This window comes from Haliotis rubra, unplaced genomic scaffold (genome assembly GCF_003918875.1).
Source record: "Haliotis rubra isolate DU_JTF1 unplaced genomic scaffold, ASM391887v1 Scf235, whole genome shotgun sequence".
NCBI lineage: Eukaryota > Metazoa > Mollusca > Gastropoda > Lepetellida > Haliotidae > Haliotis > Haliotis rubra.
Window position 1 is genome coordinate 269,295 of NW_025766392.1, and position 144,179 is coordinate 413,473.

Here is a 144,179-nt window from a genome sequence, read left to right on the forward strand (position 1 = left end):
GGGATTGGGTGGTCAGGCTCGCTGACTTGGTTGACACATGTCCAAGTGCGTAGATCGATGCGCATGTTGTTGATCACTGGTAAAGTTACTAGCGTTACGTATTTGAATACGCAATCCTGTGATTAAAACGATTTTTGAAACTCAAACATATGTCTTACATCTTATAGATAGACGAAAAATTATCCGAAATACGTATTTTAACATGCATGTCATCTTAATACTGTCCTAATTGCGTAGATCGATGCGCATGCTATTGATCACTGGATTGTCTGGTTCTGACTCGATTATTTACAGACCGTCGCGTTATAGGTGAAATACTGCTGAGTGCGGAGTTAAATAACAAACAAACAGACGTACAAGCATCTCGAAACAAAACAAATCATGGAAGTTTTCAATTAGAATTATAGTAAAGAAGGATTATATACTGTCCCAAAAGAGAAACGCATATGCGTTTTGTATTTTTAAAAATCTATTAATTACCTATTGTGTTCAAACAATCGCAAAATATGTAACAAAAGTCGACTTTACCTGAAAATGTTGATTTTGATGAGATTTCTTACAAGGATTAAAAACGCATCGCCACAGCGCAACAAAAATCACCTTCCAGTTGAAATTTTGCAGCAAAGAGCATACACTGTCTGGCTATAAATATCCAGATTACTTTCGGAAATCGGCATTCGTTTTGAAGGCGTTTCAAGGTCAAATCCCTACGCCACGTCTTGACACTGGGACAAGGAACATCGCCATTGAAAGAATGCACGATGTAAATTACCAATCATCTGTTGCCAGGCGTTTGAATGTTAGTCTGAGCACGATATCACGGCTTGCAGCTCGCTACAGCCAAACAGGTATCACAAATGACCGTTCCCGTACAGGCAGACCTCGAGTCACCACTGCAGCCCAAGATCGGTACATCCGGGTACTACATTTGCGTGATCGTACTGTCACGGGTGAGAGCTCAGCAGCCAGGGTGTCTGGCCTTTAGAGGATATCCGGTCAAACTGTACGGAACAGGTTGAGGGAGATTGGACTGAGAGCCAGGATTCCCGACGTCGGGACCGTGCTATGTCGTCACCTTCACGCTCAACGGCTCTCTTTATCTAAAATTAACCACTTGGTTGTATAGGCATTTTCTTCTTCTAAACTGATGTCAAAATTCATGCACTTAAGTCTATTTGTGGACGAGTTATACATGTTTGAAAATACAACATTTTCGAAACAGATTTTTGGCCTATGCGTTTCTTTTTTGGATAGTATATTACTTCATGGGATATTTAATGGATCCTTTCCTCTCTGAACGCCATTGCACTTCCACATAATAAAGTGTACTATAGAAAGTATAGTTAAAAGTTGGAGCCGAATCGTTTCAGAAAAATTATATACGATTGCAAACATCAAAACGTCCGAAAGGAAGTGGTAAAGAAATGAGCCGGGTCGTTTTAGCAAACAATTTCTGAATTAGTCAAGAACGAACGCGTTGTTCATTTAAAGTGGACTGTCCATTTGCTCTCGTGAATAGCTTGACGTGACTTTCTAGTGTGAAATATTTATACTCCACTGTGACGATAGACAAAGGGAAAACACATTTCTGAACAAGAAAATGTCCAGATAAAACTCAACACTAAGTACATAAACAGCTATTGCCCACTACCTCACCCAGATGGTTTGTTTGTTTGTTTGACACTGCACTCTGCAATATTTCAGCTATAGAATGGCGGTGTGTATATGATCAACACCAGGCAATTGACATCTAAAGCATCTACGCAACCTAATACGATACCATGCCTCAGCCATGTCTGATCAACCCGATCCCTTCAGTTGCCCCTCACGACAAGCAAGAGTGGAATGAGTGAGCATGGGTTTAGTAATATTCCAGCAACATCACGGCCGGGGAAACCAGAAATGGGTTTCACAGTGTACCCATGTGGAGAATCGAACAGGGATCTTCGGCGTGAAAACCAAACGCATTAGCCACTTGGCTAACCCATTGTTTCTCGGCAAGCAAGAGTTCCTGAAGGTCAGGATCAGAGGGGTCACATGGCCCGGATGGTATGTCTGAACAATGGTGTCAGAAAAGTGAAGGAAATGTTCTCCGACCTTGTATGTTTGGATGTCCCGCGCTATCTCAGCCCGGAATGCAGTTCCGACGGCAAAGGGGAAGGTTTGGACCTTCTGGCCGGACAGGTAGATGTTGTGCTGCTTGGAGGAGTTGTTGAAGCGCACGTCCATGTTCAGTATCACCGAGTTGTCGGATAACAGCACCATTTCAAATCTAGAGCAATAAGAGGACAAGTTAGAATTTAACGTCGCGTCTGCGTTTGCAGTAGTAGGAGTAGCAGTAGAAGTGGTTGTTGTAGTGGTAGCAGTAGCAGCAGCAGTAATAGCAGGCAGCAGTAGTAGTAGTAGTAGTAGCAGCAGCAGTAGTAGTAGTAGTAATAGTAGCAGTTGTAGTACATTAACAGCAATGTTTATGAACAAACTTGAAAAAGGCAACCCCCCAAATGTTACTGCTCATTGTATGCTCTTTTGTTATTCTTCTAGTAATAACGAATGATCCATGGGTACAAAGTAATTATCTAATGCCTGGAATATTGCTCAATCCCGTTACAAGTGGCACTAGTAAAGCAATCTCGGAGTAAGGAAATGCCTAATGTTCTGAAAAAGCAAACTTTAGAATGCGTTCTGAAAATGCAAACTTTAGAACGTTTTGATGAAATATAGGCACGCCACGCCACGCCACGCCACGCCACGTTAAAATGGTGGACCATCTGAATCCAGTACTGCTATGCGTCAACTCAACGTCCCTTTGACCGCCATTTGGCGACGTCATCGTCATCTCCATCTGTGGCCACCCACCCCAGATATATTGTCTACGTTGGTGTGAATGTTCTGTTACTCCGCACAAACAATATTCAAATGATATTTAAGTGAGTGAATATTTGAAGTTAAATGATATTTCAACGATGATAGACATCCGACTTCATCAAAGAACAGGGGACCCACTCTCACCCGGAATCTGAACAGCGGTGGCGTAGTAGCCGCTGTAGTGGTTGCTATGGCGATCGGAGTGATAGGCACATGCTTCAGTCATGCCATGCTTGAGGAATGTACAGGAACGTTTGAGTTAGTGAGTGAGTGAGTTAATAACGCCGTTCTAACAGTATTTCATTTATATGAAAGCATGCCACGTTTAATAAGTTTTTGAAACTCTTGAGCATATGTTCCTTTTCATAAACCTAAGGTACGTAAGCCCAAAACTTTCAAAGTAAAATATAAATTTACCCCATTTTCACCGTAGTATTTTAGTTATTTAAACTGTTGGCTAAATTTTCCTACAATCGCCAGCGGCTGAAGGGATGGTGTAAATCCAGCTAGGGTCCATGCAGTTAGCAAAAGTAATGTAAGTCCCTATGATTCCTAGCATGGTGATCTACCTTCAGTTGTTGGCGATCTATAGCCCGTGTTTCATACTGTATTGTCTTCTTTAATTGGAATGTTTTAGCTTTGCTCGCTAGTTTTATATTCATATCTGTGATTCTCTAGTATTTTTACTGTCCATCGTCGACAGGTTTTAATCTTCCAAATGTTTTCACTTTTTATTGTATAAATTGTTTTCGTCACGATATGGCTTGGATATTGCCGATGCGACGTTAAATATTAACTCACTCACTCATAAACCTAAATACACAATATGACCCGTAAGTAGGTCTGGTACTCCGCAAACTTCGCGAGACCTTAATACTTCCGGTGACAAACAACTTTTCATACCTTTTCGAACTGTCTCATGGTTGTCAGTTGACAGTGAGGATCCGATAATCCTTGCAAGAACAACAAATTTTCGATGTAACCATCCCCAAATTAACCAACTATTACGACTGTCAACAGCTGTAACAGCCAAGCGTGGTTGTATTCTTGGTCCGGTCTAGTAAAGTCGTATTTGGCGGCCGTGCAATTTGGAACGAGAACTGGTTCTTGAATGTATGTTTGTCACCGGAAATCTGGTCCCCGTCTCGCATATCGTAAGTTGGAGCGCGTAATAGGAGTCGGGGACCAGAAGTGGCGCCTTGCGAGACTACAAAGACAACAGGTTCTGGGCATGGCAAGTTACGGCGGGTTCGACGGCTCAGCCACACGTACAGTCATGACTTTAGTGTCAACAATAATACTTTTAAGTTATGCCATATTTGAAGAGAGTATTGCAAAATTTAATAAATGAATTTAATAAGATAATAAAATGATCTCATGTGACTGACCGTGTGCTGGCAGTGGGCGTGGCGATGATCTCAACCCGGGACCCCACGGTCATACCACAGGGGATAGCCGCCTCGAAGTTGACCGACTGCAAGTTAAAGGACTATAGACGTTAGTGACGTATCAGAAACATCTATAGAAACAACCACTGTATCTCAACGTCACGTGTATCAAAACGCCACTGAACCACTGATAGTCTACATCGGTATATTAAGTTATTTTTCCCAAAGGGAGATAATACTGCATATCAAATTATGAGCCGTGTATCACTACGTCACTGAACCACTGATAGTCTACATCTGAATATAAAATTGTGTTTCCCTAAGGGAGATAAATATGCGTATCAAACTGATGGGCGGTGCATTACTACGCCACGTCAACATCTGCATCGCATAACATCAAGCATAACTTACAGGGTTTATCCACAGAGCCCTGTTACACTGGCCGTTCAGTCCATTCCACTCGCCCGTGCTGGAACAACGGTGTTTGGAACTCCTCCCACAGAACAGGAAGCCAGGCCTACAGGTGTAGGTGGCTCTTGCTCCGACAAACTGTCCTTCAGAGGTCAAATCAGCGTTAGGCAAGGATGGAGGATTGTTGCATACCTGTAGCTCTGTAATAAAGGGAAATATGGGTGAAATCCGGCTTTTGCACGTATACACATCCTGATGAAAGAATTTGTGGTTTCTGTGTTTGTGTTTTTGTTTTCTGTCCTGTATTAATAGAGTTACTGCGGTAATTGACAGTGATTGACATTATGAACCGTGAATCATGCCAAATACCATTGTCGTAAAAAACGACAAACGGAATCAGGTGGTCAGGCTCGCTGACCTGGCTGACACATATCACCGTATCATCATTTCGTAAATGGATGCTCAGGATGTTGATCACTGGATTTCCTGGGCCCAAAAGCGATCGTAACCCTGAGATGATCGTAACTACCATACTTTAACATACAGTGGTAACATACGACAGTGGTAGCGCTACGATCGCTTTGAGGAAAGAGGCCCTGGGGCTCCTTTCACGAAGCACTAAGGTGATCGTAAGTCACCAAGGTAACCTTAGTGCAAAGTTAAAGAATGGGAGTTAAGGTTAACGTTAGTAAAGGTTGCTTCGTGAAAGGAGCCCCAGGTCCAGACTCGATTATTTACAAACCGTCGTCATATAGCTGAGTGAGTGAGTGAGTGAGTTTAGTTTTACGCCGATTTTAGCAATATTCCAGCAATATCACGGCGGGGGACACCAGAAATGAGCTTCACACAATGTACCCATGTGGGGATTCGAACCCGGGTCTTCGACGTGACGAGCGAACGCTTTAACCACTAGGCTAGCCCACCGCCCCGTCATATAGCTGAAGTATTGCTGAGTGCGGCGTTAAACAACAACCAAACATAAGCTAAATATCGCACATCGTCCAAATCCCCGAGCGTGATTCATTTTGTTACCTCTCACGTCAAGCACATTAGACAGATGACTGTACTATATTCAGTTCACAAACAAAATATCTTCGTTAATCCGGAGATTTCATTGTATTTATATTGTCAGTGCAACTCATGTAAAATTCCACAGACCATGGGCATGAAAGTGAGTGAAACTGATGAATAATCGAGTGGAATTTTATTAAATATTCGTGATCGAATCTGGATAAGGCAAACGGAAGATTGAGAACACGAGCAACGATCAAATTAAACCTCAGTGCTATCACACCATACAACTCACTGCAGCGGTACTAACATCCTGCCATAAGGCAAAGATTGAATGTTTAGGGACAACAACTAAAATATACAGCATCAACGCTGGACAATAAACAGTCTCGATTATCCTACAAAACAGTGAGTGAGCGAGTGAGTTTAGTTTTACGCCGCACACAGCAATATTCCAGCTCTATGGCGGAGGTCTGTAAATAATCGAGTCTTGACCATACAATCCAATTGGGAACCGATGACATGTGTCAACCAAGTCAGCGAGCCTGACCACCCTATCCTTTCAGCCGCCTCTTACGACAAGCATGGGTTACTGAAGATCAATATTCTAACCCGGACCTTCACGGGTACTTTCAAAACCGACATCATTGCATGAGCGTTAAATCAAATAGCGGTGACAAAAATATGAATGGATGACTGAAATCAGTGATGACACCAGGTGTTCGAGAAAGGAGTCAGTATGGCCTACTGTACAGGTGGAAAGGAGGACCTCTACAAAGCCTTAATCTTGGAATATATATATATATATGTCTAATGGAAGCAAATAATTCCTTTCAAACTTTCAAAGGAACCCCTGTGAGAAGGGAGATTCAAAACCTGGGGAAATCTTGAGCTTTAGTGCACGAAGGGAAGGACGGTTGGGGAAATAAGAGACGGAACATGGTATCCTTTGAGACTGATGATCACCTTGGAATAGCCAAACACATCAACACAGATCCTTCACAATGAATCGTGTTGATGATTACTTCTAAATATCAAATATTGCAACAGCTCTAAAACCAACAGTCACATATATGATAAAATCAATGTAAAATTAATTAACAAATGTCATTACGTTATTGGTCAAATGTATATTTTAGATGTTTTCTATATAAAATTTGTCATATCGCAAGGTGACTGCTAAAGTTGGCGTGTGCTCACTAATGTAGGTGACACTAACATATACTATCATGTCAGTTGACCTACATTACACCAGGTTGTAATGATGTCTGGAATACCGACCACCTGGACAGGTTGGTATCTGTGACCTGGCCTTCAGGAGACTTGATCCGAGTTGCCCTCTACGTAGAATGTCTAGCAAAATATCTCCACCTCACATGGCGGTACGGGGCTGGAAGTCATCCCCATTAAGATATACCTGGCATGGGTGGTTGATTAAATATATGAGATGGGCGGGCCGTCAGGTGACCGTATCCCCTTGCTCATAATATATATCACTGGATTGTCAGGTGTAGACGCAATTAATGAGATATCATCACATATAAACAACTTTTTGTATTGCTTTGAAATAACTGGAATAGTCCTGAATGTGTCATTCAACAACAAGCAAACATTTACATTGTCGAAATAACTAAACTTGAACAAACATATTGACAGTCGATGAAATTCGTATATCAGGCGTGAAAACTATATACTAGTGAAGGTGTCCTCCCATTTGTGAGAACTCCCAGTTGTGAGACACATTAATTAATGGATCAGTGCACACGGGTGGTGCTTCCCCATCCCTATGATGAAAGTGGGAACAGCCCTGTTGCTGAAGAGTACCCGCAGGAGGCATAGTTCATTAATGAGTTAATTAACACAGAAGACATTGTTCGTTGCAGAGCATTTATTGTTTTCAATAGATACTGAAATACTGAAAAAAGATTATCGTGAACTGGTGATATATTCTACTTGTTGAAGACCTGCCATAATGGTGATCGGAAAGAGCAGTCAAAGGTTACTAAATACATTTTGATTAGTTACAACAGTTATTGCTAGATTTTTCAAACATGTGAATCTGAGTAGGTAAATTAATTTCTCTTTCAAATGATCACGAAGTTACCTACACAAAGTGTTTATTTTTTAAAGCCATTTATCTGAGTAGGTTAATTACTTTATCTTTTAGAGTTTCATTAAGTTACCTCCACAAAATTCAGTTAAATAGCTAATCCATAATTAGCTGGGGTTAATCCATTCTATCAGATAGGGGAGTAAGGTGTGTTTTCTTTGCTAATTACCTACTCCACTGTCTCGCAACTCCCCGCCGTGATATTGCTGGAATATTGCTAAAAGCGGCGTAAAACTAAACTCAGTCAGTCAGTCTCGCAACTGGGAGTCTCACAACTGGGAGTTCTCACAAATGGGAGTAGGCCCTAGTGAATGTCCATATAGAAGTATATATAGGCACATCTAATTACTGCATGTTCTGACGTAATGTGTCAGAACAACCAACACAATGACTTCAGCTGACGTGATGTGTACACTGCCATTAAATTGCATACTCAGTAAGACGAGAATCGTTCTACGGGTACCAATTATAATGCGTTAGGCTGTATTCAGTCCGTTTTGTTCAACTGATACAGAACATAATCATAAACCATTTCGTTGTAACATATGTTATATTTTGGATTACACCACCTTCTTAGTAAAGTACAGATTCTAGTAATTTAAAAAAATATATATATAATTTTTTGGGGGGGCGGGGGTGGGCTGGGTGGGTTGAGTCATATTCGGGATTCGAATTCTCACCCTCAGAGTCAGGCACCTAATCGACAGCACGCAAAGCAAGCCGCCTAACCCGCTCAGGCACCGCGACTTACATTTGACACTTTCTAAAATGGCATTGTGTAATCATAGCTAAACAGACCATTTGGCAACTTCGGATTCTAGTAGTTCTTTATGATTTATTCGCCGGGTAATAAACAGTTCCTCAGTATTCTCAATTTAGTTTTTAAAATCGTTAATGGAATGTCTAATGGCCTTAAGGTCAACTGACTTATCCAAATTTCGGTAAGTGGTAAGTTCGAAAGTTATTCACGTAGCTACTGATTCTTGATAGAAATTTAAAAAGCCGGTCATAAACCTGAGCGATTCTAAGACTAAGCCCACCATAAAGATAGATAATATCTAACGAACACGTCACAATTCTATTCTGGAAACCCATTTGTCCAGAACATCTCCGCACTATTGCCAGTTTCTGACAAAGGATTTGACAAAATTCAACATGCTGTTGTCATGAATGTGTCAAGGGTGAGAAAATGACGCCTAAAAATAGGGAGATATTGGTTTAAACATATTTATTTCCAAAAGAGGAACCGGATTGGTAAACAAGCAGTATGGTGCTTATCTGAATACCGCTCCGGAATACAGATAAATTATAGATATAATAATCGTGCGGAGAAAAGCATGATATTAACAAACGATAAACAATAGCTTTCTGGAAATGTAACAATCATAAACTGTAATATAGCCGCTTTTAACGTTAGAACCATTAGTGTCGGAAAATACTTAATAGTAAGTGCAATTTCGTTTTTACTATTACAACACAAATCTGCCTGACAGTACAATGAAAGAATGGATAGATTCTAATAATTCAAGATTACCTTTAGTAGATCCATTAGAGTGGCCGTATAGTATTGATTTGATGTCATATCCTTTAGTATAGAAGTGCATTTTATGTCTTATGTCAGTGTAATTAACGCACGAAAAGAAATAGTGAATTGGATCTTCGTAACAATAGCCACAAGAACAAGAGGGATTTGAAGATATAAATTGTTGATATTAAATGTGCGTTTTGTGAATCTTGTTCCAATCTTGTTAATTTTGACTATTATTATTTGACCCATTAATCTGTTTCTTAAAACTACCCAAAGTAGCCGTTTCTCTATAATTGGTAGACAAACAATTCCACAATCTTACTGTATCTGGGAGAAATGAGCATAATTTGCACTTATACTATCGATAATTTGGAGCTTTAAATGGTCTCGGAAAATGTAGCTTGTAGTATCAGATACCTTAGGAGGGACGAGATCGCTCAGATATTTTGGAGTTAAATTATGAACCATCTTATAGAAAAACGTTAGTTTTTGTATGTATCTTTGAGTACATAGTGGTTGGAAATTTGTCTCATCATCAATTTTGTTGTGACGCGTGCCGCGAACAGCACCGCAAATAGTTCTACGTGCATCAAGATTAACAATTGTCCCAGATGTGACAACAATAGTCGAAAATAGGTAAGATAAATTGTTTGTACATTGTTTGTAAAGTTCTACGTGAGAGACGATATTTAAAACCTCTAAGACAGTTTACCATGGGTGCAACCTTTTTAGCGATACAGTTAACATGGTCAGTCCAGGAACAATCGTGCTGTAAAGTATGCCCAAATGTTTATGGCTATTAACGTCATTAATATAACTATCCTTCATTGTTAAGTTTCGTTTTGGGATGGGCTGTACTTTACGAGAGAATTGTATAGAATCTGTTTTATTAGGATTCTGTAAGAGACAGAGCAAAGGTTTCATCAGGACCATTTATTATAGCATAAAGTGATGTGTCATCTGCGAAGAGACGGATATTGCTGTTTATTCCTTCAACGATGTCGTTGATATAAACTATAAACAATAATGGTCCTAAGACAGAGCCTTGGGGAACCCCGGCTAAGATTGATCAGACGCGTAACCATTAATAACAACTCGCTGAACTCTATTGTCTAGATAACTCTCAAACCATTTCAACAAGTTACCCCCGATACCATAACGTCTTAGCTTATGTATAATACCTTTATGCCAGACCTTGTCAAAAGCCTTACTTACGTCACAAAATACAGCCCTAATTTCCTTACCGCTATCTAATGCACCCGCTATTAGTCATACAGGTACGTTAGTTGACTAACTGTTGAATCGCCTGGCATGAAACCGGATTGTAAGTTTGTAAGCATTTCATTATCCCTAAAATGACTAAATACATGTTTAAAAATGCATTTTTCGAAACTCTTTGCTTCACAGCTTAGTATTACTTTTGAATATCCCGTATAAAACTCTAATTTTACGTGAATAAATACTGTGAATGCGTGAGTGAATGAGCATCTGCTTTACGCTTTACGGTAATTTGACATATGTCAGGTCATTTCAGATGATAACCGGGACGGTGGTGTAGTCAAGTGGTTAGAGTGTGGCATTAAAAAACAAAGACAAAGTTGTTGAATGTGGTGTTCAACAACAGGGACAAATAACAAGTTTGAAGAGTGTGGCATTAAACAACAAAGCCAAAGTTTGTTGAGTGTGACTATGACGTTAAACAACAAAGCCAAAGTTTGTTGAGTGTGACTATGACGTTAAACAACAAAGCCAAAGTTTGTTGAGTGTGACTATGACGTTAAACAACAAAGCCAAAGTTTGTTGAGTGTGACTATGACGTTAAACATCAAAGACAAAGTTGTTGAGCGTGGTGTTCAGCAACAGGGACAAACAACAAGTTTGAAGAGTGTAGCTTTAAAAAGCAAAGACAGAAGTTTGTTGAGTGTGACTATGACGTTAAACAACAAAGACAGAAGTTTGTTGAGTGTGACTATGACGTTAAACAACAAAGACAGAAGTTTGTTGAGTGTGGCGTTATATGATAATGACAAAGTTTGTTGATTGTGGCGTTATTACATCAAAGAAACAAGTTACCTGGAAAGCACCTTCCCAACAGAGCGGCTGACGCATCGTCCTGTGTAGCCGTGCACTGGCTATTGTCATCTGGACTTGCTCCATCGAAACTAAATGTCAGAGAGTCTAACTCCACTCCATACAGGTCAGCGTGCTCTGCCGTCACTGTCAACGAATAATTTCCTGCAGCAAGCCTCTTTTCAACTCCAATGTTCACAACTTCCAAAATATCATTCCACAATTCACCATTTCCATCAAGCTCTCGTGTTTCGACCCTTCCAACCTCTCTGTCATTAACAGAGAAGGTTATGAGATCCTTCAAGCCGTCATTGGAGTATCTCAGTTTGTCAAGCCTAAATGTTTTCTCTTTAGTCAAGCACATGTCATATGTCAACGATTCGGTATTGTATAGAACAACGGTTTTCTTATTTGAAGCATCAGCTCGATTGCGTAGACGGCAGTTTGTGAGTGTAAGTTTGTCAAACTCTACAGTGACTTCGTGGGTCAAGCACGTCCCCATGAACGACAGAGAGAGCAACACTGCAAACAACGTGTACATCATGGCGGCTCTCTGGTCTAGGCAGTGAGCTGAAAACTCTCCCTTTGTGTCTGTGGTATTGGTGTCAAATGATCGCTATGCAGGCGCATGTCTAAGCTTAAAAACAGGAAACGGCAATATAACTCCCCATTACGATAAGACATAGATGGAATATTTACTCGAGTAGGTTAAGTAAAGATCCTGATTAGCAGGATATGATGTGAAATTCCTTACATGCCGTGAATGTTTCTATTGAAATTTAACATCATTGTACATCTCTTAAGCCACATGTGGGTTCCATGATGCTCGTGTATATCAATAACATGGGCCTCTGGCCCTGACTCAATAATGTGCCCATTGACGTCATACAACTGAAATATTGCCCGGATATACAAACCTATCAGCTTTCTTCCAACACTTCTATATACATCTAAGGCGATGCAATGGCAGGAACCCTTAGATATGGCAGGAACTTATGGTTTTGAGCTCGAATAGCAGTTCGACCCGATTATGTGTCAAGGTTTCTCAGCAATGTATCCATACTCCTTAGTGACATCGGCATGGCAAAACCTTCATAAGTATTAATCTCTCAAACGAAACGTTACTTTCGTAGTTGACTCGACAGAGGCAGATATTTCCTACTGAGCTTATAATGAAACTCGTGTAGTCCAGTCCACCAGCAGACACAGATCAAGAAAACATAAAATGCTAGACAAAGAATACTCGGCCATTACTATCCTCAGAGACAGATTTCTGTTGTTTCGTGTTGCCTGGGTCCTCTTAGTCTGTCATATAGACCCGAAATAAATATATGCAAGAGAGCCCATGCAAGTCTAGATAACCACGGTTTCGGGCTCAAAATGAAGAAAGTCTCTGGGATCCTTTTTATTAATAGTTTATGATTTTATTAACTGTTGGGTTTTTTCACATTCAGAGAATAGATTTTAGTCTATGGTGCTCTGTGTTTCTTCTGTTAGTCTGAAAGTATCGGGGAGTAAAAGACTACTTCATTAGGATTCGTCACCAGAAAATGTGTGTTTTATTTGTTAGCTTAAAGGGGCCATTGAGTAAAATACTTCTCTGTGTGAGATTGTGTGTTGCAATGGATCTCTGTGTATCTTCTGTTAGTCTGAAAGTATTAGGGAGTCAAACACTTCTCCATGCAGGTTTGTGTTAGCACAAACGTCTTTTCTCAAAAACACGAGAAGAATATAGGATAGAACACACAGACAGTACACAAACACAAAACTGTGGCCACAATGTACACACAGACAGTATACAGATATCAGACCGCGGAGACATTGTACACACAGACAGTATACAAACACCAGACTTTGGAGACAATGTACACACAGACAGTATACAAACACCAGACCGTGGAGACAATGTACACACAGACAGTATACAAACACCAGACCGTGGAGACATTGTACACACAGACAGTATACAAACACCAGACCGTGGAGACAATGTACACACAGACAGTATACAAACACCAGACCGTGGAGACAATGTACACACAGACAGTATACAAACACCAGACCGTGGAGACATTGTACACACAGACAGTATACAAACACCAGACCGTGGAGACATTGTACACACAGACAGTATACAAACACCAGACCGTGGAGACAATGTACACACAGACAGTATACAAACACCAGACCGTGGAGACAATGTACACACAGACAGTATACAAACACCAGACCGTGGAGACAATGTACACACAGACAGTATACAAACACCAGACCTTGGAGACAATGTACACACAGACAGTATACAAACACCAGACCTTGGAGACATTGTACACACAGACAGTATACAAACACCAGACCGTGGAGACATTGTACACACAGACAGTATACAAACACCAGACCGTGGAGACAATGTACACACAGACAGTATACAAACACCAGACCGTAGAGACAATGTACACAGACAATACAAACACCAGATACAAACACCAGACCGTGGAGACAATGTACACACAGACAGTATACAAACACCAGACCGTGGAGACAATGTACACACAGACAGTATACAAACACCAGACAGTGGAGACAGTGTACACACAGACAGTATACAAACACCAGACCGTGGAGACATTGTACACACAGACAGTATACAAACACCAGACCGTGGAGACAATGTACACACAGACAGTATACAAACACCAGACCGTGGAGACAATGTACACACAGACAGTATACAAACACCAGACCGTGGAGACATTGTACACACAGACAGTATACAAACACCAGACCTTGGAGACAATGTACACACAGACAGTATACAAACACCAGACCGTGGAGACATTGTATACACAGACAGTATACAAACACCAGACCGTGGAGACATTGTATACACAGACAGTATACAAACACCAGACCGTGGAGACATTGTACACACAGACAGTATACAAACACCAGACCGTGGAGACATTGTACACACAGACAGTATACAAACACCAGACCGTGGAGACAATGTACACAAAGACAGTATAGAAATACCAGACCTTGGATACAATGTACACACAAACAGTTTACAAACACCAGACCTTGGAGACATTGTACACACAGACAGTATACAAACACCAGATTGTGAAGACCATGTACACACAGACAGTATACAAACACCAGACAGTGGAGACAGTGTACACACAGACAGTATACAAACACCAGACCGTGGAGACATTGTATACACAGACAGTATACAAACACCAGACCTTGGAGGCAATGTACACTCAGACAGTATCCAAACTCAAAACTGTGGCCACAATGTATACACAGACAGTATACAAACACCAGACCTTGGAGACATTGTACACACAGACAGTATACAAACACCAGACCGTGGAGACAATGTACACACAGACAGTATACAAACACCAGACCGTGGAGACATTGTACACACAGACAGTATACAAACACCAGACCGTGGAGACAATATACGGATGTTGACATATCCCAACACCGTGGACCGTTGAACACAGACAGGGACAAACACCAGACCGTGGAGACAATGTACACACAGACCATTATACAAACACCAGACCGTGGAGACATTGTATACACAGACAGTATACAAAACCACAGATTGGAGACATGTATACACAGACAGTATACAAACACCAGACCGTGGAGACATTGTATACACAGACAGTATACAAACACCAGACAGATTGAACTGGAGACAATGTACACACAGACAGTATACAAACACCAGATTCTGGATGTCCTTGTGCATTTGCCACGATAGCACGATTGTGACTGATAGAATTCCATTACCCTTATATGTAACCACTTAACCAATTGAGCATTAATGTGAGACATTGTGAATATTGTTCTGAAGTACAAGTTATGACTGACAAACACCAGACCATGTGGAGACAATTGTATGACACACAGACAGTATACAAACACCAGACCTTGTTGTGGAGACAATGTACACACAGACACAGACAGCATACAAACACCAGACCGTGGAGACAATGTACACACAGACAGTATACAAACACCCAGATGTACACACAGACAGTATACAAACACCAGACCGTGGAGACAATGTACACACAGACAGTATACAAACACCAGACCTTGGAGACAATGTACACACAGACAGTATACAAACACCAGACCTTGGAGACAATGTACACACAGACAGTATACAAACACCAGACCGTGGAGACAATGTACACACAGACAGTATACAAACACACCAGACCGTGGAGACATTGTACACACAGACAGCATACAAACACCAGACCGTGGAGACATTGTACACACAGACAGTATACAAACACCAGACCGTGGAGACATTGTACACACAGACAGTATACAAACACCAGACCGTGGAGACATTGTACACACAGACATTATACAAACACCAGACCGTGGAGACAATGTACACACAGACAGTATACAAACACCAGACCGTGGAGACAATGTACACACAGACAGTATACAAACACTAGACCGTGGAGACATTGTACACACAGACAGTATACAAACACCAGACCGTGGAGACATTGTTGTACACCAACATTGTACAGACAGCATACAAACACTAGACCGTGGAGACATTGTACACACAGACAGTATACAAACACCAGACCGTGGAGACAATGTACACACACACAGTATACAAACACCAGACCGTGGAGACAATGTACACACAGACAGTATACAAACACCAGACCTTGGAGACAATGTACACACAGACAGTATACAAACACCAGACCTTGGAGTCAATGTACACACACAGACAGTATACAAACACCAGACCGTGGAGACAATGTACACACACACAAACAATGTACACACACCAGACCGTGGAGTCAATGTACACACACACACAGTATACATACAACAGACCGTGGAGACAATGTACACAAATACGGGATAACGATATGTGTTCGTAATATTTATAGTAATAAATCATCCATTGTTGCTGTTGTCATATATATGTACAGTAGCCGCCTGTACCTTTCAAGAACCAAGACTAACCTGAACAGAACGTTAAGTGGTCGGTGTGCGAAAGAAGTCGCGTTGACCGTCTGGTGGGCGTGCGTGGGTGGAGAGATAGACCGCATGAATATCTCTGAAACCAAGTCAGATATAATCATATCTTTAAAACTATAATTTATCTATAAACAATGCAAACCAGCTGTTTCTGAATATTATGTCACGTATATATTTTTTCTGTTGTTAGTCTGGAAACGTCACTGAGTGTACTTCCTTAAGCACAAATTATAATGATGTTATAATGTACACATACGCATTTGCTATTGAAATACTGCTCACGGATGAAATAATGTACACATACGCATTTGCTATTGAAATACTGCACACTTTGCTATTGAAATACTGCACACGGATGAAATAATGCACGCATACGCATTTGCTATTGAAATACTGCACACGGATGAAATAATGCACGCATACGCATTTGCTATTGAAATACTGCACACGGATGAAATAATGTACACATACGTATTTGTTATTGAAATACTGCTCACGGGTGAAATAATGTACACATACGTATTTGCTATTGAAATACTGCACACGGATGAAATAATGCACGCATACGTATTTGCTATTGAAATACTGCACACGGATGAAATAATGCACGCATACGCATTTGCTATTGAAATTATGCACACATACGCATTTGCTATTGAAATACTACACACGGATGAAATAATGTACACATACGCATTTGCTATTGAAATTATGCACACATACGCATTTGCTATTGAACGTATGCACACATATGAATTATTGTGCACATACGCATTTGCTATTGAAATTATGCACACATACGCATTTGCTGTTGGAATTATGCTCACAGATGAAGTAATGTACACCTTACGCATTTGCTATTGAAATTATGCACATATACGCATTTGCCACTGAAATTATGCACAAAGATGAAGTAATGCACACATACGCATTTACTATTGAAATCATGCACACATACGCATTTGCTATTAAAATTATGCACAAAGATGAAGTAATGTACACATACGCCTTTGCTATGCGTAGTTACTATAGAAATGAATTGAACATATGATTAATGAACATATACGGATTTGCTAATGAAAAAATGCACGCAGATCAATAGTGTAGACATAGATGGTTACAATTTAAATCAAGGAAACATACGAATACTGTCACATACTCATATGCTTTTGAATTCATCAACACATGTCAATAATGATAGTAACTATCTTCACATACGCATTACCACGCAATCAAACAATAATGTGCACAGACGTATTTACTATTGAAATGATGCACACGATGATTAATGCACACATACTTTTTTACAAAGATAAAGAACATTAGCACAAAAGACATTATGTAAACAGCGTTGACAAGAGAAGTAAAGACCTAAATGATAATAAATGAAATGAATGTTCCACTGGTATAAGAAGAATCTTGATGGAATGACGTAAGTACAAAACGGCACGGTTGTCATAGATACGAACATGTATCCTGTAAAGTAAATCATGCATTTACACAAAGTATTGCACATATTTCCTTTGCCTTTAGTCGTTGTCATGACAAGTACGTGTCTGTCTGTCTGTGTGTATGAGTGCATGCATTTCTGATAATATTCGTGCGTGTGAGATTCATTCGTATTTAAAACAGAAATAATATGATGTGGTTATTGCACTAGACTTCTTACGCGTTCTTAGTGACAGGGAATACTATTTTATCATTGAAAGATAATGGTGTATATATTTCAGGAGTTTATGATTACACACAGGTTTTATATTTCTACTGTACCTTTATCCACTCAATGCGACGAATCGTTACAATTCAATTCTTTACTCCGTTAGCCCCAAAATACATACGTGTACGTACAAGTAATAGACAAGTTTTGTTTGTTGGTATGATTTTTATCAACGCACTCAGAAATATTCCAAATATTCGGTTTTTACTGTTGAGTCACTAAGATGTGTACTGCATTGTACATGCTTACGGGCGGTGGGGTAGCCTAGTGGTTAAAGCGTTGGCTCGTCACGCCGAAAACCCGGGTTCGAATCCCCACATGGGTACAATGTGTGAAGCCCATTTCTGGTGTCCCCCGCCGTGATGTTGCTGGAATATTGCTAAAAGCGGCGTAAAACCAAACTCAGTCAGTCAGTCAGTCAGTCAGTACATGCTTACATATTTTTAATCACGTGTGCGTGGATTCTTTAATCAAACTCTATGTGGGATTTGTTTTTAATTCTGCATGTCATGTTATGGACGAGATCTTGTGTCGGCGACGACACCTGCCGCGTGGGCGAGCGATAATGGATCTCCTACTTCAAACCATTACAACCCGGTCTTTATCTACTGCGACATTACATAGAAATTAACCATTAGTATGTTCAAATAAAGAGTGCATCCAAAAACAAGCGTATCATATGTAATGTAACAAATATCCAATATATGACAATGTTTTATGGCTATGCTCTCACCATCGACCTAGCGATGACCTAATTCTTTCAGTTTTCCGCAATAGAAGTGGAAATCGGAAATGTGTGTTGCCAGGAGGTCATGTATTATCTATACGACTATATATTGGTCACAGAATACCAGTGATTACTCCAGGTCTTGGAGAAAACAATAACGCAATACAGAAACAGTGATAATAAAACAGTAATAACATGGAGTGTGGGACAGTCATAGAGGTGCAAGTTTTGCCCTATAGGCATCACGTTCTCAAACGTTGACCACATAAGCGACAAAATCCAGTTCATGTCCATAAGAAATCTCTGCTAACAGCAGAGTTAATTGTTCAATTCCGAAATATATTTGTTATATCTAAGAGTGTTTTGTTACATGCAGTTTGGCGACCAGTGATGTTTGTCTACAACTGATAACCTAGATCCTTTGGAAGATCCAATACTAATTTAGTATCCATGAATTTTATACAGCTATTACTCGTTATATAAGTAATTAGTTGCTTGGAGGTCTTGGTAATGCTCATGTGTAAACGTAATAGGAGGCATTTTTTCTATACAATTTCTAAATCTTACTGACACGACTCAGGGAACATTAATTTGAGCATGTATGACGTAAATGATAGGGTTTTGGTACATAAAACAGAAAAAGAATAGTTTTAAACCTTTTCACTCGTCATTTTATTATCTTATTATTTTGTACTAATACTATCAAATTCAAATAACTGAACATATTTCATAATCTCGCTTTCTCTTTCGGTTTCCAAAGACGAATACATTTTAAGGACTTAACGTTTTACTACGTAATGTAATCTTGGAACCAAATGAGATTTCTAGACATTAAAAACTCAATGTCATCCATAAATCTGAGAACATGTAATGTTTATCGCCTTATTCGATATGCCTAGCTGACAAATCAGATCGCAGGATTACAAAATACCATGTCATAATGATGCCAGGTACAAGTACCCTTGGTTAGATAGTGTAATTATATCATTTGCACATCACGATAAAAAATGTATTGGTAACAGACGTTGAGACACAGGTCCCGAGTGTCTGTTATCGAGGACGGCAGTATTGCGTGGGCGGCGTCTGTCAACCAAAGTAATATTGAGTGGGCGAGCGGTGTCGAAATAGACAATAATGTATAACAGACATATATAATAATTGTTGATGGCAGGATTGCGTCGACAAACTTTACAGAGAAAGGAAAATTGCGTGATTATTATTATATTATAATATTCAATATTCAATATATCTACAGTGAAAGGCAACAGTGCGATTTCGCAAATGGCAATTACGCATTGATGACAAGTCATTACTGCGTGGGTGACAAGTATCTTGAATGGCAATAACGCATTGATGACAAAACAGAGAAAATTATTACTGCGTGGGTGACAAGTATCTTGAATGGCAATAACACATTGATGACAAAACAGAGAAAGTCATTACTACGTGGGTGACAAGTATCTTCAATGGAAGTAACGCATTCATGACAAGTATAGAGAAAGTCATTACTGCGTGGGTGACAAGTATCTTGAATGGCAATAACGCATTGATGACAAAAACAGAGAAAGTCATTACTGCGTGGGTGACAAGTATCTTGAACGGCAATAACGCATTGATGACAAAAACAGAGAAAATCATTACTGCGTGGGTGACGAGTAACTTGAATGGTAATAACGCACTGATGACAAAAACAGAGAAAATCATTACTGCGTGGGTGACAAGTAACTTGAATGGTAATAACGCATTGATGACAAAAACAGAGAACGTTATTTCTGCGTGGGTGACAAGTATCTTGAATGGTAATAACGCATTGATGACAAAAACAGAGAAAATCATTACTGCGTGGGTGACAAGTATCTTGAATGGCAATAACGCATTGATGACAAAAACAGAGAAAATCATTACTGCGTAGGTGACAAGTATCTTGAATGGCAATAACGCATTGATGACAAAAACAGAGAACGTTATTTCTGCGTGGGTGACAAGTATCTCGAATGGTAATAACGCATTGATGACAAAAACAGAGAAAATCATTACTGCGTGGGTGACAAGTATTTTGAATGGCAATAACGCATTGATGCCAAAACAGAGAAAGTCATTACTGCGTGGGTGACAAGTATCTTGAATGGCAATATAGCATTGATGACAAGTATAGAGGAAGTCAGTATTGCGTGGGTGACAAGTATCTAAACAGACAATTACGCATGCAAGACAAATACAGAGAAAGTCAGTGTAACTAGGGAGACAAGTATCTTGAACGGAAATTATGCGTGAAAATAGAAGCGACAAAACCCTTTCCCCATTCATAAGAACACTCTGCTAAAAGCAGAGTCGACTGTACAGTTGTGACTTTATCATGAGCATATATTTGTTTCAGCAGGATTACAGCTGTACCATGTTGTTTTTAAACAAATTGTGTCTTGACCAGACAAGCTAGTGATTGTCACCTTGCGATACGATGACAGAGCATGCGTTTATGAATCACCCTGAAACTGTGATGATACCAGGTGTTCGCGGAAAGGTGAGCGTATCCTGCACCTTCGGCGACACCCGTCATAAACACATACAAAGTCTAGTCAATTGTTTCTTCTGAAATAATTCGGGAACTTTTGGTACGAGTCAAAATAGGGAATTGCATCGGACATCCTTTTCGTCACTGATGCATCAAATTTCGAAGTGTCCCTGACATGTCCACCGTAAAACCTTTTTAAAGCTTTACTGAGGGCTTTAATGTTGTAACCTTGATCAAACAACTTCTGAGCAAGAGTGGTATGACGCTCTTTGAAATATTGGTAATAAGTGCAAGCTCGATTGTATCTCAAAAGGCTGGAGATGTTAGAATATGGTTCGACATGCAAGGAAAGTTGACTATTGGGAAGTTGAAATCATAGCATACAGCCTTGTGAAGATTTTTTGCACTCTGAATCTTTATACATAGATACAAAGACAAATACAGAGAAAGTCCGTATTGCGTTGGTGACAAGTATCTTGAAGTGCAATCATACGTGAAAAACAAATAGAGAGACAGGTTAAAATGCGTAAGTGTCTAGTATCTGGAATGGCAAGAACGCAAAGAGATAAAGCATAAAGAAACTCAATAAATGAAAACAGTAAGTCTTTGCCAGGGTCGATTGTTTAATATTGACAATATTGACACACGTTATTAATAAAAATGTTTGCCAATATTATCATTCCAAATATTTCTACCACAAACATTTTGGAAAACTTTATAACTCTTAGGGATAACTACACATATGGACATTAATTTAGCAACACCCGTATTTTCTCATTACAAAATATGTTTATTCCTCTTCTTGTGGTGTTGACAAACTCTTCTCCTGTTGGTCATCTCTACATGCTGTTTTCAAGCACTATAAGGAGAGGGATGAATAATTTTGTCTGTGTCACCCTTATTCCATATAGATACAATGCATGTCCCCTTCCACACACGTACATACATGCATGCATGCATACACACACACACACACACACACACACATACATACATACACACACATAAACGTACATATGTACACACACTATGAAGTTAGGATGCTCTCTGATGGCATTTACAGAGTTTTTTCTATAGAAATACCACTGATTGTTTTGTATACTTGTACCTATCTACGTCACACATTGACTACATGTACTGTACCTATAAATAAGTGAAAAAATGGTAAAGAAAAAAAAGAAAAAATACCCCGTACTTTCTCTGACTCAACAACTTAATGAAATAGTACATGAAATGTGACTGTCAAAAGCTTTCTAAACCATATGAATGTAGTAGTGAAGAAAAAGGGTTAAGGAGAAATGTAACAAAGACTACCATGACCTAATCTGGTTTGTTTGAAGATAGTACAGGTTTGGAAAATGACGTCATTTCATGCAGAATTACGAATTTCACTCACACAAACTTAACTCTCAGTAACATGCATACATCTTGTTCACGAAATTCAAGAATAATGACTTGCAAGTTCAAATACTGACTTTCAATCAATATTTTGTGTAACCTACCTGCACACGAAAAACGTACTCAGGACGTCTCCTCTTTCTTTGGATTAATCACAAGAATCCTGTTCCATTCCTCATGCAAAGCAGCGGTCAGTTTATTGATGGTGAGGGTCTCATATATGTCTCATAAAATGTCCCACAGATGCTGTGAGATCTGAATCATGGCCTGGCATTGTCATCCATAAAGATGGGTGTTGTGGCTGGAGGATAGTTATCAGAATGTGGGGCAACAGCCCTCTCAAGGATCCACTGTTGATACCGAGGCCCAGTAAGGTTACAGCGAATGGCAATGAGGTCCATCCTCCAACCTAGGAATTACATCGTCCCCATACTATGACTGACCCTCCCCAAAGGGAATCGTAATTTTGGACATTTTCGGGAACCATAGCTGTAGTCCTTTGTCTCCAGACACATGGACGACCATCTACCATATGCAGTAAGAAACCCTCCGCCATGAAGCAATGTTCCAGCGAACACGTTGAGTAGACCAGGCATATCGTGCCGCTTTGTGAGCTGGAAACGGTTTCATACGTTTCATGGGTCTTCTGGTCCTGTATTTTGCTGCTTTCAGCCGATTCCTGACGGTCCTGCAGGATGTCGTTTTCCGTGGTAACCGTGCCTGAGTCCCATAAACGGTGCCTACCAAGTCTCAACAATGCTCTCTCTTCTCGTACTGTTGTCCTACGGGGTCTGTCAGGTCTTTGAAGATCTTTAATATCATAGGTAGCCCAGTGTTCGTCCAAGAGTCTTGAAATGATGGTAGGATTGCGCCCAATTTGATGTCCAATTTGTGTGAGGGACATTCCTGCATTTCTCATGACAATAATTTGCTACCTTGTAGCCTGTGACAATTTACGACGTGCCATGACTGACTATTATGGTACTGAATATTCAATCCAGATTGAAACGAGACAGTGTGACATGTTACCTGTAAAAAAATCATTTCCACATTTGTGGGGGATATGACATTTCACGTGCATTGCGTTCCGTTGCACGTGCATTAGATATCTCCACAAAACTTCATTCTACGCAGCAAGAGGCAAAATGTTAATAAATCATTCAGAAAATGCTGTTTTCTAAATTCGCAGAATTATAGGTCTATGAATTATGTGTTGCTTAATTAATTCCATATGTATATATTGAGTTGAATCTTTATGCAGACGTAAACACGAATTAACTTTCAGAAACAGTTGTGCGAAAGTCAGGTCAAACAGCAGCTTTATCTGTTCCTTTTGAGACAGTGTGCCGACCTGTGACCTTTGTGTGGGAGATGGTGAGATAACTGTAGCGATAAGAATAAAACACGATTAAAGTTACAATACATATTGTTTTCATTTTGCATTAGTCTGCCTTTTCAATGGCTTTAATGAAAAGAAAATTATAGTTCAACTTTTTAACAGTGTAAACTATTACCCAACATGTTTTTCAAAGATATGTGGAATATCTAAATGCCTACAAAAAAATGTTAACTGTCAATAGATTTATTTTGCTGATCATGAGTTATCTCCCTTTTGTTTCACTCAGTTAAGTAATCTTGGCAACAATCTGGAACCAGAAAGAAACACAGGTGTCACGTGACCTTTTCCTATAATAGCGCGAGAGCTGTGGCGAAATGACAGAGTGCATCAGAAAGTCATCATGAACAGGGGACTTTGTTTCGCCCTGGCTCTCATTGTCGCCACCCAGGCGTCAGCAGTAAGGAAAAAAGGTAAGTGGTTTTGGAAACATTTGAAGTTTAGAAATTTAAATTTAATATTTATCATATATGTGTAATTTATCCCCATTTAGGGATTTATAGTTAAATCTTTTAATATTTTCATGTTTTCAAATTATAGCCAAGATATCCGATTTGAATGATTACATTTAAGTGAGTGAGTTTAGATTTACGCCGCTTTTAACAATATTCCAGCAATATCACGGCGGTGGACACCAGAAATGGGCTTCACACATTGCACCCATGTGAGGAATCGAACCAGGGTCTTCAGCGTGAAAGCGAACGCTTTAACCACTAGGCTACCCCACAGCCCCCATTACATTTAAGACGTTCAAAGCAAATCATGCATAGCTATATAACGATAATAATTTACTTTTTACTTGAATCTTGCTCATGGATATGTAAATGATACTTCCCTCTACATCAGTGAGAAGACGTGCTTTTGTCAAGAACATTTGGTATCAATTTATCAACAATTTTTCATAGTGATTCATAAGAACATGCTTATACACGGATTCCTACAATGGACTAAGCAGAGGTTTTGTATGATTATAAAAAAGTTTGGTAGCACTGAATTACTTCTACATAAAATGATTTAATTCAAACTAATTAACTTTAAAAAGAACATGCTTCAAACTAGCTTTTCTTCTGACAACGCATGTGAGCGGTACAGATGGCATGTTCTACTGTTCATATGATTTATACACTGGTGTAGAATGTTCAAAGAATGGCAGCATATGTTACGTTTAAAGACTGCTAGATTACAATAAAACAGTTGGCGTACCTCTCAGTATAGATAGACTAGGAAGGTCAGAGGTGCGCCTTGCTTGTGGGCCAGTGTCCATATACAAGTAATGCGTTATCGTGATTAGCCTCAGGTCCCATCTGAAAAGTGCTTGCTGGGCCTTTATCTTTATGACCAACAACAACAGTGACGACAACGACAACAACAACAACAGCGATGACGACTATAATAACAGACAGAAATTGATGTTGCTATTATATAAATGCATTAAAATCAAAAGCATATTCTTGAAACCAATCATATGTCGTTTTTTGTTTTGTTTCAAAGAACATATTTAGTTTTAACTAGTGGAACCGATGCAAATTATTATTAACATATATATATATATGTATATATATATATCCTTTTTCAGAAAGAAGAGCTGCACCTACAGGTAAGTTCGTATCTTGAACTAGAGTGAACTTGTATAAGGTGTTTTCTGAAATCATTTTACAATAAAAAGCTTACAGACATTTACAAGCACGTAGAACAAACCGAATACATCAAGACGTACCCCACCAGCACATGATGTATGGATACAATTAATTTTAAGATATTAGCAAAGAAACTCGATATTCACCTATCTTTCAAGGGAAAGTATCCCTCTGAACTGAGGTTGTTTCCACATGTTTACTCAGGGTGCGGCATGAATCAAAGGGATTTGGTTTGAGAGTGTGAAAATATGACGGTCTGTTACAGACGTCGTCCCGTTTGTTACCAGCTGTTGAATACAAGCTTATCACAGAAGGGACCATCCATGCAGTTACAGTACTCTTAATATATATAGATATCATAAGCTTTGGCGTAATTTTGTTGAAGACACCGGAAATTCGCTTTTAAAAAACTAATTATATATAGTTCGCTTCGATCTGAAGATAAGCTTTTGATCATATAGTCTGGTAGAAAACTTTTCGTGACAGTGTTTCGGTCACTTTACTCAAAACCTACAAGTACAATCTTTTTCTAATATGGCATGATGCATTATAATTGTGATTTTTTTATTTCATGGCTTGTGCTTTAATAATAAAAGAGTTAACAAACTATCATTAAAATATTGACACAGTTCAGTATGTGTTACGAGGAAGGAGTGCAAAGAGAGAAACAGCCAGGTGTGCGAGAAAGGCTCAGCACAGGTAAATGAATCAATAGCACACCTAGCCGTTCCTCTCTCTGCACTCCTCCCTCGTAACAAATAGTGAACTGTGTCAATATTTTACTGATAGTTTAATGCATACTTCAAATACTTTTACTGGGTTTCTGCAATGACGTGATGTAATAATGAACGTCTATGTGTGTTCTATTTAGTAGATACATGCGTGGACAAAGTCGACTGCTCAAAGTACGCAAGCAGCGTGTGTAAAGATTATGGCGATTGGGCCAAGGACAACTGTGCAGCATTCTGTGGAATATGCAAACGTAAGTCTTACGTAAATCTGTGTCTTTCCTCTGTATGTACCTGCATAGTAGCTTTTATGGACACTGAAGTCTTGTTTGTCGCCTAAAAAAAGCGTAAAACATATCATTAGATTATAAAGGATAAATTTGTCCTATTCACAAGCCATCCTTGAAGAATGTACAAACTCTGTGTGACGTACTGTGAGTGCGCACTGTCGTCCGAAAACGTATGACGTCCGAGAACCTATGATCCGACGATAAATTATCAATCTGATTGCACAAGGATAGGTTAAACATGTTCTCTGATGATATTTTGTATTCAGATACAGATAGAGACAAGAATTGTATATAATGTCAAGGCAGTTCAGATATATATGCCATTTATCAAAACAACAATCTTAGTGGTCACCAAAGGTGTTATAAAGCCTGTGGATATATCTACATCATATAAAACATACATACGTTTCCAGTATCCTACAGACTACTTCGTGACCAGTACCAAAATATCTCCTGACATGTCGGCATCATGTCTATTATTTTTCACATTCATTACGAATGGGACAATGTTCATCAATAGCTTCAGTGTTCTGTGGACCCGTGAAGATCCGGGTTAGCATTGGAATTCAGCAACCCGTGCTTGTCGTAAAAGGAGACTAACGGGGTCGGGTGGTCAGGCTCGCTGACATAGTTGACACATGTCATCGTATCCCAAGTACATAGATCGATGCTCATGAAGTTCATCACTGGATTGTCATGTCCAGCCTCGATTTTGCATAGACCGCTGTCATATAGTTGGAATATTGCTGGGTGAGGCGTTAACAAACAAACTGTTCACTGATTGTTCCAGCACTACACACTACTGCACCTCCCCCCTGTGAAGATGTTAAACCCAACTGCCCAGAGTACGGGCTAGATTCGTGCACGAAGTTCGCTCCCTGGGCCCATGAAAACTGTCGCAAGTACTGTGGTTTCTGCCGTAAGTATTGTCGTAAATAGACTCGATATTCTATGTCCAAAAGAACTTGACATTTATCGACGCGTAGATGATCATTCTTCTCTCTCAGTCTGAGTATACGTGTGATCATGAGTGTTAGCGTTTGTACGTGTGAAAGAGAGAGACAGTGTGCGTGTGCGCGTGCGTGAGTGTTTGTGTGTAAAAGAGAGTCAGTGTGTGTGAGTGTGAGTGTGCATGTGTGACAGAGAGAGACAGAGAGAGTATCTGTGATCATGAGTGTGAGTGTTTGTATGGGTGAAAGAGAGAGGCAGAGTGTGTGTGTGAGTGTAAGTGTTTATGTGTGTGAAAGAGAGGGAGGCAGTGTGCGTGTGTGCGTGCGTGTTTGTGTGTGTGTGTGAAAGAGAGAAACAGTGTGTGTGTGCGTGAGTGTTTGTATGTGTGAAAAAGAGAGACAGAGAGAGTTAGTGTTTGTGTATGTGTGAAAGAGAGAGACAGAGTGTGTGTGTGCGTGAGTGTTTGTGTGTGAAAGAGAGAAACTGTGTGTGTGAGTGTTTGTATGTGTGAAAGAGAGAGACAGAGAGTGTGAGTGTGTTAGTGTCACATGAATGTGTGTGTGCGTGTGCGTGTGGTTTTGTATTTGTATACATGATAACGTTTGACGATCGAAGTGTGACCCTCAATCCGTCATAGATTCTGACTACCCTTTCCCCAATTTACAGAGAACATGTCGTGACAAGGAAATCGTTTATTCAAGATGATGGTTCTCTGAACTGAACCACTTCATGTTAACCTATTTTTCATGTCACCATGATCTGAACACCCCTGTCAAGATTTGTGTAGAAGGTAAACCTTTCTGTTTTCAGAGGTACAGTCGACCGGCTTTTGTAAGTATACTAAATGTTAATACGTTAGTATGGTTTGCAAAACGCAATAACTGAAATGGTGAACGTATCGAAGTGAGCACTAACAAAATCCGGGAATATCGAGGACATAATTAAAAACAATCTAATCAACGAGAAAAAGATCTGAAATTGAAAATTGATTTTGAGTTTTGAAAATTGCTAAAATAACGAGAAACCAATCGAAATTACGGAAATGTCATCAAAGTAATTAAACGAGACAAACTCGAAATTTCGAAACAACGAGCAATCAACTGAAATTTTGATTTTGAAATTATATTTATGGCAGCAAAGTTGCAACATTAAGCTTACGTATATTCATTCTCAAGACATTTCTTTCTATTATCTGAGGGCATGTTGTTTTACATAATTCATATTACTGTTAAGAATCTTACTTAGTGTAAGTAATTATATCTAATGACTGGGGGTATGTAGTTTGAAGCTGGTGTTTCCTACCTTCTGCAGATGGCCAGTGCTTCTACCAAGGGAAGACTTACAAACAGGGCGAAAAGTGGGAGGACGGCTGCAGCTACAACTGTGAGTGTGTGGACGGGTCGACCGGCGCCTACAAGTGTACAAACAAGTATGTATAATCAGACCTTCTGCCACTACCACCATCATAAATATCACTTTCATCGTAGGGGCGGTGGGGTAGCCTAGTGGTTAAAGCGTTCGCTCGTCACGCTGAAGACCCTGGTTCGATTCCTCACATGGGTACAATGTGTGAAGCCCATTTCTGGTGTCCCCGGCCGAGATATTCCAGGAATATGGCTATAAGTGGCGTAAAAGTAAAGTCACTCACTTTCATCGTAACGTTTACATCTACCACCACCACCACCACCACCACCACCACTACCACTACTACTACTACTACTACTACTATTACTACTTGTGCCACTGCTGCAACTGCTACTACTGCTGCTGCTGCTGGTGCTGCTACTGCTATTGCTGTTACTACTACCGCCGTCACTATTCACCTACTACTACTACTACTGCTGCTGTTGCTGCTACTACTACTACTGCTACTACTACTAGTAGTAGTAGTACTTATTCCACAACTGATAACTGGATTTAGATATTGATGTGATGAACAACGGGGAGAGTTCTATTGATATACAACTTGACAACGGTGTTAGTAGCTACACCGAAACGTAGCTCATTAATAATAAGGAAACTGAATATCCATAGAACTCTCTCCCCGTTGTTGTACTACGACTGCTTGTAGTGTTTTTTTTCATTTAGATGACCACTGAGCAACGCTTATACGAAATGTGTCATTATGTTTTAAAGTAGACATGTCAAGGAAGGTGGAATCAACATCTGTTCCTTGTCTCCCCAGGTGTCCTGTGTACAACAATCTACCCACGGCATGTACCCTGGTATCCACCCCCGGAGACTGTTGTCTGCATCCCGTCTGTGACTTTAACAAGAAGGTGGTAACCTCCCAGGGTTCAGCCCTAGGGCACACAGCTTCTGGAGTCAGTAAGTAACCTATCACACTCACACTGTGGTGCATACTCGCATTCCTAGTATATATTTATACACTGTCGGTCTATCTGCATATCTCTCACGCTGTGGTGCATACACGCATTCCTAGTATATCTTTATACACTGTCGGTCTATCTGCATATCTCTGAGACTGTGGTGCATACTGGCATTCCTAGTATATCTTTATACACTGTCGGTCTATCTGCATATCTCTCACGCTGTGGTGCATACTCGCATTCCTAGTATATCTTTATACACTGTCGATCTATCTGCATATCTCTCACGCTGTGGTGCATACTGGCATTCCTAGTATATCTGTGGTGCATGTTCACTCTCTCATCTCTTCATATACTATCAGTACATATCTCACACTGTGGTGCATGTTCACTCTCTCATCTCTTAATATACTATCAGTACATATCTTTCACACTGTGGTACATGATCACTCTCTCATTCGTAGTATATGTTCATATACTATCAGTACATATCTCAGACTGTGGTACACATTACAAATGCCATGCCTTATACATGTGCATGTGAGTGCGTGCGTGCGCGCCTGTGCGTGACTATCTCTAGAATTGCTAATGATATGTGTTTGTGTTGTATTTTTTGTTTTATTTTTGTTTGATTGTGTGTGTACGTGCGTGTGTTTGATTTAAACATAATTTTATTCACATATGTGGAAGGGGACAAGTTCTCCAACTTAAAATACCTGATCCCTGATATTTACATACATGCATTTTCAATAATTTACATTAGATATACATATGTACATCTTAGCAATAGAGAAAAGGTATAAGAAAGTTAAAGAGAGCAGAAAGGAAAGGACACAACGTTTGTGATCACTCAAAAACGTTTTGATTGATAGATAAAAGTTTCCGCGCTGAAAACGTCTTGTGAATAGTCATATCTGGCCTTCCAAGTTACATTAATGACAATGTGATTGGAGGGTCACGTTTTACAATACAATTGAGCATTAATGCCTGTCTTTAAGGATTATCCAGTTTACATTCTAATAGGAAATGATGTACATTTTCACATGTATTGTCGTATTGTGCGTGTGCGTGTGTGTTTAGAATCTTTGTAGTTGCATATAGTAGGTATAGGCGTTGGTCACTGTGGAATTGAGGTGGTGGGGTAGCCTAGTGGTTAAAGCGTTTGCTCGTTACGCCGAAGACCTTGGTTCGATTCCCCACATGGGCACAATGTGTGAAGCCCATTTGTGGTGTCCCCCGCCGTGATATTGCTGGAATATTGCAAAAAGCGGCGTAAAACCAAACTCACTCACTCACTCACTGTGGAATTAGCTAACTCTAGTTGGTCACTATCTCTGCATTTCCGTATTCTAGACGTATGCGTCTACAACGGCAACAACTACTACCAAGGCCAGACGTGGGCGGTTGGATGTGATCTGCGGTGTACATGTAACGACGCTACTCAGGGATCGTACAGATGCCAGTCATTGTAAGTGAACCCTGAGCTACCTATGATTCACATACGTCATGGTCGTGCTCAATGCAGTCTGTAGCACTTACATTGCTAGTTCTTGTATGTTTCTGTATCAGGTTTGGGAGAAATATGCCAAAATGACGAAACTATAGTATATCAAGATGGATTGTTTTTAAACAAAGGAACTTGTGAAAGGGTTATGGACATAACCTCTGACTATAGTCTGCCTGTATCAATGAGACATGCTGTCCAAATAATGGTGTCAATAGTACAACCGGCTAGTAAAAGATATAGCGAAAGTCCCCACAGTAGGTGCAACTGTTACAAAGACAACATTGTCTCCGGTTGATTTACGCAGCATCTCTCTCTCTCTCTCTCTCTCTCTCTCTCTCTCTCTCTCTCTCTCTCTCTCTCTCTCTCTCTCAATAACAATTGCCTTGTGTTTCAGCTGTCCCCAGTACGGCAAGCTGCCCACGGACTGCGTCATGACAAAGGATCCGGCTCAATGCTGTGCAAGTCCTCAGTGCACCTTCAGCAAGCAGTTTGGAAGTTTCTCGGGAAGCGGTTCCGTTAGCGGAGCTGGCATAAGTCAGTTGAACATGCATTATTTAGTTCTATTTCAATCGAAGTATAACGTCTCCAAAACTATTTAATCGAGATGGACGCTCGGGTAGCCTAGTGGTTAAAGCGTTCGCTCGTCAAGCCGAAGACACTGGGTCGATTTCCCACATGGGTACATTGGTGTCCCCTACTTTGATATTGCTGGAATAATTGCAAAAAGCGGGGTAAAACTAACTCGCTCACTTTACTTTAATGTCACATAAATGAATGTGTGAACCCCAACTCCTTGCAAGTGTACGATGTGTGAACCCCAACTCCTTGCAAGTGTACGATTCGTGAAGCCCGTCCATGGTGTAAAACTCCATTCATCCCATATGTCAGTGGAAGGCTAACTGCTACATGTGACTGAGTTCAGTTTTATGCCGCTTTTAGCAATATTCGAGCAATATCACGGTCGGGGACACCAGAAATGGGCTTCACACATTGTACCCATGTGGGGAATCGAACACGGCTCTTCGGCGTGACGAGCAAACGCATTAACCACTCGGCTACCCCACGGCCGCTAACTGATAAATAGGTTAGTGTTAACGTGAGATCACTAGAGTTACGGTTCGATCCCGCTGGGGAACAATGTTTCTTATAAATATGTCATAGTAACTGGTCTTGTTTTAACATGGGTAGTGAGTGTTGCTAGCTACACTAATCTATCGGCTGTTTCAGCTATGCAGGGTCCCACCGCCGAGACAGCATGTGTTGATAAACTACCCAACTGCCCGGAATTTACCAAGGATGCCTGTCCTAAATATCCAGGCTGGGCCGGGGCAAACTGCAAGAAATTCTGTAACCTATGCCGTGAGTGTCATCAAACATTTCAACCATTAAATCAACAGGCACCATTAACTGAAGCATAGACTAGGTTACTGACAGCATCAACCCACAATCATTCACCACTCATTCGTAGCGAACCTCGCCTTTGAAATGTCTTGTTTGCATCCCAAGTACACTGTCGTCAGGCTCCCCGTTGTTCTCGGTGCCCTTGGTTTGGTACCTCCTGATCTCTTAGCGCAGATAAGGAGGTTGCCCGGGTTCTCCACCGGGAGCACAGCCCTTCTGACACTCTGGGTAATGCAGAAGGCTGCAGTATTTTCTTCATATTCTCCGGAAAGTTCTTGGTGGGTGCGTCCAGGCAGTGTTTCCTGGAGGAAGTCCCATTCAGTGTCTGGGCTGCGTGTAGAGGGGGCAAGGGCCCTGAGCTGATGATGAGCCTTACCAGCCTGACTGTGCCAGGATCACCCAAACCCTCTCTGTTGCATGCTATCTTTAATCTGTAAAACATAATAATAGCAACTCCACTCAGGTCCAGTCAGTTTATCCTGCAACCCCCCAGATTCACCATGCAAGAACTGTTTGTTGATGTTGTTATTTAACGCCGCACTCGGCAATATTCCATCTATATGGCGGCGGTCTGTAAATAATCGAGTCTGGACAACATAAGCATCGATTGACGCACCTGGGATACGATGGCATGTGTCAACCAAGTCAGCGAGCCTGACCACCCGATCTCGTTAGTCGCCTCTTACGAGAAGAATTGACGGTTTATTAGTATAGCGTCAATCTATCTATATGCAGTAATAGCATCGAAAGGTATAGGACGTCGTTGTGAGAAGCTATTGCGTCACGATCAATGAAGGACGTCATTATTTCCATGACAACTGACAAATGACAAGTTGAAAGCGTAGGTACCTTTTCAACGCGAAAGCGCCGTTTCCTTGTCTTTACAAGTTTCGAATAGCAAATGTTCTGATGTCACTTTTGACAAACCTGAATTACTGAAAGGTTATACTGTATATACTTGAGAGTTGGTTCCTCAATTCTGTTTAAACTAAGTAAACTGGTTTGTTTCACACTCTGTTACCAGATCAAGCACAACCGACACCCGGACCGAATGGTAAGCAAATGGTTAATGGTTAATACCTGAACAACAATATAAGTATACGTTATTTGCCTGTCTTACATAGATATCAATAACCCCACTTTGGTATAATTTTATAATGCTTAAAATAAAGTTTGAGTCAAGACCACGCGTATTTTGTTCTGACATTTTCAATGAGCAAACGAGGAATTATTACATCTATTCCATCTGCCGATGCCGCATGTTTTGAAATTTCAAATCATCTTTATTTACATATAAGACTGGGCGAACTGCCTCGTGGTAAAGTCCATCTCTCGTACTGACATGCACCCGGGTTCGATTCCCCACATGGCTTAAATGCTTGAAGCCCATGTCGGGCGTCCCCCGCCATATATTGCTGGAATTATTTCTAAAAGCTGCGTCACACCACAATCACACACATAACACCATGTAGAAAAGTAAATCTCCCATTCACTGTTCCTGTGTAGATGCATGCGTGTACCAGGGTCAAAGATACACACAAGGACAGACATGGGCCATTGGCTGCGACCAACGATGTGTCTGTGAAAACGCTATCTATGGCTACTACCGATGCTCCAATACGTAAGTGTACCAGCCCTCCGCTTTCCCACCCCCACCACACAAACGAAAGAAGACTCCCCCTCCAATAATAAGATTTAAAATGAAATAATAGATAAAATATAATTAGATTTAATAATAATTTTAAAATATACCTTTAAAAAAAACCGACACACAAAAACAACACAACATTCCCTTGGTTTAAGAGCATCATACATGGAACATCTTTAACGATGGGCAACGGACAAGCTGAAAGTGGATTTAATCTTCATTAATCCATCTCCGTTAACTCATCCGCTGATACTGAGGTCCAGTCAAAATCTGTTTAGTGATGTGCTCCGATGACCTCAGTATGAGTCCGCTTACTGGTCACCTTACTAACAATCAAAAGCAACTAGCTAACTTGATGATCAAGTTGACATATTATATTATGAACGTTAATTTCGTACACCTTTCATGAACAATTGTGGAGAACGATCTAGATACCGTTCAACCTCGAAAAAATCAGCTCATTATTATTGCTTCTGTTCACCTAGCAGAAAAATGGGTACCCCGTGGGATAGGACTATTAACCTTCTAACGCCTAACAGCTTGGTTTATCGGTGGTAATATTGTCCATCATGTTGTAGCGTTCTCTCGTCATGCCGAAGGCCCGTGTTCGATTCCCCACATGCGTACAATTTGTGAAGCCCATTTATGGTGTCCCCCCGCTGTGATATTGCTGGAATATTGCTAAAAACGGCAGAAAACCATACTCAGTCAGTCAGTCAGTCCATCATGTTGTATGTGCTTAGTTTGTCCCTGCGTTATGGAGTTCAGCGCTATATAAGTGGCCATATTATTATTATTATTTATTATTATTGTTGTTGTTGTCTACATCATGAGTACCGCTCTACACAGGTGTCCAACCTACGACAACCTCCCCACTCAGTGCCACACTCAAAAGAAGGTCAGCGACTGCTGTGAAACAGTCAGATGTTCATCTGGGTCTTTCTACTCCTCATCTACCAACCTTCAGACTACTGGCAGCGGAGGAGGCATCAACATCAACGGTGTGACCCCCAACCCATCTACAGGGTCAGGACAGGGAGGCAGTTCCCTCGGCACGGGCATGCAGCCCCCTCAACTATGTACGAGGAGTAATTTTTCTATGCTTCACAAGTTACCTTTGAGTGACGAACATCTATTAACTATTTGGACTTCAACTTCAACTATATATTAAAAAACAGCACACAAACCTGGTTTCAGGATGTCTGTTTGCGGTAGCAAGTAACCCTTCGAAAGGACGGTTTAGAATCGAAATACCGGTACAATGAGATATTTTAACCCGATTCCGTTACACACTCACTCACTCACGTACTGTGTAAATGCATCGTGGTTGAGAACACTGTGTAAAAGCTATGTAATTTCCAGGAACAACCAGGAACAAGCACAAATTATTATCTATCAAATGCGCGATTTCGATTCGATCTATTTAAATAGATATTTTCTAGCTTCAAATCGTTCAACAAAGAAAACGCGGTAAAATTTGTATTTCACTCCACGAAAATGTGTATTTTTCAAATATTGAATACACGTGACAAATGGCCTGAGCTGTTTGACCTATTCCCTGTCCACAGCCGGATGTCTTTACAATGGTCAGCTGTATGTTCAAGACCAGCAATGGGAAGATAAATGCTCCACCGTCTGCACCTGCAACGACGCTTCAACAGGAATATACGCATGCAGAGAAAGGTACAATGTTACACGTCACGCATAAGACCCCTACTTATCATTTTCATTTTTATAACCTACGAGGGCGAAAATATCAGTCTGTCAAGGGGACGTGACGTCATGAAAATGATATGACGTCATATTTTCTTCTATGACGTTGCGTTCTACATGCGGCGACGGCGGGTAGCCAGCCTGTGTTTGAAAGTAGATGTTGGTTTATTTCCCTCAATTTTCTCGCTCGGGAAATACCAACGTTTAGGCAACTTTTAGGTAAACATAGTATGACATGGGCACTCATATAATATCCTGTATATATTCATTAGATGCTACCTACGGTAGATGTGTGACTATGTTAACAATGTGATTGGTGGGGAGACCTGGTGTTCACAATATAGCAATGTCTCGCCCCTCGTCTAATACTGCGGAATCAGTTGAACTGAGAGAAAAATGTATCTTAGCAAATTGTAAACATGCTGACGATGCATTGTGTGTATATGTCGTGTGTCCTATCTGTTAACATGATAGGTTGAATCGTTTTATTCTGGTAATTGCAGGATTTTGTTGTTTGTTTTTCTTTTTTGGGGTCGTTTTTTTGTTGTGTTTTTTTTGTGTGTGTTTTGTTGTGTTTTTTTTGGGGTTGGGGAGCGAAAAATACAAACATTCTCATAAAGGCAACAAGTAGTAACCTTAATTGTTTGTTCCAGATGTCCCCGGTTCGACGGAGTTCCTGCAGGCTGCCAGATGATCACTGACCCCAGCGACAAGTGCTGCAAGGTGCCCCAGTGCCCCCCGTCCATTACTTATGTTGCCAAACCCGTGTACCAACCTTGGAAACAAACCACCTCCCTGGTCAAGCCTCCAAGCATCACTGACCTTACATCCGGGTTCTTTACAAATGTAGTAACGATCAACTTCAGCGGCGGGACGGTAGCACCACCAACCCTTCCTACCGGAACCGTGCAGTCCGGAGGCATAGGTACACCGATCCATCAGCTACATCCATTCCGGTTTATACATTAATACATTAACTTCTTTGAGTGGCATTTTAGAAGTTGGGAAGTACAATATAGAACAAACTTTATGGATAACAACTTCTTTTATTCGTTAGTGCGACGTTTCGATAGAGATTCTTGTACTATTTTGTATGCTTGACAACGGTACAACAATCTGTATCGAAAAGTCGTACTCACGAATAAAAGAAGTTGTTATCCATAAAGTTTATTCTATATTGTACATTAACACAATATTCACCTAACTTATGATGTGGGGAGGTCTGGTGGTTGAAGCGTTCGCTGTTCACCCCAGCGTCCCAGGTATTGATACAATGTGTAAATTGATTGTTGGTGTCCCTCGCCGTGATATTCGAAATCACACCCTGCAAACCTTCCTCAAATTGAGTATTTGACTCAAGAACATTTGTAACACATTAGTAGCTACTCCTTTTTCTCCTTTTTCAGAGTAATTTGGTCGGAGCTATACCTCACCTCAAAGTTCTAATATCCGTATGTCAACGAACAATAGTCCCCTAATAAAAATAATTTTTTTTTAGCAATCTTTATTACCATGCGATGTCAGTCCAAAGAACACTTACTTGAAAATCAACATTTGATCGAATTATAACTCTTGTCTATGACACTTACTTGGCACTTGCCTTAATTCGTTTGACCCGTGAAGATCCAGGTTAGAATTGGTCTTCAGCAACCCATGATTGTCGTAAGAGGCGACGAACAGGATCGGGTGGCCAGGTTCGCTGACTTGGTTGACACATGTCATCGGTTCCCAGTTGCATATACCATGCTCATGCTGTTGATCACTGGATTGTCTGGTCCAGACTCGATTATTTACAGACTGTCGTCATGTAGCTGAATGCGGCGTTAAACAACATACATGAAAAACACCACTTTTCTATGACATGTACGTGCACGTATGCAGGTTTGGGCTGATGGCCTACACGAACAGAATAAAGAATTGAATTGTAACGAATAGTCGCATTGATCAGATAAAGAATCGCAGCGCAAATCAGTCATGTCACACCGAAGACCCGGGTTCGATTCCACACATGGGTGCAATGTGTGAAGCCCATTTCTGGTGTCCCCCGTCGTGATATTGCTGGAATATTGCTTAAAGCGTCGTATAACGATATTCATTCACTCACTCTTCCATGCAGGTTACTGTGAGTATAAGGGCCGCCACTACCTTCAAAACGAGAGATGGGAGGATGGATGCAAGTATAACTGTATCTGTGAGCGGGCAAATGATGGATTCTGGAGATGCTTAGACAGGTACACAGCTTTATCATATAATGCATCGTTTTATCAATGCAGTAAACCAATTCGAAAATTTTGCTACAACGATCCGATAAATATGCAAATGAGGTGACTCAAATGAACTGTTTTTATGATCAATATGTTGATTTGCTATTCTATATTTATTTTGGTACGATAATCCGTTTATACTCTAGACCGGTCAGTACAGGTGTTCTAATAGTCTCACAACTGTCTTTTTTTTCACGAATAATTCAAGTTGATAATAATTAGTTTATAATAAGTTTAAGTTTATTATACTTTCAGGTGTAAAACCTACCCGACTTTACCAAAAGATATCTGCTGGCTAATTCCTGACCCCAGCGATGCATGTTGTCAGATACCATTTTGTAAATTTTATCCTAAATTCCCTGCGATATACGGTACCGGACACCCAGGGACATTCACGACCCCCCCATATCACCCTAAAGCCTGCTGTAGTCCAGAACACCACCCCCCAGGCCAGGTGAGGAACTGTAGATGCAGTTCAGATTTAGAGGGTAAACAAAGTCAGAACCTGTTGGATGATGAGTAGGAGGAAACTTATGAATATCTCACTCCAAATATCTTCAACCGTCATATTTCACTCACTACTCCTATAACCTACTTATAATGTAAATATCTGCAGTGAATAACATTCCACTCATAGGTCCTAAGAATTTGTTTGTACTATTTTACCATTTGTCCTTTGTACATGTAAATGACTTCTTCCCGAGAACATCTTTTCAACTTAGACATTTTAATGTAAAAACTGTATTTGTCGCCCCTTGTAGTGCTCCATTCTTGTTGTGTGTCTCAGATTCCATGTCCAAAAGGACCTCTCGTATGATAGTAATACTATTGCTTATGTTAAGTTTCTAACACCCGGTGTTTTTTCCCGTCCAGCGTTCTGCGTGTACAAGGGCCAGAATTATGCTCAGGGCCAACAGTGGTACGACGGCTGCAGCATGAAGTGTTCCTGCGATAACGCTGAGTCAGGATATTACAGGTGTTCAAACAGGTGAGACGAGCTGGCCATACGTTAAAGTCATGTACAATGCACGCTAGAAAACCACGCCTTTTCCTGGGAAGGTCTACATACATACATTGCCCTGTAACCTTGATTCTTTATTCCAGACATTTATCAGACTTGAGACTTGGGGTAGATAATCGAGTGGTTAAAGCATTAGGTCGTCACGCTGAAAACCCGGGTTCGATTCCCAACATGGGTACAATGTGTGAAGCCCATCCCTGGTGTCCCTTGCCACGATATAGCAGGAATACAGCTGAGGGTGGCGTAAAACATCACTCACTGATTATAAGACTGACAATTTCCTTTGATTCAAGTCTTTTGGATTAAAGAGACTTCACTGTGTAACAACAATAATGAATTGTGGTAGACCGACCATTAAATATTCTGCGTGTCAAACCCGTGAAGATCCGGGCTAGAATCGGTCTTCAGCAACCCATGCTTGTCGTTAGAGGCGACTAACGGATTCGGGTAGTCAGGCTCGCTGACTTGGTTGACATCTGTCATCGTATCCCAACCCCACTGGATTGTCTGGTCCAGACTTGATTATTGACAGACCACCGCCATATAGTTGGAATATTGCTGAATGCCCGTGTAAATGTACACTCACTCACTTCTGCGTGTCATTGCCTCCAGAAATACGCCCAACAATAGTTGCGCGAAACAGGCCATCCAGCGAACATGTATGCTTTTAATGACAGCGTAACTATGGATCGTGCATGATGAAAATAGTGCGTGAGTGAGTTTAGTTTTACGCCGCACTCAGCAATATTCCAGCTATATGGCGGCGGCCCGAAAATAATCCAGTGTGGACCAGACAATCCAGTGATCAACAGCCTGATCACCCGATCTCGTTGGTCGCCTCTTACGACAAGCATGGGTTACTGAAGGTTCATTCTAACCCGGACCCTCACGGTTGCATGATGAAAACCTATATGTCACAATCTACAATCACCAATCAGTAAAAAGCATAGCGACAGTCACTCACCAGGTGTATTGTCTTCCAGATGTCCCTTGTACTACAACGTACCCAAGGGATGTACCGAGCTGCCCGACCCCATGGATCCAACCTGCTGTACCGTGCCGCACTGTGACTTCAAACCCACCTCGGGATCCATCTCAGGAACTGGCTCCCAGGCCACCATACCCCCGGGGCAAATTACCGGCACTGGACAGAATCCTGGAGAAAACCAAAAAATAGGTAAATGCGTAGCATCAGCGACAAAGAATCCTTTGGCTGATAAAGGTAATATAGTGGTCACAATTACATGACAAGAGGATTTCCCTTTCTCGAACACCTGGTGTCACTGATGATCTTAAGTTATCCATTTTTGTGACCACTATTTAACCTTTATAATACGTTGCAATACGTTTGTCCCTTGGTGCGCCAGGGACAAATGCATGTAAAATATGTAAAAACAAAACCACTGCTTACTTCATATTGCCTTATATGATGTCAGGTTATATTATCGTATACACCCTTAAAGATCGTAGCTCTACGACTGTCGTAAGTCTATGTTAAAGTATGGGAGTTACGATCACCTTAGCGCTACGATCGCTTTGTGGAACGGGTGTCCGGTTAGGATATTCAGCAACCCATGGTTGTCGCAAGAGGAAACTAACGGGATCTAATGATCAGACTAACCGACTTCGTTGATACATGTCATTGTAACCCAGTTACGTAGATCGATGTTCATGACGCCAGTCACTGGATTGTCTGATCCAGACTCGATTCTTTACAAACAGCTGTCATATACCTATATTATTGTTGAGTGCGTTAACATCCAACCAGACAGATGGGAAATAATCGTACCCTTTTGCATCTACGTCAAAACACGATTATTTATGATTTTAAAGTTACAAGCCCACTTTGAAATTCTGAAATTGAAATCAATCTGTCAGATGCCTAAACGACACGTTTTCTAACTGCTCAGAGATAACAGTTATTTGAAAACTCTACTGATTCTCTCTATCAAAAAAAGAAAACAAGTACCAACATGACAATTTGTTACCAAATGCATATTGTATTTACAGGGTACTGTCTGTACAAGAAGGTGAAATACAACCAGGGCCAGAAATGGACAGATGGATGCCAGTACAATTGTGAGTGTGAAGATGCAGACAAAGGCACCTACAGATGCACAGCCATGTACGTACCACTCAAATACCGCTCGTTATGTGAGTCGTAGGTTGGGTTAGGCTTGTGGATAAAGCGTTCGCCATTCGTGCTGAGTCCAGGTTCCATTCCAACAAATTTGGAATTGATTAGTGAGTGGGTTTAGTTTTAGGCTGTTTTTAGCAATATTCAAGCAATTTCGCGAAAAAGTCTTCACACATTGTATCCAATCGAAACCGGATCTTCTGCATGGCGAGAGAACGCTTAACAACTAGGGTACCCTTCCGCCCCTTTTAGGCATGGCTTTGGTAGACTCGTTGGTAGTTCTTGTAGTCGTGGTGAATTCTCAGTAATGATCCAAGATTACCGCCCATCAGCTGGTTCCAAGTTGTACCAGTTAGTTACAACATTCTTTGTGTAACCCACTGGATTGTCTGGTCCGGACTCGATTATTTACAGACCGCCGCCATATAGCATGGATATTGCTGAGTAAAACTAAAATCACTCACTCACTCACTCACTCTTTGTGTTACCTTACCTTATGAAATGAACTGTTGAAACATTTAACACGCTGAAACGAATTTTATAATTGCCTGTCATTTTGTTCTTTCCGTTATGTGTATTGTACATTATTTGTATACTGTAAATTATTTACAAATGTATGTTTGTATATGTGGGCCGGTGGCCTTAAATACAACAAACTCTTTTGATCTTGAACCTTACCTGATGCTTAGAATTTGAAAGTTTTCTGAATATTTTTGAAGCAATGTTGTAAATCTGAATTTATGAACGATGTTGGGGTTTAATTTTGACTAAGCAGTGAACATTTTAGCTAGTTCCGGGACCAAAATCACTGCCAATACAATGCGAACGTTTGGGAATTATGTTGGGAGTATTTCGTTATGACGCCTTAGATGCTTCAGTTAATGGAAGATCGAAGACATGAATTTTCAGTTACTTTCACAAACCTCTTTGTCCAACACAGGTGCCCTCGTTATGCCAGCCTACCCCAGCAGTGCCGGCTTGTGACCGACTTTGCAAACCCCTGCTGCCAGCTACCGGAATGTGACTTTCAGGGAACCTCTGGAGGCCTCACCGGCGCTGGACACGTCACCCCCTCACCGGGACCACAACGTAAGTATGCATGTTAATACTATGTGCGTCAGTGCTGGGGGTTTTCTCGGGATTTTCATAACTCGTATTATCTAGTCGAGTTTAATAATAACTGACCTCTGTAACATTTACCTGCTCCAGTTATCTGGTTCCACGGAGTAACGCGTGTGAAACGTGTTCTTTAACAGAAGGTTGCTAAAGTCAACCCCAAAACCATCACATTTTGTTTTGTGGCATCGGTTGTAGTGTTGCCCCTCTGTTTCAGCCACATGTACCTACAATACCGCTAAGTACTACCAGGGTCAGACATGGAAAGACGGCTGCAGCAAGTCCTGTCGTTGTGAAGACGCCGTAAAGGGACTCTACGTCTGTGACGACAGGTAACTTCCCCAGTGTCTCTTACTCCATTGCTGAAACCATTACGTGACGATGGTGTAGCTTTGTGATTAAAGCGTCGCTCGTTACACAAAAGTCCAAGGTTCGATTCCCTACTTGGGTCTATTTGTTGGTGTGTCCCGACGTGATGTTGCTGGAATATTACCAAAAACTGCCTCAAGTCACACACAATAACCACTGGCTTGCTAACACCATCTATTACCAAGGCGTCACTATGGATCATAGTCAAACCATCTGTTCACTTACATATCTGTAGTGAATCTGAAATACTCATTGTCCTATAAACCATGACAATAATGTCCATGAGTCTAACGGAATCATGGACGAAAGTAAACCAAGTGGTTCGTTCGTCATGCCGGAGACCTTGTTCCGAACCCCACGTACAATATGTGATTGACATTTCTGGGTACTTGTTGATGGGTAATAAACAGCGGGGTAAAACATCCTCGAAAAAGGGTAAAACATGTAATTCGGTAATACATGTATTTTTTTTCAAGATGTCCGACGTTCGGTTCGATGCCACCCCAGTGTCAAATGGTCACTGACCCCGCCGACCCCTGCTGCCAGAAGCCACAGTGCCGCTTTGTACCAACGTCAGGTTCAACTACCGGTAGTGGGACACCGAACAAGATCCCCACTCTAGCTCCTGCTATTATCACCGGCCAGGTTCCCACCCCCAAACCTGGGCAGACCCCCACACCCGTCAGTGAGTAACCCACACATCACTTGATATACACCATACATACAATACTATTGCAGAGGTCATTATGCGAGGACAGGGACCCTAGGGCGAATCAAAGAGTCGATATTTTTGCCTTATGACAATTCAAGATTAATCAGTTGTATTTTTATAGTGTTAAAATTGTTCATTTGAAATAATATCCAGTATCTGCTTTGTAGCTTCATAAAATGTGATCACAAAAATCATTTTTCAGCTGTGTGTACATACAAAGGTCAACAGTATCACAAAGGTCAGACCTGGCAAGATGGCTGTAGCTATAACTGTGAATGTCTAGATGATCAGACGGGAAAGTACAAGTGCACTGAGAGGTTAGTATCAGGGATGCATTTATGCCCAGGTCATGTTTGGAAGCCTTCGGAAATCTTATGCCATAAATTTTATATGGGACGTTTTCGTAGCCTCTCAATTAAGGCGCTCGCGCATCACCTCGAAAACTCTTGTACGAATCACCCACATTGGAACAATGTGTGGTGTGTGTGTTGGCGGATTCTGGCCAAAAGCGCCGTAAAACCACACTCACTCACTCTCTCACTAATAATCCTGTTTAAAAGGACAATCAAAGAACCATGCCCATTGGTACTGTTGCACACATAGTTTTGCATTGTCCATTCAACATGGCCTCAGCTGTCTTGAGATGACGGGGTAGCCTGGTGATTGAAACGTTCGCTCGTAGCACCGAAGACGCGGGTTCGATTCCCCACATAAGTACAAAATGCGTACCTCATTTCTGGTGTCCCCATCGTGATATTGCTGAAATATTGCTGAAAGCAATCACTGAAATAGTATGAAGCAACTCATTCGTTGCACCTCTCACGAGATCTGGTATATCCTTCAAATGACCATGTTAGATACTACGCTGGTACGTCGCTACGAATATAATGTGGAAGTTCATAATTCGTATTAACTGAGCGAGTTTAATCATTACTGAAATTGTCCTGCTGCTCATATCTGGTTCCACGGAGTAACGCATGTGCAACGTATTCTTTAACATACGTTTGCTAAAGTGATATTGCTGGAATATTGCTAACAGCGGCGTGAAACTTCACTCAATCAATTGATAACTAGAAGTTATCCTGATGAGAAAACATCACGCCTACATGCAAAACCTACCTGTCTCATGGTATTCCAGATGTCCGCGATTCGCTGGGCTGCCTCCCCAGTGTAACTTGATGAAGAACCCAAGTGACCCTTGCTGCCAGGTGCCTGTATGTGACTTCAGCACCAACAACGGTGGCTTGACTGGACAAGGTCAGCTCACACCGGCGCCAGATGTCACGCCCAAACCTAAAGGTCAGTTTTCAATGGATCGATTAACCAGAAAATCCTGTTCATGTTTAATTTCGACTACTGTGCAGAAGTTCTGACATTCCTTTGCTTACAAGTAAAGAAAACACTTTTTCTGGAAAGATAGAAAGGGAAAAGAAAAACTTTGGAAACAGTCAATACCTTATGTTGTTAAAACGTAAAGTGACAGTTTGGTACTGATGACAATGTCTGCTGGCTGTAGGTATGTGTGTCTACAAGGGTACAAGCTACGCTACCGGTCAGCAGTGGTTCGATGGCTGTGATTACACCTGTGATTGCGAGAACGGTGACCAGGGCATATACCGTTGCAACAAGAGGTGAGGCGAATAATACACATATACAATAACTATTGTGAAATTTATATGTGTAATATTACTTTACAAACTCAAACCGAGAACTTTATACGATACTATTAAATCAACATACATGCTTTATCCATCTTACTGAATGCTTGTCTAATACTTTGAGAAGAGTCAAACGATCGTCACGCCGAAGAATCGGGTTTGATTCCCTACTTCGGTTCAATGTGTGAAGTCCATTTTTGGGTGTCCCCCGTCGTGTTAATGCTAAAATCGGCGAAAACCCAACTCACTCACTCACATCTTACCATATGTTTTATTTGAGAATACACTTTCTCAATAAAGTGGATTCTAGTACTTTCTAAGGTTCAGTGCCACCCGGGATTCGAACCCACACACTCAGAGTTAGTCATCTTATCGCCAAAACACAAAGTCCGCGATCTAACCCACTCAGCCGTCGCAGCCTCCACAACCAATTAGGTGCCTGACTCGGAGTGGGTTCGAATGCCGGATGGCACTCCACCCTAAATACTTAAAAAACTGTACGTTACTGAGAATGTATTGCAGTATGTTACATTTTCTGACCAATTTCTAAATGGTATAGTGTATTCAAATAGCTGAACTGAAACAACCTCATGACAACCTTTCCCTCTCGATCATATAAAGTATTTGTTTAAACATTTGACCTGCATCACGTATCGCCATGTTTGCCTCTACACAGATGCGCTATGTACGACAACCTGCCCAAGGAATGCCATCTGGAGGCCGACCCCCAGGATCCATTCTGCTGCAAGCGCCCAGCCTGCTCCTTCATCCCAACCAGCGGCTCTCAAACAGGCAACGCCCTCCCATCCATCCCTCCGGGCACAATTACAGGAGGCAGCGTCGTCCCCACCCCTAACCCAAACCTGTCCCCATCCCTCGGACCTGGAGTATCACCCACACCAGGCCCTGGCATGGTGCCTCTACCCAAAGGTAAAGACTTGCCACGTTCTTATACATATCCCATAACGGATACATTTAGAATCTGTGCAGGTCCCCACATATTATTTGACTTTGTAAGATTATCTAAACTGGGTGCGTGTGATTGAGGGACAGAAGCAATGAGGGAAGTGTGATGGTTCCATAACGGAAACAACTGCCTCCTTGGTTCAGTGAACTTCAGCTACCGATGTTCAGCTCTTCAGCAAGACGTTATATCATTCAGAACAATATAAGGTCTTGCTGAAGAGCTGAAGGTCGGTGGTTCGTTCCTATGGCCTATGTATACCTAAGAGGTTTAAAAGTGATATTTGTTGTCGCCTTGCTTCGTGCTCTACATTGAGGGGATAGACAACCTATTACCCGCTCTTGGCCGGTATACAGCGCCTTATCGGGGTATTCATGTTAAACAGCAGCATGTAGCTCTGGTTGTATAACACTATTGAACTAGCATGAGTTGAGACTACTACAAGCAGCACACACCTCGCCCTCTCCATTACACGCACGCACATACACACTTACACTTGCCTCTCAGTGAGTGACGACAACCACTGATGTTTTAGCATGGTAGGTATAAGGTGTGACAAAAGGCCAAACACATGTTCCCTCCTTCTTCAGATGTGTGTGTGTACAAGGGCAAACAGTACGCCCAGGGAGCAAAGTGGCAAGATGGCTGTCTCTACAACTGTGAATGTCTGGATGCCCACGCCGGCAAATACAAGTGTACTGAACAGTAAGTAAAATCACACCATTTTTGCCACCAATTCCTGAGTCTGCTGTACTTCATATCTGATTCCCTCCCGCTGTTACTATGAGTGACCAGTGAGCAAGGGAATAGTTGAATGTTTACTTGTTGTTTAATGTTGCACTCAGCAATATTCCCGCTATGTGGCATTGGTCCGCAATTAATCGAGTCTGGACCTGATAATCCAGTGATCAGCAACATGAGCAACTATCCACGCAGTTGGGATATGATGACATGTGACAAGTCATCCTATCATCCCATATTTCAGTACGTGTGGGCAACATCTGTAAACACATATTGCAACGTACACACCATAGTGTATACACGCATGTATAACAACAGGTGACAGGGCGTGATTTACGTCGTGTTAACTGTCAGATTTATTGTGATACCAATGATACGAGATGTTTCTATGCTTGCATAATGCAATATAGTTGCCGTTAGTAATGATATTTGGACTTTTAAATGATATCCGCATGATATCTGTATGTTTAGGTATGTATAATGTTTTGATTCGATGTCTTGGGTCAATATTGGGCGCGGTAGGGTAGTCTAGTAGTTAAAGCGTTCGCTCGTCACGCCGAAGACCCCGGGTTCGCTGATCCACATGGGTACAATGTGTGAAGCCAAATTCGAGTGTCCCTGGTCGTGAAACTGCTGGAATATTGCTAAATCGGTGTAAAACTTAACTCACTCATTCACTCATGTCTGCATAGTCTGATCATATTAGCCAAAAATGGTATTCATTTTTGGTGTCATCAGAATTACATACCAGGCATACCAGATGTTCATACGGTGTTTTTACAGGTGTCCCAAGTTCGCCCAGATCCCGCCCCAGTGCCGCCTAGTCAGAGACATATACAACCCTTGCTGCCAGACCCCAGTCTGTAACTTCTCACCTACTTCCGGTCAGGCCACAGGAAGTGGTGTCCCACCGACGCCACCAGCCCAGAAAGGTAAGGAAAATAATATATTTCCGGAATTTAGCCATTTCCTTCAGCTTAAAAGTGTTAGAAGGAACAAAACAAACAATAAATAGTTTCAAGTTTCAGGCTGCATATTTTTCAAATTTAAAATGCTGTATATAGTTAAAAATATCTGGCATTTGAGATGATCTACATCCTTTATCATGAAGGTACATGGACACTGGGCTGAGTGTTTTCGTTTCTCGAAATGAATAGAAAATAGATCCTTGACGCTCTTTATTGTGTTACGTTTCCGCAGATTTCTGTGTGTACAATGGCGCCAACTTCAAGCAGGGTGCCACCTGGAATGACGGATGTGATCTCGTGTGCACGTGCGAGGATGCCAAGACTGGCGTGTACAGATGTGACGAGAGGTGGGTTATAGATAGTATCCTGCAACACCCTGAGGTCATCATAGGTGAACCAATCGTACACAGCAGTTCGTTCTGCAGAGTTGCCTCCCTTGGGCGTATCAGAAACCTATGATTGTGGGTTACAATTCCTCTTGGTCCTCATTATGTTTGTAGGTTTGATATCACCGTGATCATGTGCTTTATCAACGTGCTGGTCCTGAATCACTCACTCTCACTCCTTTCACAGCAAGCTAAGAGCCTTAATATAACCGAAATTGTAATCAAACTGGCTCAAACCAAAGTCACTCACTTTACACCTCATATTGGATATTTGAAATTATTTGACTGTTACCTCCTTATCAAAGTTGTACATACATTATTATTCGGCAAACATGCTTTAAAACAATACTACACTATGCCTATATTGTTAGTATTAATATCACCGATATTTTCTGTTCACTGGGTACTTCCTTCAACAGGACACTAAAGAGATTAACCATGTAACTTGTAACCTCTTTAAACACACTCAGAGCGACAATGTCTCCCAGCTGCTGTCTATAACGATATATATCATCTATATTTTGAACTTAAGAGACCACAGGCCTATAGTACATGTATACTGACTATATTATTTTTAGGCAGTAGAGAGTACATTTCTTCTATGTAGAAAGCCATGATACATAAACATTGACAATTTTTCTAGATGTTCCTTGCTAGAATAGGTTTATGGAGATATAAATTTATAGATATTATGATCTACAAAGTAATATTTCTTAATATACTTATTTTTCAAAGTGTGATAGGCTGGACAGACACAAAGAAAATAATATTCATCTTCAGTTAGATTCAAATCACACATTTTACGTATTCTATCTTCTTTTTATTCCAATATAGCTACCTGTTTCTTTTAACAAATCATGAAATGAGCAACGAAATTTTGCAAGCGTGATTCTATATTCCGAACATTCAAAGATGATAAGTAGGTTTCATTGTATATAGATTGCTTAAACATTCTGTAATAAAAACATTTAATGACATAATCCAATTCTGGAGATATTTATCTTGTAACCTTTGTTTAATGGACATGAGAAAATTTGGATGCGAGTCTATGCACTGTTCTAGCCATATATTACCGAAACCAGTAGAAAATATAAGTTTTTTGTGACCCAATTATGTTTTCCATTTCTCTCGTGCAAAATCATCATATTGTAACATTTTTAGGTAATCTGTAAGATGGCATATGTAAGATTTTTAACCAATATTTTACTACTTACATTTTTGATTATAAAAAATGGAAATCTACCACATTCACTATCAACCATTATGTTTGAAGTAGTAACTTTCACACTGAGAAATCACCCAGCTGCTGTCAACAAGAACGCTTAACGAGTTTCAGTCCGACTCGGAAAGAGTGAAGTGCAGTTACCACATACATGCAGTATACATAATTGTATTACAGGTGCGCTAACTACAAGGCACAATCAGGGTGCTCTATGGTTGCTGACCCCAAGGATAAGTGCTGCAAGATACCCTTCTGTCAGCCGGTCTTGCTCCCTAGCCCTCAGCCAGGAGTCAACCCGGGTCAGAATCCGACCCCCTTCCCCTACCCTGTACCCACAGGCGTTCCAGGGACGATCCATGGACAGACGGTCAACAAACCCAACACCAACAACCCAACCAATGCATGTAAGTTGTGGACGTATAACATGTTGACGTGTAATGCATGAAACATATGGAAATGATGACATCAGGTACAGAGCAAGTGGGCTACCACACCATGGGCATTAAGGGTAGGTATTGCCGAAAATTTCATATTGCGATATATTGCGATGCGAAAGCATATATTGCGATGTGTATTGCAATATATTGCAAGAAATTTTAAAACAAAAAACTACTTATGATCGAGTTAAAACACAACAATATCACTATGCTTGATTAAGCTTTAATAAAAACTTGTAATCATGAGGAAACAAGGAAAAGGAACAATTTAACATCAACACAGTGGGTACCAGTTTGAACTAGTTTCTCCACTCTCAAAAAAAGCCCTGAGATTTAAAACATTCAGATCCAAAACATTGCGAAACATTTGAACAAACATTAAGAACATAACTTCAAACCCGGTAAATACTGGTAGACCGGTTATATTGCGCAGCCCTAATGGGCACAGTATTGTAGTTGTACACGTGGGAGAAAATCCCGAAATGATGCACATATTAAACGCTTACCCATCGTAACCCCCGGCATTATGTTGTGTTTCCAGCGTTCTGTACTTACAACAACATCAACTACAAGACTGGTCAGAAGTGGGAGGACGGATGCCAGTACTCTTGTGTATGTGATGATGAGAAGACTGGCAAATATACCTGCCTCCAGAAGTATGTCACCTCATGATAACTGTAACTGTTGTGAAAGACTGTATCTCGAATTTTAAATCCAAGGGAAAATAGCAAGGCCAAGAGTACATCAATCCACAAGTCGTTTTTTTTTCCGTCTCTATCTACATGTAAAACGCTTGGTGCATATATATTTGTATTACTTTTATTTCATTTATCGAAGGATAACAGTCACAAATTGTATAAATATTTTTATTACATGCACTAATAACTTAAATTTGTCAGAAGATGGTCATAATACATGCACGAAATGTGTCAAATCTCGAATGTACTGATTGGGGTTTCTATTATTCTATTCTATTTATAAACTTATTCTTGGTCACCGGGAAACACTCTCTGAAAAGTAGTGTCGTCCGTGTCGAATGTCTGCAGTTATTGAAAAATACCTGAGCTAATCAGAATAGCTGAAAATAGGATAACACACACATATCTTGTAATAACACATACCATGCCAAATATCTGACATCTTCCATCCTAGGTGTACCCCGTACTCCAACATACCCGCCTACTGTACACTGGTGGTCGACCCGCAGGAACCCTGCTGCAAGAAGCCGAGTTGCCAGAACCCACTGTCGCTCCAGACAACAGCCGCACCCGTCCCCGGAGTCAGCCCCACCCCAAACACCAACAACATCAACACTCCTCTTCCCCAGCGTGAGTATCAACACAAACATCAGTGCAGCATGAACTGTTGCAACGTTACGACGTAGAGTGAGCGTGACCACTGATCTGCCTGTTGCAATGGCAAGATGACTATCCTTTTAGTGACAGTAACAATCGCTAGTTGGCATTACACCGTATATATATTTATAACCAACGCCTCTAGCAATACAGATTTAAAATACAACAACTTTAACCATAATGCAATATCGAGCTTGCAAATAGAGACTAATCGTCAGTTCTTGTCCATAGGCGGTTCCAGAAAGATGGGGGAGGGCTTTTGTCCTGAAAAGTGTAATAATTGAGCATTGTTTGCCAAAGTAGTTTGTGGCAACGCACCATTAAACTATCGGTATGACCAAGGAATATTGCTTTTACCTTATATTCCCACGCCTTCATGATATATTCCAGTTCAGAATCACAGACGGTGTTCTAACCTTGATTAATACAATGTGTTCCTCTTTCACAACAGCAACTTGTGTATACAAGAATCAGCGTTATAACGAGGGCCAGGAGTGGTATGACGGGTGCGACAAGAAATGTGTGTGTGAAGACGGGAAGAATAACTACTACAGATGCAGCTCCAGGTAAGGCCATGGTTCACGGTCAAAATCAGGGTCACGGTCAAGTTCACGGTCAGGCCCTGGAATATCCCCATGATGTATTATGTGAGGGCTATACATTTTACTCATTAGAGTTGAGTGATCGAACTGTGTTGTGTCCTGGATACCACCAAGAATAGTGAAATCAGTGTGTCTCAATATGTTTCCGGCAATATTATACTCAACAATCTGAAATTTTACAACCCGTCTCCAATCTTTATCAGACCTTGATTATACCCTGCCCCTCCACTTTCTTAAATGACAGGAAGTTTAGTTTTACGCCGCTTTTAGCAATATTCCAGCAATATCTCGGCGAGGTACACCAGAAATCGGCTTCACACATTGTACCCATGTGGGTAATAGAACCCGGGTCTTCGGCGTGACGAGCGAACGCTTTAACCACTAGGCTACCCCACCGCCCCCTAAATGACAGGAAGTTTTGGTACAGCCCAAATACAAGAATCTCACATTGCGCTCCAAGTAGTGTGGCCTTGTTGTCTGCTCACCACGCCGAAGACTCAGCTTCGATACCTCACGTTTCCAACGTGAAAGATAATTTCGCCATCGTGATACTGGTGGAATATGGATCACAGCGACCTACAATCCTAACTCACTTACTGCCTATCACACTGCCTATCGCAGCGACCTACAATCATAACTAACTTTTCATTTTGACGCCCAGGTGTGCTAGTTATGGAAATATCCCACCACAGTGCCGTTTGGTAGCTGACCCCAAGGACCCACAGTGTTGTCAGGTTCCACAGTGTACCCCTACCCCCGGGCCTAATGGCTACCCTACCCCCGGGCCTGGCGTATCCCCGACACCATTCAACATCCCCACCGGCGTCGTCACGGGAGTCGCTCCCACACCAACACCAGGACCCGGCGGACAGACCCCACCTCCACGACGTAAGATTTTAAATGCCAATGGAAGTCAAAGTGGACTTCATTTCAGTGTAGCTGACACACTTGTATAAATTCCGTGTGCGATATGATGACATTGTGATGAACTCATTCACTCGCCCACTCTTAAAATAAGAAATTTGGTCATGTTCTTTCATGCCAATAATTTGAAAAAAATGTAAATAACCGGCTGTAGCCATGTTGCAAACTGTTAAAACCCAACGGGCTACACTTCGCGAATAAATGATAATGATAATGATGATGATGATGAAGATGATGATGACGACTATGAAGATGTTTATTCTCCATAAGTCTCCTACCACATATCTGTAAAGATCCCCTCGACCATACCTACAACGTATGATAGTGCTTGAATATGCCCACCTCTGCTGCAGACTCCTGTGTATACAAGGGGAGAGAATACCGCCAGGGGGAGAGATGGCAAGATGGCTGCAAGTACAACTGTGTTTGTGAGGACGAAACCACAGGCAAATACAAGTGTGGCGAGAGGTGAGACAGAATCCATGTGTTCATTTTGTTTATCATGTCCAGTAACTTTTTAAAAAAATACTGTGGTCTACCATGAACCACAATTCTATGGTCTGTCTGTACGCTTGTGCTCATGGGTTTCGCCCAAGTTGTAAATGTCTCCGCTATGCATTGATTGACTTGAGCAAGTACACAATGAGTGATTAAAGTATATTCCGTCACTTTAACCGCTTCGCAAAAATTGGATTTGACAAAAATATTACAAACGCTACAGTCACCAAAACCGCCGCAGTTATTAATATACTCATGGAAACAAATAAGGGAACACATGAAAGCAAACGTGTTCCTATATTGTCTTCCAGGTGTCCTCGCATGCTTTGTTTGGCATTTTGGTGAAAAGACGGAAAAGCATAAAAGAACACATGTCCTTTCATGTGTTCCTATATTTGTTTCCATGAGTATATTAGCAAAATACATCCATGATTATATCCGTATCAAATACATCACCATCGAATCGTTACCATCCGTTACTTACCTTGTTCTGAAGCTGCACGATACTTGTTACTCCATGTATACTGATCATGTCTTGTTGCCCATAGGTGTCCCTCTTATCCCTTCGTGCCACCGCAGTGCACCCTCCAGCGTGATTTGACCGACATCTGCTGCAACAAGTTGACATGTGACTACTCCAAGCCCACAGTGAACCCATACGCCACTCCTAAACCCAACCAGACACCTTCGCCTGTACCAAGTAGGTGTATTGCTTCATCATTTGTGGGGAAGATGGGGTAGCCTAGTAGTTAAACCGTTCGCTCGTCACGCCGAAGACCTGGTTTCGATTCCCCGCATGGTCACAGTGTGTGAAGCCCATTTCTGGTGTCCCCAGTCGTGATAATGCTGGAATATAGCTAAAAGCGGCGTGCAACTAAACTCACTCACTCACTCATCGTTTGTGGATTATGGGTTCACGGTTACACAAGACCGCCAGGTTTTATGCAAATCCAGAACGCAGATCCGGGTGGGTATCATGGGTTGAATTTGAATGGGACGATTAAGGTTGGGTAGGATGGGGTCGGGTTTGGATGGGGTGGTTAAGATTGGAGCGGTTGGGGTCGGGCTTTGGTGGGGTGGTAGGATGGGATGGGTAGGATGGGGTCGGGTTTGGATGGGGTGGTTAAGATTGGAACGGTTGGGTAGGATGGGGTCGGGTTTGGATCGGGTGGTTAAGATTGGAGCGGCTGGCAGGTAGGATGGGATGGGTAGGATGGGGTCGGGTTTGGATGGGGTGGTTAAGATTGGAACGGTTGGGTAGGATGGGGTCGGGTTTGGATCGGGTGGTTAAGATTGGAGCGGTTGGGTAGGATGGGATGGGTAGGATGGGGTCGGCTTTGGATGGGGTGGTTAAGATTGGAGCGGTTGGGTAGGATGGGGTGGGTAGGATGGGGTCGGGTTTGGATGGGGTGGTTAAGATTGGAACGGTTGGGTAGGATGGGGTTGGTAGGATGGGGTCGGGTTTGGATGGGGTGGTTAAGATTGGAGTGGTAAGGTAGGATGGGGTCGGGTTTGCATGGGGTCGGGTTTGGATGGGGTGGTTAAGATTGGAGTGGTTGGGTAGGATGGGGTGGGGTTCGGTGGTAATAATACAGTGCGTAATACACATAACACAAAATCCTAATAACTAGTAAAGGAACCCGTGAAGATCCGGGTTAGAATTGATCTTCAGTAACTCATACTTGTCGTAAAAGGCGACTAACGGGATCCGGTGGTCAGACTCGCTGACTTGGTTGACACATGTCATCGGTTTCCAATTGCGCAGATCGATGCAGACGCTGTTGATCACTGGATTGTCTGGTTCAGACTCGATTATTTACAGACCGCCTCTATATAGCTGGAATATTGCTGAGTGCGGCGTAAAACTAAACTCACTCACTCACTCAACTAGTAAAGGTAAGACAGGCTCAATTAGAAACTCGGGAACCAGACCAATGGTGGTTCCAAAAGTGTGATTCCGTTTTACAAAACCCCGAGGTCTAAATGGTAAACCCAGCGCTGCAGTGTAAATGACTGAGATGTTCCCAGTTATGAAATCAAACCGGTTTTCACGAAAGGTAAATTACGTCAGACGTTCCTGTCAGAGTTGATTCCATGTCTGTATTGCCATGTGTTCCGCATTCCCAGAATTCTGCGTCTACAAGGGCGTAGTCTACAAACAGAACCAGGTATGGACCGAGGGTTGCGACAAGAAATGTAGGTGCGACGACGCTGACACCAACTTTTACAACTGCTACGACAGGTGAGCCCCTCACAGTTCGTTTAACAGATATTACGTTATGAATGGGGTATGTGCAGAGTTGATTCAATGTACGAGCAGAAAACGATTGCGGTAACTCTGCATGGGAATTCTTTACTTTTTATCTCACGGTCTTTTGGTCTCCATTCACAACATCACTTTACTGTATCCTGGTAACTTCTTGAAGAGCCGTCGTAAGAGGTGACTAACGGGATCGGGTGGTCGGGCTCGCTGGCTTGGTTGACACATGTCATCGGTTCCTAATTGGGCATTTCGATGCTCATGCTGTTGATCACTGGATTGTCTGGTCCACACTCGATATTATTTACAGACCGCCGCCATATAGCTGGAATATTGCTTAGTGCGGCGTAAAACTCACTCACTCTTGAAGAGCCATTCAGTAGTTGGAACAGTTAAGAAAGTTAAACATATATGGATGTACAACGTCTTTTTTACAGCGAGAGCGACGTTTCGGTGTAGGTTCTAACACTTGTTTGAGAACGGTATTAGAACCTACGTCGCCCGCACTGTAATAAAGACGTTGTACATCCATATGATGTTATCCTTCAGTGTTAACCCAGGCTACTTAGATCCGTTTCCGTTTCAGTCGTTGGCTTTATTCAGGTTTTAACATTATTTCCATCCATTTCAGATGTCCATCTTACAGCAACCCACCCCCGGGCTGCACTCTGATTGTTGACCCCAAGGATTCCTGCTGTCAAGTACCACAGTGCCTGGTTTCCCCAACCCTCGCCCCAGGGGCCACCCCTAACCCTAATCCGGGTCAGAACCCCACCCCGAACCCCTACCCCGTCCCAACTGCTGTTCCCGGAACCATCACAGGACAATCACCTAACCACAACCCGCTACAGAAGATTGGTACGTCAACACACATACAAGCCTTGGTGTCTTATGTAATTAGGTAGTCAAACGTTCACCTGTTGCTTTCGTGATCCTGTTCAGTTCCCAGATTTAACGAAATTGAAGAAATGAGTTAATTTGAGGAATGTTTCTTGATGTTATCAGATGTTATCGAATGTTGTTCGTCTTGACCATTTGGATGTATACCAACACTAAATGTGCAGGTCATACTCAAATGTTATTCGAGGTTGATTTTATAGGTTTTCGGGAACCATTATTATGATATATGAAACAAGTTTTAGAAATAAATAAATGAAAACTGTTCAGAAAGGGAAAACAAATATGTATCTTCGATCCTGAATTGGCCCAAACAGTTCAAATTCGAAAAAACACTATATTTACTCATATTAGCTTATATATTTAATCATGAAATACGTGTTATAATTACAGATGTGAAAAAGACAAAAATCAAACTGACATCATTTGAACATGGTTGATAATTTTCATACGAATATTCAAAAGTTTACTTCAAACTGTGAGGTTGTATCCTGAAACAAATGGTTTATACAAGTTTGTATGTGAGACTGACCCTGCTTGTGTTTGCAGGGTACTGTATGTACAAGGGTGTTAAGTACACAAGTTTGTATGTGAGACTGACCCTGCTTGTGTTTGCAGGGTACTGTATGTACAAGGGTGTTAAGTATACCAAGGGCCAGACATGGCAGGATGGATGCTCCATGAACTGCGAGTGTCTCGACGACAACACAGGCCAGTACAAGTGTACCGAGAGGTGGGTTCAGCATAGAATCGGCATCTTTGGATTTATTTGGTAGTGTGTCGTTTTGTTTGTTTTTTGTTTAACGCCGCAGTCAGCAATATTCCAGCTATATGGCGGTGGTCTGTAAATAACTGAGACTGGATAATCCAGTGATCAACAGCATGAACATCGATCCACGCACTTGGGATACGATGACATGTGTCAACCCAGTCAGCGAGCCTGACCACCCGATCCCTTAGTCGCCTACGACAAGAACGGGTTGCTGAAGACTACTATACATGGATCAAATTGCGAGATCAGCAAATGTTTCCTGACTTAGTTTGCTATTTCAAATGCTGCCTAAGGCGTGCAAGAAATCTATGGTCGTGGGTTCGAAGTCCGTTTATCATTATGGATGTAGATCCGACAGCACCATTTTCGTGTTCATGGGTTTCGCCAAACAGTGTTAGACCTCACTCACTCACTCAGGTAACCACCAAAGCATCCGCTCACCACTAACCACTCACTCACTCACTCAGGTGCCCCAACTACGTGAACATCCCGAGCTACTGCATCTTGGTGAAGGACCCCCGAGACAACTGCTGCCTGACCCCCACCTGCCCCGGGATCAACCCCAACCCAAGCAAAGTCTCCCCAAGCCCCGGTACTAACATTACCCCAACACCCGGGACGCCCAAACTCAAAGGTAAGCAGTGACGTAATAATATTTTAGTGCCTTCGCTGCGGCAAGGTCCTTTCTTTCGTCTTGTCTGAAGAATTTGGGCTTTTTCATTATGGTCATCTTTTATTGCTTCTTTTGTTTTTGTTAAGAATACTTTTTTTGGTTTTGATAACAGCGTTAGTATAATTTTCACAATAACTATTAATAATAACCCGACACTATCACATATTAATCAGACAAAGGTTCTGCAGAAAGGATTCCTGAATATCCAGGGTAGACCTGTTGCTACAAGTATCATGGAACTCTGGTGTCTATGTGACATGTATGATTGGTCCTTACAGATGTGTGTGTATACAATGGACGCTCGTACACTCAGGGCCAGGAGTGGTATGATGGCTGCGACAAGAAGTGTGTATGCGAGGATGGCACCACGGGCTTCGTCAGGTGTACCGACAGGTAAGTTTATGTACAGGGACGCTATCGTCGTAGGTAGAGGGATAGTTCATTGGCAGCGTAATTGCAGTGTGTAGATCCTGTTGACCTTTCAAATTCAAGCAGGTGTGTGTTTGAGATGGCGGGTAAGGTAGACTGATTAGTTCCCCCTGGTGTATACACGCAGGTATGTTCGCTTAGAAAATGTACGTTTCTATAGGTGTAGTGACGTGCACACTTGTATAGGTGAGTGGCATGTAAACACATGAAACATGTGGTCTCATCTCAGGTAAGTGAGTTAGTTCAAAATTACCTCTGTGCACCCAGCTGTGAATGGGTACCCGGTGGGATCAGATTGTCTTATAACTGTTAACCTTCTATCGCCTCACAGGCAGCTTGGGTAATGCAATAATGTCTGCGCTTTGCGCATAATTTGGCCTTTGCGCCACTGGGCGTATTAGGCCCTCTACAAGTCTTTATATGTGTTGATATGTAAGTGTCAACAGGTGTAGCGACATGTAAGTCTCTACAGGTGCAGTGACGTGTAAATATATGATACATTTATATTATTATTATACTTCGTGTATGTATGACAGTATAGTAAAGTATAGTTCACTAAAGTACCAGTAAGTAAGATTAGTATAGTATATTATAGTACAATAAAGTTTTGTATGAGGTGATGTCATTCATTCCAATGCCTGTCTATGCATTCCGCATCAGGTGCGCCTATTTCAACTCCATCGCCCCCAACTGCGTGATGGTACCCGACCCCAAAGACCCCTCGTGCTGTTTGGCGCCACAGTGTGACCAGACCAACAAGACTGTCCCCACCGGGGTCATTGGTCACATCACTGGATACGGTCTTCCCCCTACCCCTCAGCCTATGGTCAGCCCCGCCCCGGGAGTCAGCACACCAGCCCCCGTGGTCACTCTCACGCCACCACTCAAAGGTGAGAGATTCTAGCATATAAACATATATATGCCTATATACTTTCAATGAGTCAGTGTGTGCTGAGATTAAATGTCACCAAATGTTTGATCTTCACGATGTGTCTTCAAATTATACATAATTACAGACCTTAGCGATACCAGGATCCGCTGATTTCACAATTCGCCCTGATTTACGTCCCTATTCTGTCAGCACCTCACACGAGCTACGGAGATTCTCAAAGCAGCCTCTTCTTCATCTCACATTAGTCAGACATTAAAACATACTACATAACCTAAGCGTATAACGATGTACAACTGAAGAAGTGTTATATCTTACAGGGCAGATTTATTTGCTGATAAAATAGCGAGACTTCATAAAACGTGTATCATGTTTTTGCAAGAGTACAGCTGGAAATAGACAAAAACGATTTAAAAAAAATTAAGTTTCAAATTCCATATAGCTGAAATTTAATACCGGTCTTGTGATCAGTCACGAATAAGAGAGGTCTGAATTACAAAGGCACCGGTATAAGGAGGTTTCATTGACTGAGTCTGGTCTCTTCCCAGATGTGTGTGTGTACAAGGGCACCCCCTACAAGCAGGGTCAGCGGTGGCAGGACGGATGTGACTACACCTGTGTTTGTGAAGACGCCACTACAGGAAAATATGATTGCTCTGACATGTAAGCTATTTCACATGGAACTATTTAAAGCGAGGAATCTTTGTCAATTTACATGTTAGTAGATAAGAAAAACTCCGATTCTGTATGGATTACTGTTTAACGTCTTCAAAACATTTTAAGGCTACTTGTTTGACAGTTTTCTTTGTACACTTTCGTGTTTTGTTTTGACGACGCTAAGCAACATTGCAGTCTGTAAATGATGTAGCTGAACCTGACAATCCAGTGATTGACATCATGAACATCAATGTATGCAATCGAGTTACCATGACATGCTTCAACCAAGACAACGACCCTGACCACGCGATCCCGTTAGCAGCCCGTTAAAGAGAATTTGTTAAAGAAAACAATATCTACTGTAACAGAAAGGCCGCCATAGTCTATAAAAGCTTAGCCTTTCTTCCTTTAACTGCTGGGTAGTCTAGTGGTTAAAGCGTTCGCTCGTCACGCCGAACAGCCGAGATCGATTCCGCACATGGTTACAATGTGTGGAGCCGAATTGAGATGTCCCCCGCCGTAATATAGCTGGAATATGTCTAAAAGTGGCCTAAAACCCAACTGACTCACTCACTCACCCACTCATTTACCTTCTTTATTACTCGGGTGGAGGAATGCAGGATAAAAGGGCTAACACTATTCCCTTAATCAACGTGGGAAGAGTATTAATATAGATAATAACCGACGTATAAAACACAAGATATGAGTAATCTTCTGAACTCCCTGGGGAGTATCAATCCTATGCTGCTTGTAGGTTACTAGATATTTTGCATGCATGTTATTACTAATACCAAGCAAACACCAAGAAACCCCCAAGCCTAACTTGCTGATCACAGTGCCTACTGTGCCGTATATCTAATCTGTTGTCTACATGTGCAGCTGTCCACGATACCCCAACCTCCCCTACTACTGCACCATGACATACGACCCTACCAACCCTTGCTGTCAGAAACCGGAATGCCACTTGCCCAGCCCCACCAAGACACCCGGTGTCAGCCCGTCACCTGGCGCCACCCAGACACCAACTGCAAGTAAGACTCCACAGAGACTACAATGAGCCGACAGCATTAAAGGGATGTTGATTGGACAGTCCCTGCACATTTGATTCACTTCGTTCTTTTCTTTTTATGATTTACATCAGTGTAACGTTGATGCTTATCGTTGTCACTACCGGGACCAAAGTCAAATCTAAACTGAAAATGAACAATAGTCCACCTTTAGCATAGTTTCTCTTTCAATTCTCAGTAACGACGACCCATTGGACCCAAGGACATCAGTATTTAGAGAGAAATAAGTACATGTGTTTTAGTTTATGTTCGTAATACGTAATTATACCGTCAAACAAATATGTCCACGGTCATAAGAATTGTGCTACTACTGAAGTGTTCAGTGTACGATTGGGGCAGTGGGGTAGCCTAGTGGTTAAAGCGTACGCTCGCCACGCCGAAGACCCGGGTTTGTTTCCCCACATGGGTACAGTGTGAGAACCCCATTTCTGGTGTCCCTCGCCGTGATATTGCTGGAATATTGCTAAAAGAGGCATACACCTAAATTCACTCACTTACTCCAGGGTACGATTCGGACTATAATATAAAACGTATTCTATGTCATAAGCATGTATCTCAGAATCATCTTCAAATAGTGATGGAAACCTGCTTGTGTTATAAGCAATGTACCATACACTACACTCCTTGCTACCTCGCCACTACAGTACACTGTGATTGCAGGCTTCTGTGTCTACAACGGTATCCCGTACAGACAAGGACAGAATTGGCAGGTGGGCTGCGACAAGGTGTGTCGATGTGAAGACTCTGTGACCAACTTGATCGACTGTGATGACAGGTATTTGAACGAGGATACAAAATATCACATTTATTCAAACTATTAATATAACTCATTAATATTTAAACAAAATCTAGTACCTGTCTGTCTGAGTCTGGCAGGAGACTCGGATTAAATGGAAGTTTCCTGGAATATAATGCTGAAAAGAATTTGACTTTGGTCATAAAACAAATTGCTCGCTAGGTGTCGAGATAAAACGATCGGACCATCCTTTCAAGGAATGTGCATGTGGTAATGCAGAAACCAAACAGCACAACATGTTTCTTAGAAAATCCCTGGCCGCTCGTTATTATCAAATTAAAATCCCCAAGATTTAGTAAATGCAATAATGAGTAAAATGCAATAATGATAAAGAAATGTTCAGGAGTCGAAATCCCTCCTGTCTTCTTAAAATGGCGATGTAGTGGCCTTACATTAGATTATATAATTTTTTATAGATAATCCACAAATATAGATGTTGCGACAGGAATACAATTAATCATCCGAATAACATATATTACTTATTTACTGATGTGCACTACTGTATGATGGTAGTAAAACAGAAAAGCAAGAAGAAAAAATAATAACATCTTTGGACTTTAGGTTTCAAGTGGTTTTACCCCAGTAACCCCTCGATAAAGCTTGTAACTTTTAGTCATATCCAGGTCTCAAGTGTTTTTTCCACTATCAATGCGGGAACACAGAGATAGGATTTACACCACCACCTGGTGCTATACCTTATCTTGGACCACCTCCTATCGGCCATATACCCTATCCAATCGGCCATATGCCGTAGCCTGGGGCAACGTCATACCCTGGACCATCTAAATACCCGATAGGATTTACACCATCTCCTGGTTCTACACCTTACCTGGGACCAACTCCTTACCCAATCGGGTAATCCCCATGGCCTGGAGCAACAACCTATCCTGGACTAACCCCCTATCCTATTGGCTTTACACCATCGCCAGGTGCCACTCCTTACCTTACCGGGTTCAGAGGTAACAATCTCTCTTGTCCACCAGATGCCACTCCTTACCTTACCAGGTTCAGAGAGTAACGCTCCCTCTTGTCCGCCAGGTGCCCGAGCTATCCTCAGACCCCGTCTGACTGCGTGTTGATCACTGACCCCTCCGACAAGTGCTGCCAGGTCCCCAGCTGCGGTAACAGCCCCAACACCAACAACCCCTCTCACACCATCAAAGGCGTGCCCGGCACTATCACCGGACAGATGCTACCCCCAGACAACATGAACCCACTGCCTCTTAAAAGTGAGACTCAACTTTCTGATACCCATACACATACATACGTGCGTGAGTACGTGAGCGCGCGCGTGTGTGCATGCGTTCATAAACAGCAACAACTCTGCAGATAAATATCTATCTTACTCTCTTGAAAGTTAATGAAATGAAAAATACATATAATGAAAAATATTTCCGACGGTGAAGGTAAATGCCGTGCTTATATCCTCATTTGATTTTTTCTCTTTTCCGTTTTCCTGAATACACTACCAATGCTTGTTCTACCCACAGATGCATGCGTATATAATGGCAAGACCTATCACCAAGGAGAGACATGGGAGGACGGTTGTACTTATGACTGTGAATGTATAGACAGTGCAGATGGCAAATATAGGTGTACTGAAAAGTAAGTATTTTTCAAATTGGAAAATTTAGTGTTTGGTAAATATTTGGAACATGTAAAATCAATTTCTGGTGCCCGTAGTGATCTTGCTCGATATTGCTGACAGCGGCGTAAAATTTGACTCCATCACTCATGACAGAAGATCCACCAATGTGTTTCCTTTGTTTCAGATGCCCGGCGTATCCCCAGGTGCCGTCCTACTGTACCATGATTCAAGACCCTCAGGATAAATGCTGCGAGGTTCCTTATTGCCCAACACTTGTACCCCCAATGAACACGCTCTACCCCACACCATACCCGATTGGTTACACGCCTTACCCTGGAGCCACTCCCTATCCAGGTCCATCCAAGTACCCAATAGGCTTTACACCATCTCCTGGGGCAACGCCGTATCTCGGGCCAACTCCTTATCCAATAGGGTACACTCCCTACCCAGGCGCTACTCCATACCCAGGACCAACACGCTATCCAATAGGATTCACGCCCTCTCCCGGTGCAACACCCTACCTTGGACCAACACCATATCCAATCGGCTATACACCTTATCTGGGTGCAACCCCATACCCGGGACCAACTCCCTACCCAATTGGATTCACACCCTCTCCTGGTGCCACACCTTATCACCTCCCTACACCCTGGCCAATAGGATTCACGCCTTTCCCGGGCGCCACTCCCTACCCAGGACCATCTAAATACCCAATTGGATTTACCCCATCACCCGGTGCTACTCCGTACCTTGGACCGACGCCATACCCGATTGGATACACTCCATATCCAGGGGCAACACCTTACCCAGGGCCTTCAAAATACCCGATTGGTTTCATTCCTTCCCCAGGAGCAACGCCCTATCCTGGACCAACCCCATGGCCTATCGGCTACACCCCTTCACCAGGTGCGACGCCATATGCAGGACCTAACTCACCAACACCTTATCCCATTGGTTACACGCCATCACCTGGAGCAACCCCATATCTGGGACCCACTCCCTCCTTTATCGGATACACTCCTTGGCCAGGCGCAACACCATATCCAGGACCGTCTAAATATCCCATTGGCTTTACACCTTCACCAGGTGCAACCCCTTACCTGGGACCTACTCCTTACCCCATTGGATATACACCATGGCCAGGGGCAACACCATACCCAGGACCATCAAAATATCCAATAGGTTTCACACCATCTCCTGGAGCTACACCCTATCTTGGACCTACCCCATATCCTATTGGATATACACCATACCCTGGTGCCACGCCTTATCCAGGACCAACAAGATACCCATTTGGATTCACCCCGTCACCAGGTGCAACGCCGTACCTGGGACCAACACCCTATCCAATCGGCTATATACCGTATCCTGGGGCAACACCATACCCTGGTCCATCTAAATACCCGATAGGATTTACACCATCTCCTGGTGCTACACCTTACCTGGGACCAACTCCTTACCCAATCGGGTATACCCCATGGCCTGGAGCAACCCCCTATCCTGGACCAACACCCTATCCTATTGGCTTTACACCATCGCCAGGTGCCACTCCTTACCATATTCCAACACCTTGGCCAATCGGATACACTCCAGTTCCTGGCGCAACCCCGTACCCAGGACCGACACCTTATCCTATTGGTTATACACCATCACCAGGTGCAACACCATACCATCTTCCAACACCCTGGCCAGTTGGATTCACTCCATTCCCAGGAGCAACACCATACCCAGGACCAACACCCTATCCTATTGGTTATACGCCTTCTCCCGGGGCTACACCATACCACCTTCCAACACCCTGGCCAGTTGGATTCACTCCATTCCCTGGAGCAACACCATACCCAGGACCAACACCCTATCCTATTGGTTATACGCCTTCTCCCGGGGCTACACCGTATGCTGGACCTACGCCATATCCGATTGGCTACACGCCTTTCCCTGGCGCAACACCTTATCCAGGTCCATCTAAATACCCAATTGGATATACGCCGTCTCCAGGTGCCACGCCATATCTTGGACCCACACCTTACCCGATAGGTTTCACACCATACCCTGGTGCCACACCTTACCCAGGCCCATCCAAGTATCCTATTGGATACACGCCATCGCCTGGTGCTACACCATATCTTGGACCTACTCCTTACCCAATTGGATACACTCCTTGGCCAGGGGCAACACCATACCCAGGACCATCCCTATATATGCCCATCGGATACACACCATCTCCAGGTGCTACACCATACCTTGGGCCCACCCCGTATCCAATAGGTTATGTGCCATACCCTGGCGCAACACCTTATCCAGGCCCATCAAAATACCCAATTGGATTCACACCATCCCCAGGTGCTACCCCATACCTTGGACCAACTCCTTATCCAGTTGGTTTCACTCCATCACCCGGTGCTACTCCCTACCCAGGCCCATCTAAATACCCAATCGGTTTTACTCCGTTCCCTGGCGCAACACCTTACCTTGGACCTACACCTTATCCAATTGGCTTTACACCATACCCTGGTGCAACACCTTATCCAGGTCCATCTAAATATCCCATTGGGTTTGTTCCATCGCCTGGTGCAACACCCTACCCAGGACCAACGCCGTACCCCGTTGGCTATACACCATATCCAGGAGCTACCCCTTATAAGCTTCCAACTATTCCATCAACAAACACCCCAACCACTCCTTATCCGATTGGTTACACTCCATGGCCTGGCGCAACACCGTACCCAGGACCAACTCCTTACCCGATAGGATTCACACCGTCTCCAGGTGCAACACCTTACCATGTTCCAACACCCTGGCCTATTGGTTATAAACCATATCCTGGTGCAACACCATACCCAGGGCCTACTCCATACCCTATTGGATTCACGCCATCCCCAGGTGCTACCCCATACCTGGGACCAACACCCTACCCCATAGGATATACACCTTACCCCGGAGCCACTCCCTACCCTGGACCAAGTAAGTACCCCATTGGATTCACACCTTCACCTGGAGCGACTCCGTACTTGGGACCAACACCATACCCTATCGGATACACACCTTGGCCAGGCGCAACACCATATCCAGGACCGTCTAAATATCCCATTGGCTTTACACCTTCACCAGGTGCAACCCCTTACCTGGGACCTACTCCTTACCCAATTGGCTATGTACCATATCCCGGTGCAACCCCCTACCCAGGACCAACTAGGTATCCTATCGGATTCACACCATCACCAGGCGCCACACCTTATAGAGGACCAACACCATACCCCATTGGATACACACCATATCCCGGGGCAACACCTTACCCAGGACTCACCCCATACCCGATAGGATTCACACCTTCGCCAGGAGCAACTCCGTACAGAGGCCCAACACCATATCCAGTTGGCTACACACCTTGGCCAGGAGCAACACCATATCCAGGTCCAACTCCATATCCTATTGGATTTACCCCATCTCCTGGCGCAACACCATACCATGTTCCTACTCCTTGGCCAATCGGCTACACTCCTTATCTAGGTGCAACTCCCTACCCTGGACCAACACCTTACCCAATTGGATACACACCATCTCCTGGCGCTACACCATTCCACCTAGGAACACCCTGGCCAATAGGGTTCACCCCCTACATAGGAGCTACGCCATACCCAGGACCGACACCTTATCCAATTGGCTACACACCCTCACCCGGGGCAACACCTTACAAAGCTCCAACACCATGGCCCATTGGCTACACTCCGTATCTCGGGGCCACACCGTACCCAGGACCAACACCATACCCCATTGGCTACACTCCCTCACCCGGGGCAACACCCTATAAAGCACCAACACCATGGCCCATTGGTTTCACACCTTATCCCGGAGCAACACCATACCCAGGACCAACCTTATATCCACCTGGGTTCACGCCATCTCCAGGAGCCACCCCGTATCAAGGACCTACCCCATACCCGATAGGCTACACGCCATTCCCTGGTGCGACACCTTACCCAGGCCCAACACCGTATCCTATTGGTTATACACCGTCACCAGGCGCAACACCATACTTAGGACCAACACCATATCCAATTGGCTTTGTTCCATATCCAGGAGCCACCCCTTACCCAGGGCCGTCTAGGTGGCCAATAGGTTTCACTCCTTCACCCGGAGCCACACCTTACAAGGGACCCACTCCTTATCCCATTGGCTACACCCCCTGGCCGGGCGCAACACCCTACCCAGGACCAACACCCTACCCAATTGGCTTCATTCCCTATCCAGGAGCAACACCATATCTTGGACCTACGCCTTACCCCATAGGGTATGTTCCTTTCCCCGGTGCTACTCCATATCCAGGTCCCAGCAAATATCCGATCGGATTCACACCCTCCCCAGGTGCAACCCCATACCTTGGACCAACACCTTATCCCATCGGCTACGTTCCCTACCCAGGGGCAACTCCTTACCCGGGACCATCAAAATACCCCATTGGGTTCACACCTTCCATTGGAGCCACACCCTACCTTGGACCCACCCCATATCCAGTTGGATACACTCCATGGCTAGGTGCGACACCTTATCCAGGACCAACACCCTATCCAATTGGATTCACACCCTCTCCTGGTGCCACACCGTATCGCCTACCCACACCATGGCCCATTGGTTACACACCTTTCCCTGGTGCCACACCTTACCCCGGTCCAACTAAGTATCCTATTGGATTTACCCCGAGTATAGGTGCCACACCATACCTTGGCCCAACTCCTTACCCAATAGGATATGTACCATTCCCTGGTGCCACCCCATACCCAGGACCAAGCAAATACCCCATTGGATTCATCCCATATCCCGGAGGTACCCCCTATTTGGGACCTACTCCTTGGCCAATCGGATTCACCCCATCACCAGGGGCAACACCATATCCCGGTCCTTCTAAATATCCATTCGGTTTCACGCCATTCCCTGGGGCAACACCCTACCTCGGACCGACCCCATACCCGATTGGATACACGCCATCACTAGGTGCTACACCTTACCCTGGACCATCTAGATATCCTATAGGCTACACCCCGTCCCCTGGAGCCACGCCCTACCTCGGACCAACGCCCTACCCTATTGGTTATGTGCCCTACCCTGGAGCAACTCCCTATCCAGGACCAACACCTATACCAGGTATGCCTCCTTCGTCATTTAGATGTGTAGGAAACTTGTGTCACGCTCTTATCACACACAGCTGTAATGAAGAGAATACGAAATTTGTTATAAACTTCTTCCTCTTGAGCACATGCAAAAATATAAGCGTTAAGAATGAAAAGCTGTATATAATGTATCATTATGTTATTAATTTTGTTTCTGTTTAACACCGCACTCGGCAATATTCCAGCTACAGGCGGCGGTCTGTGTATATAATCGCGTCTGGACCAGACAATCCAGTGCTTGACATCATGATGTATAATGAGATGACATGCAAAACGGTTGCAGCTAGTTATAACCCGACTTTTTCAGCTGTGTGGACAATGATATCTAAGTCAGAACAATGTTATGTTTGTTTATACCCAGGCTATACACCCATGACTGGCGTGACCCAAGCACCCAGAGTTAAAGGTCAGTATCAACTTTTACGAGACATACCAGGGATGCTGTAATAGTCATCAAGTGTAGTTTGATGTCGTGACTCAATTAGCGAAAATTGAAAACTGGATTCAATAAAAACGGTAAACAGCATAGCCTCAGATAAAAACAATTCTTCCTTTCATCAACCCAGTATTATGAATAGGACACATTCAATGTTGTAAACAAAACGTATTGAGTAAAGAGACATCTTAGTGCTATGCCAGTTGGAGACCAAACCAGGTACATTGTAGCCAGTTTGGAGTGGCCATTGAACATGTTGTATTTTTGTCAAGGACCTAGGGTCTCCCTATCCCAATACTAGTATATTTTTTAACAGTGGTTGCTTCTTGATACCTAACGATTCTGTGTCTGTTTGAAACAGTTGTTATTCTTGACAATTCCCTACTGTGTGTCTGTTTAATACATTTGTTCTTCTCAACAATTACCTATTGTGTTAATGTTCAATACAATTGTTCTTCGTGACAATTACCCATTGTGTTTATGTTCAATACAATTGTTCTTCGTGACAATTATCTATTGTGTTTATGTTCAATTCAATTGTTCTTCTTCACAATTAGTGTGTCTCTGTTCAATACAATTGTTCTTGCTGACAATTGCCTATTGTGTCTCTGTTCAATACAATTGTTCTTGTTGACAATTCCATCTAGGCATGTGCGAGTACAACAACCAGTATTACAAGGAAGGCCAGCTGTGGTACGACGGCTGCAACAAAGTGTGCCGCTGCGAGAGCGCCGACTTCAACTTCCATAGGTGCCAAGACAGGTAGGAGGACATAGACAAATCTGTAACGTCGTCTTGCACGCATCAGTGTAAACATTGTTGTTTAACGGATTATTCGTTAGTCTTCGAACTGTGAATTTATGAGCCCAGATCCCATAGTGCTCTGATACTCAATCCAAAAGCTGTAGGCGAATATGTGAATAGAAATGGTGACGAAATATGGACGCTTAATCGCCAGTATTCACATGATTGGTATAAACCATGTTTCTATTTTAATAGAAAAGGAATTTGAACGTGAATCTCATCACGTATACACCGTGTCTTCCATGTTGTTGAAATCCACTTCAGACCAGTTTTAAACAAACACAGGAACGTGCATCAGCTTCGTATTGATCGATGTGACTTTTTATCAAATCTAGCACAGAACAATTTTTATATGAAATGAAAGTTCATGTTGGCACCGGGTTAGCCAAGTGGTTAAAGCGTTCGCTCGTCACGCCGAAGACCCGGGTTCGAGCCACCATATGGGTACAATGTGTGAAGCCCATTTCTGGTGTCCCACGCTGTGGTATTGTTGGAATATTGCTAAAAGCGGTGTAAAACTTAACTCACTTACTAACCCATGTTGGCACCACTGTTTTCACGGACGTAGAAAGATGTCTACAAACAGCGTGATTGCACAGGTAGTATGGACATAGGTCATACAACAGCGATGAAATACAAACTGACACCATGGCACATTCAGTGTGTCACTGCCCCTCCCACATGGTCGACCCCTGAAGATCCGACCCCTGAAGATCCGGGTTAGAATTGATCTCCAGCAACCCGTGCTAGTTGTAAGAGGCAACTAACGGGGTCGGGCGGTCAGGCTCGCTGACTTGGTTGACACATGTCAACATATCCAAGTTGTGTAGATAGATGCTCATGCTGTTGATCACTGGATTGTCTGGTCCAGACTATTTACAGACCACCGCCATATAGCTGGAATATTGCTGAGTACGGCATAAAACTAAACTCACTCACTCACTCTCAGATGGTCGGTGAAGTTCGAGGAATAACAGTTACAATCTACATTCCAGGTGCACGAAGTATGACAACATCCAGTCTTCTTGCCTCATGGTGCCTGATCCAAAGGACCCGTCCTGTTGTAAGAAGCCTCAGTGTCCGGTCCCCACCCCTGCACCAGGAGTGACACCCACACCAGGGTTCATCTCTGTCACTCCCGTCCCTGGATACATCAACGGTTACGGCAAACCTCCAACCATGGCCCCAGGTGTATCACCGTCCCCAGGGTCACAGGCTACACCCTCGCCAACAGGTAACAAGGATTAGTTCACTGTACATGTATCATAATGGGATTGCAGCCACCGCAGGCACATCATCAAAGAATAGTTGCATCATTCTTTTATGCCACATGTAAAATGATTTAGCGCCCTCCACTACACTAGTCGCCGTTCACCTGTGTCATGATTACAGTTTCCATGATACTTTAACCTACGTAAGACAAGTGCATATAGCGTTAACCCAGGCACGGAAATTTCGATCGTTCGAGCCTCGCCGCGCTATGTCACAAGATGGTACTTGTTGTTTCCCTGCCTGGTGCTTCTCATTATGTGCATAAAACAAACAAACAAGTATACACTCGAGCTTGTACACCGCTTTGTCAAGTGTAAGTGAGATGTCACCTCATACAACTTAACCTCATTGTGCAAGTGAATATGTTCCAAATATAATTTTTGAAGAACAAAGTTCGTTAAGTTTCCCCCTCACCCCCAGTAAATCTGAATTATGAAACTGGCTAGAAATGAGTTTGTAAAGCGTATTGTTGAATATAGTTCCCATATAGTTACCCAGTGAAATTGTGGTGGTGGAATTGGGTTTAACGTCGTGCTTGAGAATATTTCGCTCATATGACGACGTGCATGCGTGTGTATGTGTATGTGTGGCTGCTTGTACTAGCCCAGACTGAAGCTGGTTTTATAGTGCTAGCCCACTGAGATACCATGCCGCAGTGAAGCATGAATACCCCACTCAGACACATTATACTGACTCCGAGCCGACCAGTCCTTGTTGTACCCATTATTGCTGAGCGCCAGGCAGGGACCAACAAGTACCATATTTTAACGTCTGTTGGTATGACGCGGTCGGGGATCGAACCCGCGACCTTCCGCACTCCGGGCGGACGCTCTAACCACTATACCACGGAGGCGGTCCAGTGAAATTGTACTTGTAAATACATGTGTGGGTGAAAGAACCATTGCTACATAGCGATGTCCTCAACTACTATAGATTGCTGTAATTTGGATGTTGTCAAAAATGAAATTGTCCCGAGGAACAAATGATTGATGATTTTTTGTAACACAGTAATGTGCATTATGTTTTCACTCACTCATTCACGCAGTCAACTACCCACAAACCCACCCACTCACTCACCCCAAACCCACCCACTCACTCACTCACTCACGCTTGTACAGGCTGCATGTACAAGGGCCAAGTCTACAACAAGGGGCAGAAGTGGGAGGATGGATGTGACTCCGACTGTGAATGTCTGGATGACGCTACTGGCCAGTACAAGTGCACCAAGAAGTAAGTAACAGACCACTGCACATCCTGGTCATCAGGTTAGCGTCACGCTATGTCTTAGCGTCACGCTATGTCCTAATCCTTATGGATATCATTGCTGGTAACTCCTTTAAGCTTAGTACTTAAAATGTCCATGTACGCCGTCTTGGTCTCGTTGCTATATGGCTGAGATAATGCCGATGCCACGTAAAATCCAACTCAGCTGAACTCAACTCATTGCTGGCATTCTATCTAGCGTTGCCTCTCTAGTTCTACACTCCCCCTGAATTTCCCATAGGTTGTCATGATTATGCAGGGAATATCACCTGTTCGCCCTGATGAATTATCAACATGTACAGCAGCGTATTCATTAAAATATCCAAATATTCGCTCCTCGTACAAAGTACATAAACTGCAGTTTTACTACTTTGGCTGGAAGTTTGGAGAACAACCAAGCATACATCGTGTAATCAATAGTTCGAGACAAACGGAGTTAGATGATGACTACCATCTTAAATTATAATTAAATTAAATAACGTTATTTTATCACATTGATTTCAACGGTATTTTGAATAATTTTAAGTTTGCATTCGAAAGGTTTAACTTTGATCTGGATAACGTTAACCCTTGGTTGGGGCGGTGGGGTAGCCTAATGGTTAAACCGTCGTACGTCACGTCGAAGACCAGGTTCCATTCCACACATTAGTACAATGTGTGAAGCCCATTTCTGGTGTCCCACGGAGTACTGGAACAGGGCTGAAAGCGGCATAAAACAATACTTTTTTCTTAATGTCCAGGTGTCCGGCAGTTCCTCAGCTTCCGAACCGCTGTGTCCTGCTCCAGGATCCCACCAACCCCTGTTGCAAGCGTCCATTCTGCGACTTCATGAATCCCACGCCCTTCCCTGGCGGTGTCCCCACCCCCAATCCGATCCTCAACCCTTCACTGGGACCTAATCAGCAAACAACACAGAAGCCAGGCCCCGGGGTGTCCAATGCTGCAAATCATAACCAAGGTCAGACTGCTGGTGAGTGTTAACTGTCATAGTTTAAAGACTTGATGATACAAAGCAACAAATATGCCATACTGGATTTCCCTTTTGGTACTCGTCAACGTCTTGATTAAACTATCTGGCTAAAATTAAGCAAATTGTATTGTTCCATGTGTTCTTTTAAACAATGATGGTATGTTACAAGGTTCGCTAGTAATCTACAAATATGTACTTGGAATTGGGCTTTCAACTGGAAAAGGCTCGAACAAATTATAACGCACAAGACAAGTTCAACATTTGTGAACTGAAAATGAGCTACAGACAATGAAACATAGTACCTCTGTAATATAACCATTTAATTCAAAATGATATACAGTGACATCCAGAAGTGTCAGGTGGAAATATCCGAGCCCTTAGCCATACTGGGAGCACAATGAGAGTGCAGTCTAAGTAAACTTTGGCTCAGTATTATTCGTTACACTGCTATTCTGAGTTTAACAGTGTAACGAATACTACTGAGCCTAAGTTTACTTAGACTGAATGACAGTGTAAACAAGACTACTGTTGTCACCACTGTGGCTTCATACTTTAGTTTTATCGGTGCCCTATTCCAGGCTTCTGCATGTACAAGGGTGTGCCATACCAGAAAGGTCAGACTTGGAGCGATGCCTGTGACAAGACGTGTGTGTGTGACGACCCCACCAACAACCTCTACACGTGCAGAGATAGGTAAGTACTGATTCTTTGATGACCTAGATTACACCTATGTGAACCACGAGGGATATCTGACGAACTCAAGCTCCGAGAATATCAGTATATTTTTATTTTTGCAGAAATGTTTGTTTAATGTAGAAACTGCGTTACCGTGAGTTTATGGGTTTAATGTTTAATGTTTAACATTTAATGGACTTATATTTCAGTTTTTGTGGGTTTTTCAGTGTATTGTCAAGGCGTGTCAGTGTATTGTCAAGGCGTGACAATGTATTGTCAAAACGTGTCAATATATTGTCAAGGCGTGTCAGTGTATTGTCAAGGCGTGTCAGCGTATTGTCAAAACGTGTCAATATATTGTCAAGGCGTGTCAGTGTATTGTCAAGGCGTGTCAGCGTATTGTCAAAACGTGTCAATATATTGTCAAGGCGTGTCGGTGTATTGTCGAGGCGTGTACGAGTATTGTCAAGGCGTGTCAATATATTGTCAAAGCGTGTCAATATATTGTCAAGGCGTGTCAATATATTGTCAAGGCGTGTCATAATATTGTCAAAACGTGTCAATATATTGTCAAGGCATGTTAACACGTGAAGCCTTCCATTACTAGTTGTTACTAGTCGGACTGTGGTTGAAGCATTGACACATTATATGTTAACTCACAAAGTTTTCTTACAGGTGTTCCTCCTTCAACAACCTTGCTCCTACATGTACTCTTGAGACCGACCCTAACGACCCGTGTTGTGTGGTCCCAGACTGCAACCACCTCCCTCCAGTGAGCCTTACCCCCGGGACACTCCCGGGCATCAACGGAACCAGCAATCCCTTGAACCCCTATCCTTCATACGGTCCAGGTTTCACGGGTCAGCCCACGTACATTCAGCCAACAGGCATCCCGGGCACCTTCACTGGTAATTCCGGGTTCGGATCCGGTAACCCCGGTCAACAAGTCGGTGGAATGATGTCTGGAATGAGAAGTGAGTGTATCTGATTCTTGTAAATTTTGGGATGGTGGGATGTTGATAGAACGTTTGCTCTCAGAGCGAAAGGTTTGGGGTTCGAATACCAAAACTTTCAGACCAACATTATACAGCTGGAATATTGCTGGGTTCGGCGTGTAACACCAAACAAATCTCACCTAAAAGACGTTAAAAAGGTGGTACTTTTTATTTCCCTGCCTAACACAAAGGGGATAAAACAACGACTGGTGGACTCGAAGTCTGTATACTGAGTGGGGTAAAGATTCTAAACTACGGCATGGCAGCTAAGTACGCTCCCCCCTCGTTTTTACATTTGGGATGAAAACCTCGACAACACTAAAGTATTGCGAGTGTGCAATAATCGTTAAAAGCTGAAAGTGTATAATAACACAACTAGTGTAGAATAACCGTTATATATTACGACTGTGTACTAACCGTTGTGTGAAGGTGTATAAAGAATACTGTATATTGCAGACATGTGCGTGTACAAGGGAACCACATATTCTCAAGGACAGACCTGGAGTGATGGCTGCAACTACAACTGCGAATGTATTGACGCCGTCAGAGGCAAATACAGATGTAACGACAGGTGAATATGCATGCATATGGGACGCGGAACATGATATGATACCTGTTACCTGCTGTAATATATAGGAACTAGTAATATATGTATGTACCTTTTAGTGAGTGACATATGTAGGTGAGTTAGCAATGATTTCTTTAAGTGGCATCTAGAAGCTGGTATGATGAACAGGAACACCTTTTATGGATAGACATCTTCTTTTTAGATAGATAGATGGCATCTATTGCAATAAAGAATTTGTCTATCCATAAAAGTATTCCAGTTTGAGTTAGCAATGAGCTAGAAAGTCATTGAGTAAATGAGCGGTTGATCGAATGTATTTATGGGGTGTAAATGATTGGGTGAATGTGATTACCGATTACGTTACAGTGTAAGTTTTAGGGGCGGTGGGGTAGCCTAATGGTTAAAGCATTCGCTCGTCACGCTGAAGACCCGGGTTCGTATCCCCACATGGGCACAATGTGTGAAGCCCATTTCTGGTGTCCCCCCGCCGTGATGTTGCTGGAATATTGCTAAAAGCGGCGTAAAACCAAACTCAGTCAGTCAGTGTAAGTTTTATATTTGTATACTATTTAAGTCATAGTGCATTAAAGGTTGTCAAGATTGAGTGTGAAGACTGTATTGGATGGTTGGTGTTTAACGCCGCACTCAGCAATATTCCAGCAATATGACAGCGGTCTGTAAATAATCGAGTCTGGGCCAGACAATCCAGTGATCAACATCATGAGCATCGATCTACGCAACTGGGATTCAATGACTTGTGTCAGCCTGATCCCGTTAGTCGCCTCTAATGACAAGCACGGGTTACTGAAGACCCAACCGAACCCGGATCTTTACGGGTAGTGAAGACAGTGGATAGTATATTAGGGATTGCTACAGGTTCGTCAACCCTTCTGACTTTATATGTGAAGGCACTGCAAGTGCTATTACTGCAGGCATATTCATTTAAGTAAACCCTTATTACAGCGGAAAACTGAAAATACATAAGTGCCATTTTTTCTCAAACCAGATGCGGAAAGTATTACTTCCTTCCGCCGCAATGCATGATGGTCGCCGATCCCAAGGACTCGTGCTGCAAGGTCGCCAAGTGTGATTCTTCCCTCTTCTATGTGAGCCCCTACCCCGGCACCGGTCCATCAGGCACCCGAACTACCCCCAATCCGAACACTGTGTTCCCCATAATCACGGGCGGTCACTCAGGTATAACTCCCGCAATTGGAACAGGTAAGAAAGCAGACTGGGTTATCAAGACAATCTCAATGTAAATTGCGGCCAAAAGTATATATTTTTGGCCAATTTAAAATTTAGAAATTTAAATTGACAAAAACTACCAACTTTATCATAACGTTACTAGGTTTAGGGTTTAAAACTTAACCATGACACCCAAATACGTACCTAACAAATAACCATTTCATGTTAGTTTTGTTGTAACCATTTATCAATCGGGGTTTAGACTCAGTATGTATTTTGTTTTATGTGGGTTTTTTTTCTCAAGAATCCAACATGCTTAACGTTTGAACGTATTCTCATGTCTGTTCTAAATGTCTACTATCTGTCCATGAACTGATCACTGTCCACTGCTGTGTGTTTATGCAGGACCTTCAGGATCGAGAACAACACCGAATACACAGACCCAGTACCCAGTCATCACTGGTTCAAGGCCGCCGAGTACGTTCTAACCTACATTACACACAGGGTCCCGATTCACACAACTACCTGTACCCCACGTATATCGTAACAACTACGCTTTATCATAGACTTGCGACGGTCGTAACTCACAAATACCTTTATGAGTGAGTGAGTTTAGTGTTGCGCCGCACGCAGCAATATTCCAGCTATATGGCGATGGTCTGGAAATAATAGAGTCTGGACCAGATAATCCAGTGATCAACAGTATGAGCATGGATCTACGTAACTGAGATACGATGTCCCTTATGAAAAAGGACTCAGAGACTCATTCTGGGGTTTATAGAAAGGCTTTTAGGTTTCAGAGTTAACGACATATGAAGTCTTTGATAGGCATGTAAAAGTTGAAAGAATTTGAATACATGGCACATTTTTATGAAGAACAGCTTTCCTATTCTTTCTAGCGATGCCTCAGTGCTATATGTTGCCCTTCATCAGGTGAAAATCACTTCATGAGATAAAATCAGTATTCACTATCAGTATTCACTAGTATTCACAAGGGGACCGCCTCCGTGGTGTAGTGGTTAGAGCGTCCGCCCGGAGAGCGGAAGGTCGCGGGTTCGATCCCCGACCGTGTCATACCAAAAGACGTTAAAATATGGTACTTGTTGGTCCCTGCCTGGCGCTCGGCATTAGTGGGTACAACAAGCACTGGTCGGCTCGGAGTCAGTATAATGTGTCTGAGTGGGGTATTCTTGCTTCACTGGGGCATGGTGTCTCAGTGGGCTAGCACTATAAAACCAGCTTAAGTCTGGGCTAGTACAAGCAGCCGCACATACAGATACACACGCATGCATGTCGTCATATGAGCGCAATATTCTCAAGCACGACGTAAAACCCAATTTCACCTCACCTCACCTCACAAGGCAAACGCGAGTAGTTATTCATAAATAGTAACGAGATTTGATATACTAAAGATCGTTGACATTTGTACCATGACCGATGAATATGGACCGAGCTATACATGTCTGTCTTCAAGTCATATTGAGTGGAACCTCTTCAGTCTTGACCCCTTCATTATGGAAACTGCATTTCAAAGTTATCATAATATCCGTGTTGGTTCGAAGCCGATTTAAATTTCAGGGGTAATACCTGCGCGACACACACATACATACGTTTTCAGCCATATTATTTTAACCACAAATTGACGCATTCATATCATCCAAGTAAAAATATCTAAAGAAGGTCAAAATGGACTTTCTTTTATTTTCATTTCATGTTATTATTTCGGTATTATTACCTGTTTACATATTTACAAATAGGCATTTCAGGTGATGAAACTGTTGGTGAGTGAGTGAGTTTAGTTTTACGTCGCACTCAGCAATATTCCAGCTATATGGCGGCGGTCTGTAAATAATCGAGTCTGGACCAGACAATCCAGTGATCAACAACATGAGCATCGATCTGCGCAATTGGGAACCAATGACATGTATCAACCAAGTCAGCGAGCCTGACCACCCGATCCTGTTAGTCACCTCTTACGACAAGCACGGGTTACTGAAGGTGAATATTCTAACCCGGACCTTCGATATGTCTGTGTTGTATGTTTGGACAGATATGTGCATGTATACGGATGGCAAGCTGTACGCCAAGGGCCAGAGCTGGGCCGACGGCTGCACCTACACCTGTGTCTGCCAGGACCCAGTCAGCAACGACTTCAGATGCACGATGAGGTCAGTATAACGCCATACACGAGCAAAACACGAAACAATTTCACAAATTTATCTCACTTCATTGCAAATTGTATGACAGGGCACCCAGTTGCAATATTTGAATCCTGTAACTATCACATTCCTTGAATATTTACCAAAATATTTATGTCAGTGCGTAGTTGGAATGGAAATGTGAACACACATTTATTATGAACAATCGAGTATGGTGGGTGGTGGAGCGGTGGGGTAGTCTACTGGTTAACGTGTTTGCACGTCACGCTGAAGACCCGGGTTCGATTCCACACAAAGGAACAATGTGTGAAGCTCATTTCTGGTGGAATATTGTTAAAAGCAGCGTAAAAGTAAACTCACTCACTCACTCATTCACTTACCATCAAAGTGATTAGAACGGTTGCTTCGAAGTAAAAGCACGTTCTCTGCATATTCGTTATTTAGTCATCGTTTTCAGAGGTTTGGATAACTCGAAGTATTTACATAGGAACCTTCAACACACACAGCTGTGTTTTTGTTGTATTTCATTATGAAGGGGGCAGTGAACATGAAACATTCGAGTATAATTATCGACTACACTGTAGAACGACATGTACCTCAAGAGGAATGAAATTATCGTAGTTACCGATTAACGTTTTCTTACATCGAAAAGATTCGTAACATCTGAAAGCTGCAGAAACAAACGGTTATAATATTAATCATATGTTTAGAGTTTTTATCATTATGTGATAAGATGTGTGTGGTCCATTTCCCACACCTGCCCATTTCAGATGTTCCCAGCTATTGCTGGAATATTGCTGAAAGAGGCGTAAAATTATTATCACTTACTCACTCCAGTTGCACAGCGTTCTCCAGCCTGCCGAGTTACTGCACTCTACAGAAGATCCCCGGCGACCAGTGCTGCATGCAACCCGTCTGCAGCTACAACGGCAAGACCTACATACCCATGGTGCCCGACCCCCTCCACCCCACCACCTCACCTACCCTCAACCCGTCGATTAAGAACGTCATTCCTATCGGAACACACCAGATCTTCTCCGGATCCGGCTCTCAGCCAGGAACGTCTTACACAGTGCAGATCGGAGGCAGAAGTAGGTCACACACATCTCCTTTCAAAACACTCCTTGGAGTGTACGTATATGATCGCAATACCATTTCTGTTCGTAGCAATGACAGTTTCTGTAACCATTTAAACCAGTTTGATGAAATAACGCATATCATTCTCACTCACTGAAGGAACTTGGGTTATCTTGTGAACTAAATGCTATAAACGCATCAACTGATGGCCCTGATGATGATGATGATGAATACGATGATGGTGATTGTATTGATGACGATGATGAGGTGATGATGATGATTATGATGGTGATGATGATGTCAGTCTATACTAGTGACATCAGAGCAACTCAGCAGCCTAAATCATGGATGGCTGTTAGTGCCATACCAGTGCTCATAGGCTTCACCAAAGGGATAAACGGTTTACACCAGCATCACTCCCATCTTTCTTTCTGGCACGCCGATATTCAACGTAAACACTTTTCTAAGCGGTGTTAACCCGGCTCTCTCACTTAACCATAGTTTTCTGTGTATGACAGGCGCCTGCTACTACAAGGGCACCCTCCACCAGCAAGGCACATCCTGGGACGACGCCTGCGACTTCACCTGTACCTGCGAGGTGGGCAAGAACGGAATCTACAGATGCATCTCTAAGTAAGTCTAGCCATTGTGATCATTTTCGGCAGCAAACGCCCCAGGTACTTTATGCTTGTCGACTGACCATGCTGACGTCATCGTAAAGCACTCACTGTAAACAACCAACATCTCGCTTCCATTCAACAACAACAACAACAAACAAAAAAACAAATAAGATCGGAAACTCCCCCAAGTGAACTGTTTGATCTTGCACTTTAGACGTAAAGACAAGACAGTATTTATGGATGACAACCTCTCCATTTGGTTATGGTGCGACAGTTCGGTTTAGACCCCTATATGTTCTTGTTTTCACTCTTGTTTCACAACGGCGTAAGGATCTATACCGAAACGTCACATCATAGCAGTAACAGTTGCTGTCATGAATGAAAGTATCTTGACTTTACTTTTCTAAGTGTTACATCAAGTAAAACATAATCCAGGTGGGATAATTGGAAATAATAGCACTCTGTTGAATAAACCTTAAAGGCACAATGTCACACCAAGTTCTCTAAAAATACATAATACATTTCTCTTAATAATACTAACTATCAGCCCTCAGGGAAGCTACCTTATAATTTAGTAAAAAAAATACGTATTTAGATTACAATATTAAATTACAAAATTCGAATGAATTAATGCAAACGTTGCATTAAATCGACTCTCACGCCCTCTACCGGCCGAACATTATTTCAAGCGAACCCCATAGAATTATGTCCCATGGAACGCTCCTTATGAATATCTTATAACGCAACTTGTGATTGAGGCCAGTTCGGCAAACACCGATAACACCGCGTGCGACAATTTTCGATGTAATGAGCAATCGTTTACATGCCATATATGGCAAGTGATATCCGTTTGGAAGCTGTTCGCCTCGAAGTTTCAATTATCGATTTCAGGCAAATCGTAAGGGAATATACTTCTTTAATTGCATCAATAGGATGGCTAAAGTGAGTGCATATGCTCCCAATATATAAAATATGGGCCAAAATGTCCAAAATGTGTGACATTATGTAATTTCTATTACAGATGCCCAGCATATCCAGCCACCCCAAGCTACTGTCATTACGTCACTGTACCCGGCCAGTGCTGTAGGAGTCTTACCTGTAGCGTACCCGGAATCAACACCCCCTACAACCCAACCCCCCAGATCAATCCAACCCCCGTGCCCACACTGGCTCCTGGTCAAACTCCGGCACCAACTACCAATCCACAGATTATCGTCGGACCCGGAGTAGGAAGTCAGTTTGGAGGGTCGCTGCCTGGAGGTGGCGCCACTGTGCCCCCGGGCATGACAAGCATCATGGCAGGACGACTGAGTAGGTTCAATAAAGGTTTTTAAAGGTTACGGTTACGGTCAGGGATTCCCCCTACCTTTAAAATGAAAATTAGAAACAAACTATACATTATTATGTTTTTACTCCGCTGCATTTAAACTTAAGTGTTCGGCCTCAAGAAGCAAACAAAAGTTTAAACTTCAACATAGAGTACTAACCAGCTAACAGGACAGGCGAAAGTTGTGTGAGTTTAGTTTAACGTCGCTTTTAGCAATATTCCAGCAATATCACGGAATGAAATGGGCTTCACACATTGTACCCATGTGGGGAATCGAACTCGTGTCTTCAGCATGACGAGCGAACGGTTTAATATAGGCTACCGAACTAAATACTCACAATGAAAACATATTCAGATAACTTATAACAAATGTCTTTATATTTTGGTTACAACATACATGATTTTTATTAAATGCGAAGATAAGGAAATATGGAATGTATGAACTGAAAAGATTGATTAACTGCATCGCGGTATGGTCTCTTTCATCATTATTGTCGAGTTTAAGTCATAAGTGTATTTATATGAAAAATACTAAGACAGCAAATACCCCTGACGTACGCCATACAACTGTGTGACAGAACATCCTAACACTAAAAACTCATCTGTTCATAGACAAATGCATCTACCAGAACAAGATGTACAACATGGGGGAGAGATGGGATGACGGATGTAACTACCAGTGCGAGTGCCTCGACGGAAACTCAGGATACTACAAGTGCATCCCCAAGTAAGTACAAAGTGGACTCTCCTCATAAAGGAATGTCCTGCTTCCTGTGACCGGGATCGTACTATCATGGGGCGTTATTGACGACTTGTTTGGTTTGGTTGTTGTTTAACGCCGCACTCAGCAATATTCAATATAACAAGACAAACCAGTGATCAACAGCATGAGCATCGATCTATGCAAATGGGATACGATGACATGCGTCAACCAAGTCAGCGAGCCTGACCACCCAGTCCCGTTAGTGGCCTCTTTAGACAAGCATGGGTTGCTGAAGACCAATTCTAACCCGGATCTTCACGGGTCAAACATACTCCCACTAGGACAGTACCCGCTGTGATATTGCTGGAATATTCCTGAAAGCGGGTTAAAACTAACTCGCTCACTCTACTGTTTGAGACCAGGGTTGCTTTTATTCGCCTGGTTGGTGACTTGGTGAGATGCATGCAGGACCACATACTGATGGGTCATGTTTTGCAGGTGCGCTGACTACACCAAGGTAGCCCTACCCAAGGCCTGCTATATGGTGAAGGCTCCAGGGGGCTGCTGTGACGTCCCCGTGTGTAAGAAGCCCGACGGTACCATCGTAGACCCAGTCCAGAACCCAGGAGTCTACCCAGTGTTTGGTTCCTTCACGGGAGGTTTCACCGGCTTCAGGCCTGGCTTCAACCCATATGGAACCACAAACACCATTGGTGGACGACTCAGTAAGTATTGGTTTATGTATTGTGTATATGTTTGTGTGTACTAGTCAAAACAAGTCAGAGCTTCCTGAGGTTTCGAATGACGAAAGTTAAATCCCTTAAGTGGCATTTAGAAACTGGTATGATGAAGAATGATGAGTTCATGGATTGACAACTTCTTTATTGCAATACATCCGATGTAGATGTAGATGCTCATGCTTGCTTGATAACGGTTGTTTTCAGACCATAAAATGTGTTCCTCTTGGACGATCGTTAAGTTGACATGGTCGATGGGAATTGCCACAAACAGGCTTCGGGGGTTCTGTAATCGTATAGACCCAGTTACAGCTTCTATACTTTGGGAAGGGTCTAATAGATTATAGGGGCGGTGGTCCCCCGCCGTGATATTGCTGGAATATTGCTAAAAACGGCGTAAAACCATAGTCAGTCAGTCAGCTAACAGATTATCATTAATAACAGATTAGTTTCATACGTCACACATGTCGCCCCCAAAAGTGCATTCGAGCCCAGGATAAACACTTTAGACACCTTTGTCCCGTGCTGGGTTCCACGTCAACCAAGAGGTCCACAATGACGAAGATGTTCCCCTCGTATGCTGATGTAATACATGTTAACGTCCCCTCCCTCCATCCACAGATGCCTGTGTCTACAAGTCTACGGTGTATCAGGTGGGTCAGAAGTGGGACGATGGCTGCGACTTCAACTGCGAGTGTCTCGACGCCCAAACCGGCCGTTACAGATGCATACCCAAGTAGGTGGACCTCAGTCCCGTCCATACTTATAGCCACCAAACACCTGCTGTTGCACTTGATTTGTGATGGATGGTTGTAGTTTAACGCCGCACTCAGCAATATTCAAGCTATATGGCGACGGTCTGTAAATAATCAAGCCTGGACCAGACAATCCAGTGATCAACAGAATTAGCATCAATTTACGCACTTGGGAGCAACTGTCAAGCCGGTCAGCGTGCCTGACCACCCGATCCCGTAAGTCGCCTGTTACGACAGGCATGGGCTTCTCATGGGTCACATAGTCATGGACTAAGCAGGAAAAGTTGAAAGATGTGAAGTTTCAGTTTAAATGTTTTCTTCAGATGTCATCTACCCGTAAGTATACCACGCGGATGGTCAGTTATACACAGAGAACGGGTTGTTTGTCAGCTATGGGGTAGTAGGTGAGTGGATACAGCGTTAGCTTGTCACTGCCAACACCCGGTTTGATTCTTTACGTTGTATGATACGAGGGCGATTTCGCAAGCCTCCCGATGTGAGAATCCCACCGCACGAATGTTGCTGAAAACAGCGACAAACCATACTCACTTATTCATAAACAACCCGCAGCTGGTTTCTGAAATATTGCATCAAGCGGCATAAAATCGCACTCACTCACTCATGCTACATATACATGACATCCATGGGTTTTCACAGGTGTGCAACCTATACACGACTGCCCCGATGTGTCGAATGATTGACGTGCCTGGACAGTGTTGTAAGCAGGTGTCATGCCTCTCCCCAACCAACCCGGGTCCCACCTACTCCACGGGTGGTGCCAACATCTCACCACAGGCGGGAGTCTGTCCCCCCAAAGACAAGCTGGACAACTGTGCTGCCTTCGGCCAATACTCCTGTAAGGCTCCTTACGAAGCATGGGCGAGAGAGAACTGTCCAATCTATTGTGGAATCTGTCGTAAGTACAACCTGTATGTTCACCATGCTATCCTGGTGATGGTATAGACACCTGCACTGTATGTTCACCATGCAATCTTGGTCATGGTATGGACACCTGCAATGTATGTTCACCATGATATCTTGGTCATGGTAAAGACACCTGCACTGTATGTTCACATTGCTATCTTGGCCATAGTGTAGACACATGCAAGGTATGTTCACCATGCTATCTTGGTCATGGTATAGACACCTGCAATGTATGTTCACCATGATATCTTGGTCATGGTAAAGACACCTGCACTGTATGTTCACATGCCATCTTGGTCATGGTATAGACACCTGCACTGCATGTTCACCATGCTATCTTGGTCTTAGTATAGACACCTGTATGTTCACCATGCTATCTTGGTCATGGTATAGACACCTGCACTGCATGTTCACCATGCTATCTTTGTCTTAGTATAGACACCTGTATGTTCACCACACTATCTTTGACATGGTATAGACACCTGCACTGTATGTTCACCATGCTATCTTGTTCATGGTATAAACACCTGCACTATATGTTCACCACACTATCTTTGTCATGGTATAGACACCTGCAATGTATGTTCACCATGATATCTTGGTCATGGTAAAGACACCTGCACTGTATGTTCACCATGCTATCTTGTTCATGGTATAAACACCTGCACTATATGTTCACCACACTATCTTTGTCATGGTATAGACACCTGCAATGTATGTTCACCATGATATCTTGGTCATGGTAAAGACACCTGCACTGTATGTTCACATGCCATCTTGGTCATGGTATAAACACCTGCACTGTATGTTCACCATGCTATCTTGGTCATGGTATAGACACCTGCACTGCATGTTCACCATGCTATCTTTGTCTTAGTATAGACACCTGTATGTTCACCACACTATCTTTGACATGGTATAGACACCTGCACTGCATGTTCACCATGCTATCTTTGACATGGTATAAACACCTGCACTGTATGTTCACCATGCTATCTTGTTCATGGTATAAACACCTGCACTATATGTTCACCACACTATCTTTGTCATGGTATAGACACCTGCACTGCATGTTCACCATGCTATCTTTGACATGGTATAGACACCTGCACTATATGTTCACCATGCTATCTTGTTCATGGTATAAACACCTGCACTGCATGTTCACCATGCTATCTTTGTCATGGTATAGACACCTGCACTATATGTTCACCATGCTATCTTGTTCATGGTATAAACACCTGCACTGCATGTTCACCATGCTATCTTGTTCATGGTATAAACACCTGCACTGTATGTTCACCACACTATCTTTGACATGGTATAAACACCTGCACTGTATGTTCACCATGCTATCTTTGACATGGTATAAACACCTGCACTGTATGTTCACCATGCTATCTTGTTCATGGTATAAACACCTGCACTGTATGTTCACCACACTATCTTTGTCATGGTATAGACACCTGCACTGCATGTTCACCATGCTATCTTTGACATGGTATAAACACCTGCCTGTCACCATGCTATCTGTATGTTCACATGCATGTTCTACAACACCTGCACTGTATGTTCACCATGCTATCTTTGTCATGGTATAAACACCTGCACTGCATGTTCACCATGCTATCTTTGTCATGGTATAGACACCTGCACTATATGTTCACCATGCTATCTTGTTCATGGTATAAACACCTGCACTGCATGTTCACCATGCTATCTTGTTCATGGTATAAACACCTGCACTGTATGTTCACCACACTATCTTTGACATGGTATAAACACCTGCACTGTATGTTCACCATGCTATCTTTGACATGGTATAGACACCTGCACTATATGTTCACCATGCTATCTTGTTCATGGTATAAACACCTGCACTGTATGTTCACCATGCTATCTTGTTCATGGTATAAACACCTGCACTGTATGTTCACCACACTATCTTTGACATGGTATAAACACCTGCACTGTATGTTCACCACACTATCTTTGACATGGTATAAACACCTGCACTGTATGTTCACCATGCTATCTTTGACATGGTATAAACACCTGCACTGTATGTTCACCATGCTATCTTTGACATGGTATAAACACCTGCACTGTATGTTCACCACACTATCTTTGACATGGTATAAACACCTGCACTGTATGTTCACCATGCTATCTTGTTCATGGTATAAACACCTGCACTGTATGTTCACCATGCTATCTTGTTCATGGTATAAACACCTGCACTGTATGTTCACCACACTATCTTTTTCATGGTATAGACACCTGCACTGCATGTTCACCATGCTATCTTTGTCATGGTATAAACACCTGCACTGTATGTTCACCATGCTATCTTTGACATGGTATAGACACCTGCACTGTATGTTCACCATGCTATCTTGTTCATGGTATAAACACCTGCACTGTATGTTCACCTGCACTACACCTGGGAGCTACAGCTTCGAAATGTGTGTAGAACGAATCACTGTTAATACAAATGGCACCATTCCTTGTCTATATATGTCAAGACATCAAAAGAATTTTGAACTCTGGAGTACCAAATTTCCGGAATAACTAATATAAAGCGTTATAATATTGTGATACTTTTCGATTATGTTTAGATTTCTCCAAAACACATACGAGATTTTATTGTTTCATTGTTTCTAGTTGTCATGTATTAGGACAATTGTAGCCACGTATAGTAAAGTAGTAATGATCACATCAGCTCTATCTTACCACAAAGACAACACATGGCTACATTGGCCGATTCGCCAAGTCAACATAATTCGTTGATCACAGATGGGTCCCTTGGCCGGCAATCTGTGATCGTTGGTTTGAATCCCCGTAGACCCAAACATGTTTCTAGGTTTATGAGTACCAGACGGGCGTTTGTATGCTTCATCTAAATGGTATACTCTGAGATCTGTGTTACTTCGGGTTTCCCTCCCCCGGGAAGCTGGCACACTGTGATATAACAGTAATACTGTTCAGAGCGGAGTTAGTTACTCAGTCCCTCCTCACAACGCCCCATCTACGTGAGCATCACTCACTCATGCTACTGTGGTTGTCAGGCTTCAGTTACAACAACATGCGTATAGCCTCTCACCAATACGACAGAGGGCCGGTGGGGTAGCCTGGTGGTTTAAGCGTTCCACCGTCACGCTGAAGACCCGGGTTCGATTCCCCACATAGGCACAACGTGTGAAGCCCATTTCTGTTGTCCCACGCCTTGATATTGTTGGAATATCGCTTCAGCGTAAAACTGAATTCAGTACCCTCTTAACCATGGCAATACTGTCATCATATTTCAGCACAATGTGTGAAGCCCATTTTTGCTGTCTCACGCCGTGATATTGCTGGAATATTGCTAAAAGCGGCGTTAAACTGAAATCACTTACTATACGACAGCAACGTCACTCCCATAGCCTCCCATCACTACATCAACATGACATTCTAGTACCGTCTTCACCATTGCTATACTGTCATCTTATTTCAGAACGTACAGTGTCCACTACGCCACCACCATGTGTGGACAAGCTGGACAACTGCGACATGTACGGGAAGGCATCTTGCGGCGGACTGTACCTCGGCTGGGCTGGAGACAACTGCAGGAAGTACTGTGACCTATGTGAGTACAACACCTGACATGAATCCAATTCAGTGTGTGAGTGAGTGAGTGAATTTCGAATTTAAGTCACATCGGCATCGGCATATTGTTACTAAAACAAAGTTATATATTCATAATACATAAAGTTAATTTATAAACAAATCTCTGAACGAAGGACAGCGAAAACAGGTAGAATATCACTGATATACATGTAAAACTAGTATGTTTATCTAAAACATTTTCACTATTGAAGGCTATACAATATATAAACAGGCTATAGATCAACAACTGAATTAATTTAAAACTAGTACGCTATCATAAAAAATATATCACTATAGACAACAATACAATATAAAAACGGGTTATAGATCACCAGCAACAGAAGGCTGATCACCATACTAGGGACCATGGGGACTTACAGTGCTTTTGCTCCTGCATGGACCCTAGCTGGATTAAAATAGAACCATTACTACACTCCGTGGAACTTCCACGGGGCCACTTGCACAAAGCATCTGTGCGATACAACCATCTTAAGTCTGTGTTAAAGTATGGGAGGATCAACGTAGCACTAAGATCTTTGTGCATGCGGGCCCTGGGTGACGTGTAGGTCAACACACGATAGTAGCTGTAGATAACATGCAGTATAGGGACAGGATTTGGACAGGGGTATACGCAGTGTGTAGCCTAATAGGTGAGTGAGTAAAGTTTTACGCCGCTTATATTCAAGCAGCATCACATCACCAAATGGGCTTCACACATTGTACACATGTGGAAAACTGAACCCGATATTCGGCATGACGAGCGAACGCACTAACCACCAAGCTACCACACCGCCACTGTAGCCTAATAAAGTGACACAGCTACATTGTAGCGGTAACTGCAATACCGATGGTGAATGGTCAGCGTTTATGCGGCGTTACACACAATACCCAATTACGTTAAAAACGTTACTTGTTCTTTGTCTCGAGCTCAGCATTAAACCGATAGAAGGAGGATGAGCCAGTTTGGATTCCGAATCTGGTGTCTGTGTATACCATGGCTATGTGAAATGCTCGATTTTGATTGGTCAATCAATAAAATTAAGACGCTATCAATTTTGGATTGAAAATTCGTCTGATTTCATGACCGCTTCACTGCGCACGTATACAACACTGCCGCATCAGCTTGACCACCAACATGGCTAATATCAACACATTTATTAAAACTCGAAAAATACTGTGGTAACAATTATTAAATGATTTTTCCTCCACAATTATTAGGGAACCTCACTATCATATAACCTTCTATAATAAAAATATTCAAACTCAATTACAATACACAGCCCCAAACATAAACAAGCAATATCTAACATGTAAATCAGAAAGCCTTGTAAATTTCATCCCTATCTAAACAAAATGTGCAGCAAATCCTTACTAAACATTTACCTACCTGGTAAATGGTACATTTGTTTCCGTTTAGAATCATAAGAATGGGAAATTCGCAAGATAACGGTCAGGCGAAACACAAAATTTATGCCACTCACACTCCATCATGTCCCGTTGCATCGTTCAAAAAATACATGTAAAAACTTCAACCACCAGAATTCCGTTCTCTGCCAGCTTCCCCACAAGGCTGTCACTGCTGGTGATCTATGTTCGTACACTTTGAAAAAAGTTTGGCCACAATCCAGTCCCAAATTGATGAAAACAATGTTCCAAGGAATCCCAAGTTAGTTTATCTCCTAAATGAGGAGGTGCGGAATGGTATCTCAGTGAGCTAGTACTATAAAACCTGCATTAGTCCAGGCTGGTAGAAACACGCAAGCGCACGCACACACGCACGCACAAATACACGCATATGTATACATATGATTACACATATCTCACTCATCCACCTCATATCTCCAGGTACCCGTGAAGATCCGGGTTAGAATTGATCTTCAACAACCCATGCTAGTCTTTAGAGGCGACTAACGGGATCGGGTGGTCAGGCTCGCTGACATAGTTGACACTTGTCATCGTATTCCAATTGCGTAGATCGATGCTCATGATGTTGATCACTGGATTGTCTGGTCCAGACTCTAGCATTTACAATGTAGCTGGAATATTGATGAATGCAGCGTTAACAACAACCAAACCGAACCGAATCATATCTCCAGGTACAACAACGGCTCCGGCAACTCAGGCCCCATCCCAGTCCAGCTGCGCTGACAAGCTGTCCAACTGTAACAGTTATGGAAGCTACATTTGTACTGGACAGTATGAGTCCTGGGCTCGCGACAACTGTGCGATGACCTGTAACTACTGTGGTAAGTTCTGTTACGTTTTGTTTGTTTGTTTGTTTGTTATTAAACGCCGCAGTCAACAATATTCCTGCTCTATGGCGGAAGTTATGTTACGTTTGTTTGTTTGTTATTTAACACCGCGGTCAGCAATATTCCTGCTCTATGGCGGAAGTTATGTTACGTTTGTCTGTTTGTTATTTAACACCGCGGTCAGCAATATTCCTGCTCTATGGCGGAAGTTATGTTACGTTTGTCTGTTTGTTATTTAACACCGCGGTCAGCAATATTCCTGCTCTATGGCGGAAGTTATGTTACGTTTGTCTGTTTGTTATTTAACACCGCGGTCAGCAATATTCCTGCTCTATGGCGGAAGTTATGTTACGTTTGTTTGTTTGTTATTTAACACCGCGGTCAGCAATATTCCTGCTCTATGGCGGAAGTTATGTTACGTTTGTCTGTTTGTTATTTAACACCGCGGTCAGCAATATTCCTGCTCTATGGCGGAAGTTATGTTACGTTTGTCTGTTTGTTATTTAACACCGCGGTCAGCAATATTCCTGCTCTATGGCGGAAGTTATGTTACGTTTGTCTGTTTGTTATTTAACACCGCGGTCAGCAATATTCCTGCTCTATGGCGGAAGTTATGTTACGTTTGTCTGTTTGTTATTTAACACCGCGGTCAGCAATATTCCTGCTGTATGGCGGAAGTTATGTTACGTTTGTCTGTTTGTTATTTTCAGCAATAATGGCGGAAGTTATGTTACGTTTGTCGCACCGCAGTCAGCAATATTCCTGCTCTATGGCGGAAGTTATGTTACGTTTGTTTGTTTGTTATTTAACACCGCGGTCAGCAATATTCCTGCTGTATGGCGGAAGTTATGTTACGATTGTCTGTTTGTTATTTAACACCGCGGTCAGCAATATTCCTGCTCTATGGCGGAAGTTATGTTACGTTTGTCTGTTTGTTATTTAACACCGCAGTCAGTAATATTCCTGCTCTATGGCGGAAGTTATGTTACGTTTGTCTGTTTGTTATTAAACACCGCAGTCAGTAATATTCCTGCTCTATGGCGGAAGTTATGGTACGTTTGTCTGTTTGTTATTTAACACCGCGGTCAGCAATATTCCTGCTCTATGGCGGAAGTTATGTTACGTTTGTCTGTTTGTTATTTAACACCGCAGTCAGTAATATTCCTGCTCTATGGCGGAAGTTATGTTACGTTTGTTTGTTTGTTATTTAACACCACAGTCAGCAATATTCCTGCTCTATGGCGGAAGTTATGGTACGTTTGTCTGTTTGTTATTTAACGCCACAGTCAGCAATATTCCTGCTGTATGGCGGAAGTTATGCTACGTTTGTTTGTTTGTTATTTAACACCGCAGTCAGTAATATTCCTGCTCTATGGCGGAAGTTATGTTACGTTTGTATGTTTGTTATTTAACACCGCAGTCAGTAATATTCCTGCTCTATGGCGGAAGTTATGTTACGTTTGTTTGTTTGTTATTTAACACCGCAGTCCGCAATATTCCTGCTGTATGGCGGAAGTTATGCTACTAACAATTGTCAACCTCACAGCTTAATACTTAATTTGAAAAGAGCGATAGGATCTCAAATATATTCAGCACATAACAATAAATCTTAGATAATATATTATCTAAGTTTAAATTCAGAGCTGTTATAGTGGTCCACAAACGTAGTTCTCTGAAGAGTTTTGTCCCTTAACTCTGAAAAGATCCGCTGATCGTGGGTTCAAATATTATCCAAAGTGTGAATCACCCACGTTGGTGGCAAATAGCCACTTTATGTTTGACCCTCAGTAAATAACGTCTTGATAAATCTGAAGTATTAAAAGCGGCGTTGATCCCACCTCACTCATTCTGCCTGGACTGTGTCAACAGGAACGACCGCACCGCCACACACCAACACAGGCTACGGCCTCCCCCCGGCGAACTGGGCCATCTTGATGAAGGGCGTGGCTGGGATGCCAGGTGATCTGTATAGTCTGTGGTCCTCCCCCAGCACCCTTAACGCCAATCAACCCCAGGCTATGTACTTGACCAGCACCTACCCAGGACATTACAAACCTGATTTGTCCAACAACTGGAACAGCTGTCACTTTGACCAGGTGGGTGGGAATACATCCACTGTCGGAACATTTGTGTTTTTGTTCCACTACAGAATTTAATGATAAAGAATTTTTGGGAAATCGAGGATGCCCCATGTTCTATTGGTTATTTATTTAACTATTTGGGGGTGGACTGCCCCCTGAAGAGATGAATGCCTAAGAATCCGAACAGGGCCCAAACTTTGTACTTTATAAAACTTATATGTATTTAACTGTATTTTCAAAATAATCAACTGCCGTCTTGTTGTAGCATCAAATTCCAGAACGGGAATGTTTGTTAAATTCAGGGTTTACCTTTTTCGCGAACACATGGTGTCGTCACGGACTTTTATTGATGCTTAATTATCTACACAGTTGTGTTTATCTCACCCAAATGAATCTCTTGCGTTGTCATTTTGAATGTAATTTAAGTACCTAAACCGTGACTACAGTGAGTGAGTGAGTATGGTTTTACGCCGCTTTTGGCAAATTCAAGCAATGTCACGACGCGGAACACCAGAAATGGGCTTCATACATTGTGCCCATGTGGGGAATCAAACCCGGGTCTTCGGCGTGACCAGCGAACGCTTTAACCACTAAGCTACGCTACCAGCCCCCGTTAGTATAGATGGTGTTTGTGTTGATTCCCAGATCCGAGTCGCCATCTACAACCAGGGACTTCAGAAGGCCTATGTGACATTTAACGCAGTTGGCGCTGACAAGATGAGTTGGTTCAGCCCGAGCAGGATTATCGACTCGTCCTGGGGTGATATCAAGTCTATTCCCAAGAACTTCTTCCAGATGGCTGGGTGAGTCCCAATAATACAACAAGCTGGGTCGCTTTTCGTGGTTACCACAATTCCAAAGAAAAAAATCTGTTTCCGAAAATGCTGGCACATAATTTTTCTTTGAATTGAATCAATCAATCAATCAATTCCCCTTTCGCAAAACTTTTAAAAATCATAACTCCCGGCAAAATGTATTTAAAAAGCATTCATGGATGGTTAGGGTAAGGCAAGACCCAGCGAAACTTGAAGAAGGAGCCACGGGTTGAAATGTTGTCGAGATCCCAAGGTGCGAGACTTGCTGTTCATTATGTGATGTATTGTACAGTGATTCGCTGACTGGCCGTGAGTTTTACATGAGCAACACTGGGACCGGCTGCTCCAGTAGTGGCTGGATGATGGTGTCCACCAGGGGAGGATGTCCATACGAGAACCCCAGCGGCAAGAAACCCGCGTTCTACTACGCCCCCGGCAACACTATGGCTAACTGGCAGACAAGTGAGTCAAGATAAGACGCCACATTCACTAATTATTCTTAGATAAGGGTAGTGATTTGAAGGAAAAGATTATATTTAAACATATGCAGAGAATGGGGATTGTAGCCTTCTACAAAATCGACAAATGCTCAAAGCATGGATTGAAGACTTCCCAATGCATGGGGAATTATCCTTGACAAATTCGACAAATAGCAAAGCTTGGAAATTGTAGCCTTCGAGAAATGTGTATAGAGTCAAACTGTAGTCTTGGACAATTACGTGTGCACAATGAGTTGCAGATGCTTTTAACACCTACGCTAATCTGTGTCAAACACACATAGTCTTAGTGGGATAGCCGGGTGGTTGAAGCGTTGGATCATCACGCAAGAAAAACAGCTTGATTCCCCACATGGGTACAAAGTGTTAAGCCCATTTCTGGTGTCACCCGCCGTGGTATTGCTGCAATATTGCTAAAAGCAAAAGCGGAGTAAAACCATCCTCACATACTCAAATTGCTGATGATGGAGTTTATCATGGCTCCCTCGCACATCCCTCAACCACATATACTAACATAGAAGCCGACCATTACCCATTTGTAGACATGGAGATGGGGTACAGGACAGTTTGGTGAATCAGTACCGTTGAATTTCCTTTGTTTCAGCCCAACCTCAGTCAGGAGATGTATTCGCTATCCTCGCCCATGGAGGAAACTGTAAGTTATAGACACACACAGCCCACTCTGTTGCTATAGTGTATTAGCATACCTGAAAGATTTTCCACTCTTAACGTTTCAGTGGCGTTGGAGTAGCCTAGTGGTTAAAGCGTTCGTTCGTCACGCCGATGACCCGAGTTCAGTTCCCCATATTGGCACCATTTATGGGTTGTGGAGCCCATTTATGGCTTCCCCCAGGATATTGCCTGAATGTTACTAAAAGCGGTGTAAACTAAAGTCATTCTCTCTTAACGTTTCAGGAGCAAATGAAACATAAATATTTCGAAACATGAAAACAAAATTGGTTTGGCATCAATGGTAACAAACTATAAACCCTTGATCAACTGCGATGACATTTTCTGATCTGTAGTTTCACCCCAGCCTTATGTTCTCAGCCAGACACCTGACTGCTCTAGAGTTACATGTGAACAAAGCTCTCATTGAGGATTAGTTGATTACAATATGCCATCATTACAATATGCCATCCTTAGTTGACTGCATCACCATCAGGGTGATTGTGTGACCCAGAACTGACTATTTATACACCCGTGTTGAACTGAGTGACCACCCGATCCCGTTAGTCGCCTCTTACGACAAGCATGGATCACGGTGATGAAGATATGGCTGTGCAACTGCTGACCGATCCACTCGCTAACGACTCGGGATGGACATATGTTGATATTATACATATATATTTATTTCTAAAACGTCTCAGATTGTTTGGTGTCTATTGTTTTTGACAGGCATTACCGGCAACTCGCCATACACTACGCCAGCCCCACTAACAGGCAGCAGTAAGTACTGAGATCACATGTAGTTTAATACGACAACCGGAAACTTACAGTTCTTTAAGGAACTTCAGTTACATGGTTTAATAATTCTACCATTTTACCCCTGAAAACACTCACCCATTAAGTCTATGATACGGTTAATGAAAATATCATTATTATATCACTATTAGGGACAAGCGGCGAAACGTTTACTCATACAGTGCACTTATACAAATATGATGCACAGTCGGGCCACATCTGTACAAATAATTTACAACAAGGACTCCTGTGATGTGAACTAAGCACTTTTAATTGATTGCTGAAAACTCACTGATCAGTGCTCATACGCAAAGTGCTTTCAAGAAGCAATTTATTGATGGATACCAGCACTGTATAACAGTATATTATGACTGTCTTCCTATTCATAAAGATGCGTTAGGTTGCCACTTGTATTCCAAGGGAAATCTTGATAAAATCTGATTCTGTGTCATCGCATTGGGTCACGGAATGTTTCGGAGGAGGTCGGGTGTGGCAACCATAAGGGAGGGTTGTCCTAAAACATCAATTTTACTCCTTGCAATGAACCTTTTTCACATAGACGTAACCTCTTCAGGGTGCCGATCCACAAACCCTTTGTAACGTTACGACCTGTCGTAACTCTATTGTTTATCACAGCCTTACGAATGTCCCAGCGCTACGAACGCTTTGTGGATCGGGAGCCTGGTATCCATAACTGTCATTTCCAACAGTGACGGAAACGTCTCATTCTGTCAACAAACTGACTATTCGAATTCCCTGTTCCAGCTAATGTGTGTATATACAAGGGCCATACCTACAAGGAAGGGGAGACGTGGGCCGACGGGTGCGAATACAACTGCACATGCGTAGATGGAAGCCGAGGTCAATACAACTGTAGAGGACTGTAAGTAAACCGTGTGCTAGTTACAGTATAAACCCGAGTCAGACGTCCAGTTCACGTCAAAAGTGACGGCGACCTTCGCCTTTGTGCAGGTGAAGAAGCTGGGTCAGTGTTTGTTTCTGAATTTGATCAAAAATGACAAACACAGTCAGTAAGAAACACTGAACGAGATTAAAAATACCCGTGGAGATCCGGATTAGAATTGGTGTCCAGCTACACTGAATTAGATTAAATACTACCCATGAAGATCCGGGTTAGAATTGGTGTCCAGCTACACTGAATTAGATTAAATACTACCCATGAAGATCCGGGTTAGAATTGGTGTCCAGCTACACTGAATTAGATTAAATACTACCATGAAGATCCGGGTTAGAATTGGTGTCCAGCTACACTGAATTAGATTAAATACTACCCATGAAGATCCGGGTTAGAATTGGTGTCCAGCTACACTGAATTAGATTAAATACTACCCATGAAGATCCGGGTTAGAATTGGTGTCCAGCTACACTGAATTAGATTAAATACTACCCATGAGGATCCGGGTTAGTATTCAGCAACCAAAGCTTGTCGTAAGAGCCGCCTAACGGGATCGGGTTGTCAGGCTTGGTCGACACATGTCATTGTATCCCAATTGCGTAGCTTGATAATCATGGCTTCCCCCAAACACCCTTCCAATTCCATCCCTCTACTTTATGTTACCTATAGCCACTATATTGTCGATTCCATGCCGTTAATCACTGGATTGTATGGTCCAGAATCGATTATTTACAGACCGCCGCCTTATAGCTGGAACAGCAATGACTAAAAACTGGCCGTGGATTATTTGTAGTACTACCTGTAAATGCCAGGTACTTCACCAAGTGCTGAATGTATTCCGTCTCCTGAACAACGTCTTGGCTGGACCTTCCGGTTGGACCCTTGTTACAAAGCTGTATAGCAACAGTTGGACCATTTGCACAGGTCATTCTCAGATCAATCATTCCTGTGGTAGGATACGGTCATGTTCGGTCTACTAACACATTGTCTACAATGGCTGACTTGTTTTCCAGCTGTCCCATCTACAACAACCTGGACCCAGCTTGCACCCTGGTGAAGAAGCCCGGGCAGTGTTGCAGTGTGCCAGACTGCCCCCAGTCACAGCGTGAGTGTTTCCTAGAATCCACCTGAAAAGTTTAGTTGTCATCACCTCCATATAACCCAAATCCATAAGGAGCGGTAGGGTAGCCTAGTGGTTAAAGCGTTCGCTCGTCACGCCGAAGGCCCGAGTTCGATTCCCTACATGAGTACTAGGTGTGAAGCCCATTTCTGGTGTACCCCGCCGTGATATTCCTGGAAGATTGCTAAAGGCAGTGTAAAACCCAACTCACCCCCAACCCATAACTATTACCGGTATCGCAATCACTAGCCTTGACTTTTGAGTGTGTGATGAATAGGGTTCAGTGTGTTATTATTGGGTGTATTTGGGTCCACAAAGCATTCGTAGAGTTACGAGCTATCGTAACACTATAGTTTACAGTAGGATTACGATGGGCGTTGAGCTACGAATGCTCTGTGGATTGGAACCAGTTCGGCAAAGTACTCGTAGCGTTATGACTAACACCAGTCTATGTACTGGAGTTACGATCACCTAAGCGATGGACTTACCATTACGCTAAGATCGTTTTGTCAGACAATCAGGTGGTCAGGCTCAGTGACGTGTTTCAATGCAAACAAATTGCCATCGTAGTAAGCAAATAAACAAAAGTACACGTACACATCATCAGGGGTTTTACATTGTATTTTGCCTGCTTCCTGTTTAATGTGACTGAGGTCCTATGCGGCAAGGTTTTATCAGCATTAATTCAACTGTGCCATAGATATAATGTTCTAGTATCAAGCACCAATATCATATGTTTCCAGAGCAATGTCTGTACAAGGGTCAGAGCTACGGGCAAGGCAAGACTTGGCGCGACGGCTGTGACTTCCAATGTACCTGCGTAGATGCCACCAAGGGCATGTACAACTGTAAAGCCCTGTAAGTCTCACCTTTCTCTAACCACGTGTTAAAAGGCCATTTCACGTACCACTTTGTCTTCTATATGCTGTATACCCGTGCGTGCGTGCGTGCTTGTCTGTGTGTGTCTGTTTGGGAGAGAGGGACACAGAGAGAGAAAGAGAGAAGGGGAAGGTTGATGGTGGGCACGGAGAGCCTGTATCTGAAATCATATTCATGTTTAAAAGTAGATGTCATATAACCATCGTCTTACTGTTATTATTGTTGTTGTTATTCGTGTTCCTGATGCCTCTGCTAGTGTTATTATCATCATACTGGATTATATCCTTGCAGCAGTATTCGTGTAAATTTGAATGTTAATAAAAGTTATAGCATTATTTTTATTATTGATATTATCATTTAATCTCCAGGTGTCTGCAATGGCAGCTCCCCCCGGTGTGTAAGCTGCTGGCCCCTCCAGCCGGCAAATGCTGCCCCACGCCAAGCTGCCCCAGCGGTATGGTCATCAACTACCCGCCAGGCTATATTGACGTTTAACAGGCAAAAACCTGTGTAGCCAGGCAACAAAACAATTCGTTGAAGTAAAATACAAACATGTTTGTGAAAATTGTAAATATTCGAAATAGGAAAATAAATTATTTCTAGTCTCATCTTGTCTTTTTTGTAGGTGTATTTCTTTACATTTGTGAGGTACAGTTGGATCGCCCAGTTGTTTCAAAGGCGTCTGTATCAGGAGGATAAACCATAGCCAACTTTGACCGTATCAGCACCAATATACATGCACCAGGTAATGTTACAAAGTACATCAACTACACAGGTGATGCTTAATAAAGGCACCTAGTTTCCTTATCTGAAGAAGAAGAAGAAGAAGAAGATTTTCCTTCCATTTTTCATGACGTCAGCAGAACCGGGTCGTGTCGACATATTCCGACAAGGTTATTAGTTAACGCGTTCTTTGACGTGATTCAACTTTCCAATTTTTGTGTTCTGATTTTCGAAAATATGATTGATTACAGTATGAGAACCGAAAAGCTTCTGATGAAGTGGTCAGAATGGTCAGGCTTTGACCATGTCTTGGTTCAACAGCAATATCATCAACATGTGGCTCACGATACCCAACACAGCTCATTTTTCTTGATTTTGGATTCGAAACAAAATTCGTATAGCATGAACCGACTGAAGTGAGGGAGTGAATGAGTTCAGATTTCTGGTCACATCGGCAGTATTTCAGCCATATAGTGACCAACACAAGCTATCCATTCATGACACATAAACCGAGAATACTAAAACCTGTTGCCGAACTACATTAAAAACAACCAGAAAATCACAGAAACAGGTGTAAAACTAGCAGATAAGTCTAAAACTATAGACACTGCAACATAAAACAGGCTACAGAACTAAAGCCTGAGTCACACCAAGGTAGTTCTTAGTGCGGCCTGCCCCGTCCTAAACATAATTGTAAAACGGGCTCGAAAGGGATAGAACGTGTAACGTTTGTAAAATGTACGATGCTATTTCGATCATAAACAGTTCTCATCCCTACCCCGTCCCCAGACAGTTGGTATTACGTTTACACTAGGTGAAATTGCCCGTTCACCCCATCTGGGCAACGTTTTCAAGCAGTTCAACCCGTCAGTTTATATCCGTTTTGAACTAGACCTCTATATCTCGTTCTTAACACGCACACGCACAACCCCGTACTAACTCCGTAACAACCCCGTACTTAATTCGACCAACTCGTTTTCAGGCAGTTCTTCCCGTTCGCACTACGTTCTCACTCCGTTCCTAGTACGTGCAGTCGTAATAGTAATCACGGCCTGGCCTGTTTCTATAAGAACCCAGCACGTTATTGCCCGTTCTCATTCCCGTTCTCTGTTTCATTGTGGAAACATCGACATCACAATGCCTCCCAGTGGCTCTGTCAAGAGGGCACTAGATGACTTCTTTTCTGAGATCCAATACCAAAGCATTACATACATCTTTCACCAACAAGCAGGTTGTGTTTCTGACTATCCGGAATTCATACTGCAAGGTGACACAGGAATCTCCTGATGTCAGATGACGAAAATGGCGAGCTTCATCCCTGGTTCCAAAGCCTTTCTGTAATTGGCGTCTTCTTTTTAAATGAAGGGGTTGATGCGTTTAACAAATGATTCCAGCCGAACCAAATGGTCAATAGTGCTTCTGTTTTTGCGAAAACCACATTGGATGTTAGTAATAAGATTATTGGATTCTAGAAACCATACTAATCTATTATTGACCATGCGTTCCATGGTCTTGCAAACGCAGCTAGTTAGTGAAATAGGTCTGTAGTTTGATGAATCTGTATGATCCCGGCCAGGCTTAGGTATTGGTACAACAATGGCATGACGCCACGAATGAGGAAAGTGCCCTGTTGTCCAAATATTATCAAAAATGTTCAGAAGTGTTTCAAGACATGCATTGGGTAAACGTTTCAGGAGCTGATAGTGGATATTATCAGCACCTGTTGCCGTATCATGAGCTTGCGCTAAGGCAATATTCAGCTCATGTAGTGAAAATACTTCATTATAATCTTCACCATTATCAGAGTGAAAGTTAATTTTAAGTTTTTCGTGATGATCTTTATATTTCTGAAACTTTGGATTATAGTTTGATGAAGAAGAATGTGTAGCTAAAGTTTCACCCAACTTGTTTGCAATGTCAATTTTATCAGTTAAAAGATCGTGTCCATCTTTGAGATGATGAACACTAGAATTTCTACCTTTGCCCTTGATTCTCTGTATAATGTTCCACACCTTCGTCATTGGCGTACGGGAATTAACCCTTGATACAAAGTTCATCCAAGACTGACGTTTACTTTGTTTAAAAGTACGTCGAACCTTGGCATTGTTTATTTTAAAATTATCTAAATTGTGAACTGTAGGGTGACGTCGAAAGTATTTCTCTGCCTTCTTCCTACACTTCGTAGCTTGTTTACAATCGTCAGTAAACCATGGTTTACGAACATGTGGTTTAACAGAAGCCTTAGGAATAGTTTCATCGGTAATATTCTTCAGTTTAGCAGAGAACAACTCAATCGGATCTGAAACATTGACAAAAAGGTCAGATTTCGAGTTGTCAGCACACAGTGTCTGAAATAATGGCCAGTTAGCCTTATTAAAATTCCACCTTGTAGTAGATCGGTCATCACTCGGGTTTATAGCGGAAAGTATTGTAGGAAAATGGTCACTTCCACACAGGTCATCGTGGACAGACCACTTAAATTGGTTATAAATACTTGGGTCTGTGAGCGACAGATCGAGTGCAGAATACGTTCCTGAACCAGGGTGTAAATATGTGACAGATCCATCATTAAAGATGCATAACTTATTGTTTGAAATGAAGTCCTCAATGATTTTTCCTTTATTGTTGGTATCGGTACTACCCCACAAAGGATTATGGCCGTTTAGATCTCCCATGATTATACATGGTTAAGGAAGTTAGTCAAAGAGATCCTGAAGATCGGACTGCTGAATCGCTGAAGAAGGAGAAATATACAAAGAACAAAGCGTAAAGGTTATCTGTAAAGAAAGACGGACAGCAATAGCCTGAAGATTGCTTTTAAGAGGAACCGAGCTATGGATAACACCCTGCCTCACGAGAATAGAGGCGCCGCCAGTGGCTTTATCACCTGGAGGTGAGAATGAATTGAATGAATTGTACCGACGCAATTCAAATTTATCTGTACTTTTCAAGTAGGTCTCTTGTAAACTAAAAACCGATGGATTAAAATCTTGTGATAATAATTGAAGATCATTAAAATTATTCCTAAGGCCTCTGCAATTCCATTGTATTAAATTAATAGAGTTGTTCATGGCGCTTCAACAGGGGATCTTGACCACGAAGAATGTCTACTCCCTCGTCCTGGCTGTGAGGGAGTGACCTCCATATCAAGAGGTCCAAACGGATTATGAACCGTCACGGATGTTGACGAGGTAGATGGTACCTCTAAATGCTGGAGGGCCTTTGACCTTCGCATCTTTTTCTTTTCATTTGACAAATGGCTAATGTTTCCTGGATTTGATTGTGTCTCTGGTTCTTGTTCTGTCTGTGAGGGAGATGTTGATGAACTTTGCTCATTTTGAGAGGACTGGGTGTATTCATTAATTGTAACTTGTTTGGCCTTTACCCAAGATATGGCTGTCTGGCATGAAGTTGAAACCTTTGTTACAGGATGATGAACAGAGGTAGAAACAGTGGCTGAATATGTTCGAGTTGTAGTAGTTTGAGACTGTGCAGGTATTAACTTTTTGGCTTCTTGGTAGGAGAGGTTGTTAGTGATTTTGATTTTGAGAATCTTTGACTCGAGTTCAAAATTAGGATTTGGACGATGCCATGTGCTCAGCGTTACAGTTAGCACATCTGATGTCTTTTGTACATTCAGTGTTATCATGAGCCCCACTGCAACATGCATACTGTTTTACGAGTGCATGACTTGGCAGCGTGTCCAAATTTTTGGCACTTAAAACATCGCAGCGGATTAGGGATGTAAACATCAACTGGGATATTAAAGTAACCAGCTTTAATAGCTTTTGGTAGAGCCGACAGCCCAAAGGTGAACAGGTAAGTATTTGTTTTAATTATATCTGCCTCCTGTTTTCTGGTAAACCGCTTAACAGCAGTGACTCCTTGGTGTTTCAATTCATCAACAATTTCTTCTTCTGTCATATACGCCAGACAACGAGATCAGTCACAGACGATACCTCTGCAAGAGTTCAATGTCCTGTGCACAGAGACAACAACCTGTGTATTAACAAATTGTAATCCCAACAAGTTTACAGATTGTTGCCTCCGGGCACATTCAACAAGAAGTGAGCCAGAACGAAGACGTGTGACGTTTGTTACCTCTCCACAGACACCTTTGATACCCATGGATATAGCAAAGGTATTCAGTTTCAATGGACTTCCATCTGCGGTTTCAATAAATCCAGCCATGAATCCACTACCGCTGAAGAGACTTCATCATCAGATGATGTTGAAAGATGTCGACGTTTATTCGTTTTTGAACCAGGGGGAATGTTGTGAGCCATGGTAATATAATGATTTTCAGCAACCCTGATCTCCACCCGCCATCGAGTGTCAACAAGGACGATCCTGCAGTGGAAACCAAACTGCACGATCAGAGCTACAGGGATGTTATACTCCAGAAATACAGACATAAATAGCTAAGAAATCAAAAAGAAGAAGTGTCAAGCTGGTTCGGCCCTTGACAGTCTTCTTAAGAAACTCAGAATTTAGAGGTCTATACCACCAGATTGGCCCATGAGCCACCGCCTACTGGCATAGGACTCTAGGCAAAATGTAAATTTGCATTAATAAGGTTGTCACAGTCTTTCCATGCACAGGGCATGACGTGACCAGCCGATTGATAGAACCGGGCCAGTTCTACCACCCGTCTAGGTGAAGTAAGGGGCGAAGTGGTGTGTTGGGCAAAAGAAACACGGTTCCAGGCTCCCAGTGCCCTCAACCACCAGCCTCCCGTCCTCCACCGACACAGGGACGCAACCCACGGCAAACGGGTTGGTGGACCAAATATACCCCCGGGTCGACAACGGGGGGTTGAAGAGCGCTTAGCGTTACCCAGCACCCACCACGAGGAGTTGGCTCTTCACGGGTGCCGCGTTCAAGAAGTTCATCAAACATGGGTGGGGTGATTCTCAAGGAATTAAGAAGGACTCATGATCATCAAGGGGGAGCTCCTCCATTAGTTGATGATACTGTTCCACAGCTATTCGCCTCTCAGGTTTAAGCCAGTTCCTCTCCAATCAAGTTCTTGCTCTTTTTCCCCTCTACCAAATCATTGTACTTTTGCTCTGCTTCCAATGAAAATTGCAGGAAACCAGCATTCAACACGTTGACAGGTGCAAACTTGTTCAGGTTTCACCAGTAGAAATGTCTATCCCAAATGACGAACGTGTTAAAAAACGCATGTAGGTATACCCTACCTTGTCATATCGTACTGCACACGGTGTTGAAGTGGTAAAACCGCGTAAGAACTACATAAACGTACTAACAAAGCGTAGAACGAAATGAGAACCAATTACGAACTGTAAGAACCGTGTAGAAACGTTCTACAAACTGCTTCAGAACAATTCATTTTGTTTTGAACGTATTTGCACTGAATAGCAACTAACTCAAGTAAAACTGTAGTACAGCAGTTGCGTTCGTAGTACGACAATCTCGTTTTAAGTACGTTGTCACTCCATCCCATTTAAGAACAGGTAGAACGTTGGACATGTTCAACATTCTGGAGCACCCTTCCGTCCCTAGTCCGACCGAGCCCGTCAATAAAGTTCTTAAACAGACTGCACACAGCCACTACGTCCAGTCCGTTCTCACACATTTCGAGCCCGATCCGACCATTTTTTCAAGAACTTACTGAGAACGAGTTTGGTGTGATGTGGTTATTAAGGTATATCACCATACAACGGACCATACATACTGTATGTTTGCATCAGTTCAGTCTTGGCAATTGTGCTACTTAGCTATTTACAAAACTGACTCAAGTTAGAGCATCTCCCAAAAGAATGTTGGAGAACATTATCTAACCAGGCCAGGAACCAGGAAAGTTTACTAGAGATTTCCAGATGTATTGGATCAGCACAAAGTTGTGTCACGGGGGTTTAAAAAATGCAGCTACTATCTTTCAATACCTTATCGATGACGCCAATTCACTTAAGTAACCTACACCATCAGCTAATATGTTAACTATCATTTGAAAAACACCCTAAGTTTCTTTATATGGCTATCACAGGAAACAAATTACATCTTTAGTCAGTCATGTAGTCAGTTAAGGTTAGTTTCATTCGATTCATGCAAAGGTCGCTGTTATTGCATGTTTCCTTGTTCCGAGAAACGAAAAGGACCTGATGAGATTTCTGTCTTTGGCATAATGCAAAAGTATATATAGTAGCCTCTCTAACTAACTTGTTTGATAACCACTGGAAGGTAGCCTTTGTAAAATCAAAGTCATGCTCATTGATTCTCCACACAGCAGCTTTATTTATTATAATAACAAATACAGGTTTTGAATATAATCACGTTAACTTGTCCGTTGATGCAAGTGATTGTCGTGGTATGATCACACCGCTTGTCAGTCTTCAGACATTTGACAAGCTTAAAAAAAATCACTTGAACATTTGCGTAAGAAAAAGTGGATTCCTCAGTGATAACATGTCTGATATGACAAATTGGCAGGAAGTAGGTATCCTTGTAGACGCCCTTTGGGCTTCGTGTTAGGCTTTCTGTATGCAAATGAATCGAAATTTTTCTCAGATTGGTAAAATCAAACTCCAAGAAGATAAATTCAAATTTGAGATATATCGATGATCTTATACCGTTCAATAATGGTTAAAAGCTAAAAGATTTACTCTCCAAACAAGAAATATCGACACCAGTGAGGTCGCCTCATTCAGCTGTGGCTACATTTACATCAAAGCCTGAAGATTCAGAGTGACAACAACTATCCACAAGTTTGCAAGACAAGTAGGAAGACTTCAACGTTATTATTGTCAACTGTCATTTTTCAAGCAGCAGCAGCAGCAGCAGCAGTGTGTGTGTGTGTGTGTGTGCTTGTGTTTGTGTGTGTGTGTTGTATATCGTCACACTCGGCAATATTCCAGCTACAAGGCTGCCGCCTGTAAATATTCGAGTCTGACCAGACAAGCCTGTGATCTAGTGACGAGTGCCACGATTGGCAGACTTTGTGTTATCAATATTTGATAGTGATTCATCAACACAAGTCATGATTATTGGAAAGTATTAGCAGACATTTCTTATGACGAGGTCATAGTTTGGTCGCTTTCGGTGCATATGAACTTTTTCTCTGTGATTTAAACTGTATCCTTTTTCAAATTTTACGACTAAACAAAGTGGCACTCTCATACTGAAATACTAAATCCCAAATCGGGTTTCTCATGACATGGTCACATTACTCTACGGTAATGTTTAGTTGACTACCCCTTCAATGGCTCCTTTTGCTTCCATTCCTCATATCATTGATGCATCGAATGTGTGAAGCCCATTTCTGGTGTCCCCCGCCGTGATGTTGCTGGAATATTGCTAAACGCGGCATAAAACCAAACTCAGTCAGTCAGTCAGTCATTGATGCATCGTGATTAATATAAATCAGTCTTGTCGACTTAGACACTTGTGCAAAGTATACAAATTTTAGGTGTTTATTTAGGAAAAGTAAATTTCTTCAAGCAGTAACGATATACATGATGAATGATTTAGAGTGAGAGAGTAAGTTTAGTTTTACGCCGCACTAATATTACGTAATATTCCAGCTATATGGCAGCGGTCTGTAAATAATCGAGTCTGGACCAGACAATCCAGTGAGCAACAGCATGGGCATCGATCTGCGCAATTGGGAACCGATGACATGTCACCAAGTCAGCGAGCCTGACAACCCGATCCCGTTAGTCGCCTCTTAAGACAATCATGGATTACTTAAGATCAATATTCTAACCCGGACCTTCACGGGTCGAATGATTTAGACCATGAAGACGCAATCATGACCAAACCGGTTATGTCGTTAAGCGGGAACAGTTTGGATAGTATTAATGTACACCAACTTATTATGGTTTTGGAGAAGTCTAGTCATCAGATCCAACAAACAGTTAATACAGAAGCAACATTCATGTCAATATTTTCCTGCATGAGGTTGACTTCAGTTGTTTTCTTAACTGTGACATGATGTCTTTACTGTTACGTAGTCCGACTTCCGGTTCATCGGTCACTTGATTGTCAGGTTTGTTTACAACCCATGCTTGTCGTAAAAGGCCACTAAAGAGATCGGGTGGTCAGGCTCGCTGACTTGGTTGACACACATCATCTTACCCAGTTGCGTAGCTCGATGCTTGTGCTGTTGATCACTGGATTGTCTGGTCCAGACTCAATTATTTACAGACCACTGCCAGACAGCTGTGTGCATGGCGAGTACTTCCGGTACGGCTTAACATGTTTAACATCTGTTGTCATCGCTGATTTTCAATTGTCCATTCCTATAATTTTCTCAGGTTTATTGCCTTTTTGCACCAAATGGAATTGTTTCTGGGGATACTTGAGTTATTTTACGCTGCCAATTACTTAGTTTGCGTGAGTTCAAAGAACTGAGGGAAAACAACATTTCAACACGATTAATACCACTTTCACTGTCAATGTTTCCTGTCACCTTCTCACAAGTCTTAATGGAAAACAAACAAAACAAAATCAGCGTTAAGGGTTTTTAATAAGATTGTTTAATAGATCTTGCTATTATGCAGTAATATAAACTTTATCATTGAAAATTTCAACTTACGAACCCACTCTTAGAGAGATTATATCTGTGTGCAGGTGACATTGAAATAGTGGGATAATGGTATTATGGTTTTATATTATGTTTACTTCAGGTTTTAACAGTGGATAGTTTCAGATATGTTGATTGGTTGAGGTGTGGTTTCAGATTTGTTGATTGGTTGAGGTGTGGTTTCAGATTTGTTGATTGGTTGAGGTGTGGTTTCAGCTAAGGCGATTATATAAAGTAATGTTTCGAATAAGGCATTTGGGTGAGGTGTTGTTTCAGATAAGAAAATTGGTCGAAGGGGTTTATTTGAGATAAGGCGATTGGTTGTGGTGTTCCTTCAGATATGGTAATTGATTGAGGTGTTCTCCGCAGCACTGAGTGAGTATGATTTTACGCCGCTTTTAGCAATATTCCAGCAATATCACGGCGGGGGACACCAAACATGACTTCACACATTGTGCCCATGCGGCCAATTTGAGAACATACATGCATCCGATTAAGCAAAGGTCAAGAGTATTCAGACGTATAGAGGCCTTTTCCAGTGGAGTTGTATGTGGAAAGTTATGGGTCCGACGACAAGTGCATGACCGCTATTGTTTTATTCTAATTGAGTTGTATATAATTCATTCGTCAATAGAAAGGGTACGTAAAGAGGTCTAAAGAAACAACCGTCGATTAGCCTTATTTTGACTTTTCTTTAGAAAACGGGTGGAGTCTTGGGTTAGAGTTGACATTGAACTAAATTAAGTGGTTAGGGATACATCGAGCCAACGGTAGTGGATAGGGCTTGGGTTAGGAAGTTATCCAAGCAGCTGTTGTTGTTCCTGTTTTTATTGTAATTGGGTTGTATGCAATTTATCCGTCAAAAGAAAAAAATACCTATGCAGGCCTAAAGAGAGAAACAGCCGTTGTATGGTCTTATTTTGACTTGTTTTATTAATAGAACAAGTGAAGTCTAGGGTTAGAGTGAGTGAGTGAGTTAAAATTTATAGTCACATCGGCAATATTTCAGCCATATTGTGACTTAAAAAGTTATAAATTAACAATAAACACAATTACATTATAAAACACCTGTCGACGAAGGACAGTAAAACAACTAGATTATCACAGTGATAAATTTAAGACTAGTAATTAAATCTAAAATATGTTACTTTTAAATGACAATACAATATAAAAACCGGCTATAAATTGCCAACTGAAGGTAGAACACCATACTAGGGACTCTAGGGTTAGAACTATCATTGAGTTAACGGGCGTGGTTAGGGTAAGGGGGTTATCCAACCCGCTCTTGTTTTTGGTTTTATTGGGTAGTATCTAATTCGTCCGTCAATAGAAAGGGTACGTTTGGAGGTCTAAAGAGAGAAATAGCTGTCGTTTGGTCTTATTTTTACTTGCTTTTTAACAGATGGAGTGAAGTCTCGGGTTAGAACTTCATTGAGTGAGTGAGTTTAGTTTTACGCCGCACTCAGCAATATTCCAGCTATATGGTTGCGGTTGGTAAATAATCGAGTCTGGACCAGACAATCCAGTGATAAACTGCATGAGCATCGACAAGCGCAATTGGGAACCGATGACATGTGTCGACCAAGCCAGCGAGTCTGACCACCCGATCCCGTTAGTCGCCTCTTACGACAAGCATGGGTTACTGAAGGTTCATTCTAACCCGGACCTTCACGGGTAGAACTTCCATTGAACTAACGGTGGTGGTTAGAGCTACATCGAGCCAACGGTTCTTTTAACTTAACTTCGTCTTCAGCATTGTTGTCTTGGTCCAAATCTCAGTATCATTAATAAATATAATTTTACATTTTAATTCTTTTATACGAAAACCACGTGGGTTTGTCTGTTTCGGAAGCAAAGATTTTAACGCGGGAAAGGATAGCACGTTATAACTGACATGACGTAGCGTTGAAGTCATCAGCGCAAGGTTGCCATAGGCCGTGAGCGTTACTCGACAAATGAAATACGTGGCAAGGTAACTAATGATGGATCGGTCAAGTTAGTTGTGTGTGTGTGTGTGTGTGTGTGTGTGTTATTGAGCATCTTATGGAAGATCAGGCCTACACTTATCTTGGAATGCAAGTTCGAGACAAGCTCCAGAATGCCCAGATTCAAGAAAAACTTCGGGCTGAGTACAAATCTCGCTGAAAGAAAATCTGGAGCTCAGAGTTAAATGCTCGAAACAAAGTTGAAGCCACCAATACTTTTACTGTGCCAGTCTTTTCCTAATCATATAGACTGAGAGTGTATTTTTTGTAATATCACATTGATTAAGTGATAGTTATTATGGGTTACAATGTTTAAAGTTTTGAGTGTGGTTCGCATCTCGCATCATATGTGTTTAATGGCAGAGTTGCCTCCCTTGGCTTGTTTATTCTGATTTGTCATGTCCCATGTTCGACTAATTTCTATAAAGTTCTAAGTGGATAATGATACAGCCTAGCTTTGCTAGAATGCTCGAGAACTGTGTAAGAGCTACAAAAAGGCTGGTTGTTGTGTTGTGCGACACGGAATCACATTGGACTTTTCATATCACTGGAGTTGTACACATCTGTCTGCCTTCGTCAAGCTGACTTACATTTCAAGACTGACCGTGCTCGTCTATATACAACAAATGTCATTGTAAACAACTTTCAATCAGCATATCTGCTCTCACTGTAAATGTCGGGACTCTGGTGAGTTGATATGTTATATTTGTGATCCAATATTTTAGATTTGTGACTCATTTGCATTGTACTAGATATCTGTATTGTCATTCATTGTAGCTTGCTCGTTGTTTGCTCAATAGATTATTGAATATGTTAGACTTGTCTGTGTTCTATTTTGCTGGTTCAAAGGGGACTCTCAAACCTTTTGTCACAGCAATTTATTAACCGTTACACTTTGGACTAGTTGATTGGACCAAACAAGATATCCAGAGTCTTGACCGCCTGACCAGAGGGATCATGTCTTATAACACCACCCTCGTTCCTCTCTTAACCATTTATATGCCAATCAATTCAGGAGGTCGGGGTTTGATTAATGTTGAGGCTGTTCATGACAGAATTTTATTGTGTACTTTTGCACATATTCATTTATCAGATGATCCTCTGGTGATGCATGCCAGCACAAATGATGAAAGCAAGGAATTCCACAGCTATTTTAAGAGTGGCAAGGTTGTTGGACAGAATCTGAAATTTGAGGTTGATTTTGTTGATGGTGATGTACTGCTGGACGGTACAGCGATGGGAGTAAACCATGTGAAGTCCTTCACCATGTCTGACTAGAGTCGGTCATTTGTGGTGAAGCGTTCTGAGAAACCACTGCATAGTGTGTACATGTACACAGGCCCCCATTGTGGGTCAGAAAATCGATAAACTAGGCCCCGGTTTAGTATCAACACCCCCCACTATATAATATGTAAAGGTTCATCACAGAAATACGGCGACATGATCGAAAACCGGACAATTACGCACACATCAATCAATATATCCTATTTTAAAGGCCTCACCGGGATCAAAAGCTTTTGTCCATATTTCCTATGTGTGTAGGAGGCATATACACGTTTTCTCCGTGGGGGTGCATTTGTTGGGGTTTTTTTAATTGTCAAAGACCGAGTTGCTGTGCCTGAAGTATACCAAACTAGGTCGTCAGCGCCGGGCTTTACGTCCTCCGGCGATCTGATTGGCTAATAATAAAACTACAAATACACGTGCAAAAATGAGAGGGAAATTCAAACGTCTTTAATGCATAAAGTTTTGACAAGATGTCACAGTGTGATGTTTTATCTTGATAAGAATAATTTTCAAAACGAGTAAAATTATTTTTAAAACCCACACACATAATAATCCATTCAGTGAGTGTAATGTGTTCTGCCATAGAATATTAACATAATTATATTTCAGTGTGAAATTTGACAATGTGAAAAAGAATATAATTGGTGACCATTTTTGTTGTTGTAATATATCTAGGTATTGGATGAAATAATTATATGTTGAAATATATCCTTCTCTGTTATGACACATGGTCAATTTGAATTGCTACTTTTCAACATAATTTCAAACCACAAAAGTGGTTTTTTTCCAATATTTTACCTTTTACTTTACAAGGTTAATTTGAGATCTGCTATTTTATGCAGTGGCCTTTCAACACCAGCATTTGATATAACAAATGAGTTTTGTGCCAATTTTAACCAGAACTTATTCCATTAACAAATTATTGTTTATTCTTGTGTATCTTTGTTTACTGGACAGAGTAAACTAGGGATCGAGCAGTTCATCATTGATTCCAAAGGTAGATAAGTATTACAATGAACAGGTGTATATAATGTACCTACTCAGTAAATGATATTTTACTGATGCACTGATGAATAAAATAATTTTATAAAAAGACCGTTTGATGAATACTGAATGGTGATTATTATGTAGGAATTGGTTATGAATATTGAAACAACACCTGTGGTCTCTGATTTATTTCATCCAGAATAATTATCATTTAAAGACTGCTCATCACTTTCATGTTGTTAGAATAATGCAAAACACAAAAACAACAGTTTGATTATAAAATTTATTAACAAAAATTGTAAAATGGAGTCAAAATATAACATAGGGTTATGGCTTTTTGATGTGTGAACACACTATTCAATATATTTGAACATATATACAGGTAGTATCAAAGTTATCATGACATCAGTATCAATTAAGCACAGCTTAACTAAAAACAGGTTCTTTGGTAATGAAACAGGAACAGTACATACATCTGTAATGAATAGGTGAATTTTCGATGACATGAAAATAAACAAGAAATTACATGACATCAACATAACAAAACATAAAAAATCTTTTCGACAGAACATGGAATTCTGTGTTGAAATACTTTGGCACCAAATGAGGATAAAAATTGTCAATACATACATCAGAGTGTTCCATGACCTTATGTTAAAATTACGCCATAATCTATGTAGCGAGCTGCATTGGATGGATACTGACTGCATGAATTTGAACAAATAATAATTTTGCCTTTTGATCAATCATGATATGAAATTACAGGTTCCAAAGAAACTACCGTGAAGATGCATCAAACCAAATTACTGTGAATGATGTCAGAGATAATTTTACAAGTAATTTTCCACATATAAAAGATATCAAGACCATAGGAAGATATATGAGAACCATCTTTCCTTTAGTGAAAAATGTTGTACTTCGGGACAATGATAACTGGGCCAAACGAAGTCATTATTACAGAGGCATATCTCTGAATACTGGCATATCAAATACAACCAGTAACCTTTCCTTAAGAGATATCAAATCCCTCCTGCTAAATGAGTACTTTATACTCTGTAGAGATGATCAGCATCTAACATTTTCAAAACCAACAGGCTTAACATGTAATGGCAATAAAATACTCCTCCAGGTAACAATTTCTAATTTTGGAGATGTTCAAATGTGTATTTCTGGAAGACAAGTTGGCCAACACACAGGACTTTCACAGAAAATTGAGATGAATAACCAATCTGTGTCATTTCTAATTTCCCTCAATCAACACTTTGAGGTATTGTCAAGGAGTAGTGGTGGGTTCTGCTCACAATATTCCAGATGCCATCAAGGAAAATGTAATTCTCCAGCTAAACAGTGACCAAAAGTATGCCATGTACTCTGTATCATGTCAAAAAGTTCTCCCTTTCAAGTCATTTAAGACTAAATCAACATGTACCACCTGTCGAAAAGCATGCAGACCAAAACAAGAGCCTGAAACACAGTCAGACAACACTGACACTGAAGTCACACAAACAGAGTCAGACCAAACACCACCAAGTCCAGAACAAATAATTCAGATGCTTAGAACTACTGCACCATATCTCAGTGAAAGTCAGTTTTCCATGATCTTTGCCCAGCTTACAAATGCAAGTGCATCTGACAAACACCGTAGAAGGTGGGACCCTGAAATAATAAAGCTTTGTCTGTCACTTTGGACAAGAAGTCCCCAATCATATGAGCAGCTTATATCTAGTGGTTGCCTCCTTCTGCCGAGCGCTGTTACACTGTCAAGGTACAAAAACTCGGTTAAACAGGATGCAGGTGTTCACAATGATGCCTTTAAATGGATGTTTCTTGAGGCCAAAAGCAGACATCTGCCAAAACATGGGTATTACGGTGGAATCGTGCTCGGTGAAATGACCATACAAGAAGATATTCAGATCGTTAGAAGGAATGGGGAGGTCAAATTAATTGGTTTGAGTGAAAATGGTGTTGAGTGGGAAGCTTCAAAGTAAAAAAATCATGATGATGACATTCCTTTGGCCAATCATGTACTCCAATTTGTTTTCAGTGGTCTAACAGGGTTTCGCTTTCCCATAGCTCACTACCTAACAAATCAAGCGAATGCACCTCAGTTGTATACATCCTTTTGGAATGTCATTGAAAAGCTAGAGCAGTGGGGCTTTCATGTCCTATATTGCTCCATTGATGGAGCTGCCACAAATCGGGCATTCATTAAAATGCATTTTGAAGGATCACCAGTGGACTCTCAAATGTCCACTTTCAACCCGTGTTCCAGTAACCTTATGACATTCATAGCTGACCCATCACACTTGTTCAAAAAAATCAGGAACAATCTGCTAAAAAGTGGGATCGAGAAGTATCACACAAGACACCTGACGATTGATGGCAAACCCATTTCTTGGAACATGTGGAGTGACAGTCATGAGTGGGATAAGCAACATGGGTTGTCTCTTCATCACAAATTAACAAATGAGCACATTAGGCCTAATTCAGCAGAAAAGATGCGCAATCATCTTGCTGAAGAAGTTTTGGACTCTGATATGCTCAATTTGATGAGGCAATACCAGAAGAATTTGGGAGAATCTGGTTCAGTTCTCCAGGGTGCAATCTCACAGCTTGAACAAACCAGTAAGCTCATTGATATATTTCATGACAGACGGGCCATCACAAGTTTGTCGGATTGCCATATATCTGAACTGCGGAACATTCACTCCTGGTTCGTTGCTTGGGAGAAAAGTGAAACACAAAATCACCTCATGTCATGGGAGACAAGAGAAGATGTTGGCTTTCTGCTAACTGGCTTCATGAAATTAGTAGATGTTGTCACCAAGAATCTGAAGGTCACAGTAACACCATTATATCTCAACAGCGACATAGTGGAAAACCATTTTTCCCAACAACGTGGGTTGTACAATGGAGCGGGTGCGAACCCCAATTACTATCAGTACCAAAGTGCTACCAACAGCATAATACTTGGCCAGAATGTTATCTCTCTCAAGTCTAACGCAGCTAGAAAAAGGAAAACCAGTAACATGGGTGCACAACCTTTCACACATCTCTGTAACAAATTCAGGTAAGTTCAAGTCATATTTTGTCGTGATGAATCATGGACCAACTTGCTCGAAGTAATCATAGCTTATAATGATCATCTCAGGTAGAAATATTTGTATTTTAGCCATGTCAAATGTTTACGAGTTTCAGTAATGGGTGCCATTACAATACCTCGGAACGCTTACTTTCTCTTAGGACCCTTGGATCATTATTACCCTATTGAAACTTTGTGCATACTTGTCAAAATCTGAGGTAACCTAAGAACACATCGGACACAACCAGGATGCCCCTTCTCCAGAAGCTTGTTCCCATTCTTTGGATCCTTTATTGCTTCCACACGATCTATGATACCAGTTGTCACAAAACGTACAGCAGATCCAGGGCTCATCTTCGTTATCATCAAATACCCCATCACAGACCCTACATTGGTCTTCATCATCCTTGGAAGATTCTGTTCTCCTTTGTTTTGGCTTTACATTTCCTTGGCCTTTGGCTTTACCTTTTACCTTTCCTTTTCTTTTACCCTTCCCACTCTTCTTGCCAACGACTTCCTCTTCTTCAGTCCGAGTGTCTTGTGTCTTCCCTTCACCAGCATCAGTTTCAAAAGTGGACACATGAACCATGCCATCAGATGACAGTATCTTCTCTGACAATTTTGTCATCATGAGATCCTTCTTCATGTGTTTCTGAAGGGAGAGACCATAAGCAGATCCTATGATCATGAGTTCTACTTTCGTAAAATAGTTCAACTCGGACTTATTGCCGTGCATGATACTGCCTTTGAGTAGATGATGGGAACATTCTTTCCTGTGAGTTTTGTCTTCTCTTTGGAGGCCACTGTCAAATTCAAACTTTTTCCTTTCACATTTAAAGAAGCTGGTGTGCCTGAAGAACTTTGTTTGCTCACAAGACCTTGCTTGCGGTGTTCCATAGACCTCTTCCGCTTTTCACTTAGCAATTTACGCCTGAATTCTGCATCAGTGACATTCAAGTTTCTGTCAACAACACTTTCAAACAGCTGCTTCTTGATGTCGTGATATGCCTCTTCTGACATACCATGGGTTTCTGTTGCATAGTCACCTGATCCAGCTGTTGATATATTCAATACATCAAGGAAATTGTTGAGTAGAGCTTCATCTTTCTTCAGTGTTGAATGAATCATATCTAGTAAAGTAGAACCGTGGCATTTCAAGTTCTTTGAAGAGTATAAGGGCAACCTCTTCTTTTCCAATTTCAAGAAGAATTCAAATACATCATCTGAAATATTTGTAAGTCCAAAAGTTAGGTTCTGTTTTCGTGAAATGTCTGACAAACTGTCTGGATATTTGGATGTGGTGAGAATGTCACTTTGCTGCACTATCACAGACTGTAGCAAATCAACTTTTGTTTTGGCTACTGTATCCATCGCATAGCTTTTGGATGAGAGTCCATTTCTCACGAGATTCATGTTGTGATGCTTTACTTTGGCAACAGTGAATGCTGCCACATATCTCACCTTGCCATATCCTGATTGAGGTATCTCAACAGGTTCTGGGCACCTTTGAAGAGCAACCTCCTCGTGCTGGGTAACGCCAATGGCTCTTCGCCCCCGTGTGGACCCGGGGTCGAATAGGTCCACAGCACCCCATTGCTGGTTGTAAGAGGCGACCAAATTGGGCAACCCGTTTACCGTTGGTTGCATCCCTGTGTCGGCAGAGGAAGGGAGTCTGGTGGTTGAGGATGACGGAACAGGCATAGTGTTCAATAATCCAACACACCACTTCGACCCTAACTTTGCCTAGACGGGTGGTAGAATAGGCCCGATTCTACCAATCGGCTGGTCACGCCTTGCCCTGTGCATGGAATATCCATACAAAATTTGGTATTACATAACACTTTTGGCCATGTTCAAAATGTTAAATGATATCCTACCAAAACAAATTTGCCTCGCAGACCCATGCACAGAAGGCGGTGGCTCATGGGCCAATCTGGTGATGCTGACCTCCGATTTCTGTACGTCTCCAATTGATTGTCATGGACAGAACCATCCTGACCTTTAATCTGGTAGGCAGCTACAGCATTTCATGTCAAATTCGCTGGAGTATAACACCCCCTTATCCCAGGTCTTTGCAGCTTGGAGATCCGCTGCAATATAAGATCGTCCTTGTTGACACTCCACGGTGGGTGGGAACAGGGGATGCCGAACCACATTACTTACGACATGGCTTCCCAATACCCCGGTTCAAAACGAAGACACATGGATTCTGACAATTCCTCGTCTGACGAGAGTACACCCTTCCAACCTGACTACTGGCCACGCTTCCTGATCATTGAAGCTTGTTACAAGCAACCTCTGCAATTGAACCCATTTGCAATCTCCAAAGGTATCGCTGGTATCTGCGGAGAGGTTGCAAATGTTACAAAGCTCCGATCTGGTTCTCTCCTCAAAATACAAGAATTTGTCAACATCAAGGTCACTGTCTCAGCGCACAAAACACTTAACTCGTGTAGAGGCATTGTACGGGACAGAGCTCGATGCCTGTCTGACATGACTGAAGAACAAATTGTCGAGGTACTCTCTCAGCAGTCCGTCACAGCCGTAAAACGATTCACTTTCAAAAAGGACGGTGTTGTTCAACCAACAAACACCTATCTCTTTACGTTCGCGCGAGCAAAGATTCCTGACTCGATTAGAGCTGGTTATTGTAGCATTGGTGTGGAGGTGTATGTCCCCAATCAACTCCGGTGCTACAACTGCCAAAAGTTTGGACATGGATCCAAGTCCTGTCGTTCCTCTGCTGTTTGTTACCGCTGTGGTGACAAGCATGAGGGCAACGACTGTACTAAGGAAGTGAAGTGCACAAACTGCGGTGGTAACCATATGGCCTCTTCCAAGTTTTGTCCAGTGTGGCAACGCGAATCCGAGATACTAAAGATCAAGCACAAAGAAAATATCTCCTTTCATGAAGCTAAGAAGAGGGTTGCAAGTTTAACTGCAGCCCCTTCAACCATCACCTACTCTTCTGCATGCTGTCTCCCGTCCTTCTATCACTACTGCAACTATCTCATGTCAGACCGACCTGACATGGGTCATGTCTTCTCAGCCAACTCAACTCAACACAACTCAGCCACTCCATCTCCAACGCCAAAAGTCACAACTTCTGAATCACAAACACCAAAACAAATGCCAAAACCAGAAACAGAAACTGAGCGCAAAAATAGGGGAAAAAAGAGGCTAGAGAGACTAAAGCAACTTGAACAACTGCCAAACACAAAACCAAAGGCCACCTCTCCTTCAGAGGTCCCCGTCGAGGTCCATAACTCCTTTGGCCCTCTGGATATGGAGGTAACTCCATCCCCACCTGACACCAATAGGAGTTCATCAAACGCTTTCTCGCATTCACGTGACATGTCACCAGTGGAAGCACCATGAATCCACAAAACATGATCCAATGGAATTGCAGAGGACTTAATAATAATTACAATAAATTACAGTTATTGATTCAAGACTTCAAACCATCCGCGTTTTGTCTCCAAGAAACCTACCTAAAAAGGACTGATAAGTTTGACATCCGTCGGTACAGTTCCTACCACTCCTTTTCTCCTCCCGGTGTATAAGCTACAGGAGGCACTTCTATCCTGGTGAGGCACGGCATCCTCCATAGCCCTGTTCCACTTAACACCAACCTACAAACTGTTGCTGTCCGCATAACTCTGAACATAGGGTTTACACTATGCTCACTCTATCTTCCTCCCTCCTCAACTGTCCACCTATCAGATATTCAGAACGTGTATAATCAACTCCCAAAGCCCTGCATAATCATGGGCGACCTGAACGGCCATAACCCTCTAAGGGGGAGTACTGATACCAATAATAAGGGAAAGGTCCTTGAAGATTTTCTCTCCAATAATGATCTATGCATCTTCAACGATGGATCAAACACCTATCTCCATCCTGCCACTGGAACCTATTCTGCACTTGATCTATCACTTACGGATTCTAATCTCTTAAACGAGTTTGAATGGTCAGTCCACGATGACCTTTGTGGAAGTGACCACTTCCCAACTATTCTTAATCCTATCACTCCCGCGGATGAACCACCTTCCACAAGATGGAATTTTACTAAGGCCAATTGGCCACTATTCCAAACTCTCTGCTCCGAAAAGGTTATACCGGACAACTTCAGGAATGTTCCTGATCCCATGGAACTATTTTCTGATATCTTAAATACTATTGGTGACGAAACCATTCCTAAGTCCTCTGCAAACCCGCACATACGCAAACCATGGTTTGATACAACCTGCAAACAAGCTAGGAAAAATAGGAAGAAGGCGGAAAAATACTTCCGTCAACATGGATCCAGACCTATCTTTAGATGGTACTCCCATCAAGGTAGTAGAAGAGGCCAAATTCCTGTGACTCATATTCGACCGCCACCTGCCATTCTTTTCCACACATAAAATATTTGAAAACCAAGTGCTTGAAGGCTCTGGACTTACTAAAAGTCGTTTCAAATACAGAGTGGGAGGGATCAGATTACCCTCCTTCACTTGTACAGATCTTTGGTTCGCTCTAAACTAGACTATGGCTCCATTGTTTATGGTGGAGCCTGCAAAAGCAATTTAGAAAAATTATATTCTATCCACCACCAAGACCTGAGGCTCTGCCTGGGAGCTTTTAGGACCTCTCCGGTGGACAGTTTATATGCAGAGGCTAACGAACCTTCCCTTGAACAACGCCGCATTAAACTTTCACTGCAGTATATCACTAAACTACGTTCAAATCAGTCCAATCCAGCATACAATTGTGTTTTCAACCCTCTCTATGAAAACTTGTTTCCTAAACTGCCAAGCCTGGTTCCACCATTTGGAATCAGAATTCAACCACAATATCTGCAGTTAAAATTGATCTCAATAGCATAGCACCTTACCGACTCCTGTCTTCACCACCCTGGCAGATGGTGAAACCACAGGTCGATCTTACCCTCACTAAATTCAAAAGGTCTGAAACAAATCCCTTGATGTTCCAGCAGGAATACATCCAGTTACACTATGCTCACTCTATCTTCCTCCCTCCTCAACTGTCCACCTATCAGATATTCAGAACGTGTATAATCAACTCCCAAAGCCCTGCATAATCATGGGCGACCTGAACGGCCATAACCCTCTAAGGGGGAGTACTGATACCAATAATAAGGGAAAGGTCCTTGAAGATTTTCTCTCCAATAATGATCTATGCATCTTCAACGATGGATCAAACACCTATCTCCATCCTGCCACTGGAACCTATTCTGCACTTGATCTATCACTTACGGATTCTAATCTCTTAAACGAGTTTGAATGGTCAGTCCACGATGACCTTTGTGGAAGTGACCACTTCCCAACTATTCTTAATCCTATCACTCCCGCGGATGAACCACCTTCCACAAGATGGAATTTTACTAAGGCCAATTGGCCACTATTCCAAACTCTCTGCTCCGAAAAGGTTATACCGGACAACTTCAGGAATGTTCCTGATCCCATGGAACTATTTTCTGATATCTTAAATACTATTGGTGACGGAACCATTCCTAAGTCCTCTGCAAACCCGCACATACGCAAACCATGGTTTGATACAACCTGCAAACAAGCTAGGAAAAATAGGAAGAAGGCGGAAAAATACTTCCGTCAACATGGATCCAGACCTATCTTTAGATGGTACTCCCATCAAGGTAGTAGAAGAGGCCAAATTCCTGTGACTCATATTCGACCGCCACCTGCCATTCTTGCCACACATAAAATATTTGAAAACCAAGTGCTTGAAGGCTCTGGACTTACTAAAAGTCGTTTCAAATACAGAGTGGGGAGGGGATCAGATTACCCTCCTTCACTTGTACAGATCTTTGGTTCGCTCTAAACTAGACTATGGCTCCATTGTTTATGGTGGAGCCTGCAAAAGCAATTTAGAAAAATTATATTCTATCCACCACCAAGACCTGAGGCTCTGCCTGGGAGCTTTTAGGACCTCTCCGGTGGACAGTTTATATGCAGAGGCTAACGAACCTTCCCTTGAACAACGCCGCATTAAACTTTCACTGCAGTATATCACTAAACTACGTTCAAATCAGTCCAATCCAGCATACAATTGTGTTTTCAACCCTCTCTATGAAAACTTGTTTCCTAAACTGCCAAGCCTGGTTCCACCATTTGGAATCAGAATTCAACCACAATATCTGCAGTTAAAATTGATCTCAATAGCATAGCACCTTACCGACTCCTGTCTTCACCACCCTGGCAGATGGTGAAACCACAGGTCGATCTTACCCTCACTAAATTCAAAAGGTCTGAAACAAATCCCTTGATGTTCCAGCAGGAATACATCCAGTTACGTTCCAAGTATGACACCCAAAGATCCATTTTCACAGACGGATCCAAGGATGAGGGCCAAGTCGCCAGTGCTACAGTCATTGGATCTAAGACTGTCTCCTCTAGGATTCCCGACAACAGTTCCATTTTCACTGCCGAAGCCAAAGCTATCTTTTCAGCCTTGACCTATATTAAAAACTTCATCGTTTTCACAGATTCATTATCTTGTCTTCAAGCACTTCAAAATGTTACTTCAAGTCACCCAATCATTCTGGACATTTTGGAACTTTACAAGGACCTCTCTACTTGCCAATGTGACATCGTCCTCTGCTGGTTGCCGGGTCACGTCGGCATAGCAGGTAACACAAAAGCTGATGCTGCAGCATAAGCAGCTCTTGACAAGCCCTTATCTCCACTGCTGATCCTGTACAGCGATTTCAAACCCACTATCAAAAGCTATACTCGGGACCTCATGCAAAAACGATGGGACACTCAAGTAGGAAGAAATAAACTGTATGAATTGAAACCAACAATTGGTTATACCTACTTGGGTTGTCAGTCAAGACGTGACGATGTCGTATTGGCCACAGTCGATTTACTCATGATTATCTGCTGAAAACGGATGGGGATGGATCCCCCATGTGTGTCTCTTGCGATGAGGTTTTCACCATCAAGCATATTCTGCTTGAATGCGTGGACTTATCGTCTGCAAGGGACTCACATTATGATGCAACAAACCTAAAAGATCTGTTCTCCCGCATGAGCGCTCATCTGATAGTGAACTACCTGAGGGAAGTTGATCTGTATCATAAATTGTAACTGTGAAATAATGTAACTATCATAAATTGTAACTGTGAAATGTGACTAACAAATTGCCTGCCTTTAAATTTGATGCTATGACTTTTTCTGCTTTTAAATGACAAGGTAATGAATATATGTTTTTGAAATAAAACTCATTCCGAGTATGTACTTACAATGTTTATTAATGCAAACTTGTTCTCGTCACTATATGGCTGGAATAATGCCGATGTGACGCAAAACCCAACTCAACTCAACTCAACAGGTGCTGATACAGACTGTTCAGACTCTACTTTCTCCAGCTGCACTAACTCTACAACCTTTTTCCGAATTGTAGAAGCCATGGAGGCACACAAGAGTTTGTTAGGGGGTGCAGGAGAGAACAGTGTTTTACATGCAGTTGTAAACCCCACAGATGACACATGGTGATGGTACTTGGTGAGGAAGCTTTTCATCTTTCGCACTGCAGAGGAATCATCTTCACATAACATGTTGCGTAGCATATGAAACTGTTCATTGAAGAAGCTTCTCAATCTGTGGTGTGGTTATCACATGATCTACTGCCTTGTTGAAGTTTGTCTGTTCCTGGGTGAATACTTCGGAATTCTTCAAAGATTGAAGAATGGAACATGCGTCTTTCACTGTGAAATGGCCCCCAGTGTCCTCCCCATCCTCTGCAGCTGGTGTGTCCTGGAAAACAATATAAGACACTTAAATTTGTTGTCAGAGCTGCTGCCAATGAAAGCTACACACATATACACAATATGGCCAATTACTAAATCATTCCTCAACAAGACATTTCAGTTCATAGTTCTATTTCATATAGTAATTGAATTGACCATACAGCAAAAGTAACCAGGTAAGAGGTGTTCAAACAGGCATTATTTTATAATCTTTAACAACAAATACACTTGGTATTTCCTCATGTCATTGTTAAATACATGTTGTGATTCTACCTGCTAAGTTTTACAGTAGTCCTCAGATGAGCCAAACTGTCACTCTAATGCTTTTCAGGAAAATAGTTAATACAACAGAGTATGGTAGGTGAGTGAGCCCTAACTTATGTGAATCAATGTCACATTGAAAATGTGATATGCCACATACCATATGTTTGGGATTGTGAGAAGTTTAGATGCGATCAATTTCTTTCAGCACCACCTCATCAAAGTCAGAGTCATCGAACTGAAACGTTTCCTCGTTCCTCCCATCTACCCTGTGTAAAAATGTAAGCTGAAAAAGAAACAATATTGACATTCAATGTTGCATTAGAGTGCCATTTGTCCCTGCAGCAAGAATACTGGAAATATCCACTTAACTACCCATGGTGGCAGTGCGGTTATGCAAGTGATGTCTTCATATGCTATGAATGTTTATATCTAACCAAAAATGTCCCGGATATAAGGTAAGTGGTAATGTATGAATTTTGGGATTGAGTTAAAACTTAATGAAGAGGTTTGTAAAAGATGGTTTGATTAGTTGATTTTAATGAAAATGAAGTCTTATTGCACATATAATCTCATGGTCATTTTCCCTCATGTCCTTTATAACAAAGAAAATGTAAATAAAATAAATATTGCAAATAAAGTGAATAATGAAGGTTCAGGTTGTACTTACATGCTGGCAACAAGTCAAATCGTCCTGTACAGCTTCTCCTGCCTCCTTGCCTCCTTGTAAAAGCCCCTTCTTGAACAGTTTCTGCTGGGTGCTTCTTGATGGGCTGAAGATGTTGTGACAATTTATAACCTTGGGCAATGTCATTCCCCTGTGCTTTGTGAATGGTCAACAAATGAAGGGGGGAGTTTCTCTGCAATGTGAAACCGCCTCCCGAGCGCTTCACGGTGCCTTTTGAAACTTGACTGTGGGTCCATCTGCCTCAAGGAATTGCACATGACCAAATTCCCATTGACAAACCCACCCTTACCTAAATTTTTTAACAGTAATACAGGAGCATTTTCTTTTAGGCATAAGATTTGTTTGGTTGTGATTCTCTTACGTTTGTCGCCATTTCCACTTTCTTCAGAGTGGTACCGTTTGATGTCTCTTGGCAGTTCAGAAAGCTTGTTGGCATTGTGCCAGTCCACCTCAAAGTTTGTTCCAAAAAGGAATGTAGAACTTCCATGCTTAAGCAAAAATGGTCGCGATAAAGATTGGATAAAGTCATATGTCTCTTGAGATGCAGATCCTCGCTCCAGTTCATTTATTGATTTTATGAGTTGGACTTCAGACTGCCTCAAAACTTTGGAAAGGGTCAGTTTGTGCTTGAATGTCCTTTTGAAGACATCGGAGAGAAAGCAATGTTTCCCGTCATCCTTTATCTCCATATTTGGAACTGGATAAAGTTGCCACCAGTCCCCAACTGCCACAATTTGCATACCCCCGAACACCAGTGGTTTCTTCTTAACATGCCGCACAACAAATTCCAACTGCAAAAGAAAGAAGGGATATCATAAAAACCCATACATAATTATCAGGAAAAGAAAAAGTAAGTTGACAATGACACTGTAATAAGACACAACCTATAAAGCTAAACGCCTTATAAAATCAATAGCATTTTTATGCATGCATAATAAGTTAACATAAATCTTAATTGGAACTAGAATGTCTGTGTGGTGGTGTGTGGTCCTGTGCGTAAAGCTCAGGTCACAAATCAGTTCACGTTCAGCAACGTCGAGCTCGGACAGTCCTTGGATGGGTGGCCGTGTTTGGCAACTTGACTCCTAAGTGTTTCTAGGACTTCAGTCCTGCCCCACAACGAAGCACATGTGATACATGTGGTGTCACCTTAGGCAAGTGAATTAATTCAAAATTGCCTCTGTTCACCCAGCAGAAAATGGGTACCCGGTGAGATAAAGTCATGTGACTATAACCTTCTAGCTGCCTAAGACGCAGCTTGGGTTATAGAGGGGTATAGCCGAGAGCCGCGATGCGGTCCTATACAGTCAAGACATGACCCTGCATCACGGCCGAGAACACCACCTTCATAAATCCTATTCAGATTCAAGTGGCCGATTACCCCTCGTATTTTCTTGAGATTTTTTAAATATATTTCCTGTGGGTTTTTGACTGAAAAGTCGATATCGATGTACTCCCAGATACTTTCCCTATACATACACGTAACTGTCATATTTTGGTGATCATACATTTAGATATTAATGGGCCTGAAACCCGTTGAGTTCTTGTTTCAACGATAGCGAGCTGACATGTTGACATGTTGTGCGCATGCGCCAAATTTCTATAGTCCGTATCGGAGGACGTTCTTCATTAGCGGTAGGCAATACTCTCTCTCGCCTCCCGTTTCGCGCGCTCGTGATTTGGGTGAATCACACTTAATGTATATAATATTTATCTGCTTTTTGTCATAATTTACAGATTTTCCTTGCAGAGAGGATTCTATTCATATCTCTACAAAAAGATATGTCCATGGGATCCAGCAGATTTATTAATGTACAACGTAGTGCACAGGACACTTAAGGGGGCACGATCTTGTCACTTTCACTCTCCGGGACCACGATTTTTCCAGTTCAACGCCTGGCCGAGAATTTCAAGTATTCTCCAAATTTTCGTTTCTGTGTTGTTAAAAAAGATCCAAGCAGACTTTAGTTTAAGATTAGAATGTTATTAGTTATTACAGTCATAAATTACATTTCGCTGGACAATATGAATGTTTGAAGTTAATCTATTGTAAATTATTGTTAAACATGCGGGGTAGACATAGCTGTACAATATAGTCTGGTTATGTAAAACAAGGTCACAAATTTGTCGTATTCACAGACTGTGTATGAGATAGATTTTTCTGAATGATATAGATTTCAGGAGGTGTGTTTTAGTTCGGTAGTATTATGGAGATAATTTTTTGTGTAGACGTAATGTTTGTTGCAAGGTATATCAAATTCAGACGTCATTACATTTTTCTTTAAATCCAAAAATGAGGTGATTCTATTCTACATTTAGTTTAGTACCGGATTTATTTTCTATCTATTTTATAAGGTTGTGGCTCAATAGTTTTACCTGTGTACATTCATATAACAAATGAATGACATTTTCAGTTTCAGCATTGCAGAAAGAATACAGAGAATATGCTACAATTTTATATTGGAAAATGTTTTTATCTGTTTCAGCATTCTATGAACAGTATGGTGTTGGAATTATCTTAACTTTGTCTTATACGTTGTTCTTAACGGTAAATAGTTTTCCATCCAATTATATTTCGACATTTCTGTATAAATATCATTTTGCCATTGTTATTGACTATGTTTTCCTTTAAGGCAATATCCTTTACACTGCAGCATAGATTAATCTGCATACTTTTCCCTCCATGTATAAAGTTCTGAGGTTACATGGATCGAATGGTTCTTCCAATATGCTATCCAATGGTACAGAATCTGAGATTCTTTCCATAGATTTTTTTATAGATTTGATAAGATCTGTATGTTCTCAAAGAAAAATACTTTAGAGGATATATTAGTACAACTGAATGTTTCACTTTAGGAAAGTTATTAATATATTTTTAGATGTATATACACACATATTTATTAGGAATTATCCTGGTTATGAAATTTGTATTATATCTATTTATTGACAAAGGCGTTTAATGATTCACTAGGTGTACGTTAAGTGGTGCCTTTTGCTATTTGCAGAATTTTGGCGTTTTATTTTTCCCGGTTTCCATGGAAACGATTCGTTTCCGGTGCACAGCTCGAAAACTTCTCAATATCTCTCAGCAAAACTTGGCAGATATATGAGACAGATCTTGAAGTGGTGCCTTTTGCCATTTACAGATTTTTGTCATTAATATTTTTTTCGGTTTCCATGGAAACGATTCGGACTTAGTCTCAAAAGGGAGGGTCGGGTTTCGTTTCCGGAGCACAACTGGAAAACTTTTTAATATCTTTCAGCAAAACTTGGCAGATATGTGAGGCAGATGCCAAAGTGGTGCCTTTTGCTATTTGGCAGATGTTTGGCATATTTTCCCCGGTTTCCATGGAAACGATTCGGACTTAGTCCCAAGAGGGAGGGGTGGGCTTCGTTTCCGGAGCAATACTCAAGAACCGTTCAATATTTTGCACCAAAACCTGGTAGATATAAACTCTGTCAAAAAAGAAACGCAACCCCTGTCCTCAGATATGAAAAATTCGTTTGAATGAAGTTATTGCTTCCAAACTAAATTTTATTCGAATGTATTGAAATGATACACGTAATTAATGAAGATTACCATCCAAACAACTGCATTTGTACGCATAAGTGTATTTTATTGCTTATTCCGTCACAACGCATGAAATGACCCTCATGGTGACTTCGCACAAAAACACATGCAAATCATGAAAATGGCAGTTAATGTAGTAGGTGTATAAAAGCCCATGTGGTTCCGTAGTATATTCATTCATTTGTCGCCGAAAAGCTGTGTTAAAATGCCACGATTGAGTGCTGCCGACCGAAATATCGCCATTGGTCGTGTTCAAGCCGGAGAAAGTTTTGGAACTGTTGCACGGCACCTAAATGTTCACAAAACAACGATATCCCGACTTTGGAGCCGCTACAACAACTTCAATTTGACCAACGATCGCCCGAGAAGTGGAAGGCCAAGAATCACGACCCCCCTTCAAGATCGGTACATCCGGGTCCATCACCTGCGTAATCGGCATGCCCTACCAACCGTGACTGCCACACAAATACCAGGTTTGAGGAGAGTGTCAGCTCAAACGATTAGGAACCGTCTGAAAGAAGCGGGTTTACGTGCCTGTAGACCAGTTGTTGGACCTGTACTACGCCCCCTACATCGACGCCGACGACTCAGGTGGTGCAACAACGTAAGGATACGGACTTTACAAAACTGGAGGCGAATCTGGTTTTCTGATGAATCACGTTTTCTTTTGCAACGTCACGACGGAAGACAGCGTCTGTATAGGAGACGTCATAAACGTTTTGCGCCCATCTGCGTCCGACAGGTGGACAGATTTGGCGGAGAAAGCGTCATGGTTTGGGGAACCATCTCATACAACCAGAAATCAGACTTGGTGATCGTTCCAGGGAACCTGACAGCCCAACGTTACATCAACCACGTGTTAGAGCTTTACCTTCTCCCGATTATTGACCAACAGACACCGATTTTCAACGGGACAACGCCCGGCCTCATACTGCACGTGCAACAATGAACTTTCTGCAGAATTCCAACGTCAATGTCTTGCCATGACCCTCTAAATCACCAGACCTCAACCCTATTGAACACCTGTGGATACTCTGGATCGACGCGTACGTCAACGTCAGCCGCCGCCACAGACGCTGCAACAGCTCGCCGTTGCACTGCAGGAGGAGTGGAGAGCCATTCCCCAGGAAAGAATCCGGCGTCTTATCCGTTCTTGTCCAAGGAGATGCCGTGCAGTGATTGCAGCGCGTGGTGCTCATACGAGATACTGAGAAAGACGCCCCCCTGGTGACAAACTGGTGTCTGTGAGATGACTTTTGAAATGACAATTTTAAACATGCCCATCTGGGTTATTATTCTGCCAAATTTCAGACTTCTGTCTTAAATAATAAAAATGCCGTGTCGTCCTAAAACTTCAGATCAAAATCTCTAAAATACAGGGGTTGCGTTTCTTTTTTGACAGAGTTTATATGAAACAGTACCTTAAATGGTGCCTTTTGCTATTTGCAGATTTTTGTGATTTATTATTTTCTCGGTTTCTATGGAAACGATTCGTACTTAGTCCCAAAAGGGAGGGGTGAGCTTCATTTCCGGAGCACAACTTGAAAAGCATTCAGTATCTTTCAAAAGAACTTGGCAGATATATTAGGCAAATTTTGAAATGGTGCCTTTTGCCATTTACAGATTTTTGCCATTTATGTTACTCATGATTTCCAAGGAAACGATTTGGACTTAGTCTTAAAAAAATAAAGCTGGACTTTAAGTAACTGTCAGATGATTTGTTCTTTCAAATATGTGGGGGCCGGGGGATATGTCATATTCTGATGACTCTTGCTTATAATATACACGACGTAATCACTATATATATATTGCCAATACTCCCATGACATGATATTAAACTGTTCACTTTATTTCTGCAAGAACTGTACCAAAAACCGTAAAACCCCCATGACATGTCCTCCTTTGACCAATCGCAAGCATCCCTCTGACAGTTCCGTACCAAAGGGTATTTTAAGTTCACCTTTCTTCGTATAATTATGAAGAAAATAGCCACATGATAATGAACAATCAGAAGCCAGATCCGGGCATAATATTCGAGCATAAATATTACATTTGATTTTCGCGAAACAGGTGCTCGCGTTGTACACAGTAAGATACATGGTAAACTATCCAATTGTTTATCTATCCAGGACATTATTCAAATGGAAAGCGAGTGAGTTGAGATTATAGTCACACCGGCAATATTTTAGCCATATCGTGACTAAAACAATTCATTTATCACTCCCTCCATTTCTGGTGTCCCTCGCCGTGATATTGCTGGAATATTGCTAAAAGTGGCGTAAAACAATACACACTCACTTCATCTCCATCAGATTACCTGGAACGGAAATTAGGTGAGATATATACTAAACAACATACAGATGTTATATTTCTCCGGGGTTGCCAAATATGTACAACATGCAACTAATGTGGTGTCGTATTTTCAGTAATTTCATTACATTTGAAAATAAGGCTCGATCTCTGTTAATAATGATGAAACGTTAGTCAAAATACATCTCCAAAATCAATAGAGTTTGGGAATCTAAGAACTAATTTCTAGGTAGATAGCACCATCCATTTAGCTATTACCTCCTTTCTCATGAGCGATTTCCTAATTCATTATAATTTGTGATACTACCAAAACGTATCCGGTTACAATGTGGATTTTTGTATTGAAACAGATTGGCTCATCGTGTATATGTTTGTGTGTGCGTGCGTGCGCTTTCGTACGTGCGTGCGTGTGTCCTCTCTGTTGTCGCTTGACGTCAGAGGAAAATCAACTTTCGTCAATAAGCCATTTTTCACATTGAACGTAGAAAGTTATACATAAGCATACAAATCAATTTCATATATTGTTATGTCGTTCAGATATCACGAAGTATTTTATTCACACAAAGATTAATTAAAGATTCCAAATAAAGAAATCATCACGTTGTAAGCGGAGACATTTACTGCTTTTCAACGCATAATAAAATTGCTGACAACCTTTAACAAAGTCTACTTTCCAAATCGCCTGTGTATTTGTGCTTCAAATTTACATCATCGGATAGGAAATTTAATACTCTACATATCTGTGTTATAGCCGTAGCTAGAAGCAGTGCATCACTAACGCAATTCTCGCTCAACGTTCATTTTTCAGAACTTCAGAGAAAATAAACCTCTGCTTCCAGGGGGTTAAGTCTTCTTTGCACTACGTTGTACATTAATAAATCTGCTGGATCCCATGGACATATCTTTTTGTAGAGATATGAATGGAATCCTCTCTGCAAGGAAAATCTGTAAATTATGACAAAAAGCAGATAAATATAATATACATTAAGTGTGATTCACCCAAATCACGAGCGCGCGAAACGGGAGGCGAGAGAGAGTATTGCCTACCGCTAATGAAGAACGTCCTCCGATATCGACTATAGAAATTTGGCGCATGCGCACAACATGTCAGCTCGCTATCGTTGAAACAAGAACTCAACGGGTTTCAGGTCCATTAATATCTAAATGTATGATCACCAAAATATGACAGTTACGTGTATGTATAGGGAAATTATCTGGGAGTAAATCGATATCGACTTTTCAGTCAAAAACCCACAGGAAATATATTTTAAAAATCTCAAGAAAATACGAGGGGTAATCGGCCACTTGAATCTGAATAGGATTTATGAAGGTGGTGTTCTCGGCCGTGATGCAGGGTCATGTCTTGACTGTATAGGACCGCATCGCGGCTCTCGGCTAAGAGGGGTAATAATAATCAGATTGAAGTGCTTTGAGCATGCCCCTCCGTGGTGTGGAATTCAGCGCATTACAAATGCCCCCTTATTATTATTAACTTAAAAACAGTTATCTCACCTTTCACTCAGAAAGATGTGTGCCACAATGTAAAGCCAGAACTATGAAACACACTGTACATAACCTCAGTGTTAATTAATGTCAAGGTCATTAAGGTCAATTTGAGTGTTTGACATAGATTCCTCATGAATTATAGTTCATTCAGATAAATTTATATTTGGATGTGATTAAATAATAAAGACACTTTCACTCTGATAAACTTACAGTAATTTTATAAGTTAATCATTATATTTTTATGCAGTTACAGTAAATGTCATAAATAACTTTAGACCTGTATTATACTGACAGTTAAACATAGATTTCATACTTCATATATCACAACATAGTTCTGCTCATCTAAGGGCTAAAAACAATGTTTATTTTTCTCTCCATAGAGAGGGTAACAATGACATTAACCCTTATTTTCATTATCAAAAAATTGGATAAGTCAAGTGTAATGTCAGGGTATTTCGGCAAATAAACAATAAACCTTCACTTGTGATATATTAAAAAGTTATAGAAGCACAAATACAGCTTTCCTCCATCTCTGTCTGACGATATCAACAACAACATACCTGCTCGAAAGTCCGGGCACTGACCATGCTCGTCTCGTCAATAATGAGTGTGTGCGTGTCACTGATCCTCCTTGCTGTCTGAGAATATCCAGGTGTAGCAAACAGTTCAACAAGCTCGTCATTGTTGTATCTTCCATCTAAAAGACCAGCCCAGGAATGAAGCGTATTGCCTCCTATGTGGGACGAAGCGATACCAGTGCTAGCGATCACTGATACACATACTCCCCTACTTCTTAGTCTCTTCGTTTCCTTGATAAGAACACTTTTTCCTGTGCCTGCCTGCCCTAACACAACCAAGTTGTGTCCCGTTTCAATAACACCATACGCTTTCAGCTGATCTGAAGCCAAAACAAGCATCGTGTCGACATTGTCAACACGTGGGTGAAAAAATGGCGTGTGTATTGTGTACAAAAGTGTTAGCCAATCAGATCGCCGGAGGACGTAAAGCCCGGCGCTGACGACCTAGTTTGGTATACTTCAGGCACAGCAACTCGGTCTTTGGCAATTAAAAAAACCCAAACAAATGCACCCCAACGGAGAGCACGTGTATATGCCTCCTACACACATAGGAAATATGGACAAAAGCTTTTGATCCTGGTGAGGCCTTTAAAATAGGATATATTGATTGATGTGTGCGTAATTGTCCGGTTTTCGATCATGTCGCCGTATTTCTATGATGAACCTTTACATATTATATAGTAGGGGGTGTTGATACTAAACCGGGGCCTAGTTTATCGATGTTCTGACCCGCAGTGGGGGCCTGTGTACATGTAGTGTGTTGAACAGAATGGCAATCCAACCGACTCCTTCGCCTGGATGAAGTCGGCTGGTCTTAATGTAAAACTGAGGACGTTCTTGTTGCTGCTCAGGACCAGTCGCAATCGCCAAAATGTGATTCTTAAGCAAAATTTCAATATGAATTTACAGAGACTGTCCAACACCTTGTCAGTGGATGACCTTCCTTGGCACAAACAGCATATCTTAAACGACATGATGGCATGGCTCGTTGCTTTTACTACCGCCATGCCTGTGGCTTTGATTCTGAGGTCCATCAATGGTACGACCCTGAACATGTCCAAGGCGTCATGGAAAATGATGCTTTCAAACTTCTGTGGAATAAGCCCATATACAGCCTCAGAAGAATTCCTGCCAACAAACCTGATCTTGTACTTTTTGATAAAGCCAATGAATTGATATCATTGAATTTTCTGTCCCTTTTGACAGCAACGTGATTGGCAAGAAGCAGGAAAAGCATTCTAAATATGCCGACCTCGCCTTTGAAATGTCTCGCTTGCATCCCAAGTACACTGTCATCAGACTCCCTTTTGTTCTCGGTGCCCTTGGTTTAGTACCTCCTGATCTCTTGGCACAGATCAGGAGAATGCCCGGGTTCTCCACCGAGAGCACAGCCCTTCTGACACTCTGGGTAATGCAGAAGGCTGCAGTGTTGGGGAGTCTACATATTCTCCGGACAGGTCTTGGTGGGTTCGACTAGGCAGCGTTTCCTGGGAGAAGTCCCATTCGCTGTCTGGGCTGCGTGTAGAGGGGGCAAGGGCCCAGAGCTGATGATCAGCCTTACCAGCCTGACTGTGCCAGGATCACCCGAACCCTCTCTGCTGCATTTTCATCTCAACCTGTAAAACATAACAATAACAAGAAGACAAAGTCATCAATATCCCCCGCAATGGCAAAATACTCTTCATTATTATGTCTACGAGTTATGATAATGTCAAATATTTAGGTGTGTCTATAGAAAAGTGGAAGGAGAGTATTGAAAGGTTTTTAAAGTTCTGCTCCAGAAAGGAGCACTAACACCAATTTCAGTCTATGTCAAACTTGTTGCCATGGAAATGCCAAAAATATTTTATTCAGAATTCCAAAACTACCAAAAAGGAACCAGTACACTACAAGATCTATCTATGTGCCAAGTTTGGTGAAGAAATAGTGAACGGTTTTAGAGTTTAGCTCCGGAAAAGTGTACTACCACCAATTTCAGGCTGTCAAAATTGTTGCCACGGAAACGCCAAAAATATTATATTCAGAATTCCAAAACTACCAAAAGTCACGAGATCTATCTATGTGCCAAGTTTGGTGAAGAAATAGTGAACGGTTTTAGAGTTCAGCTCCGGAAAAGAGCACAACCACCAATTTCAGGCTAAGTCAAACTTGTAGCCACGGAAACGCCAAAAATATTTTATTCAGAATTCCAAAACTACCAAAAGGCGCCAGTACACCACCAGATCTATCTATGCGCCAAGTTTGGTGAAGAAATAGTGAACGGTTTTAGAGTTCTGCTCCGGAAAAGACAAATATGCACGGACGGACGGGTGGAGTCCATTTTAATACCCCCTGCAAAGCGCGTTGCGGGGGATAATAAAGGTCTAGTGGTGGTGGGCCTAGATAGGGGAATTTTATTCCCTGAACTAAACGTACATCACCCAGTTAGGGCTGATCCCCCAAAGATGTTGTTTTACTGGGTTCCAAAATCGATCTTTCACTTCCGCAGCCCAGTCAGCCTTCCTCCGATAATGAAGCAAACCATACTGGAGATGGGACTCGGTCAAACCATCTAAAAACCACACTACTTGAGTGGCCTGGCAATCCACGAATACATGGCAAGTCGCTTAAACTGCATTGGGACAATGCCATGTCCACTTATGCTTACCTGACGGTGCAAAATATCCGAGACCAAGTCCGGCGGCTTAACAATCTCATGCCCCGTGAGCATGAGCAGAATGCTCAAGTGGCACAGACCCAAAACTCCTGATGGACGTCCGTGTTCCCCTTCCTGATGCCAACTCTTCCAGCATAGAAGCCAATTGGCCCCGAAATTCCGTATCCCCTATCTTCTTCCTCAGTTGCAGATCTTTCCGAAAATCCTGTTTACATTTTGTTCAATTCTATTTATGAGGAAATTTGTGATATACGTTCAGAGAAATTGAGGCCAATTAAACAACTAGACGTGTCTTTTCCCAAACTGAAATTGATTTACTTAATGAGGAGATCCAACGGAAGGCCGAGTCCTTGATGCCATAGTGATACTGGAATCTTTTTTTGTTTGTACTTCTGTCTTGTGTTTCAATATTATAAATTCTGTCACGATAATCTCTTTCTTCACGGGCTAGGAAAATGATTTTTGATACCACAAACATCGCATGCTTTGACTCTATGTGAGAATGAGCCTCCACAGAAATAACACTGTTTGTTGTTTTGATCTTGTGAATAAGATGGTTTATGGTGTGTATTTTGACTTCCTGTTCTGTTTCGAGCATACTTTTGTCAAGGTCGACTTCTACAGTTTGATTTGTTTCGACCACGTCTTGGATCATTGAATCAGCCACGGGATATTGCGTTCACGCTATTAAGCTTCATTTGGATTTCTCAACATTTGTTTCGCTTAATTCCAATGATTTTCCAACGCTAAACATCTTTTAGCTTGAGATCTTCTCGAAGAGCTTTTTGCGAAACCTTTGTGAAGTGCATACTAACGATCTGAGCAGCTATTTCTTTGTCAACATCGATAAAGTCACATGACTCCGCGAGTTGTCTAAGCCTTGTGCAATAAGTGTCAATGCTTTCAGATTCAAGCTGTTTCGCCATGCGGTATGTGTGAACTTCAAACGCTGTGTTTACGATAGGTGCGAAGTACTCGGTGAGCTTTTCTTTAGCTTTATCATAATGTTTTTCGTTACCCGTATGAGCAAGGGTGTCATAAATATGGTCAACATCAGGCCTTGCATGGTGTAGAAGTAAATAGAACCGACAAAATTCTGTCCACATTCATAAGAAATATCTGCCAAAAGCACAGTCGATTGTACCATTGTGACTATAGCATAGTGCAGATATTTGTTTCAGCAGTATTACAGCTGTATGATCTTGTTTGTAAACAAATCGGTCTGAATAAGACAATCCAGTGATTGTCACCATGCGATACCATGACAGAACATGTGTTTATGAATCACTATGAAATAGTGATGATACCAGGTGTTCGCGAAAAGGTGCTATCCTGACCCACCGGTGGCATCCGTCATAAACTCAACTCAACGCATACTCTTTTATTCTAAAAAACCAAACACTCTTGGTGGTACAAGAGAATCATGATAAAACCTTCACAGTACATATACATAAAGGCAAGATGGCAGAAAGTACAATTACAATGAGTTTTACGATATAAGTACAAAATAGTTACAGTTTACAATATAATCATTTAGTCTTTCTCACACTTTTATCAACTAAGTTTAAGTATTTTGCTAAATTTGTGATTGTGCAAGATTTTGCTTTAAAAATAGGTTTTTATAAGTCATTAGATTAGGGAAATGTACGTATTTAATGTACGTATGTACATAAGCCGGCAGGAGGACATAGTTTTCTAAAATCGAGAGATTTTTAATGTAATAGAAACCTTTAGGGCTATTTTCTATGTCAGCTTTCAACTTTGGTAAAATTGATCTTTCAGGATTGATTCTACCTGAGAAGTTAATCATTGGCTTGAAACATTTACGGGGTTATGAAATATATAGGATAGGCCGCATTTATCAAGTATACCTTTTACATATTTGGTCCAAATACCATATTCATTTTCTCTTACGCCTTCGATAAGTGCATAATTGTAAATCAATTTTGATAGTTTTGGAGTAGTTCCAACAGAATGTAGCTATAACCAGTAACAGATTACTCTTTTAGAGGTTAATATATAAAGGGGAACTCTCCCTAGCTCTCCTTATATCATATAATTTGAACTAATAGCTAATTTAAGAAATCTCAAATGAGTCTTCTCAATGACTAATAAGTTCAATTAATAAAGACACAATTATCTGAATAATGGTCTTGATTCTCTTTTATTGTAATTCTTATTACAATTTCACGCGTTCTTTGGACTTGTGGCAGCGACTGATTATAACATATACATTTTATATGACAAGGCGTTTTAGGTTCGGTCGGGCGATGTGAAACACAAAAAATAAAAATGCTGCCATAACCTTGATTAACCAACTTCTGAGCAAGAGTGTCATGACGCTCTTTGAAATCCTGATAAAAAGAGCACGCAAGAGTGTACCTCAAACTTTGATTCTAAGATGTTTATTTCGGTGAATGATCAGAGGCGCTGACAGTACTTTATCAGACGAAAATGTACACTTTTTGCATTACGTCACAATGTATTTGCGTCAATGCGCCATTTGAGTCTGCCCCCCTCTTAATCGAACGTACCCTTGGTTACCGACGTCAAGATGCATGCCAGTCTGTGGCACACATTTCTTGGTTTGCAGTTGCTTCACTCGGCAAACGTCAGTGTCGAAATATAACGTTTACATTTTTTCGATATATAATAAAGTTTGACTCACAATTAAACAGCGACGTGGCAACGTTCGCAATACTAGTCATTAAATCTAAAATACTTCAACTATAATAACAATACAATGTAAAATAGGCTATAGATCGCCAACGACTGAAGGCAGATCACCACACTAGGGACCATGGGGACTTACAGTACATTTGCTTCCTGCATGGGCCCTAGCTGGATATACATACATCATCCCTACAGCCGTTAGCAATTTAGACACATCTAGCCACACATCAATCCATCAGTGTATAACCTCATTGTGTATGAGGTTTGCTCACATCTTAAAACCTTAAGTGAAATGATTGGTTTCATATAGCTTTGCTCAAGTTAAACAGAATATATAAGGGACCGTTCATAATTTATGAATGGGTGTGGATGGGCGATGATGATTTTTATAAAGAAGGTACAATGTGAACGACCCCCCCACCCAAAAAAAATAAATAAAAAATAAATAAATAAATAAAAATAAAAATAAAATAAAATAAATAATAATAATATTTAAATAATTAAAATAAAATAAAAAATAAATAAATAAAAAAAATGTCATGTACAAAATCAATGACGACTCCCCCACCTCCCCAGACCAAAATGGGTGGCTCCATCTCTTGTTATAATCAACTATCTCCCTTACCCCCAAGCCAAGCCATACATTATGAACTGTCCCTTATTCCAAATATATTGTTTTAGGTGTTAATGGGACATATTGCTGGCAAAACTCCATGGCGGACTGTGGATCCTTCAGACAACTAATGGTTGACACTGGTACCACAGCAGGATCTCCGGCCATAATGGCCTGCATACGACTGCAATATTCCAAGTCATTTCTGCCATTTCCGGCCTTCTTTTTCTATCACACATTCTCTTGTAGGTCTGCTTCAGATTACGCCATTTCTTGTCACACATGTCACCACTTACTTGGTATCCATATCCAAGCATTGCATTTGCAATAGTCCTCCGAACAGAGGACCTGTTCATGGATGGGTTCGAGAATCTGTCCCTGTTTACTACGTATAGATCCAACATCAAACTAATGGCTCTATCATGCCAGTGAAACATGCCGGCTGTAAAATAAAACCAAATGTGTTAAATTCAAAAGGTAGAACCTCAAAGTGTAAACAATTAGGTCTGTAGCAAGGAACTGAAAATTGATCTATTATAGCTGATTGTTAAAACTGCAAAGAAGGAGGAAACTGTGCAGTAAAACAGACTTGTGTATTCAGTTTTCCATGTTACGTAAATTTGCATTGAACATGGAATACACATAAAATTTACATGTTACTTAAAAATAGCACACACTAACGGTGTCCGTCCGGGAAAGTCACATTTGAAAAATACCAATTGCCGCTAAAGCCACATTTCAAGTACAAACCTCGGTGCTGCGAAAGCCACAAGGGAGTAAGGGAATCAATACCGTCTTTTCAAATAAGCGTCACCCATTGATCACAATGGATTGAAAATGTGACTTGTCCTTTGTTTAGTTAACATGTGATGGACGGCTTCTTCATTCCCGTTGATGTTTTTGATAACATATGATAACAGTATGTTCTGAGATAAAATGATACATGCTAATGGGTCATTCTATGGAAAAGGGCAATTTCAGCTTTTGCTTTTAAGAAAATTGTATTTGTCTTTTTCGGTATTTTTAATGCCTTCATGTAAACTACTTTGGCTTGTATGATCGGTATATTGCATCAGCAGAGAAGTATGGACAAGAATTTTCCATCAAATTTATTGTGACGTTTTAACTTTAAATGAAAATGTCATTACTGCAAAGGCGGCAGAAATACTGAATTTTATAAATCTAGTCATAAATTTGCTTAAAAATAGCTATGAAATGGAAAGAGTTAGGCACCACATATGTAGCTGTTTATAAGTATATTTGTGCATTCTTATCAATTGTTTTTGTTTTAAGTTTTTAGCATGAATGTATACATAATAACTGAAGCAACAATAGCTCTTATCTCTAACAATTATCAGAAAAGGATAAACATTGAATTCCTTTGACCCTCCCATAAGTTAAAATCCTTCAAAGAAATAATAGGTTGTATAATCATAAATAATTCGTAAAAGGTGTTTGAGTACCTACGTGAGGCAGCTAGTTTGCGTGATCTGGAATTTTATCCACGAACGATTCAACTGGATTTCTAAATATTACATAATGAATATTTCACATTATTTACGGTAACATGGCCTAGCTAATAGCGCATTCACACGATCACTCAACCATTGCCGGTTGAGCCATACCATTTTCAACTGTTTTTTTAAAATGTGGCTTAACCACACTAACAATTACCCACATATGGTCTTTGAACAAGTTGAATTGGTTTTATAAAGAGGGGATAATCCAACTTCAAAAATCGATTATATTTTTTTCAGAGATAAAAAGCTCCATCAACCATATTTAAGCAAAAAGCAATGCATGAGAAGCATAAATAATATAGAACGAAATATCATGCTCAACATCTTGTTACTGGTTTCCTTCAAAGATTAGGAGGTTGTTTCAATTGGAGATTTAAACCTGTAACTAACATCGGAACTGAGGAAGCATGTGTCCTTCTCTTAGTCTGAATATAATGAAGTTGGATATGAAGCCCCAAAGCTTGGATCCTTCTCTCTTGTTATATTGCAGCTTTAGCGCAAGTTGATGCGCACAAAAGGAGCCGGGAACCAGCTTACTGGCTCCGTTTAAGTGGAGGGCACACGTTGTGTGTCAGGTTTTAAGCGACACACTGTGTGGAGCTAAAGCAGAGGCGTTAACACTTCTACAAATAGTATTACACTCCCTTTGACTATAAATGGATATGGTGAAATCTTAACGATTTCAGATTTTCCGAAACAAACATGATTGATGACAGCTCATCACCAAGCGAATATGTCTGTTCACTGGGGGCTGCATCCTCATCACCACGTGAATATCTGTTCCCTGGGGGATGCATCCTCATCACCAAGCGAATATGTCTGTTCCCTTGGGGCTGCATCCTCATCACCAAGTGAATATGTCTGTTCACTGGGGGCTGCATCCTCATCACCAAGTGAATATGTCTGTTCACTGGGGGCGAGGGTGTTGTATATACTCTGTTGAATATATGTTGGTGCAAGACAAATTTCACATCTTATATAGAAGAATATAGGTTGATCAAGTATGAAAGATAAGAGCAACTGAAATGAATTTTTCTAGAAGGTAACAATACTTATATTTAAATATGTGTTAACGGGACTTAAAAGAGTGAATGCAGTTATGTACATGTTTGGTTAGATTTCACATCAAACAAAATTAAGTTGATGTTTCACCCTACTTTAATGACTTAATGAGAAATAATTAGTATAACAGTTAGAATGCGTGATAGTAACATATACATCATGGAATTAGTATACATTTATATATTGTGAAAATATTGTGCCGACAAAGTTAAAAAATTCTTTTAATTTTTAACAAAATCTTACTTATACTTTTGTACTTTTCCTACAACCAGTTCCATTTGTCCAAAGTGAACATTTCCAGTAGGCCTGTCTCCATGGCACAAGACATAGGAAATCATATACTAATAAATAAAATTATGGTTATCATAATCAGGGTTAGAATTGATCTTCAGTAATCCTTGCTTGTCGTAAGAGGCGACTAACGGGATCGGGTAGTCAGGCTGGCTGACTTGCTTGACACATGTCACCGTATCCCAGTTGCGTAGATTGATGCTCATGATGTTGATCGCTGGATTGTCTGGTCCAGAATCGACTATTTACAGACCGCCGCCATATAGCTGTAATATTACTGAGCGTGGCGTAAAACTAAATTCAATCAATTAATTAAGGTGAGGCGAGGTGAAATTGGGTTTAACGTCGTGCTGGAGAATATTTCGCTCATATGACGACATCAACATCAATTAATCAAGCGTTATCAAAGCTCTAAGTGTTTTGCTGAGCTTATGTGTTCTGGCATAGCTGCACTTGTTCTCCAGGATCCAGGTATACAATTTTCTGTTGACATTCTTGCATCATCAACCAACTGTTCAAGTTCGCCCCTATCTTTCATGTCATCCAACACTGACTTTATGGCTTTGCGAAGATGTCCTGGATGTGAAAAAGAAACCTACACTATTTGAAATGTTTCAAATGCCATTTCATAATCGATCATTCTTTCAATGGACTGAATTACGTTTCATATCTCTCTCTCAATATTTTGTTTATCCTGGCGTCATCAGTTTTCGCTCGGAAAGGAAACACATACTCATAAAATGCAAAGAAATATTACATATGGTACTTATCCAGCCTAATACAAGCCATGTGGTTGCAGATATCAACAAGAAATGAACGATCTATAACGTATGTTTTGGTCAGCACTAAATCTTTTTAAATTAATATTTTGAAAGTGGTAAGTATCTTAGGTAGGATTTCTCACAAACTGATATCCTGGCGCATTGGGTTTTCGATCGGATAACGGTAAAATATTTGGCTCAGCCTAAATTTAGACAACATCATTAATTTCATAACTGTTGCATTCTCATGCATGTAATGCGTTTTCTATTGGTAACCGGCCATTGCAGTCGAAGCAATCTCTCCGGACGTGACATCACACGTTTTCTATCCTTTCATTGGCTGTATATATTTAGCGATGTTGTAATACGAGGGCTGTTCAACGAGTTATGACAACACCATTATCATTAGGGATGGGTATTGCAGAGAATTTTCATATTGCGATATATTGCGATGCGAAAGCATATATTGCAAGACTGACTGACTGAGTTTGGTTTTACGCCGCTTTTAGCAATATTCCAGCAATATTCCAGCAACATCAGGGCGGGGGACACCAGAAATGGGCTTCACACATTGTGCCCATGTGGGGATTCGAACCCCGGGTCTTCGGCGTGACGAGCCAACGCTTTAACCATTAGGCTACCCCACCGCCCCATATATTGCAAGAAGTGAACATAAAAGTTAAACATAAAACTACTTGTAATCGAGTTAAAGCTTGATTTATAAAGCAAAAACACAACCAAATAACTATGCTTGATTAAGCTTCAAAAAACTTTAATCATGACAAAATAAAAATGTAAATAACATTTGGCACAAATGAAACAAGGAAATATCCGAAGATTTCCGCGAGTTACGAAGTTTTCCGAATGCAAGTCGAAATACCGGTTTTTTGATCAGCGTATCGCAATACGTATCGTTTTGAGCCGATAAATACCGGTAAACCGGTTATATTGCACAGCCCTAATTATCATATCTATATATCAAATATAACCCCTGCACATTTAGCATCTATGGAAAGCCTCAGATGAGTTCTAATCAACTGACTAAATTTTGTGACGTCATATCCAATATGAAAAGTAGTTATGACGTCACAATGTGATGATGTCATAACTGATTAAAAAAGATGGAGTTCAGCAAGGAGAACCTTTGCTTCTATGCTTTCATGAGATCAGTTTCCGGAAGATGCGAACAAAATCCATGTAGATTTGGTTAATGTGTGTGGGGACCAAGCTCCATCATATAGGACAGTTGCTAGGTGGTTGAGTGATTTTAATCATGGGAAAACCTCACTTCAAGATGAACACCGCTCAGGACGTCCAAAATCGGTTATGAACGAGGACGATATGACAACCCACTCAATCCTTCATCACCATTTGAAGTTAAGGAAGATGAGTGCTCGTTGGGTACCTTATGTGCTGACCCCTGAACAGAAACAACGAACGCTTCAGTGTGCTCGCTGCATATCAAATATGTTTGTACCAAATGGACCAAAGCGGCTCACAGACATTGTCACTGGTGACGAGACGTGGATCTACTTTTATGGTATCCCCAACAAGCGTTCTAACATGATATGGATGGGTAAGGAAAATCAGCGTCCAGTGGTGGCCAAGCCAGGATTTCAGAGCAGGAAGAGACTTTTTTCCAACTATGAAGGGCCAGTAATTGTTGTTATCCAGCCTCATGTAAGAATGTCGAGTTTTGATTGGTTCACGTGACTCTGATAAAATACCATGTACACCCGTCACGATCCGCGAGCAGGGAGTACAAAAGTCATACTATCCCGCCACGCCTCGGTGACCACGCGAAGTGAGAAAAGCGTGCATCGCCAAGCCTTTAGTAACGTGCGCTGCATTGAGGTCAATCGATCAGCTGTTGTCAACATGGCAGCAAGGAAACGTTTTGCCACAACAACTGAGAATGAAATTGAAGCAAAATGTTCTAACGTTGTTCCAAGGAACACCAAAAGGGCCAATGACATCGCAGCAAAATTATTACGGGACTACTTGACAGAAAAAGAAATGGACCCTAACTTTGAACATTACGAAGTGGGACGGCTGAATGCCACGTTGCGACACTTCTACATGGACATTAGAGCAAACAAAGGCGAGATATATAAAGGTTCTACCCTCGACACCGTGCGCTATGGTCTGAACAGATATTTGAAAAGTCCCCCCCAAAATAGAAATTTTGACATAATAAAGGACAGTGAGTTTAATGG

At 41.8% G+C, this 144,179-nt stretch overlaps 2 protein-coding genes across 3 annotated transcripts in view; one reads left to right on the forward strand and one right to left on the reverse strand.

Annotated features, from left to right (window-relative positions):
* Nucleotides 1-11,977, reverse strand: part of LOC124278320 — a 13,210-nt gene extending 1,233 nt beyond the window's left edge. Inside the window, exons 1-4 of one of the 2 annotated variants that reach the window (XM_046714041.1) lie at nucleotides 11,387-11,977; nucleotides 4,665-4,864; nucleotides 4,254-4,339; nucleotides 2,098-2,272 (exon numbers count right to left, since the gene is read on the reverse strand). In XM_046714041.1, the coding sequence (XP_046569997.1) occupies nucleotides 2,098-2,272; nucleotides 4,254-4,339; nucleotides 4,665-4,864; nucleotides 11,387-11,927 (1,002 nt within the window). In that variant the 5' untranslated portion in view covers nucleotides 11,928-11,977. Of the gene's footprint in view, nucleotides 1-2,097; nucleotides 2,273-4,253; nucleotides 4,355-4,664; nucleotides 4,865-11,386 lie in introns of both variants that reach the window. The other variant, XM_046714040.1, reaches the window with a different exon arrangement.
* Nucleotides 11,978-24,462: 12,485 nt separating this feature from the next.
* LOC124278355 lies at nucleotides 24,463-99,701 on the forward strand. The gene is made up of 79 exons (XM_046714077.1): nucleotides 24,463-24,589; nucleotides 25,753-25,773; nucleotides 26,685-26,795; nucleotides 27,622-27,750; nucleotides 28,593-28,613; nucleotides 29,094-29,211; nucleotides 29,968-30,110; nucleotides 31,466-31,580; nucleotides 32,014-32,153; nucleotides 32,847-32,978; nucleotides 34,045-34,074; nucleotides 34,527-34,641; nucleotides 35,518-35,747; nucleotides 36,237-36,351; nucleotides 37,035-37,306; nucleotides 38,498-38,612; nucleotides 38,901-39,133; nucleotides 39,519-39,633; nucleotides 40,650-40,843; nucleotides 41,677-41,791; nucleotides 42,744-42,892; nucleotides 43,137-43,251; nucleotides 43,765-43,973; nucleotides 44,203-44,317; nucleotides 45,139-45,299; nucleotides 45,517-45,631; nucleotides 46,335-46,588; nucleotides 47,213-47,327; nucleotides 48,147-48,295; nucleotides 48,564-48,678; nucleotides 50,117-50,343; nucleotides 50,918-51,032; nucleotides 51,529-51,704; nucleotides 52,183-52,297; nucleotides 52,995-53,221; nucleotides 53,611-53,725; nucleotides 54,304-54,455; nucleotides 55,883-55,997; nucleotides 56,647-56,873; nucleotides 57,531-57,645; nucleotides 58,152-58,318; nucleotides 58,636-58,750; nucleotides 59,447-59,676; nucleotides 60,224-60,338; nucleotides 61,212-61,363; nucleotides 62,060-62,174; nucleotides 63,234-63,424; nucleotides 63,686-63,800; nucleotides 63,968-68,925; nucleotides 69,313-69,357; nucleotides 70,035-70,149; nucleotides 71,187-71,425; nucleotides 72,582-72,693; nucleotides 73,467-73,696; nucleotides 74,275-74,389; nucleotides 75,047-75,345; nucleotides 75,823-75,937; nucleotides 76,941-77,155; nucleotides 77,528-77,599; nucleotides 79,173-79,290; nucleotides 80,119-80,372; nucleotides 80,877-80,991; nucleotides 82,000-82,289; nucleotides 82,918-83,032; nucleotides 83,507-83,733; nucleotides 84,367-84,481; nucleotides 84,824-84,836; nucleotides 85,158-85,416; nucleotides 88,918-89,049; nucleotides 91,166-91,315; nucleotides 93,191-93,417; nucleotides 94,048-94,205; nucleotides 94,510-94,679; nucleotides 95,319-95,369; nucleotides 96,113-96,163; nucleotides 96,944-97,061; nucleotides 98,108-98,199; nucleotides 98,958-99,072; nucleotides 99,462-99,701. Exons 1-79 carry the CDS (start codon nucleotides 24,520-24,522, stop codon nucleotides 99,586-99,588), a joined length of 16,227 nt encoding a protein of 5,408 aa, XP_046570033.1. The 5' UTR covers nucleotides 24,463-24,519; the 3' UTR covers nucleotides 99,589-99,701.
* The last annotated feature ends 44,478 nt before the right edge of the window (nucleotides 99,702-144,179 follow it).

What these genes read in the sequence shown, in the direction of transcription:
- LOC124278355 (XM_046714077.1), top strand. Translation starts at nt 24,520, where the DNA reads ATGAACAGGGGACTTTGTTTCGCCCTGGCTCTCATTGTCGCCACCCAG. An exon ending in ATATACGCATGCAGAGAAAG is followed by an intron (nt 36,352 to 37,034) that starts GTACAATGTTAC and finishes TGTTTGTTCCAG; the next exon opens with ATGTCCCCGGTTCGACGGAG. An exon ending in TATGGCTAACTGGCAGACAA is followed by an intron (nt 94,680 to 95,318) that starts GTGAGTCAAGAT and finishes CCTTTGTTTCAG; the next exon opens with CCCAACCTCAGTCAGGAGAT.